The following is a 140,245-nucleotide window of genomic DNA, read 5'->3' on the forward strand; positions in this document are numbered from 1 at the left end:
TTGGATCCTTTCACTCAGACAGACCGTTTCAATTGGATACAGATACTGTATATGGACTCTGTTAACATGGAGCCTTTCTGGCATCACTAACCAGAAGTCATTTACATAGATTGTTACTCATAACCACTAAGTTACTGGACCACTAAGTTACTGGACCACTAAGTTACTGCACCACTAAGTTACTGGACCACTAAGTATTGGACCACTTAGTTACTGGACCACTAAGTTACTGGACCACTAAGTACTGGACCACTTAGTTACTGGACCACTTAGTTACTGGACCACTGCGTTCCTGGACCACTAAGTTACTGGACCACTAAGTTACTGGACCACTAAGTTACTGGACCACTTAGTTACTGGACCACTTAGTTACTGGACCACTGCGTTCCTGGACCATTGAGTTACTGGACCACTCAATCACTGTAGTGCTGAGCTACTAGACCAGTGAGTCAATGGACCACTGGGTCAATGAACCATTCAGTTATTGGACCACTGAGTTGCTGGATCACTGAGTTGCTGGATCACTGAGTTGCTGAGTTAGACAATCTAACCTGAGGAGCCTGTTCACTTCACTGCAAAGTTTTGAAAATCACAATAATTTCATTTAACAAAGAGTTTGACATCATTTCTAAATGATATCATCAGCTCGACCGGTAACAGCTGTCTTGAGTTCATAAGTGGAGAATTATGCGCAAACAAGCGAGCACTGAATGGGGCAAAGGAAACAATTCAAAACTCAATTCGAACCATCGGCTCGCTATCCATCTCTTTGTTCAGTTGTTGAAACATGAGGCTAACTGTTTTTTCTAAGTTTTTTTTTCAATACGATTTCAAAATCTTTGACTGCAAGGACATAGCAGTAGACTGCGGAATATTAAAATGTTTCTTCCGGTCATGAAAAGGATGAATTGACCAATAAAGCATCCAGACCAACATCATGGCAAGAAAGTCGCAAGCAGCCTCTAGATAGCCTTGTACTATTTTGATTTATCAATAAGAAATTTAACTTTTGTTTTAAAAAAACAAATCGAGATAGGCTAATGCTTAGAGAGAGAGAAAAAACTTATTTTGTTGGTTGCGAGACAATAGTAAGGTACTATACACAATTACACAATACAAATAAAAAAGCACCCTAATAGCAATCTAGATACCACAACAGCCAATAACAGTTATTACAACGTGAGTAGAGAGGTTACTTTTTAACCCATAAACAGGCATAACTCAGCAAAAACACTAATTTTATAAAAACAAAAAACAATAAGCTAACGTTTTCGGCTAGTCATATAGCCCTTTTCAAGCCTAACTTATAAGAGAAATATTTTTTACAAGAAATAGTAAAGAGTCATACAGTATCACAGCAAAAATATGGTTAAATCTAAACATTTAAGAAACTTCTTCTTGCTCACACAAAAGGTTTACGGTTTATCAAAGTTATTTGACGCAACTTTTACAATTTTAGGATAAAAATGGAAACTTTAAGTTTCTAATCAGAACTCTCACGCCTCATTGGTTCTAAGAGTTTGGCAATATGGCGAAATTGTTTTCTATTAGTAGTCGGTTATCCTACCCCTATCTTAAAAGACACATCTATTAAAATTTAAGAATAAACTATCTGCTTGCAACAACTTTTTGCAAAAGCTCGGAAACTCAAACTGGGAAGCAGATGAGCACACGCTCAAACAGACAGCACTGGCTCTCTAATATTCAACTGCAGAGTAGCCTACTGCGCTCCAATAAGGTCCAGATCAAGCCATACCAAAGTGATTGACTCTGAACTAAACGAAGCATGTAGAATCAAAACTGGCACTCTCCGTTCCACATCAACTACTGACCTCTATAGACCAGCAGCCACCATAGCTTCACCTTATATATGAAGAGCAGTCGCTACGAAAAAGAAAGAATAAAGCAGATATCCGACTACAACGCCATCCTTTGTATGAACACAAACCTACTAAGACTAGGCTCAAGTCATGTAAGAGCTTTGTTAAAGTTAGCCCATTGGAACACACAAGCGCGGCAACTGCACGATTGGAACAATGGTCATCCGAGTGTGATGGCACACAACATCCTGTTATCCCAAGTTCTTTCGAAAGTCTCCTCCAAGCTCTCACCCTTGGAAGAAGAGAATGGTGTAGCTTGAATAGAGCCCGCTGCGGAGTCGGGAGAAATAAAACCAATCTTTTCCGATGGAAGATGACTCCTGACCCAACGTGTGATTGCGGCTTAGACAATCAGACGACGAAGCACATCCTTACCAACTGCCCTGTTAGCTCTTCCTGTGACGACAATAATGTAAAAAACATCACAAACAATGCTCTTATCTGGCTTCGACAGCGGCGTGACAAGCTATGAATGAATTTAAGACAGTCGTTCCATTGACAATGCTGCATCAGCCAGCAATACTTTCAAAGCAATAAGTGAAAAGACGAAAGTTTTGGTGATACAGATTAGATAAAGATTTTTTGCCATGAAAAGTTACAAACCGTAAAAGAGCACAACCAAACTTGGTCCTCATTAGCTGACTCTCTTTCTTCTACCATCGCCTACTTGATGGTCTCACAGTCAACCCGACACTTGATTTTTGCATACCTAACACATATATTGCATGCATTGTTTTGGTTTCCAAAACCTTTCGCATACTTCCCTGCCGAACATTCCTATAGAAAGCATGTAGTGACCACCCAACATATCTTCGCATTATAACATCACAATCACAGATGTAACTAAGCGGTTGTTGACGTTTGTATATGACGTAGCCCACTGATACAACTGCGCAGGGCGTTAAATGTTTATATTTTTTGTATTCTAGTTGAGTGTTGCAAGATGAGCAGTGGAAGTGATTGACTGGAATGGAAAGGTGCAGTGATGGCAGTTTTGGCCAAGTGATCGACCGCAGTTCCACAAACGACGAGCGTTTGTGTTGATTTGCAGGTGGCATTAGAATTATTTCACCTTTGTTCAAAACGATGCTGGTAATCGCATTGTTTTGTTACAAAGAAATTCTTCACATAAAATTAAACATCAATACTGTGACGTAACAGGCACGGAAACGAGCTCGGCTATCTTTCGAGGATGCCACTGCAACAATCGTTTGCAAACCATCACCATCAAGCCTACTGATCAAGCTATTATCGATAAAAAAATTATTTATTGAAAAAAAGTTATATTGTCTAAGTCTGGCACGACTATGGCCATTCCAGGTGTAAGCTAAACAAAGCGTAGGTAAGATAGACACGATTGTTATATCAGAATCGAACTCACAACCTGAACTTTTGACGAGTCAGCACTAAACATGTTTCATCTGACGAAGATGATGATCAAAGTTGGCATGACAACATTTCACAGTCAATTCATGTCTGAAAATTTGGATGAACAAGAAAATTTTATCTGCTATACTGTAAGTAACGAGAGGATCTTTCACTCATTTTCACACATAAACTTTGATAATCGAATTAGTCTACCAAGTGCCACGTGGCAACAGCGACAATCAACATCAAATCAGTATTAATGCTTCGTCGTGAAAATGAAATTCACGCAACAATAGAAAAATATTGTGCAAAAAATTTTTTTGAAAAGTTAAAAAGAAAACATTCTCGGGTTTAAAATATGCAAATAAATGAAAAACAATCAGCAGCCTAAATATTTGAGTCGCCATAAAACGAAGCGGCGCCTTGCTCTTATTCTTTTTTGTTTTGAAATATTATTTTGTGCTTCTTAAACAAGCTTCGATTTCTCAAGCCACCGGACTGACTATTATTCTTTATGAATTTATTGTAGGCCTTCGCCCGAAATATCGCTTCCTGCAATAAAACATCGATAACTGCCACAAAGCAACCTAAGAGAGATGTCGTACCTTTGTGCAAACTTTTTACAATGACTCTGGACTATGTCATTAGATTGCACAAAATGTTGAGTCGAAAATCGGAAAACCATCGTTCGTTTGTTTGAGCTTCTCGATTTCAACGACGATTAGCTGCAGCGCCTTCAGCTTATCGCGTGTGTAATGACCAAACAATCAACCAGGACTAAAACGCGAAAAAAACTTGACGAGAAGAATGTGCATTGTGCAGGCGAGAGGCGACTACTATTGTTCCCTCACAAGTCGTTTACTTGATGTAATAATTGCAGATGCAAAGCTCTCAAAGCGCGCGTGACGACAAGCTTCAATTCAACTGTTGAATTGTCAATTGAGAGTGGACCTTAGAAGAATAGACGAAAATATGCCTTCTTTCATCTTCATGCGAATTCAATCAGATGTTGACGAGAAAAAGCGACAAATTTTTATGCATTCAATCTTTTCTTTGTGTTGAGCTCAGCAAATATTGTTCATCCGTTGAAGATTGTACAAAAAGCAAACAAACATAGACCACGCGTGTAACCTGGCCTACAACTGTCGGCTGACATTTCAAATTTGGTTGTCAGCAGTTTCAGGCTTTTATCTATCACTTCCACAAACAATTCCTTAATCATTGCCAACGGAATTTTTATCTTCATAGCCTGCTTTGCCTATTTCACTCTTGATAATTACAAACCAAATAAAAAGCTACGAAAATTTTCTTCCATTGACTTTTCATGTATAAAGATGCCACCCATGTAGCTTCCCTGATTTTGTTCATGGTTTAGGAATTATTTTTATCAATTAATGCGCCTTACAAAACTTAAAATTATTTTAACTTGAAAATAAAAGTCACACTAAAGCAATTTTATATTTTTAATATTTCCCAAGTCCATAACAGCCACAAAAAAACAAGAAGTGCAAACATTAAAATCTTGATGAACATTCCAGAACATCTATTCTAGGTTTGTGATAATCAATGTATTGCTGTTTTTGATTCTTCTTTTGTGGTATTCTCGAGACCTCGACACAAAAATCGTTGGTTACCAGGATTGAAAACGTAAAATTTTTTCAACATTTTTTAAAAATGTTGTTTTCTGTGAATTATTCCTTACACAAAGTGCCGCTGAATAGAAAGCAATTCTTAAATGTTTTGGCAAAACAAACAATTCAATGACTGCAGTATTTGTTGTAGCCTAATATTAAATTTACGTTGGATTCATTCAAAATAATTCGAAGCTGTCGATCATAATTTGAAACTAAAATTTACGAGGCATTTCAAAAAAAAGAAGCACAGCCCTGAGCTCAACAAGCAATTATTCGCTGGAGACAGTGGCGTAGCCAATGGGGGGAGGGGGGCTGGGGGTTACAACCCCCCCCCCCTTTGACACGCGTGTTACGTCACGATATTGAGAATGATGCTTTCAGTCTCTTTATGTCTCTAAAACAAAGTTTGCCTAATTTTAAACGAAACTGCATTACAAGAGCGAGTTTTGCCAATACCAAACATTCAAATATCTCACAGGAATTAGCAAAAAGAAAACATAGAGACTTTGCTCTGTTACCAAAACATGCTCAAGAAAACATGATCTTATCCTTTTGCTATGCCACCGGACAACACCATTTTACAGGAATATTTATACTAGGGGATTTATACCCACATTTTTGTTGAAAATGCTCTCAGAATGCACCAAATTCAAAGTAATTTTTCAAAATTTTGGCTTCACCCGCCGGTCATCAAAACCCCCCTTTCAAATTTCCTGGCTACGCTACTGGCTGGAGGCGAGGGGCATCTTTCTTGTTAAATTTATACTAAATTACGTTTGTTTTATGTTGTTTAGTGGTTTTCCTTCATTTTCTTAATGTTGTTACCGTTCGCTATCATGTCTTGTGATCACACTCCCACATAGTCTGACTTATAACAGAATGTTAGCCTAAAACACATATTTTGCGTTTGTTCTTCAGTTGTGTTTGTACGTAGCTCAGTGCTGATTGAAATTAATTTCAGTCATTTAGGCTTAGCATTGACATTTCACGAATATCTGTTGTTTTGTTTCGATGAATTAAGTTATTTTCCTGACGAGGGCAGAACGTTTTGCCGAAAACGTTCGAATTTATGTAGTTATCTTTTATTTTTATGTAGGTGTTCCAGACGGTTGTTCGCCTGGTCAAACGTCATATAAAAACCGTTCAAGTCTACTGAATATTACGTCATGGAAATTCCTAAAACATGAGCCAAAATTGCGCCATCGTTCGTAAGACCTGTGTCAAACCTGTTTAAACCTGTTTCAGTTGAAACCTGTTTAAACATGAAATGTTGCGTCGCGCTAACTGCTCACGTGCCTTTGAGTTATCACAAATTTTTCTGATTCATTCTCGAAGTTGTTTGTTGGAAGTCGGTCGCACATTTAACTGGTTTATTTGGTGCTTGCTAGCTGGACAAATTCTCCGTCTTTTATCCAAGTAATCTGTATCGTAGTGACAGTTTTTAGAGGTGTAAGGCGTTGCATCTCGATTTCGATAGCCGCGGGCTAATTTTACAGGAATACACTTTAAGAATAGACGTTTCGAGGAGTGTTTCTTTTTCGGTCACTACATGCAGACAAACGGATCCGGGAACTTTATGTTACAATTTTCCCACGAAGAGATTATGGTTTACCGCTGTGACCATAAAAAGTAAAAGACGAGTTCTTGTTAGCTGGTAGGCCAAGAAGCACTAGAAGCAAAAATAAAAAATAAAAGACGAGTTCTTGTCAGTTGGTAGGTCAAGAAGAAATTAAAGCAAGAAAAATAAAAGACGAATTTGTTAGCTGGTAGGCCAAGAAGCACTTGAAGGCATAAAAATAAACGACGTGTTTGTTGTCAGCTAGTGCAGAAGAACTACTTAGAAGTACAAGAAATAATAAAAGAAGATTTGTTGGTTGGTAGTCTACACTCTTACAGAAGCAAAGAAAAGTAAAGACATTTCTTCTCAGTTTGGTACAGAAGAAAAATAACTTTGACATTCATTGGCAAGATGAAGATTAAAAGACAATCCATCTGTGCTTGTAGATTCAAGTGGAAGAACCCAAGCAAGTTTTGTGGACTTTAGGACTTCATACCCGTACAGCTACGGTATCGTGCATTTAAATTCTTTTTTGTATTTTTACGGTCTTTGCAGTTAAGTTTTTTATAACTACTGTAGCCTAATAATTTTGTGTGTTTGTGTAACTTAATTTTTTTAATTGTTAATTTAGCCCCAACATTTAATATGTCTACACTCGGTGGCGACAAGGACTCGACCGCCGTAGACTCGACTGAGTTTAAGCCTGATGATGTTCTTTGCGGTCGGGCAGGCCATTCTGGGGAGGGACCCAGTAACGATGAGGCTAAGTCAGTTCGAGAGGCCCGGCATCTTAGACGGGATATTTTGACTCAAATTGGGAAACTTTCTGTAGCCCTAGGTTCTTGAGTGATAAGCAGGAACTGTTAATTTTTCGATCTAACTGATTTACTTTAGAAGAGGAATTACGGCATTTCCATGCTCTTTTGACTAAAATTTTTAACTCTGCAATCTTGGCAGAACTTCGTGATAGGGTAGATCCCGAATTTAACCCTTTGAGGACCGCTGGGACATATGTGTCCCATGCACTTAAACAATCATCCTGCAGTTAACTTTAAAAGAATTGCCACTGCTGATACCCTAACATAGTATTAGATGTTTATCCTTCAAAATAAATATAAAAATTGGAAACTCTGAATCATTTTTCTTGGTGTTATTTTAGTTTGAAAACAGTGAAAAGTTGAGGTTACAAGTGCATTTTTTTAGTGACGTAATTGAGAAATTTTCATGTCATTTAAAAAAAAATTTTTGGTTGCAATGTGGTCTGTAAGACCTCTTTGTTGTTGTATGCCAGTTAGAATTAGGATAAGAGCGAATATTATGGCATGAAAGGAGATTTTGTTTGCATGGGACACATGTGTCCCATCGGTCCTCAAGGGTAATTTTTTTGTTTCTTTAGAGACTGTGTATTCGCTATATTCCAAGATAGAAACACAATTGTTAGGCTAACTGAAAGTTCTGCAGACCGTTGAAGATGATAATTTTTTGATTAAAAAACATTAACAGCTAAATTAGGCCTATTCACTATTTTAAGCTGCTAAACTGCAAATAACTAGCAAGCATTATCAATGCAAAAAAATATCTCTTACATCCACAAGTTCAATTCTCTGCACACCTTTAATCAGTGCATTTGCCCAAATAGCCCACTAAAGTTTGTACAGTTACATGCTAAAAGTTCTGCCCTTGCACACACTATGTTTTGTCAAAAATAGGCTATCTGTATATTCCAGGGTAGTCTGTTATTATGCAGTTTACAAAGCTGTTCTTATGCTGTTGGCCAATAATGTGCTTACCTTTCAGATGATTTAGCCTATTTCAAGTATATCTCAGCTTCATTCAGTACCGTATCTATATTTTGCGATTTATTTCAGAAATTTATTACATGTAATTGCATACACAACAGCTAACTGCTAAAATGCTATCTATTGCTCGTACAAAAATGTTTCATTTGGATGAAGAATCGATTAGTCAATTTCAGTATTGCGATGATAGCGATGATGAAGATGTTTTGGTGCTTGATGAAGAAGATATTGCCTTCTTGGAAGATGATTTTAAAAATGTTGTCAACAATGGTGGTGATTGTCCAATTGAGGTTGTTATTGAACCTCTAGAACAAGTTCAGCTGGTCACACATCTCAAGCTGAACCTCATGTGGTAGACCATTCTTCAATGATGTCAATGAAAGCCAGTCACTGACAAGAAAATGTTCAAGATCCCACTTTGTTGACATGGAAGAAGTCTAGACCTACTGGTACACTTGTAGGCCTAGACTGTCAATTGTCTAGTCTAGGCCTACAGTGCAACTCAACTAATAAGTTGGAAAACAGGACAAACAATAAATGTGAAGAGTGCAATATTTTCCTTTGCTATGTGAATGGCAGGGACTGTTCAGAATGTACCATCAAGTATAAGTGCATGTTACAATAGCTTTCAATGATACACTGTTAGACCCTAAATGTTCTTCATTGTGTATTACAATGTTCTGTTTTGTTGTTTTGTGAAATTACAAAAATTTGCATACATAGTAGTACGGAACGCATCCTAAAAGTTACTTCTTCTGCATTAAATGCTGTAGGTGGTAGGCTACTTCAGGTTGGTAGTGGTAGACATCCACTGCAATACCGTATAATACAAAGCCTGCATATGAAACAGAAGAATTTGTTTTGTAAAACTTCTGTCTATTGTGTTTTTAGCCATGTTTTTTAGTCACTGTGAGAGCAAAAATTAAAAAACCAATGTTTAAGTATTGCGGATAAAAAATTACCGTTGAGGACCGATGGGACATATATGTCCCATGCGATATCTCCGGCATATGAAATATTTTTTTAATTTTTTTTTTGATAGATGTTTTTATATGACATATGAAGTGTAAACAAACAAATTCTACCTAAAAAATTTGTCTGGAAAATTAATGGTCCTCAAAGGGTTAACTCGTTAAAAAATAACTTTGAACAATAAGAAAGTGAGTTCTCAGATATGTTGGATGCTGATATACATCCTGAGGATAGCGCCTCAAATGTAAGCACTAGGATGTCTAGGACTTCGTCTCGGATAGTGGCACAAATTAACCTGCAGCTAAGACGAGAGGAGCTCCAGATACAAGCTGAGGCCGAAGCGAGAGCTGCTGAGGCTGCCGCGAGAGCTGAGGCCATACGAACTGAGGCTGCCGCGAGAGCTGAGGCCGAAGCGAGAGCTGCTGAGGCAGCCGCGAGAGCTGCTGAGTTCGCACTCAAAGACGCTCAGTTGAGGGCTGAACAACGTAAAGAGGTAGTTTTAGCTGAATATCGATCAGAGGTGGGCTCTCGGCGTAGCTCTAAGAAGGGCTCTTCTAGGCATTCCAGAAATGAACATCAATCGCAGTTTAATTTACATAACCTTTTCCAAACGCCCGTTCAACCTGTGAGTGGACCAGGGCAATCCACACGTTTTCCATCTGTTTCAGGAGGTCTCGGGGCCGCGGCTAAGGGTCTTCCGAATGCTGTAGAGCCAAGGTCTGCGAATTACAACCGAACTCCTCCCCCAGAGCGTACAGGTCACGGGGCCGCCATTAGTAGTAATGCTTTGCCCCCTTCACAGTTTTCTGCGCCGCTAGGTTTTGATCGCCCAGCTACACGTAATTTGGGTGGTTGTGAGAGGCGTATCGCGTTTCCTGCGTGTGTGAGGATCGTGATCGGGCTGTGCACGTGACTGAGCCCACTCAGCCCCTTAAGGGATATAGCTTGTCTTCTCCCGCTAAATCGAGTTCTCAACAGCAGGATTGCTTTTTTGAATACCAAAATAGTAGGACGTTTTTCGATAAGGCGGCCTTGATTGGTTACGATGGTAATAATATGCCATTTATCTTCTTTAAAAATCGTGTTACGGCCTTAATGGCAGCTTCGCCCTTTAAGGGGACTTGTTTGACTTTGTTACAAGCAGCTTGTGTTAGAACAGCTGCGCAAACGATTGCTAATTTGGTTTCTGACACCCCTGGCTTGTCAGAGGAAGACAGGATAGAAATGTCGTTAGCTCGCTTGTCCCAGCGTTTTGGGGTTCGTGGAGGTCTTTTTGCAGAACCGGAAATTAGAAAGTATCGCTATGGTAGCAAATTGACTTCGACCTCTTCCAGTGATCTGAAAGAGTTTAAAGATGAATTATCGCAGTGTTTGCTTCACGCGCAAGCTTATGGTCAGCGTGACAAATTGGAAGGACGTTTTGTTTTGGATTTGGCTAAGCGACTCCCGTTTGACGCTAAGCAGCCTTATCTTGACTTTTTAAGTGATCAGTATGGTGGCACTGATGAGCCTACTTTTCAGAGTTTGTTTGAATTTGTAGTAGGCTACGGGAGGAAACGCGTAAGTCGACTGATTTTAGCATTATGCTAATGGTCGATTCTGGTGAGTCGCAGCAATTTAAAAAGTTTGGCAAAGGAAAATTGCCTTCATGTCCGGTTAGGCAGACGTCCGTAAAACCCCATGATGATGTGATGTCAGGGAGTTCGCAGTACTCGACTGTTGTTGGCGCACCGCGCGGTGGTGAAGCCAGACGTAAAAACCTACCGGCATGCATTTGTTGTTCGTCACGTGGTCAAGTTGAATATCATTTTTTGTCTAATTGTAAAGAATTTTTGCGCTTGACACCTAAAGATCGGAGAGATGTCATTGTGAAAGCTGGCAAATGCTTAAATTGTTTGCGCAAGCATATGGTTAGGGATTGCCTTCATGCAAATAACTGTCGTAAGTGTGGGCCTAACAACGATAGGAAACACTATTTTCTTCTGCATGATTTTTATGTGACGTCACGTGATTCTCTGGATTCTGTTGGGAAAGATGATGCTCGTGCCAGAGTTCCTGTGCGTAATGTTAAGATTGGAAATGTTAAAGCAGCTTTTAACCGCGTTACTGCTGCTCGTGTTTTGAATCCAATGACTGGCAAATCGAAGTTGGTGTATTGTCAGCATGATCCTGGTTCGCAGTTGACGTTTGTTTCGAGTGATTTGGTGTGTGAACTTGATCTTAAACCATACGATAAAGCGTCGTTTAAAATGGATACCCTGGCTGGTCAGAAAGCTACTTGTGCTGACCTTGTCAAACTCAACATCCAGTCGTTAGAGACAGATGAACTGTTTTGTGATATAACTTCGGTGGTTAACCCAGCTTGGGCTGACGATGTTAAAACTTTACCGCATAAACAAGATTTAAATGGTTTCCGTCATTTTCATGACGTGAATATGTTTCATTTGAATGATTGTAGTACTGTAGATGTACTGATTGGCAACGACAACGCTTACTTGATGTGTGCAAAAAAAGAGCGTGTTGGTGAAAATCGTAGTGAACCGCATGCTTTACTCACCCCTCTCGGCTGGTTGGCTTGTGGTGGTAAGTCACCCTTAGATGAAAGCGTTGCTAACGTGTGCAGAGTGCAGACGTCTTCAGAGTCGGATGTCATCTCTGGCTTTCAGCGTAAAATTGAGTCTCGTGATATGGAAATAGCAGACCTGAATAAAGTCATTCAGGATTTGACGTTGCAAAATGAAACCTGTGAATTGTCTCGCAATGATAAGTTGGCTAGAGAACTTGTTGAACCGAATATTGAGTTGAAAGATGGTCGATTTGAGATACCTGTTCCGTTGAAGGAAGATATTGATCTACCTAACAATTTTGTGTTGGCGTCAGATAGAGTTGCTGCTTTAAGGAAGAAAGCTTTAAAACAACCTGAACTTCGTGATTTCCTTACTGACACCATGAAAGATCTTAAATCAAATGGCTATATTGAGCGTACTGGTGAAGCAGGAAATGTCAAGGGATTTGAATGGTATTTACCATACTTTGTTACGTCACAATTAAAAAAGCGCATTGTTTACGGTGGCAAGTCTGAATTTCGAGGAACTTGTGTTAATGATGTAATGTTTTCGGGTCCTGACTTGTTAAACCCTCTGGTTTAACTTAGTCAGGACCCGATGTCTTGGCTAGATTTCGGCTTGGTAGATTTGGTCTCATGGCTGATGTGACTAAATGCTTCTTTCAAATAAAGTTACCTGAGTCGTAAAGGGATTTGTTTCGTGTATTGTAGTTTGAAGATGATGACCTTGAAAATGGTAGGATGGTACCATTTCGTTTTTGTGTACACCCTTGGGGAATAAAGAGTAGCCCGTATATCGCTTGCTTGGCTATAAAGAAAATGATCGAGCAGAATCCCAGCAGTGCTGGTGAATTGACTCTCTGCAATATTGCAAATAAAATGTACATGGATGATTTTATATTTTCGGCTGATAGCTTAAAGGAAGCTCAGCAAATCACTCATGAATCAATTGCTTTGTTTGATAGCCGTGGGTTTAAACTTGGTAAGTGGAGTGCTAACAAGGAGGTTATGATTGTCTTGTCAAATTTGGATAATGAGATGCTTTCACCTTTGATTCGTGACATTGACTTTCAGACTGAAAATATGACTTTGCCATCAGCGAAGACATTGGGTTGTGTGTGGCAAACCGAGTCTGACGAGATGCGTATCGCATGTTCCTTAAAGCCCTTAGCTAAACACACGCGCCGAAGTATGCTCAGTCAGCTTGGACAAAATTTTGATCCGCTAGGCTTTGGAGCGCCATTTTTTCTAAAAGCACGCCTTATACTTCAGCAATTGGCGATAGACAAGTTTGATTGGGACACCGAGGTCCCTGATAGCTTTGTTAAAGAGTGGGAGTCGTGGCTTCGCTCTTTGGACCTGCTTAAGGATTTTTCGTTACCGAGATGGTATTTTGCAAACTCTGGTGTGTGCAGTCCGGATGATATTGTTTCATATCAATTGCATGGGTTTAGTGATGCTTCGAATCAAGCTTTCTCTTCTGTTGTTTACTTACGTAGACTGGTTAACGGAGTTCCGAGTGTGTCTTTCGTTTTGGGTAAATCTACCATTGTTGTAAAAAATCAGTTTTCTTGGCCGATAGCTAGGAAAGAGCTTGTTGCCGCTTTGAATACAGCAAGACTCGTGAAGCAGGCCTACGAGGCATTGAAGATGCTCGACTGCCTTAAGTATTTTTGGTGTGATTCTCGTACTGTGTTGCAGTGGGTTAAAAACCCTGATTTACGTTTGAATAAGTTTATTACGCGTCGAGTTGAGCATATTTTATTGTTGTCTGGAGCCCAGGATTGGCGTTTTTGCCCTACCGATATGAACCCAGCTGATGTTGGCACAAGGCCAAATCTTATTACAAAGAAAGAATTTCGCGAGTTGTGGTTAAATGGTTCTAGTCTTCTCTACCAGTGTGAGGAAATTCCATCTGTAGAAAATGCCACTCCAGTACCTGTCCATAGCCTATATCTTCGTGACGAAGAGGAGTCGCTTGACGTTGGACAGGGTGGTCTTCACAGATTGATCGAGGCCGCACCTTCTTTGTATGTTATGAAAAAGAGAATCGCTTATTTGGTTGCTTTTGTTGAATTTTTGTGCTGTAAAACGAGAAAGCGTAGCTTTGTGAAGCCAAAACTGGATGCATCTTATCAACAATGCTTCAGAGTTGGCTGTGAAGTTTGTTCAGAAGAGCGTGTATGGCGATGTGGTACATTTAATGACCAAACAATCGCCGGATGCCCTTGAGGAAGTGATAAAGCGAGGTAGTGTTGGCGCTTCGCAACGTGAGAAGGAACGCTTGAAAGAATTACGTTCACTTAAAAAGTACAGACCTTGTGTAGATGACGCTGGTGTAATCCGCATTGAAGGGCGCTTAAGTAATTCTCCCGAGATCTCTCTTGAAGCAAAGCATCCGATTGTTTTGCCTTCGAAGCACCCCTTCACTAGGCTTGTTGTACTGTTGCATCATAATGGAAATGCGCACTGTGGAGTACAGCACACTTTGTTGTCTACGCGACAGAAGTTTTGGATCGCTAATGGTAATGCCTTCGTGAAGAGGTATCTTAATGACTGTGGTGTATGCGCGATTGAGAAAGCTCGACCTATAAGGCAGCTCATGTCTGATTTACCTTTGTCTCGCACAACTGCACATAGGAAAGCCTTTTTTGATTGCGGCTTAGACTATCTTGGACCTTTAACTTTTGTTGAAGGTAGAAGTCACAAAAAAGCTTGGGGACTCTTGTTCACATGTATGGCATCTCGCGCTATTCATGTTGAGCTGGTTACGTCATTGTCGCTGAGTGATTTTTTACTTGCCTTTACAAGGTTTACAGATTTACGTGGGCAGGTTAATGCTATCTATTCCGACAATGGAAGTACCTTTCAGGCAGCATCTAAGAAGCTACCCGAGTTGATAGAATCAGCTGAATTTCACAACGCCCTAAGACAGAGAGAGATAAACTGGGAATTTATACCTCCGTATGCTCCGGCGCAAGGTGGCGCCTGGGAGGCAATGGTTAAACAATTTAAAATCGCATTTTTTCACATTTTGGACTCTTCAATTCGTAAGCCCAATTTTATTGAACTGCTTACGTACACAGGTAGTGCCGTTCGGATCGTGAACGAACGCCCTTTGGTACCTTTGAGTGACGACCCTAGGGATTTTACTGTCATCACCCCTGCCTCACTTTTGACCCCATACTTAGACCCATACTGTGCTGTTGGGCAACCACATGATCGTGACCAACTAAGAAGGGATTATCGGTTCAATTTGTCACTTTCTCATCAGTTTTGGAGTAAATGGATCGATTTTTACTTGCCAGGTCTTCAGGGCCGGAAAAAATGGCTAAAAATGGCAGAGAATTTGGAGCCTGGTCAACTTGTAGTGGTAGGTTCTCTCCAGGACATTGGTAAACGTGGGAAGTATCAACTTGGGAGGGTGCATGAGGTAGTTCCACAAATTAGGAAAGGGAAGCCTGTGGTTCGTAGAGCTAAAGTTGCCGTCTGCAACTATGATGAGAGTACGGGGAAAGTGAAAGTAGACTATGTGTTGAGGGATATTTCGTGCCTCGCCCCCGTAAAGAACACCTAAGTGTTAGGGTTTGAGCCTGGTTTTGTCTGCGGTGGCCGACACTTGTCTGAGCCCAGAACAGTCGGTTATTATCGCAACCATTGTATATAGCGTCATTTTTTGCTTGTACCTACTACCTATGGTACCAATTTCATGTATCGTCGTGTTTATTCTTATTGCTGTTCATTCTTTGCATGCCCTTTGTATTTGCGTATTAACTTAAACGTGAGTGATTCAAACAATTTGTGTATCATGTGTTTTTATTCATTGGCTCACAATTGTCGTCAATTCTTTTTTAGTTATGCCATGTCAGACTGTCATAACTAGGGGCCGCTATGTTCCAGACGGTTGTTCGCCTGGTCAAACGTCATATAAAAACCGTTCAAGTCTACTGAATATTGCGTCATGGAAATTCCTAAAACATGAGCCAAAATTGCGCCATTGTTTGTAAGACCTGTGTCAAACCTGTTTAAACCTGTTTCAGTTGAAACCTGTTTAAACATGAAATGTTGCGTCGCGCTAACTGCTCACGTGCCTTTGAGTTATCACAAATTTTTCTGATTCATTCTCGAAGTTGTTTGTTGGAAGTCGGTCGCACATTTAACTGGTTTATTTGGTGCTTGCTAGCTGGACAAATTCTCCGTCTTTTATCCAAGTAATCTGTATCGTAGTGACAGTTTTTAGAGGTGTAAGGCGTTGCATCCCGATTTCGATAGCCGCGGGCTAATTTTACAGGAATACACTTTAAGAATAGACGTTTCGAGGAGTGTTTCTTTTTCAGTCACTATATGCAGACAAACGGATCCGGGAAGTTTATGTTACAATTTTCCCACGAAGAGATTATGGTTTACCGCTGTGACCAGTAGGCTATTGTTTTTGAATCATGCAATTCAATCCTATCAAGTTTATCTGTTTATAATATTCAAGAATTATCTCTCTACCAAAGCTATACTGATAAACTGATGTGTGTAGCTTGCACTGACACTTTTTGCAAAGGAATAGGCTATTCCCAATTCCCTAACATTTTATTCGACTACTATCAATTGTCGCATGGGCTTGGTGCAGCGTCTGCTCTAAAAAATGTTTATTCATTCAATTAAATATGCAATGCATGTTATGATTAAATACTAGTAACCTTAAATACTTACATAAAAGAGGAGAGATGTCACTTGCAGTCTACCACTTTTACTGCAGTAAAATGATGTGATTGAAATATTTTCTTTAATTTTACTTGGATCAGAAAAATATTTTAAAAAATATTAGAACATCTTAAAGTCGTATCTTGAAAGAGAACTCAATGTATGGCCGCATTAAGTCTGATTTCCTAAAATAATTGCGGTGTCCCTGAAGGATCCATTCTTTCACCCTTATTTTTTTTAAGTTTATGTTAATTATCTACCTAACGCTGCATTGTTTAAATCAACAATTCTTGCAGATGATAGGCTTACAAGTCTAATAATTTCTCACAAAAATTTAAAAACTCTTCAACTGATCACTAACAATGAACTAAAAATTTGACACTTGGTTGAAACGCAACAAACTTACGTTAAACTATAACAAGACAAACTTTATGATCATGAGGAAAAATCCGAACAACGATCATAAATTTAATCTAGGCTATGCATAAATGGAATCAACATTTAAGAAACTGAAAGTATCAAATATCTAGGAGTCTACTTTGACAACGTGAGACGTGCATTTTTTAATTTGAAGATTATCTTGTCCATGAACAAAAACGGTTATTCGGTTAGACGAAAAATAGTTATTCGGAAGACGGTTAGACGCCAAAATATGGCACGGTCGCAACACCTCAAAACCTCTTGTTATATGTAACTTTGTTGGCTTGTTTGTTTACTTTATTTTCTTATTGTTATTGCCTCTTCCTTTCTTTAGAATATAAATCTACTTTATTTTCTACGACAAAGCTGTTTAAATAGCGGACCTCGATCCAAATCCGGACCTTCTGAGTGCCAAGGCTAATCTGCGTGTTGTAGCCTACGCTGAGAGACAAGTTCTTATGATAAGAAGAAACCAGTTGCAGATGTTTTGACGCAATAACCACTTCACGCATTCTTGGTAGTCAGTCTCGCAAATGGGAGATAAAATTTTCAGCCCAGTTTTTCTTGCATGAGAGAAACATACATGCACTTCCTTTTTTCATTCCTTCAAACATTCCATGCACTTCTCGTGTATGAGATCGGATGCAGTTTTTTCTTGGTTCAAAAATGAGCAGGCTTGTTCTACATATTCACATAACTTGTGCGAACACGTGGAACAAGACTGCTCAATTTACACAACCAATAAAAATTAAGTTGAATACAGCAGAAATAAATTGAAATAGAATTTACCACAAAAACTTTCCGTAATTAGTTTTTCCCAAGCTAGACGGATTTCTGAGTCAGCAAATAATTTTCCGCAGTCAGTTGAATCCCATCTCAATAAATTTCAACAAGGCTGAAGCTGAAGAAGGCTGGGAAGTGCGGTGGGCTGAAAACCACTTCTTTTGAATTTCAAAAAAAGGGTTTCAAAAAGCTGGCAAATGGACATGGACTCTATCCAAGGGAGGGTGATCACCCCCCCCCCCACTCATTGGAGTCAAGTTGAAATGACTATGACGATTTTAGCCTACTGTCCAAAAATCACCACCCCCCCCCCCCCCGAATTCTAAAAGTGGATAGAGCCCCTGCAAATGGACCAAAAATTAATTTTCGAAAATTTTGGGGAGTGGCCTTCTCTAACCTAAGCCATTTCTTTGCACAATTTTAAAGGTAATATCAGCAATTTTATTTGTTAGGTAATTTGGAGCTGGTAAACAAGTCCCCCCCCCCCCCCCCCTTGGTAACTCATGACAAAGACAGTCTGACCTAATTTTGTTCAGATGAACTTCAGCTCGATCGCGTCTCTTCTTTTGTGAGGTCTGTTTTGAATATCATTGTAATAAGACTATATTTGGAGCTGGTATACAAGTCCCCCCCCCCCCCCTGGTAACTCATGACAAAGAGGAATTGACCAAAACATGTGGATTGAAGTGTGTAAACAGTAAAGCAAAGGTAAAGTAGTTTCACCCTGTATGTTTGGTCGAGTTCTGTCTTTGTCATGAGTTACCAAGTGGGGGAGATTTGTATACCAGCTCCCTATAATTAGTGCTAGTCGTTGTGAGGACGGTTTGGTAAGGCCTTTCGAAATCAAGATAAATGATTCTTTTTCTTTCAGCAACAGTTGAATACTGTAGTTTCTGAACACAGCATAGTCATGGTCATCATAATACTATAATTAACAAATATCTTTTTTAGGGGTTAGGGTCTTATTTCAACGTTTAGCGATGTTAAAACGATGTAAAAGCGGCAATGATAATTAGGCTACGGTACCCAATAATTTTTAAAAAAATTCAAAAAATCGCCGAATAGGGAACTCGTCGAAAAGGGCTCTCGCCGAATAGGGCACTTGCCGAATCGGACTAGCCGAATTGGACTCGCCGAATAGTAGCAGACCCTAATTTGATATACACTCTTGTAAGGTACATATGATAACGTGTAACAATATCTTGTATCTCTATTGAAAGTGGTGTTGCTTTGCTTTATGCAATATACCGGTAGGCCTATATACTTTAGGTAGTACCTAATGACTCTATTTTCTTAGTGTTCCCTTGTTTATGGTTACCTTTGTTACTATTCTATTTTGTCTTTTTCACTGTGTTTGTAATGTTATGTACTATGACAGATTGACAGATGAAAAAGCACTGCTGTTTTTACAACACCATTATTATTGTTGCTACCCAGATAGAAAAATCCGTCATTTTTACATTGATTCAACGTCTGCAGACGTTGAATCAATGTAAAAATGACAGATTTTGCTGTCAGGGTAGCTCCTGAAGGGGTCTGCTACTATTCGGTGAGTCCGATTCGGTGAGTCTGATTCGGTGAGTTCCTAACTTCTAACCCCTAACCTTAACTCCTAACCCTTAACCCTAAAACGGCAATGATAATTAGGCTACGGTACCCGATAATTTAAAAAAAAAATTGAAAAAATCCCCCGTTAAGGGATCGGACTCACCGAATCGGACTAACCGAATCGGACTCACCGAATCGGACTCACCGAAACGGGCCATTCCGCTCCTGAAGAGAGTCAGACAAAAACCTGCAGTTTCGAGCTATGTACAGTTTTCTACTTGCAATCTTCAAGTTTTGTACGACCAATCAACTTTTCAAGCATCAAATATAGTACAAAATTTGTGCACAAATTATCAAATCTTTGTAGGCACTCTACAATCTTAGAAGTCTTTTAGACCTTGATAAACTTAAGAACGTTTACTACAGCCTTGTGTAACCTCATCATCAATACTGTAAATTGCAAGTTGGTGTGGTGTGTTGTTGTTGGTGTGTTGCTTCAATGCAAGGTTAAATCAACTCCTTAAATTTCATCAGAAGATAATCAGAACTATGACATTAATTGTGATAGGGTGCAACCTAGTTCGTACCTTGAACCATTTGTACAGTCAGTTCGTATCCTGAAAAGATTGAGAGAAAAAATTAAAAAAAAGCCGAAGCCGCTGATCGCAGTTTAATAGCACAAAGCCGAAGTCGCTGATCGGAGTTTCCCCAAACAATTTGAAACAAACTCGAGGGTTAGCGGAAACTGCGGTTAGCGGAAACTGCGGAAAAATGTTTGCGGAAACTGCAAGGGTTAGGGTTAGAGCATAGATTACTCTATGGTTAGAGTTAGGGTAAGCGGAAACTGCTGTTAGTGGAAACTGCGAAAAAATGTTTGCGTAAACTGCAATCAGCGAGGGTTAGAGCATAGATTACTCTATGGTTAGGGTAAAGGTTAGCGGAAACTGCGGAAAAATGTTTGCGGAAACTGCAATCAGCGAGGGTTAGGGTTAGAGCATAGATTGCTCTATGGTTAGAATTAGGGTAAGTGTTAACGGAAACTGCAAAATAAATTTTGCGGAAACTGCGATCAGCGAGGGTTAGAACATAGATTACTCTATGGTTAGAGTTAGGGTTAGCGGAAACTGCGGAAAAATGTTTGCGGAAACTGCGATCAGCGGACTTCAGTTTTGAGCTATTTTTTCTCTCGATCTTTTTAAGGGGAAAATTTTAAAATGATTGCGGAACTGCGATCAGCGACTTTGGCATTTTTTAATTTTTTCTCTCGATATTTTCAAGGTACGAACTGACGGTTTGAACTGTTCATGACCGAGTACGAACTAGGTTGCATCCATTGTGATACACATCAACACTATACCACTTTCAATATGTTGGAAATTTTAAATATAGATGAAATTTATAAGTTAAAAGTAGCAATTAGTTACTACATGGAATTCATATAAATTTATTATCACAGATAGAATACCTAAAACTTGAAAATATAAACACTTCATGGTCACTGTACCTGTTTTTCTGCCAGAGTAATTTTATAATACAAAGAATATCTACTATTTCATGAAATAGCAAAATTAGTTTATTGGAGAGGTATTGGAACATGTTCGTATAGCATGATGATATTGATCACAGCTGATTTGTTACTTAACTGTACCAACCAAGAATTATGACATTTTGTTTGGACTCGTCAATTGACAGTGTAAAGATTTTACTTTTGATCTAACGATTTTTGTAATTAATCAACTGTGTGTAGTGTACTTTCAGACTCGATTTACCTTTAGATTTTTTTATTTAAATTTAACAATGGAAGAACTTGGAATCATAAGCAAACCGGTAACTGCTTAAAATGTTGCATGAATTAACTGCTTTTCATTGATTAAAATTTTAATGGTGATTAACTTACTACTGAAGTAATTTTTCTGTACTATGCAGTCATAAACAGATATATATAATAAATTCAATATACTTTTCTTTGAATTATTCAAACATTGGCAAAAGCAACCACAGAACAAATTTGAAATTTTCTGCAGAAAATTCTGCTATCAGCAGGTGAAATATTTAGGGTGGTATTGATTATCAAATCAATTGATATTATATATGTTATATGTAATTAGTTTTGCGGACATAGGTTAATCACCAAAAACATTTGATTTTGTTTAATAGCTGATCTTTTGAATAATGATAATTAATCAAACCAATTGTGTTTTTGTTTGTGGAACAGCAAACATTTAAATCTTACCAAAATGCCAACATTTAAACAAATTCTTGTAGCAAACCGTAGGAACACCAGATGCATCTCGTCCAGGGACAGTTCAGTCCATGCTCAGTACAACAGAGATCGATAAGATTGAAGATTTTTATACAAAATATATGAAACTTCAAAAGCAGTTGGAATTTCTTGGTGTTCAGGAGGAGTATATCAAAGGTGGGTGCATCCTTACTGGTCTAGATGGATGTACAGTTCCATACCTGTGAGAAGATTCAAATTTAGAGGAAAGTACATCATGAGTTTCCATCAAAGTTATTGGGATTTGCAGCTCAAGCTGTAATTCAAAGAGGACATAGCAATTTTTCATTGATTTGTGACATTAGTGTGTTAGCCAAGTATTCCTTTGTAGAATGTTTTGATCCCAATATGTCAAGCACTCATTGTATCCGGCATCGAGTAGTCCTAGTTGGGTTTATTGCACCTTTCAATGAATAACAACAAACATTTTACATGAAGATGAAATGAAAAATCTACGAAAAGAATATTTGCATGCTCAAGAAGAAGTGAAGCGCATTCAAAGTATACCTCTTGTGATTGGTCAGTTTTTGGAAGCAGTAGACCAGAACAACGCCATTGTTGGTTCAACAACTGGTTCAAACTACTACGTCCGCATCTTGAGCACAATCGACAGGTAGCAACATTCTTTATTCTTTAGAGTAGCAAACTCCTTTGTATTTATGCAGTTTTACATTGAATTTTTACATAAAACATGTAAAAAGCTTTATTCCATGTTTAGTCTTAACTATATGCTAAAACAGTAGTGCACAGAATATGTTTTGCATCGATCGATGGCAGTCGTGCGGACACTCCTGCTCCAGACTAGCGCTGGTGGACCACACTGTTTTCATTATGTCGTGTTTGTGGCTCAGTTCATCAACATCTTTGTTGCATCACAGGGAACTCCTGAAGCCCAATTCATCAGTCGCTCTCCACAAACACAGCAATGCTTTAGTCGATGTCCTCCCTCCTGAAGCTGACAGCAGCATCACCATGCTCTCAGCAGGTATCTCTTGATGTGTACAACTCATCTTCTTCTTCTCCAAATACTGAATTTGATTGCTTGAAAAGCAGTTTCAATTTTTGTAACAACTTTTTCAGTTGAAGTATGTTTATAACATTGTTTTTAAAGGCCTAATGCTCATGTTGTCGTGATGTTGGTACCTGCATCCAGAACAAAAAAAGGGAGCAAGTCTTTTAGGCGCTGACAGTTAGGCGCTGGTCTAATCGGCGCGCACACTGTGGCGTCTGGATATTTAGGTGCGGAGCACTGTGGCGCCCGGTCATTTAGGTGCTATTTCTAGTAAAGTCTGTAGATTGTATCAGCTTGGCAGCTTGCCAGAAAATTATATCATGGCTTCCGTGAGTGAAGCTGCTTAAACCGGCAATACTTTTCACACAAAATGTTATATTGAACAGAACAATATATTGTTGTTTTTTGGTGCAAATGAAGTGCTCAGATCCAACATCGGCTTATATGCAGGGCAATTAGAGCAGTAGACCACCTGATCTCCACAGGACACGTACTTCTGGAGTAGAAGTTGCCGGTTTAAAGGCGCAGCTTTGTGCAGTCTGTTACCTTTAATAATTACTTCTACTTGAGACGGATAGATCGTGTGGAGATGAGGTGCGGGAAAACGCTCTACTACTCTTGATATTAGCACATCTCTACAGGACATTTGCAATGCATCCTGAACACAAGTTGCAGCCAGATGGAACTTTACTTCTGTTATCTTTCACAATTACTTCTGTTTGGGATAGATTGGCCATGAGACGAGAACGCGTAAGACGCTCTACTACTGTTCACATGAATACATATCTACAGGGCATATAGGCTACACCCTGTCGGCACTCGGCAGCCGTGGCCGAGTGGTTAGCGCGTTGGGCTCGCAGTCGAGAGCCTGCATGTTCGACTCCAGCCACCGGCACTTGCTGTTGTTTCTCTGGGCAAGAAACTTTACGATAATTGCCTCTACCTAGTGATCGATTTCGAGTAATGGGTAGTACCAAATTTAAGTCATAAGTAGAGTAGACAACCGGAAACAGACATTGCCGTCGGCTGCAGCGTGGGTCAGGTGTACGTCGGAAGGCGTACACCGATGCATAGCGCTCAAGTCCGCTTTCCCGCAATGCAGGATAAAGATAAACAAACAAACAAAAAACAAACAAACCCTGGCTACAAGTTGCAAGCATACTTCGCGCGTTTATTAAACCTAGTCGGGATTTGACGGAAAACTAAGTTACTTTTCACTCAAGCCTACCCTCGCTTGAATACAGGCTACGGTACACTTTTTACTGATGTTTACTGTAGATATTATTTGACCTAACTAAAAGTGAACTCATATGTTCGGAAACTTGAATAATTTATTGATAAAGCTTTCGCCGACGCAAACCTGGACTAACAACAAATAAATGCTGAACAAGCGCATTAAAAAAACAACATATTTTTCTGTTCAATATAACATTTTATGTGAAAATCATTGCCGGTTTAATCAACTTCACTCACTGAAGCCATGACCAACAACGCACATGCATTAACAAAACAATATATTTTCCTGTTCAATATAATATTTTGTGTGAAAAGCCCCTACCTGCCAAGCTGATACAATCTACAGACTTTACTAGTAATAGCACCTAAATGACCGGGCGCCACAGTGCTCCGCACCTAAATATCCAGACGCCACAGTGTGCGCGCCTATTAGACCTGCGCCTAACTGTCAGCGCCTAAAAGACGTGGACCCCAAAAAAATGTTTCAATTATTTAAATAGCTCTGACGCAAGGCAATACAAAGTGAGTTCCCACACTGAGTTCTTGGCAACAAGATCACGTAACATTTGAAAAGCTTGCCTGCTGTTAATGTTCGATTCAAAAATTGCATGATGACGTAACTAGTGGTGACGTCACGCAGACGAGAAGCCGGATGTGATGTATTCCGACATCGGCGGAATGGACATTCAGAAGCAGGAGGTGAAGGAAGCTGTGGAACTCCCTCTAACCCATTTCGAACTTTATAAACAGGTCGGTAGGTTTGCAGGATGTAAAACCACGACCCAGTTACAACAAGTGATTGGAATATTTTTCTTGACTACTGCATTGCTTTTAAAAATAATTTTTGGAGTTTTATGAAAGTTATCAATAAACATCCGTCATCACTAGGGCCCGCAAAAGTCAATAAAGTCAAAAATTTTTAAGGACCTCGTTGTTCCAGACGGTTGTTCGCCTGGTCAAACGTCATGTAGAAATCGTTCGGGTCTACTGAATATTACGTCATGGAAATTCCTAAAACATGAGCCAAAATTGCACCATCGTCCGTAAGACTCGTGTCAGACCGGTTTAAACCTGTTTCAGTTTGAGACCTGTTTGGACATGAAATATTGCGTCACGAACTGCTCTCGTGCCTTTGAGTTATCACAAATTTTTCTGATTCATTCTCGAAGTTGTTTGTTGGAAGTCGGTCGCACATTTAACTGGTTTATTTGGTGCTTGCTAGCTGGACAAATTCTCCGTCTTTTATCCAAGTAATCTGTATCGTAGTGACAGTTTTTAGAGGTGCAAGGCGTTGCATTTCGATTTCGATAGCCGCGGGCTAATTTTACAGGAATACACTTTTGAAAAGACGTTTCGAAAGAGTGTTTATTTTTCGGTCACCTACATGCAGACGAACGGATTCGGGAATCTTATGTTACAATTTTCCCACGAAGAGATTATGGTTTACCGCTGTGACCATAAAAAATAAAAGACGATTCTCTGTCTAGTGTTTGGCACAGAAGCACTTAGAAGCATAAAAAATAAAAGACGAGTTCTTGTCAGTTGGTAGGTCAAGAAGAAATTAAAGCAAGAAAAATAAAAAAACGATTTTGTTAGCTGGTAGGCCAAGAAGCACTTGAAGGCATAAAAATAAACGACGTGTTTGTTGTCAGCTATTGCAGAAGAACTACTTAGAAGTACAAGAAATAATAAAAGAAGATTTGTTGGTTGGTAGTCTACACTCTTACAGAAGCAAAGAAAAGTAAAGACAATTCTTCTCAGTTTGGTACAGAAGAAAAATAACTTTGACATTCATTGGCAAGAAAGAAGATTAAAAGACAATCCATCTGTGCTTGTAGATTCAAGTGGAAGAATCCAAGCAAGTTTTGTGGACTTTAGGACTTCATACCCGTACAGCTACGGTATCGTGCATTTAAATTCTTTTTTGTATTTTTACGGTCTTTGCAGTTAAGTTTTTTATAACTACTGTAGCCTAATAATTTTGTGTGTTTGTGTAACTTAATTTTTTTAATTGTTAAATTTAGCCCCAACATTTAATATGTCTACACTCGGTGGCGACAAGGACTCGACCGCCGTAGACTCGACTGAGATTAAGCCTGATGATGTTCTTTGCGGTCGGGCAGGCCATTCTGGGGAGGGACCCATTAACGATGAGGCTAAGTCAGTTCGAGAGGCCCGGCATCTTAGACGGGATATTTTGACTCAAATTGGGAAACTTTCTGTAGCCCTAGGTTCTTTGAGTGATAAGCAGGAACTGTTAATTTTTAGATCTAAGTTATCTACTTTAGAAGAGGAATTACGGCATTTCCATGCTCTTTTGACTAAAATCTTTAACTCTGCAATCTTGGCAGAACTTCGTGATAGGGTAGATCCCGAATTTAACTCATTAAAAAATAACTTTGAACAAAAAGAAAGTGAGTACTCCGAAATGTTGGATGCTGACATACATCCTGAGGATAGCGCCTCAAATGTAAGCACTAGGATGTCTAAGAGTTCGTCTCGGATAGTTGCACAAATTAACCTACAGCTAAGACGAGAGGAGCTCCAGATCCAAGCTGAGGCCGAAGCAAGAGCTGCTGAAGCCGCCGCGAAAGCCGAAGCGAGAGCTGCTGAGTTCGCACTCAAAGACGCTCAGTTGAGGGCTGAACAACGTAAAGAGGTAGTTTTAGCTGAATATCGATCAGAGGCGGGCTCCCGGCGTAGCTCTAAGAAGAGCTCTTCTAGGCATTCCAGAAATGAACATCAATCGCAGTTTAATTTACATAACCTTTTCCAAACGCCCGTTCAACCTGTGAGTGGACCAGGGCAATCCACACGTTTTCCAGCTGTTTCAGGAGGTCTCGGGGCCGCGGCTAAGGGTCTTCCGAATGCTGTAGAGCCAAGGTCTGCGAATTACAACCAAACTCCTCCCCCAGAGCGTACAGGTCACGGGGCCGCCATTAGTAGTAATGCTTTGCCCCCTTCACAGTTTTCTGCGCCGCTAGGTTTTGATCGCCCAGCTACACGTAATTTGGGTGGTTGTGAGAGGCGTATCGCGTCACCTGATTTTAACGTGTGTGAGGATCGTGATCGGGCTGTGCATGTGACTGAGCCCACTCAGCCCCTTAAGGGATATAGCTTGTCTTCTCCCGCTAAATCGAGTTCTCAACAGCAGGATTGCTTTTTTGAATACCAAAATAGTAGGACGTTTTTCGATAAGGTGGCCTTGATTGGTTACGATGGTAATAATATGCCATTTATCTTCTTTAAAAATCGTGTTACAGCCTTAATGGCAGCTTCGCCCTTTAAGGGGACTCGTTTGACTTTGTTACAAGCAGCTTGTGTTAGGACAGCTGCGCAAACGATTGCTAATTTGGTTTCTGACACCCCTGGCTTGTCAGAGGAAGACAGGATAGAAATGTCGTTAGCTCGCTTGTCCCAGCGTTTTGGGGTTCGTGGAGGTCTTTTTGCAGAACCAGAAATTAGAAAGTATCGCTATGGTAGCAAATTGACTTCGACCTCTTCCAGTGATCTGAAAGAGTTTAAAGATGAATTGTCGCAGTGTTTGCTTTACGCGCAAGCTTATGGTCAGCGTGATAAATTAGAAGGACGTTTTGTTTTGGATTTGGCTAAGCGACTCCCGTTTGACGCTAAGCAGCCTTATCTTGACTTTTTAGGTGATCAGTATGGTGGCACTGATGAGCCTACCTTTCAGAGTTTGTTTGAATTTGTAGTACGGGAGGAAACGCGTAAGTCGACTGATTTTAGCATTATGCTAATGGTCGATTCTGGTGAGTCGCAGCAATTTAAAAAGTTTGGCAAAGGAAATTTGCCTTCATGTCCGGTTAGGCAGACGTCCGTAAAACCCCATGATGATGTGATGTCAGGGAGTTCGCAGTACTCGACTGTTGTTGGCGCACCGCGCGGTGGTGAAGCCAGACGTAAAAACCTGCCGGCATGTATTTGTTGTTCGTCACGTGGTCAAGTTGAATATCATTTTTTGTCTAATTGTAAAGAATTTTTGCGCTTGACACCTAAAGATCGGAGAGATGTCATTGTGAAAGCTGGCAAATGCTTGAATTGTTTGCGCCAGCATATGGTTAGGGATTGCGTTCATGCAAATAACTGTCGTAAGTGTGGGCCTAACAACGATAGGAAACACTATTTTCTTCTGCATGATTTTTATGTGACGTCACGTGATTCTCTGGATTCGGTTGGGAAAGATGATGCTCGTGCCAGAGTTCCTGTGCGTAATGTTATGATTGGAAATGTTAAAGCAGCCTTTAACCGCGTTACTGCTGCTCGTGTTTTGAATCCAATGACTGGCAAATCGAAGTTGGTGTATTGTCAGCATGATCCTGGTTCGCAGTTGACGTTTGTTTCGAGTGATTTGATGTGTGAACTTGATCTTAAACCGTACGATAAAGCGTCGTTTAAAATGGATACCCTGGCTGGTCAGAAAGCTACTTGTGCTGACCTTGTCAAACTCAACATCCAGTCGTTAGAGACAGATGAACTGTTTTGTGATATAACTTCGGTGGTTAACCCAGCTTGGGCTGACGATGTTAAAACTTTACCGCATAAACAAGATTTAAATGGTTTCCGTCATTTTCATGACGTGAATATGTTTCATTTGAATGATTGTAGTACTGTAGATGTACTGATTGGCAACGACAACGCTTATTTGATGTGTGCAAAAAAAGAGCGTGTTGGTGAAAATCGTAGTGAACCACATGCTTTGCTCACTCCTCTCGGTTGGTTGGCTTGTGGTGGTAAGTCACCCTTAGATGAAAGCGTTGCTAAAGTGTGCAGAGTGCAGACGTCTTCAGAGTCGGATGTCATCTCTGGCTTTCAGCGTAAAATTGAGTCTCGTGATATGGAAATAGCAGACCTGAATAAAGTCATTCAGGATTTGACGTTGCAAAATGAAACCTGTGAATTGTCTCGCAATGATAAGTTGGCTAGAGAACTTGTTGAACCGAATATTGAGTTGAAAGATGGTCGATTTGAGATACCTGTTCCGTTGAAGGAAGATATTGATCTACCTAACAAATTTGTGTTGGCGTCAGATAGAGCTGCTGCTTTAAGAAAGAAAGCTTTAAAACAACCTGAACTTCGTGATTTCCTTACTGACACCATGAAAGATCTTAAATCAAATGGCTATATTGAGCGTACTGGTGAAGCAGGAAATGTCAAGGGATTTGAATGGTATTTACCATACTTTGTTACGTTACAATTAAAAAAGCGCATTGTTTACGATGGCAAGTCTGAATTTCGAGGAACTTGTGTTAATGATGTAATGTTTTCGGGTCCTGACTTGTTAAACCCTCTGGTTTAACTTAGTCAGGACCCGATGTCTTGGCTAGATTTCGGCTTGGTAGATTTGGTCTCATGGCTGATGTGACTAAATGCTTCTTTCAAATAAAGTTACCTGAGTCGCAAAGGGATTTGTTTCGTATATTGTGGTTTGAAGATGATGACCTTGAAAATGGTAGGATGGTACCATTTCGTTTTTGTGTACACCCTTGGGGAATAAAGAGTAGCCCATATATCGCTTGCTTGGCTATAAAGAAAATGATCGAGCAGAATCCCAGCAGTGCTGGTGAATTGACTCTCTGCAATATTGCAAATAATATGTACATGGATGATTTTATATTTTCGGCTGATAGCTTAGAGGAAGCTCAGCAAATCACTCATGAATCAATTGCTTTGTTTGATAGCCGTGGGTTTAAACTTGGTAAGTGGAGTGCTAACAAGGAGGCTATGATTGTCTTGTCAAATTTGGATAATGAGATGCTTTCACCTTTGATTCGTGACATTGACTTTCAGACTGAAAATATGACTTTGCCATCAGCGAAGACATTGGGTTGTGTGTGGCAAACCGAGTCTGACGAGATGCGTATCGCATGTTCCTTAAAGCCCTTAGCTAAACACACGCGCCGAAGTATGCTCAGTCAGCTTGGACAAAATTTTGATCCGCTAGGCTTTGGAGCGCCATTTTTTCTAAAAGCACGCCTTATACTTCAGCAATTGGCGATAGACAAGTTTGATTGGGACACCGAGGTCCCTGATAGCTTTGTTAAAGAGTGGGAGTCGTGGCTTCGCTCTTTGGACCTGCTTAAGGATTTTTCGTTACCGAGATGGTATTTTGCAAACTCTGGTGTGTGCAGTCCGGATGATATTGTTTCATATCAATTGCATGGGTTTAGTGATGCTTCGAATCAAGCTTTCTCTTCTGTTGTTTACTTACGTAGACTGGTTAACGGAGTTCCGAGTGTGTCTTTCGTTCTGGGTAAATCTACCATTGTTGTAAAAAATCAGTTTTCTTGGCCGATAGCTAGGAAAGAGCTTGTTGCCGCTTTGAATACAGCCAGACTCGTGAAGCAGGCCTACGAGGCATTGAAGATGCCAGACTGCCTTAAGTATTTTTGGTGTGATTCTCGTACTGTGTTGCAGTGGGTTAAAAACCCTGATTTACGTTTGAATAAGTTTATTACGCGTCGAGTTGAGCATATTTTATTGTTGTCTGGAGCCCAGGATTGGCGTTTTTGCCCTACCGATATGAACCCAGCTGATGTTGGCACAAGGCCAAATCTTATTACAAAGAAAGAATTTCGAGAGTTGTGGTTAAATGGTTCTAGTCTTCTCTACCAGTGTGAGGAAATTCCATCTGTAGAAAATGCCACTCCAGTACCTGTCCATAGCCTATATCTTCGTGACGAAGAGGAGTCGCTTGACGTTGGACAGGGTGGTCTTCACAGATTGATCGAGGCCGCACCTTCTTTGTATGTTATGAAAAAGAGAATCGCTTATTTGGTTGCTTTTGTTGAATTTTTGTGCTGTAAAACGAGAAAGCGTAGCTTTGTGAAGCCAAAACTGGATGCATCTTATCTTAACAGTGCTTCAGAGTTGGCTGTGAAGTTTGTTCAGAAGAGCGTGTATGGCGATGTGGTACATTTAATGACCAAACGATCGCCGGATGCCCTTGAGGAAGTGATAAAGCGAGGTAGTGTTGGCGCTTCGCAACGTGAGAAGGAACGGTTGAAAGAATTACGTTCACTTAAAAAGTACAGACCTTGTGTAGATGACGCTGGTGTAATCCGCATTGAAGGGCGCTTAAGTAATTCTCCCGAGATCTCTCTTGAAGCAAAGCATCCGATTGTTTTGCCTTCGAAGCACCCCTTCACTAGGCTTGTTGTAGTGTTGCATCATAATGGAAATGCGCACTGTGGAGTACAGCACACTTTGTTGTCTACGCGACAGAAGTTTTGGATCGCTAATGGTAATGCCTCCGTGAAGAGGTATCTTAATGACTGTGGTGTATGCGCGATTGAGAAAGCTCGACCTATAAGGCAGCTCATGTCTGATTTACCTTTGTCTCGCACAACTGCGCATAGGAAAGCCTTTTTTGATTGCGGCTTAGACTATCTTGGACCTTTAACTTTTGTTGAAGGTAGAAGTCACAAAAAAGCTTGGGGACTCTTGTTCACATGTATGGCATCTCGCGCTATTCATGTTGAGCTGGTTACGTCATTGTCGCTGAGTGATTTTTTACTTGCCTTTACAAGGTTTACAGATTTACGTGGGCAGGTTAATGCTATCTATTCCGACAATGGAAGTACCTTTCAGGCAGCATCTAAGAAGTTACCCGAGTTGATAGGATCAGCTGAATTTCACAACGCCCTGAGACAGAGAGAGATAAACTGGGAATTTATACCTCCGTATGCTCCGGCGCAAGGTGGCGCCTGGGAGGCAATGGTTAAACAATTTAAAATTGCATTTTTTCACATTTTGGACTCTTCAATTCGTAAGCCCAAATTCATTGAACTGCTTACGTACACAGGCAGTGCCGTTCGGATCGTGAACGAACGCCCTTTGGTACCTTTGAGTGACGACCCTAGGGATTTTACTGTCATCACCCCTGCCTCACTTTTGACCCCATACTTAGACCCATACTGTGCTGTTGGGCAACCACATGATCGTGACCAACTAAGAAGGGATTATCGGTTCAATTTGTCACTTTCTCATCAGTTTTGGAGTAAATGGATCGATTTTTACTTGCCAGGTCTTCAGGGCCGGAAAAAATGGCTAAAAATGGCAGAGAATTTGGAGCCTGGTCAACTTGTAGTGGTAGGTTCTCTCCAGGACATTGGTAAACGTGGGAAGTATCAACTTGGGAGGGTGCATGAGGTAGTTCCACAAATTAGGAAAGGGTAGCCTGTGGTTCGTAGAGCTAAAGTTGCCGTCTGCAACTATGATGAGAGTACGGGGAAAGTGAAAGTAGACTATGTGTTGAGGGATATTTCGTGCCTCGCCCCCGTAAAGAACACCTAAGTGTTAGGGTTTGAGCCTGGTTTTGTCTGCGGTGGCCGACACTTGTCTGAGCCCAGAACAGTCGGTTATTATCGCAACCATGGTATATAGCGTCATTTTTTGCGTGTACCTACTACCTATGGTACCAATTTCATGTATCGTCGTGTTTATTCTTATTGCTGTTCATTCTTTGCATGCCCTTTGTATTTGCGTATTAACTTAAACGTGAGTGATTCAAACAATTTGTGTATCATGTGTTTTTATTCATTGGCTCACAATTGTCGTCAATTCTTTTTTAGTTATGCCATGTCAGACTGTCATAACTAGGGGCCGCTATGTTCCAGACGGTTGTTCGCCTGGTCAAACGTCATGTAGAAACCGTTCGGGTCTACTGAATATTACGTCATGGAAATTCCTAAAACATGAGCCAAAATTGCACCATCGTCCGTAAGACTCGTGTCAGACCGGTTTAAACCTGTTTCAGTTTGAGACCTGTTTGGACATGAAATATTGCGTCACGAACTGCTCTCGTGCCTTTGAGTTATCACAAATTTTTCTGATTCATTCTCGAAGTTGTTTGTTGGAAGTCGGTCGCACATTTAACTGGTTTATTTGTTGCTTGCTAGCTGGACAAATTCTCCGTCTTTTATCCAAGTAATCTGTATCGTAGTGACAGTTTTTAGAGGTGCAAGGCGTTGCATTTCGATTTCGATAGCCGCGGGCTAATTTTACAGGAATACACTTTTGAAAAGACGTTTCGAAAGAGTGTTTATTTTTCGGTCACCTACATGCAGACGAACGGATTCGGGAATCTTATGTTACAATTTTCCCACGAAGAGATTATGGTTTACCGCTGTGACCACTCGTCTATCCACGAATCAAAGAATAAAGTTGTTTTCAACACCTAGGGGACTGTTTTTAAGAAGTTTATAGGTCAAAATAAAGTCAAAATTTGTCAAAATTCTCGACAGATTGGGGGTGCGATTGCACCCCCGGCTCGTACACCTATGAGTTGAGTAACCCTGCTGTAGGCTATATTTTTCTTTTTCGGTTGAGAATTAAACAGCAAACATGATCACGTAGGGCCCGTAAAAGTCAATAAAGTCAACAAATTTGAAGGACCTCGTCTATCCACGAATCAAAGAATAACGTTGTTTTCAGCACCTAGGGGACTGTTTCTAAGAAGTTTATAGGTCAAAATAAAGTCAAAATTGACAATAAAGTCAAAATTTGTCAATATATCGACGGTCTGAAACAAAAAAGTCGTAAGTGCAGTTTTACACTTTGGAGTAAAAGGCAAAAAACCAAAAAAAAAATCTTTTTTTAAATTTTGTTATTTTGAGCATTAATATCTGTAACTATTAAATGAAGCACGTTTCTATACTTTACTGATTGCCACATTTCTTTTTGGATGAAATTTTCAAATAAAAGGCATTAAGAGCAATTTAATCACTTGTGTTACGTTATGTTAATGTGTGACATACGTCTTTTTTGTTTTCAAATTTTTTATGAATGGCTTGGAATATCTTGTTATACAAGCACGATAGAAACAAGCTGAAAATAGCAGTAGATAGCCCTAAATGCATAGGTTTTGAAAACGCAAAAAAGCGAATTTCTCAAAAATGTCACTTACGACTTTTTTGTTTTCGACCGTCGATATGGCTTTTGACAAACTTTTTGTGTTTCTTGAGAGTAATTTCTGTCAAAATCTTCGTGGAAGCATTGTAAATCAGGAACTGCGACACAATTAAACCATATTAACCCATAACAGCAGGAAATATGTCACAATGCAGGCCTCGAAATTCACGGCGGACATGTCCACCGTCACAGCATGTGATGTCCGCGGGAAGTACCATCTAGATCGGTCATATTTGTCCGCCGAGAAATAACACAGGAACTAGCGATACAAATCGTCATTGCATAGCACGAACAACTGTTGCAATAATATATTTTCCAGCGCATCTAGAAAATGTGAATACTGTATCTCTTAGCTTCCATTCCAGCAGGAAAAGTTTCGATTTTTACGTTGCTTCAACGATTGGTGACATTGTATCAGCATAACAAAGGTGAATTCTTCGCTAAGAATCGTTGGGAGTACCGGTACTTCTACACTAATCACGCGCAACTTAATTCAAGTCTTACGTCACAATGTCTGGCTTTGATCTCCGAGTAATATTGATAAGGCAAGGTTGGTTACAAAGTTAGATTATACGAGTAGGCTATTACAGCAAGATGAAGCAAAACTTGTTAAGTTTTGGTATTACAGTAAGAAAGAAAAGGCGCCGGGAAAATTTACTTTCGCTCACATGACACGCTAAAATAAACCTAAAAAAAGCCTAGTGAAACTTTGCACAGTTTTCCGACTCCTGCCCAGAGCATTGTGACGCAATAAGCCACACGACCTTGTTCGGTGGAAGCTAATCAGTTATGCGGCGTATTAAGCAGCTACACGGCGCTTTCACTCTTCAGGCGTACGTCGTTGGTGTGGTGAAAGACTTTCAGAGTGACTTCGCTGAAATTTTAAAAAGTCTTTTAAACCGTAGCCTGGTTCTCAAATGGCGAAAAATTATCAAGCTAAAGTGATTAAGCATGACGATCGACGCTAAAACTGGTGTGTCCGCCGAGATAGCTGCTCAGACCAGACACGTTTGTCCGCCGTCAACAAAAACCAATTTCTAGGCCTGCAATGCCCACTTGGATCAGCAGTAACTTTTATCGCAAATTGTCCATTGTTTATTCATTGTTATGTTAGGTATTTAAATAATTCTTATAAAACACTTTCTCTTCACAAACGTGGTCTTTTCTAAGATCAGCAGTTGGGATTTTAAGAATAGCCTATTAGTATCGACATTCTGTAATACAAAAATGCCTATGCAAGCTAAATCGTCTTCTGCAAAAGTTAAACAGATTTGTCGAGATTTTCCTGGTGAATTTAATGCAACTCCCGGGGGTGATTTAAGGTGCAATTTTTGCGAGTTTATAGTGAAGTGCGATAAAAAGTATTTTGTTGAAAGCCACAGGAAAAGTAAACGCCATCAAGCTGGATTGGAGCGACAACTAGCATCGCAATCAAGGCAAACTTTTATTGAACAAGTCCCTTTTATTGAACACGTTTGGGTCTGAAATCGATAAAATATTATGTTTGGGTAACTGGAATCAATTCAAGGAAGAACTGTGGCCTTCGTTCGTTAGGTCAAAACAAAGTCAAATTTGATAAAAATAAAGTCAAAAAAAAATTTTTTTTAGGTCAAAATGAAAATGGCCCTAGTCATTACTCATCACCAAACAATTGGCTGGTTGGAAAGTTTCCTTCTGATTTCAATTGTTTAACTAACTGTACTTTGCAGATCGGTATCGACCCCCCTCGGGGAGTGTTGATGTTTGGCCCCCCCGGATGCGGGAAGACCATGCTTGCCAAAGCTGTGGCCCACCACACAACCGCGTCCTTCATCAGGGTCGTAGGGTCAGAGTTTGTGCAGAAATACCTCGGAGAAGGGCCAAGGATGGTCCGGGATGTGTTCAGGTAAATCCAGGAGTTTTCGTCAGATAATTTCCTCTGCCAACTGCACACCCGAGTGGGAAGAACTGCTCGACGTTTGAAACCACACTCGAAAGGGCGCTGGTTCGACACCATTCCAGAGCACACAGAGTTGTGTTTTGGCAAGACACTCAAAGACTTGTTTCAATGTGGACATGAAGATTATTTACTAATCCACCGACATTAGCCTGGGGACAGCAGTCTCCATCTGCAAGCATGAATTCAACCATCCACGTCATAAGTAAGATCAGTGCATTGGCGGCTGCGTTACAGCGACGCAATCATACTCGTGGCCACCGCATGCGTCACGTAGCTTTGTTGTTTATTGTCTTGCTTGGTTCGTGCCAGATGGACTCACCTGGTCTAATATTTAAGTTTTCGCATCAGTGTTTTTGTATGCTTTCAATTTGCGCTCCATCACCCCCATTTTATCCTCAGATTGGCAAAGGAGAACTCCCCCGCGATTATATTCATAGACGAGATCGATGCGATCGCGACGAAACGCTTTGACGCACAAACAGGAGGTGAGTTCTTTCCTGAAGAATTTTTTAAAGATTTTATCTCATTGTGTCCCTCTCATCACCAGCCGTGATTCTCCTCTTCACTTGCAGCTGATCGAGAGGTCCAACGCATCCTCCTGGAACTTCTCAACCAGATGGACGGATTCGATCAGACCGTCAACGTCAAAGTGAGTCAGATAGTTGCCACCACTATGGTTGGGTGACATGTACGTGCTTGATCGAAACGAGGCGTTTTATAATAATTTTGAACAGCTCCAGTCACAGACTCACAGTTATCACTTTTGTGCCACGGCATCCTTCCGTGTGGTGTGATGCGGCCAGCCATAATTTAAATGGTGAATTTATTTCGTCAAGTGTCCACAAATGATGAGCTTTTCATTATGGTTCCTTGAATCTTATAACGAGTTTACTTCACAATGCATGAGAATCGAAGGATTTTTGGTTCGTTGTTAGATTGATGATAATTTCCGGTGCCCTTCATTGAGTTGTTTCCTTACTCTACCTATACCCTGGCCACATGATGGCGCTGCATACAAGTCGAAGATTGGTGTTGGGCGTAAGGACACGATTTCAACATGAACAGGAGTTTTGCGTAATAAAGATGCAGTTTTACTAAAGAGCTTTTGGCAGACAGTTTGTATCAGTGAGATTCTACTCTTCCGGTAAAACATAAGGAGGCTGTATGGAGGATCATTGGTGCGGAGTGTTATGTGATGATTGTTGATTGACAGGTGATCATGGCTACCAACCGTGCAGACACACTGGATCCTGCGCTCCTCCGTCCTGGAAGATTGGACAGAAAGATCGAGTTCCCGCTCCCGGATCGGCGCCAGAAGAGACTCATTTTTTCAACCATCACCGGGAAGATGAACCTCAGTGATGAAGTGGATCTCGAAGATTGTATCCTTTGCCTTGTATTGTCATACAACCTTTTTATTGTTTCATAATGCTTTTGTTACAACTGGAAATATTTTATGTATTTCTACCTCAGCACAGCAACTTCTGCTTTGCGTCCGTTGTAACAACATGCTGCAGTGTAAGTACAGATGCAGTACAACGGACAAGTGGAAGAGCCAGAAACTCACAATTATCTATGTTTCCATTCCGATACGATATCATCGAGTGTCTTTCCGAGACACCGCCAGGTGCTTTAGGTAGGATCTGAACCGGCGTCCTTCCGCTCCTCTCAGTTTCTCACATCAGAAAGGCAACTTCTACTGACAAACGAGATGAGCGGACGGGATGTTGTCATCTAGCGGCCATATTTTTGCTTATTTTCACGTTCGCTCGGTCCTCCACAACTTATTTCCTTAACTTCCTCCTTCCAGTCGTGGCACGGCCTGACAAGATATCAGGAGCCGACATCAACGCGATCTGCCAAGAGGCCGGGATGCTGGCGGTAAGGGAGAACAGGTATATCGTACTCGCCAAGGACTTTGAGAAAGCCTACAAGACCCAGATGAAGAAAGACGAACAGGAGATGGAATTTTACAAATAAATTTCCACGTCTGTCTCGGGGGGGGGGGGCGTAATCAGTTTACTGGGGGGTGTCTTTGTTGGACTACTTGCAGAAATGTTTTTCGTTTAAAGTCAGTAACATCTTTAATCTCATTGCTGCTAGTTGACCTCGTCATGGGTCAGTGAGTTCATGCTCAATGAGGACTAGTGATTGGTTCGCGCTCTCTAGTTTATTTTACTGGGGCGATGTTGAATAAACGTTTCATTGCGATTAAATTGCAACCGTTGTGTCTTTTGGTTCAGTGACGTCAGTCCGGTTAGATCAGGATTCATATTTCACAAAATGTTTACAGTAGAACTTGGATAACTCGTCACTCTAGGGGGAACAGAAAAAGTGACCAATGCAAACAGCCAAATTTTGCCATTTTTTCATGTCGCATTAATTTCATGGTGCTCCGCGACCTAATTAAATGCGATAGTGGTATTCTCCTTTTTGAGGTGCTATTCTTACCAGATTCATAATCGGCAATAATTTTTTCTGAATTTTTTAGGAGGGTGTTCAACGTCGTCCTTGGTAGGTCATGTTCTTCAGAAAATTTAGTCTTGTTCCTAATTTCGCCTTCTTTGAATTTCGTTACAATTTCATAATAGCTTGTAAGTTTAAGCACTTTACCTTTCTCTTCGTCATCCTGCGTTCCTGCAACTTTTGTTTGTCATGAAACAGTATTGTCGCAAATGAACCATGCACATGCTGAACAGCGCTTCTCTTATCGGCAACAGAGCACGTGCGCGGTGCTCGCACACCCGCAATCGACCAGACCTACGTACTCCACGCATGTGCGTCTGGCCCGATAGAGTGTGTGCGTGCACACGTCTTAGCGCAGTAATTTCTTCTCGAAAGAGTCTGTAAATGCCACGCCAGCATTTGGGTGGATGACAACTTAGACGAATTTTACGTCCCAGGGGAAGAAAAACAGTGACGAATTGACGAATTATGCGATGACCACTTAACCGAACTTGATTGTGTACAAAAGATAGGCTTTCTGCCGGGACCTGGCAATCATTGACGACTTGGGCAAACTGACGAGTTTTCCGAAGACGAGTTATCCAAGTTCTACTGTACAATCAAATTACAAAATTTGGTTGTCATCAAATGGTTAATTTCAACGCTTGCGTGTAGGGGCGTAGTCAGGGGGGCAATTAATTGCCCCCCAAAAATATTTTTATATATGCACCTACTAAAAGAGTTTTAAGCCGGATCTGCAATGATGCAAATAAATGGAACATAGAGGTGACGTGGAACAGCATCAAGGAATCTTTCTCACTAAGCTACGTGATACATCACCAACCGCGACCGGATAATTTTCCAGGCAATCAATTTGATCACTGACTGCCCATAGCTGCTGGTTAATGGAGCTATAGCTCACGTTAAACAAGGATGTGCGCTTTATCTCAGAGATATGTTGCTCTTCCGTCGAATATTTAAATCTGCCCAGAATCTACTGAGCTTGCGCAGACAGTCTGGAGTTGACAAACCCGGCACTGCAGCCAGAATTCTGATCAGCCTCATTCTTACACAGCTTGTACTTCACTTGTTCACTTTCAGCTTTTATTCAATTAGTAAATTTACAATTGATTAACAAGACAATCACATAATCGCGATGACACAAAATCACAGGATTTTTAATTCAAATTCGCGGCCGGCGAGCTCATTCTTGATTCAACAATTCATTCGATATTTGAAAAAATGAAACTTTGCAGAAAACGATACAAAATAAAAACTTTCATATAAACTCGGCAATAGGTCAACATTTATTTATTGAACGCTTATTTCACCAATTTCTTTTAATAAATAAATTGCTTTAATCTTGATTTTTCATTTCACCAAAATTTTGTTAAATTAACATTTTGTGACGTCACAATAGCGGCAACGAAGCCGACGGCGCCTTATTGGCTAAAATAAAGAAATCTTTGTGACGTCAAAAAGTATAAAAACACTGAAGGCATTTTAAAAGAACAAACGTAAAATCTAAAAGGCTGAAGGTGACATTCTGTCATATATTTAAATGACGTCATATTTATGTCGCTGTGACGTCATAGCGACAAACACGGGAACTGACAATGACACAGTAACTGATTGGACGGTAGCAATATGTACAGTGAGGCTGAAGAATTGAGCATTGTGACGTTAAGCTTTTTCTAGTCACACATCGACGCATCTACAAGCACAACAACTACTTACAAGCTACAAATCACCTGATTACACAATCACATCATATTTACAATGATTCCACGTCAATCGCCATAATCTGCTGCCAAACAAAGTGGTGAAGCATCTCAGTAATGCGCGTACGCCTCACTGGCTGATGGGTAGCTAACTGCCCCAAACACTGGGTATCCATTCAAGTACCCACTATCGGGGTTGTATACAGGGGTTTGGTAGCCGTTCACTTCAGCCCCGCCCATTGATATGGCGGCCACGCCCCTCGTGATGTCATCAGCAACGTACACGGAATTGTCGGCGTTGAGCACTCCGAGTACGTGGGAGGCCGCCACTTCTTTGGCCGACTCAAGGGAGGTACACAATTTGGTAGGGGTGTACTGGCTGGGGCTGGGCGATTTGTGCGGACTGCACTCCCCCGGGGATTTGCTGCTGTCCGATGATTGAAGTTCCACCTGAGCGCAACAATGAATGGTCGTCAGCTCGTAAGTATTACAATGGTCGCTCCAGTTACTGACCAGTATTACTGTTGGTGTGACAACTACATCCTCTGTTGACCAACATGGTGAACAGCTGCGTCGCTGACAGGCTAGACGCCCTTAGTGATAAATTAAATGTAAAAGTGGTCCCTAAAGTAGCTAAACGATGTTTTGTGTCAACAGCATAAAAAATTAATTTTTATCTGCGATCCTAGTGCAACCATTTGAGTCTACTAAAGATGAAGATGCCAATAGTTAGTAAACATTGACTCCGACCTGCCGGTTAGCCTATAAACTTACTCGGTATAAGTACAGTTGGCGGCCATTCAGGCCAACGGCCGAGTGGGGCTTGTAATCCGGCATCCCCAGCCCCTCCTTCATGCAATATTCCTCCAACAGCTGCAAGCAAGACAAGAAATGACGTTTATATCTTTGATATCTTTCCATTTCATCAAGCAAGTTTATTAATTTTATCCAAGTCGCCGACCGCGGCAAAGTGACGACCCAGTTCGATAGACGCGTAATCCTCATCTAGCTGTGATTGTTATAGCTATATCTTGTTTAAATTTACATAACTTTTTGGTAACTAAATCTTCTTCTAGACTTTTGTCTTCTACAAAGGAAGTGTCGTCAGTGCCTGTCTATTGTGTCGTCACAAACCTGTATTGATGACTTCTGTGGGTTGCTGTGCTTGAGCGACAGTGGGTTGATAGGGGTGAGCTCCATACCGGGCTGTAAGTCGTATTTCTCTCCCTGCCCCTGCCGTTGGGCCGACACCCCCTGAAATGCACAAGTAAATTTATTCCACACTTGTTGCTTGATACAATGCGGCACAAAAATAAACAGATTGAAATTGCAATTCGATCACCCATAAATTTTAGGCTTCTTTGAATCATATTTGAAAATCTTAATATTTTTTTGGTTTATATCAGGTCTTCAGTGGATTGAAATCCAAAAAAATATCTTCTCTAAATTCAAGTTTTGCAAATATTTTAGTTAGACGCTTTTTGAGACCAACGTCAATAATTTATGGTAGCCACTTTAACAAGGAAAAATTCTGCCACTGCAATTGATTAGAATGCACCGCCAACCAGTCATAAGCTACGTTTTCTATGACGTGAAAAAGAGCGAAAAGAAGATGATACAAAGCAAATCAAGTGATGGATTTGCTGTCAGCTGGTTGGCTTAGGGGTTAAGGTTAGGGCTTGAAAGTAGTCATTTCGTTGACACGGGTTCGATTCCCATCACTGCTATTGCCCTTTTTTCTTCTGTAATTACCAAATAAAGTTCAAAACAAGCATTAACTCTCTGGCTGAGTGCTAGAAAGGTCACAATTGGACGGTAGCCTCCTATAACATGTTCTGATTGGTTGGCGGTTGCATGGTAGTCATTCGCAGTGGCAGAATTTCTACTTGTTAAAGTGGCTACCATAATTTATGGCAAACGTCATCAAATTATGACGCAGCAGGTCCTACCTGATACTGTTGTGGCCACTGGGGGCGCCTGTAGTGATTGTAGTAAGTCGTCTGGAACCTGAGAAAAAGATTAATTGTTAACTCACAATCTGATTGGTTCAATTGTTTAACAACAATGAAGAGACGTAAAGACCCGCAGAGCAAATTAAGACATTTCACTTCAAATTAAAGCACAATTAAATAAATTTAAATTAGGAGACAACCATAAAAATTAAAACGACCTCAAATCATCACTACAACTAACACAGCGTCTTGTTATTTGTGGAATTAATGGACGAAGGTTAGAACCTACAACAATGCTACTACCGATTCGTCACAAAACCCAATTGTTTTGTCTTCAATGAAGTCATGACATCACTGCATGGCCACATGGTGGCAGACAAGCGTCTATTTTGAATAGATTGTTACGTCATACAAGTACAGAAAGTGCGTTTCATCAATTAGCGATTTGCTTCTACTGAATTGTTTACATTTCAATTGTAAATTATACAACTAGGTCTTCTGTCGTTGGAGACAATTAATTGGAATTAACCACTGACTATAGGCTCGTGCGCTCAATCGCAGTTTGTCAATCTTGTTTCTTACTTTGTGACATCATAATCTGAAGCTTTATATGCGCCTATCAAGACCCAAACCACTGAAAAGAACTTGATGAAATATTTTTGTTTTTTGTTTTCGTAAACATTGTTTCAATTCTACTCGAAAATGTTGTGAAAGAAAAATTTTGTTACATCATTAAAATCTCGCTGTAGGTTTGTCAACTTCAGCAAACGTTCAAAACAAAAAAGGAAGCCTCTGAATTGTGCTTAGTTGTGATTAAATTATGAGGTAATCAAATCCAATTGATACCGAACAATGTATTGATTGTTGATTGCACACCTGCGGATCACCACTAAGCATGGGGATCTCTGTGCCATACCCTCCGCGCCCGAGATTAAGAAGATTCCTTGCTCCCACGCCACGTGCGATGCCGCGATTCCGACCTCGCAGCGATATTCCACGTCCTTGGGTCCCTGTTCCCCCAGTTGTTGCTCCAGGAATTCCCAAAGGTACCCCAGCGGCTCCAATTTGAGGAATGCCGATCGTCTGGAGCGTGGATGGAACGGAATATCGGGGGTTCTGGGGGATTGTGGGAATGGTTGTTGCAGCATAGGGGACTCCTCCGTAATATATTGGAGCTCCTGAAGAAACAGATGGGCAACTTAATTGTGGAGAAAAATTGAAAGCTATTCATCAAACATTTAATTCCATTTCTCGGAATGAATGCGAATTATATATCAACTGAATATCAACATGATCTTGTGATAGTTTAGCTTAGTTAACACCAGAAGAGTAGATCATATTGAATCAAGGCTAGAAGTTGGCTCTCGTTGGCTGCTTCTTGTCAAGGCACCCATCAGCAATCTCGCCACTTCATTGATCTTTCAGTTACTTGGTGGATGGAGCGTTCCTATCTGGGTTGGAAAGTTGAAAGTTCGATACCTGCCTTGGGGTCGGACCAAGAACTCCAGACACACACCAAAATGCTCTCGGTAAGGCACCCTTGGTTTGATAATAGGCTAATTATTCTTCATGCTTCCGTTCAAAACAATGAACTTATTACAATAAGTGGCTTTGTTTATCAACCAACCTGGAAAAGTGTAAGCAGTAGCTGCAGCGGTGGCGGGGTCCAGTCTGGGGTCGTACGTGGTAGCAATGAATCCGGGATATGCAGCGGCAAAGGTTTCTGGGGTTTCGCTGGGTACCCTGTTAGCCGCTCTCGTGTATCTGGATGCAAAACATGGACGTCTTGAATTGTGGTGAAATATGAGCTAACACTTTGCCATATGAATTTGTTAAAAATATTCAAATCATTTTTGTTTTTTTCTCTTCCCAGCTAATTTCTAGAGCTAAGCTTTCTTGTCATTGCTTTTTCACCTGACGTAAGTTTCACGGTCCACTGGTTTCGCCAGAGTGACTTCCATCGGAGCTCCATCAAGCAGCTTTCCATTGAGCGCGTGCATACACTTCAAGGCGTTCTCCCTCTTGTTGAAGTGAACGAACCCGTAGTCCCGAATCTTTTTCACTCTCTCTATCGCCCCCGGTGGTACCAATGCAGTGAATTCCTTTGGAAATATATTATTACCAAACAAAGTAAGCTGGAGGATACGTTATCTTGTACACATGGTCTAAGTTAGCCGGCAAACTTGCAAAACACAAACCACCTACAATGTATCAGCCTTTACGATCAACAAAACCTCTCTAGACTGTTGTGCAAACACTCTACAATCCCAGCTAGGAAAATTTGCCTTTGTTTACATAACTTCAACATCATCATCATCATCATCATCCGTTCAGTCGTTTACGACTCTCGGTCACTCTATACGTCATCTTTCTCCACATCTCTCGATCCCACGCAGCCTCCTTCAATTCATGCACTCCCATGCCACTGTCATTTACAATCGTGTCAAGCCATCTTGTTTTCGGGCGCCCCCTTCCTCTTCCTCCGCTCACCAAACCAAGCATGATGTCTTTTTCCATTGATTTGCTTCTCATTATGTGGCCAAAATATGAAAGCTTCTGCCTGACGATTCTAGCTTCTAGGGATATGTCCGGTTTAATTTGTTCAAGAATTTTCTCGTTTGTTATTTTGGCTGTCCAAGGAACACGCAGTAACCTTCTCCAACACCACAATTCAAATGCGTCAATACTTCAACATCACTACAAGTTAAAACTATGAACAACTGGCAACCCTTGCTTGCTGGAAGATTGCCCTTCCCACTCTCACCTTCTCTAGTTGTTCCTCTGTCGTGTTCAGCATCAGATTTCTGACGTAGAGGATCTTTACCGTCGCCATGACGTCATCGTCGACCTCAACTTCAGGTTCGGCCCAATCGACCGCGATAGGATGGCCCCACACTTGAGGGCGAGTGTGCATCAACTTTCTACAAAAAAATTGCGCATCTTTACAACAATGAGTAAAGACTTGGTTAAAATTTGACTTTTCCCATCTTTTCTATGTCTAGTCTAATTCAAATTTGTAAAGCAATTATAGTTCATTTACTGTAGGAGCACGTACACATATTCATATCAAGCGATGCTGGTTCGGCTCTCGGGGTGTGCGCTTGAGCAACACATTCTAAGAACTGCTTTCTATTCAGCGGCATCTAATGGATGGAATAACTCCCCGGCAACAATATTTCAATAGTCGGAAACTTTAATCTGTCAATCTTGGTGACCGAGCCTGAGTCAGTGGCTCAAAGCTTCTACAAGTATGCAAAACTGCTAGGGTTAAGCTCTCAAAGAAGCTTTCCAGTCCGAAGATAAGGGTTCAATCAATCACTAAAACTGTATTCACTACTGAACACGAAGAGCATGAAAAATCTTCCTCGTGTCACTTTCATCATGATGCCTACCTCCTCGCCATGGCCGCTGTGTGATGGTCTTGGTATTCTACGAACGCGAAGCCTCTGTTTTTGTTCTTATCTGCAGCGGAGGGATATACGATTGCATCCACCACCCCTTCCGTAATCTTCTGCATCTCCGTCAGTATCTCTTCTTTCGTCTTTGTCTTTGGGATTCCTCCAACAAACAACCTATTCAACGTCACATAGAAGAGGTTAAGAATGATTTTTAAGTCATAAAAATTGAATTAAAACATCATAAAGGAAGTTTGTGACCCATCAACCACGTCACAAAGCACCCACCTACAATTGTCCACGCTCTTGCAGACTCCCAGCAGCCGGCCCTTCCGTATCTCGTAATTGTTCAGCTCTTTCAAAGCTCTTCTTGCGTCGTTCTGCGCGCAATATTTCACGAAAGCGAACCCACGGTTGTTGCCGTTGAAATCCATCATCAGTCGCAGCTCGAAGATTCTGTGACGTAATAATCGTAGAATAATGTTGCTGGAATCGATAATTTGATCAAAATGAAACTTTTTCCAAGAAAAATAATTCAAAACAAAATGAAGACATGGAGGTTTGTGTACAAACAAAATATTTCTAATTTTGACAACAAGCCTCATGCAAACAAACAAGATTTGACCTAAGCGTCGTTTTATCAAATTGAGAAATTTCGCTTTAAAGTTATATCAATTGTATGTTATAAAACGAAGTTGTGATCTTGTCAAAGGTTTGTATTCAAACCGCAACTGTGCGGGCTACAAGCTCAAGACGTGGCACACAAGAAGCGAGGTTCGATGAAGCGCGATCTTGATCGTTATTCGATCGTTCGAGTTCGATCACAGTTCAGTTTCACTTTTGTTTTGTTTTGGTCACAATAATTGCAATAAACAAGCACACAACAAAAGGTAGAAAAAAGGTAGCAGCGACAAAACGCGAACACTATGAAGTATTTTAGAATGACGTCAAATAACAAGCAAGAAAATGCATAATGCAGCCAGGTTGAGTTGGTAGGCGCGGATCAACTTTAGACAGGTCAGGTGACTATTGTCCTGTATGAGATGATGACCAGTGGCGCCGCCAGACCTTCAACAATGGGGGGGCAAAATATTGACAGTGCAAGACAGTAGCGTAGTCAAAAAATTTGAAAGGGGGGGTGTTGACAACCGGCGGGCGCAGCCCGATGGCGTGTTTGCCGAAGGCGACACTTAGCGGCGGGGGGTCTGGGGGGCCTCCCCCAGAAAATTTTGAAAAATTACTTTCAGTTTGGTGCATTCTGAGAGCATTTTCAACAAAATTGTGGGTATGAATATTTCTGTAAAATGGTGCTGTCCGGTGGCATAGCAAAAGAATAAGATCATGTTTTCTTCGGCATTTTTCGGAAATAAAGCTAAGTCTCTGTGTTTTCTTGTTGCTAATTCCAGACTGAGATATTTGAATGTTTGGTATTGGCAAAACTCGCTCTTTTAATGCAGTTTCGTTTAAAATTAGGCAAACTTTGTTTTAGAGACATAGGTTGATTGCTTTTTTTGCGAGATTATTACAGTTTTATTATTTATCAATTTTCTCCTTGGTTGATTCAAAAAGCGATCTTATTCCGGTAAGTCACTAACTTTTATGCTCTGAAGTCAACCCAAAGTTTAGAAAATGTAACGTCATAGAGGTCATACATCTTGATGAGTGTCAAACAAAAAGCTTTGAGACAATGAAGTTACTTTAGGCTATTTCTGATATATTCAAGTTTTGTATAACGAATAGCTGTTTAGATGTTAATCTAGATCGAACATGCGATCTCAGCAGTTTCAGATGGCTTGCATCCTTGCACAGTTTGACGAGAAATTACATCATAGGCTAAAGCTTTTCTTGTAAACAATGTATTAACATCCGTAAATTCAATTTAAAAGGTTGAAACCCCCGAACCCCCCTCCCTTGGCTACGCCACTGGTGCAAGACAGTTAGACAGTGGTATATTATTTAATTTCTCTTGTTTTCTACCACGGCTGGAAAAAATGTTTAGCTTCCCGGGAATATGTTTTTTAGAGAAAAAAGTTTCCGCGGCTTACAATCACGATAATGAGAACCTTATATTTTACTGATCTCGGGGGCTGACGTAAACCTTAAAAGTCATGTCGACATATTCTTGATGCCCCCCCTTATCGAAAATTGTTCTTTGTAATACCGCTTTGAAGGAGGATTACGAGTTACGACTATGAACAAAAGAATAAATTTAAAACTTCATTTTGAATTAAAAAGACATGACGTAATGTCTTCCAACCTTAGTTATATATTTTTTCATTACGTAACGTCTTGTAGGAATAAATTGAAAATCAGTATGATCACTCAAAATGAAAGCAATGGGACTACGAATCCTCACTAAACCAATCAATCAATGGTCTTGTTGCACCGAAGATGACAACCTTACATTTTACTGATCTCCGGAGCTGACGTAAACCTTAAGGCATAGATCTGTTGACTCAATGCAAACCCTTTGAAGGTTGGGGGGTTGTCAATTCAACTTTTTTGTATCAACAGTTGTATCTCTAAAACCACTGAGGCTGCGACTACGAGATTTCTTGATTTTTCCTAACTTTTATTCACCTCTATTGAGCTGAAATTTTGAGCGAATAAAGGTTATATATTGAAAGATATAAGGTATTTCTCAGCACATCCTCTGAAATATTTCATATTCTAATTGTGAAACATTTTCCCATCAGCTGGATGAAAGTAATTAATTTGGCCCATGTCTCGTTAATCCTAACTGTTTCACAGCGTGAAGGGCATTGGCTGTATGTAAAATAATGTAAAAAAAAATTAATCACAACATTACAATGCACGTTCTTCATTACTCTACCAAAAAATAATGTGTAAACTCAGGCTACAAATTACACTCATAAGTGACCTCAACATTACAACGTATATGAGCAGTGCTAAAATTCATATAGTTTTAATTTTCGGATATGCTCAGAGTGAATAATTTTACAAAGTGAATCCCAAATTTTGAAACCGTGCCAAAATAACAGAGATATCACTCCTAAAGCATAAGAAGAATCGACAGCCCCCCCCAAACTGAGCAAGACTCCAGGAGCCCAACCTTCTAAGGGTTAAAAGTCATGTCGACTTATTCTTGATGCCCCCCTTATCGAAAATTGTTCTTTGTAATACCGCTTTGAAGGTGGATTACGAGTTACGACTATGAACAAAAGAATAAATTTTAAACTTCAATTTGTATTGAAAATACATGACGTAATGTCTTCCAACCTTATCACATTTTTTTCATTACGTAATATTTACCACCACCAAACCACTTTTGACGACCGAATTTGTTAATTTATTATTCGGTAAAATGTTTAGATGATGTCACGTCATTACGCTGATTTGAGATATAATTGCATTCATGACGTCGTATGGATGAAAAACTTTTACAAGTTTTATACTCTGCTGAGATTAAAGAAGAAACATAAATGATAAATATTGGAGAAATTGAGTCTTCTTTACAACTTAAGAATTGAACAACTCAAAACTGCTGAAACAAAACGTTTTGTTTAAGTGAAATAATCACTGCAAGCAACCAATGCCAAAATGCGGGCGGAAGAAGTCATGGGAGTGTGAGGTATCAAAAATTTAACAGGTTGTTATTTTTCTACATCAATGTGACGTTAGTTAAAACTTTAAAAAGTCTATATATCTTTGCTTCTGTAGAAAATCTTTTTATCTACTGTACAATTTAGTCATCAAGGTTTTCCATACTTTTTTTAAAGAAAGAGCTTTTACCCCCCCCCCCCCTCCCCCCTTTGCAACTTGAGTTGACTTACTTGAGGTTGGGATCCAAATATTAAAAAAATAATATTAATAAGTATTAATAAAAAAAAAAAATTAAAAAGATGATGCCCAAAACATTGGGGGGGCAGCTGCCCCGCCTGCCCCTCCCCTGCCGGCGCCACTGATGATGACCGGTGCCTTGTTTAAAGAGATTCGAGCATTACACCAAAATGCGCTAATTTACTGCACATGAGAACTAATCCCTTTGTGCTTCTTCAAAAAACCTGGTTTGATAAAAATGGGGATGACTTTGCATTTTTATTTTTCGCGATAACCTTGTGCTGTTACTGCTGTTGGTAGATGTAACAGAAGGCAAAGTGTGTTTGATTAGAATGCTTCTGTTCTTTTACAGTTTTGAACAAAGTTATTTCATTTAATTGTAAATGAGTTTGATTTGCGCATACAAAAGCGAGGAAGGAAAAACTTTGCATTTGCAAAGAATTTTGAGGTCAAGCAATTTGTGGTGAATCACGCAGGCAATTCCATTGTGTGCGCATAATGCTTTATGGCGATCTCAATGACTTGCATTATTCAGTTAATGTTTGATATGTTTCGGTCGCTGCCGCGGGAACAGTCAACAATAGGGCCACTCTGTTTGCTTTGTTAATATTGGAGCACATATTTCTGGAAACCAGCGCTAAAGAAATGAAAGCGCGCACGGACGCTTTATGGTCCATTCAACGGGGCAAGTCTAATTTTGCTGATGCTCAGTTCGTTTTCAATTTACAACCAACTGCCCGCCACTGGAGGTCAGTAACACAAAATAGACGTAAAGATCGCGCGACTTGTCGCTTCACCAGTTCATCCTACAGGGTCAGGATCCGATTGTTTGCATTAGCTAATTTACGAGATATGAGCTTTCAGCAAAAGCAGTCCGCAGACGTTGGAACCATAATGTTGGAAAATGCTTTCCTTGTCCTTGAGTGCGAATAGCTAACAACACCATTGTTAAATGATATGAGATGTTCTACTGGTGCAAATTAAGCTAAACTATCACAAGATGTATACAGTGACAATCTGCTTTTATTCCGACGTTTCGTCAATCAGACACGACTGACTTCTTCAGGGGGCTAGACCAGGTAGTGACTACCTGTCTAGCATGGCAAAACACAGGACATATTGCTGAAAACAACTAAACATGCAAAATGAAAATTCAACTTCTGGACAAAAACTTATCGCGCGCAAAGTTTGAAATAAGTTAGAAAAAAGGGGGACTTAATTGCGATCAACAAGAAACTTAAATAACAACAAGATAGGAGAGTGAACGGCATGAGTCATGAATCGAGTTTTGTACGCACTACTGCACAGTTTTACAATCAGCATGAAACCAATTTAAAAAAACGTCAAATCAGCACTTACAATAGTTTTTTGTAGATAGCGGGAAAAGAGATGCCATCATTGCGATTCATTACATGAGGCTTTTGATTGATGAACCAACTTTCAGAAAACATTCGCTTTTTATAATCACTTTCAACTTTTAGAATTTTAGAATTGCTCCAAGTTATTTTATGATCTGAAGTTATGGCATGCATGCAAGGAGCGGAATGTTCAGGGCGTTGATATTTGAAAGCTCTTTTGTGTTCATTAATGCGAGATTTGAGATCTCGTTTTGTTTGGCCAACATAAATTAAATTGCAATCATCACAAGAAACTTGGTACACTAAACCTGAGATTTCGCTTTGATTCAAGGGGTCTTTTAAAGATGGCAAAAATTTACTTATTGTCAAGAAAGGTTTCAAAGCGACTTTTACACCAATTTCATTTAAGATACGCCGAATTTTTTCAGAAACTCCCTTAACATAAGGTAAAGAAACAAAAGACTTATACTGGGTAGATGGGGGTACTAAACTTTTAGGTTGTCGTTGGCAAGCATGCTTTCTTGGAAATCCATTGAGGCGCAAAGTATTGTGTAATGCTTTGTTCTGTCGTGAACGTTCATGCGGATCTGCGACATGTGTGTCAATGCGGTCATACAAAGTTTTAGCTACAGTAAGTTTTTGATGTTTGGGATGGTGTGAATTAAAATTTAAATATCTGTCAGTGTGTGTGGGTTTTTTGAAAATTGTAGTGGTCAACGTGTTTGTGGCATTGTGACGAATAACTGAGACGTCTAAAAATGATATGGAGTTGTTTTTTTCATGTTCTGTTGTGAATTGAATTGAAGAAGATATGCTATTCAAATGTTGATGAAATTGGTTGACCGCAGACTTTTTTATAATGCAAAAAGTGTCATCTACATATCTCACCCAAAGTTGCGGTGGTGTATGGAATGAAGTGATGGCAGTGCGCTCAATGTATTCCATGAAAATGTTAGCCACGACCGGGGAAATGCAAGAACCCATCGGCGTACCATAAATTTGACGATAAAGAACGTTATTATAACAAAATACAGTAGACTCAAAACACAATTTCAAAGCTTCTGTGACGTCATTGATAGAAAGTTTAGTGCGTTCGTGTAAAGACTTATCTTGCGAAAGTAGTAGAGAGATAATCTGCAAACATTCTTTGAGAGGAACGGAAGTAAATAAGCTCACAACATCAAAAGAAACAAAGCAATTATTGCAATCAACAGAGGTGTTTTTGATTAATTGTACAAACTCAGATGAATTTTTTACAGTGTATTCTTGGTTCAACAATGGCGATAAAATATCAATTAAAAATTTCGATAAATTATAAGTAGGCGAACCGATAAAGGAAACGATAGGTCGAAGAGGGGTGTGGTTTTTATGAATTTTGGGCAATCCATAGATTTTCGGAGTTACACTCTTATTACACTTAAGACGATGATAAACTGGCATGGTGATTTTTCGTTGAGTTGCAAATCGCCAAACTAGTTTGTTTACAGATTTTTCAATAGATGCAATAGGATTAGGTCTACGTCTTAAAATTTTATATGTAGTATTGTCATTTAAAAGTTCAGAGAGTTTGTTATGATACTCAGAACTGTCCATAATTACCGTTGCGTTCCCTTTATCGGCTTTCATTATTTTGATGGAGCTGTCAGATTTCAGTTCTTTTAAAGCTGTCATTTCTTCTGGAAGAAGGTTAGGTGGTGGGGGTCTTGCCGTATTCAGAATTTGAGTAATCTTTGATCTGGCCATTGCAACACCAGCTGCGTCATTTACTCCTCTGTATCCTTTTTCTGTTGCCGCTACAATATCTAATTTAGGAATTGACTTGGGCGAAATGGCAAAATTGAGACCTTTTTTCAACACTTTGATTTGAGGTTTAGTGAGTTCTTTCTGGCTTAGATTTTTCACCCATCGGTTTGTCAACGATGATGTATCATTTCTTTCTGAGAGCTGTGTTTGTCGTAAAGCAGCTAACTTTTTTTCATGAATTTTCTTTGTTTTATTGTTTGAAGAATGTTGCGTTTTAGTAGAGTAATGCAGTAAATCTTGGACATGGCCTGACTTTAGCTTGCTCTTCAAAAAGTCATAAAGTTGATTATAAAATGATTTTTTCTTCTTAATTTGAAAGTGACATTCCGTTATGCGCAATTTTAAAAATTCAAAACCGTGTTTAGACGCTAATCGAAAACCACGAGATGTGCGAATAGGGGGAGAAAACTGTAGACTTTTAGGAAGAATTCTTTCTCTCAAACAGCAATGATTAAACTTGAGATGCTGATATAATTTGCTAATCTTCAAATTTTCATTCACAAGTTTCCTCGCTTTTCTTAACACGTCCTTGCCATATTCTTTTCTGATAATGCTGAAAATTGAATGAGGCTGTTCACCAGGCATTAAATTAAATGATATGAGATGTTCTACTGGTGCAAATTAAGCTAAACTATCACAAGATGTATACAGTGACAATCTGCTTTTATTCCGACGTTTCGTCAATCAGACACGACTGACTTCTTCAGGGGGCTAGACCAGGTAGTGACTACCTGTCTAGCATGGCAAAACACAGGACATATTGCTGAAAACAACTAAACATGCAAAATGAAAATTCAACTTCTGGACAAAAACTTATCGCGCGCAAAGTTTGAAATAAGTTAGAAAAAAGGGGGACTTAATTGCGATCAACAAGAAACTTAAATAACAACAAGATAGGAGAGTGAACGGCATGAGTCATGAATCGAGTTTTGTACGCACTACTGCACAGTTTTACAATCAGCATGAAACCAATTTAAAAAAACGTCAAATCAGCACTTACAATAGTTTTTTGTAGATAGCGGGAAAAGAGATGCCATCATTGCGATTCATTACATGAGGCTTTTGATTGATGAACCAACTTTCAGAAAACATTCGCTTTTTATAATCACTTTCAACTTTTAGAATTTTAGAATTGCTCCAAGTTATTTTATGATCTGAAGTTATGGCATGCATGCAAGGAGCGGAATGTTCAGGGCGTTGATATTTGAAAGCTCTTTTGTGTTCATTAATGCGAGATTTGAGATCTCGTTTTGTTTGGCCAACATAAATTAAATTGCAATCATCACAAGAAACTTGGTACACTAAACCTGAGATTTCGCTTTGATTCAAGGGGTCTTTTAAAGATGGCAAAAATTTACTTATTGTCAAGAAAGGTTTCAAAGCGACTTTTACACCAATTTCATTTAAGATACGCCGAATTTTTTCAGAAACTCCCTTAACATAAGGTAAAGAAACAAAAGACTTATACTGGGTAGATGGGGGTACTAAACTTTTAGGTTGTCGTTGGCAAGCATGCTTTCTTGGAAATCCATTGAGGCGCAAAGTATTGTGTGATAGTTTAGCTTAATTTGCACCAGTAGAACATCTCATATCATTTAATTTAATGCCTGGTGAACAGCCTCATTCAATTTTCAACACCATTGTTGTTAGCTATTCGCAAATTACAGCGAATCGCTGTACTAGTGAGTACTGAGTAGCCTACTCTCGTGCTGATAGTCCATAAGAACGCTCCTTCTTCACAAAATATTGAGAAGATTGAAAGAAACGCGAGAACCAACTGATGACATCACGATTCACATTTCCCTTATGACCTTCCCAAATAAACTTTTGTTCCATTTTTGTTTCAACATAGATTCAAGTTCTAGCGCGGTTGGTATCTGGTCATCTTGGTGGACTTGTTGTAAGTTTAAACAAGTAAATGTTAGGGCAATAAAAAGCTTTGAAGCTTGTTTGTTATATCACAAATGTTTTGTTATTGTTAAAATTGAGCTTGTAAGAAAGGAATTTTCATCATTTCCACGATTCTTCACCGACCACTGTATGCCAGGACTCAATTAGTAACTGTTGAAACTGCTGAGGAAATATTTTAATGGAGCTGCACGAAGCGCTTTTCATGCCAACCAAAGTATGGAGTGTTGTAACTAGAACTCCAAATCGCAAGTAACTTGCTTTATAACCGAATAAAGCCCCAAACAGCCAATTGATCTGGCCCAGTACACATCTGAGCAGATTGTTGCCAGATCTGGACTAGATAAAGTGGTTGTCTGGGACATGAAGACACCAAAATTAAACTTCTGAAGAAACGTCCTCAGTTCTAGGATGAAACTTTCCAACACGAGCAAGCTGATGCAAAGAAAGCATTTGAAATGATGATGATGATGATGATGATGATGATGATGATGATGATGATGATGATTGAGTTTAGTCATGTATAGTCAAGTGAATGTTTTCAGCTCTTAAATTCTTTGTTGGTGGTAGAACAGATGATATTGGCAACTTAAAGTTGGGTTAGGTGAACAAATATTTGCTTTTCAACTTCGAATTGGTCTTCACTATTTCAGGGTTGCCATTACTCTGAACTCAATAATAAAGATATCAGCCAACAAAATACAAGTATATAAAAAAGAAATTTTTGAATGGCTGAAACTAACTTTTCTGTCACTAAAAATGAAATTACGAGTGCAAAGCAAAACAACAGCTGTTTTGTCAAAAATATTAAACATCAAAATTTCACGCTAAATTTTTATATAGAGATAAATTGTCCAATAACAGTGATCTGGCAACCCTGATCTTAACCGAAAGGTTGTTTGCTTTTAAAATATTTTGTGTAAACCTTTCAGAAAGTAATCAGTTAATTGTGATTGTATGGAATATTTTTGCGCCTGGTGTTGAACAAATATAAATTGTAATAATTCAAACACATCAAGGACTTTCCGCAATCAGAACTGATTTTTCGCTTTTTATGTTGCAACATATTTTTAAGAAAATCCAATTTCAGAGTACCATGTCTGCAAGCACAGAAATAGTCTTCTTTAAATTTAGTTTTGTTAAGTTTTCTACTGACTATCGGAAAGAATGTTTATAACTTATCTTAGTCTGCCCCGATAACTCAGTGGTTACGCCCCTGGCTCAACATCACGCGGAGCTGGTTCGGCTCTCGGGGTGTGCGCTTAAGCAACGCAGGACTGCTCTCCATTCAGCGGCACCTAGTGAATTGAATATTTTCCCAGCAACAACACTTCAACAATCAGTAAACTTCACTCTGCCAATCTCGGTCTGTGTCAAGAGACTCTACAATTTTGCGAAACTACCAGGAATAACCAATCAAGGCTTTGTCAGTCCGAGGATAAAGATTCAAAACCAACCAAACCACAATAGGACTCATTTTATAAAACTCGCAGATGTTCATATACAGTAGACCAGTTTGCTTTTGCCAAATTGGTTCTATCCTACCATTTAACTTTTAGATTCATGTGACCTTCACATAGCATTTTTGCTCAGACGTTTGTTTTGTTGGTTTGGTTCGAGATTATAGGACTTGCTAACAATTGTGGACCTTCCTCTCCTACTCCTCCCACCTTAAACTCGGGTACTCGATTTACCTTCCGCACTTTTCAAGGACCGGAACAAGTTCATCTTCGTACAAATCTCGTGGAAGCTTTCCTACAAAGATCTCGCATCCTTTTCCTGGAATCGCGTCTGTCCAGTTTGGAGGGGGTCCGCCGTACTTTCGCTGGCCGTTCTCCTGGCATTGTGATCACACAAGGTTAGTTTGTTTATTCATTATATTGCATTGTGATCACACATGGAGTTGTTTACTGGAGGAAACTTTGTTTAAACAATGTGATTTTTACAGGTAGACGCAACCGCTACGATTTCGGGATAGTCTGCTGAGCTAGTTGGATGGAAAATTATTAAAAATCTCTTGATGACATCTCAATCTCTTGAAATGTTTCTGGCAACAAAAGAGTTTGGTTGATTGTCTAAATAAGAACGCTAAGGCTACATTTGTTAGTGGGGCATCAGATCTTTTTAAAGGGCAACAACACTTCACTACTGTACCGACAAGAGGTTACCAATGTGAACGCGCAAAACGCAAGGTAGCCGTGAACAAGGCTGGCTTTAACCACACTCCTCTCACCTGCTTCAAAGCATATCCAGTAGTTTTGCATAAAGCCTGAAGGGCTGCCTCTTTTGCGGGGTTATTGCACAAAGGCTCGTGATTGGTCGAATCTGTTGATTGTTGATTGACAGTAATCATTTTCGTAGGCACTGCGAGGTCACTGTTGACACTATGACGTATTTGATTCGAAGCTCCGGCCGGAATTAAAAAGTAATCTAGAAAAGAGTAAAAAGTAACATAAAAGCAGTGAAAACAGGGAAATAGAAATAATCTATTGAAGTATGACTATAAGCAAAATATCACGAAAGTCAACACAAACATTCGTCACATCCAAACAATAAACTCACCGGCAGTTCCAATTGCCGTCATTGAAATATTTGTTGAATTACACTTTAATTACCGTTAATTACGTTAAATTGATGACTTAATTACGTTAAACAACTATTTTATTATTACGTGTTGTAAACCCTGCAGTAGCAAAGGAATTGACTGAACCACAACACGTCAGTCAAGGGTGCACACTACAGAGCATTGTGGTAAAGTTGAAAATTCAAAATGTTCTGAAAATTCGTCTTTTTTACATTGATTCAACGTCTGTAGATGTTAGAGGTTTTGTCGTCTGGGAAAATCGAAGTTGCTTATAATTACAAAGTTAATTATTCGACTGGCAATCCCGAATCGGCCTACACCAGCAACAACGTTCAAGGTTTGAAGTAAAAGTCAAAGGGAGAGTTTCTCATCTTAGCTCTTCCACTCCACACGAGACTTTTCATATTTGATAGTTGCAGGCTCTTTTATTCTGTTGCTTAATTTACGAGATAGCCTACTTCTGCACAGATGACAAAATAACTATGTTCCTGTAACTAATTGCACACCCCAGCACTGCGGATCTGTGGTCAGTCTGTATGAGGACTGGTTTTCTTGGCTCGTCATCCCAGGATGACATATGGCCCGGTCGCATAACGCATTCAATGAGGTGTCTCTGCTCTTCAGGAAACTATAAAAACCTATTCTACTGTGGAAACACTGGAGCGCACCAGAGCTCAAAGCTACACTTCTAAAACTCGTCCTCATCTTATTACAATTGACGTCATAAAGGACTCGATTACATTTTTTTCTTGATTTTTTTACAAAAGTTTTTTAATTTTGGCTGAACATTTTTCAATTTACTTCAGTGATTTATCTAATTATCATCGTACTTCTAAACGCCACTAACTAAGATTGTGAAAACCAAATCCAATCCTGTCAAGCAATCACGAGTGGGTTTTGAGGAAGGAAACTTTATTAAACCCAAAAAGGGGTTAGCCTAAATATTCATTGCTATTTTCACAATTTACAATTCTCCTTTTGAGTTTGTTTCAAAGAAAAGAAACAAAAAACCTCATCAGTGATGTTTCAAAAAGCTGAAAAATACAAGACATCTACCAACCCAGTTCGTTCTCGTATTGATGCTAATATATTATAGACAACTCACACACAGCGTTGTACAGGTAGGGAAGGTTATAGATGCCTATGTAAACATCACGTGGTTAGGCAAACATGGTCGTTGCCAAGCTAGGAACCCCAAAAGTTGGTTATTTACTCTCTATTGTTTTATGTGTTTGCCATCGCATCACGGCGTCTAACTCATGCAGCTGGTTTGTATTCAAGATAGACGATTCATCAAAACACATTAAATATAATTCCTGTTACATGGTTGGGTGAATAGAACAGGTACAAACATAAACTCGAACAGTTTTGGAGTCACCAGCTTTTTTAAACATTCATCAAGAATTGCGAATAACTTTCTTGCTCTTTGATTGCTGAATAATTTAGTAAACAATCCTCATAGTGACGTAACAACTTCTCACACAACAACAATCGCCACATTTCCGCATGTTTTGTTCTGCTGGAGCCAAAGCATTGTGAGTCAGATTTTTGGGAATGAGAGATAGATATGTAGATCATACATCTTTATAATAGATTTGGAAAACTTAATTGTAACCCCTTGAAGTTATTGCGTATAGAATCGAATTCGGCAAAACGTATCCTTGGTGTGACATAGCACCAGATGATCTGCTGTATGTATTCTATGTATGACTGCTACCACTAGACGCGAGAAACAGCGGTCGACGTTTCATGGCGACAAATAGTTTTAGTTTGACCTATCTAATCTTCTTGAATTCTTAATAATTCTTCCTAAAGCATTTTCAGGTTATTTGAACTCTTCTTGCAAAAATATCCTCCCATCTAAACTTAAACTATCGCTACATTCTCGTTATGAAAGGAATAGTTGGTAGTTTATGTTGGCTTCTTCATACAATCCACGCAGCAGAATTCTACATGGAAGAATGAAATATGCAATTTCCATATTGTTCATTCAAACAGTATATGGAAAACCACACCCTTCAACTCAGGAAATACGGTTATAAACAAAATAAACAGCAGCAGCACAACATTCTATTTGAATAAGCGCACCATTAATGATCGATATAAACTTCAAACAAAATAAATTCTCAAACTTTTTCGTACCTTCAAATTTCTTGCCGGAATCACAAAATTAAACTTTCAATTCGTGTCGATGTCACTTCTAGATTGGGTGCAGGGCAATGGAGACGTGTTTGGATAAGATATTGGCTCTGTGCAATGTTTGCGGTAGATAACTAACTCTATGTGTCCGGTACCACCACGATCACTAATACGTTACTTATTGAGCCATCACTAGTGGAAGGTATTTTAACATCGAATCGCTCGAACTGTAGTATTGTGTGAGATGAAGAGCACATGGATGCGTGTGAATGTTGGCAAGATTATTCAAACACGAGCTGGGTATAACGAACACGTCTCCAACATTTTTTACGAGACCCTATTTCTCCAAACTATTCATATGACAAGATTCTGTGTGTTTGCTTGCCATAAAACAACGTTGTGTTATGATCACCACAGACATTTATTAGTAGCCAGTGGCTTAGATTTAAACACAAACTATACTTCTAGCTGGAGTTTAGAATCAACTATTTCTTGACCCTTGTTCTTACTGGCCTTACCAGTGCCGGATCCAAGAGGGGAGAGGGGATCGCCCCCTTAGAACACCAAAAAGTATTTTTATTCGAGGTGTATTTGCAAGGTCGGATTCATATAGGCTTTACACATCGTTGTGTTTATTCAATGCCTCCCCACCTAAGAATACTTGCTGGATCTACTCGTGATCTTACTGGTTGTTATTGTACAACTGCAGCTCAGTAGCATATCTAGACTTTCCAGGAGTGAAATCTTACTTTTATCCCCTCTCTGTTGAGAAGTGTAGGTCATAAAGCTTTAATTGAAATTTTGAATTTTTCAACAAACAATTTGACACGATCCTGATATTTCCCCCCATAACAGACGCCCTCAAGCTCCCTTTAACACCAAGTTTTGTTTATTTTAATGTTGGCGTTTACTCTAGTGTTATGTGACACCTTCAGATGTCCAGTTATAGTACCACCCACTTTCGCCTTTGACACCCCCATCCCCTTAGCATCCCAACCCTCTTACACCACTAACCCCCTTATACCCTCAACCGCATAAATTATTTGAAAAAAAGCAACAAGACCAAGACTGGAACTTGTTTTAAGTTTTGAGCAAGCGAGAAATTTTTACAAAGTGCTTCCAATTTTTCAAAGTTTTAAAAGTTGAGATCTTTTTTAGTTAATAGGAAATTTTTAGATTTACAAAACCAACATTCCATGCATCAAGCGTTGGGTTTTAGATGTTTGCCAATCCCGGAAATCGATCCCTGGGGTTCGTCAATGATGTGCTGCCATCTTGTGAGAAATTGATAAAGCGGCACTACGAAGATAAGCATGGCCGCATGAGGGCATTTGAGGCATTTCTGTTCTGAGTAGAATCAGGACGTTTATGCTCTAAAGCGACGTCTAGCGGGTTGCAATAATTTGTTGTTTGTTGTTGTTGCAGTAATTTGTTCAAATTTGTGAGAAAAGGTGGGAGCATCAAGAGACGCTTGTTCAACTCTCGGCACATGACGAGCAAGTTTAGGTCCATCTCTTCCCTAAAGGAAATCTTCCACAGAAAATGTTTTTCTGTTGACGCGGAGAACACCGGGAAGCTATTGTAAGATACTAGTCTTGGAATATCTGCCAAGTATCTCTATCATGTTGCAGTTGTAAAAAAATCCTATTTGCTGTTTCATTGCTAAATCACTTTCTATTTATTTGCACTGCGATGTCACGAGAATCCCTGCAGTTCACATTTCACATTTCGATGGAGAATGGGTCCGGATCGTGTACAAAACCTGAGAAAAAATTTAGGTAAAACATAATTCTTCTGCAAAAACGAAAAACGTACCAAAGTGGAACCAAAATAATGAGATTTTGCATTGAATCAAATACTTTGCTTGTTGTTTAACATTCTTTGCAAACAAACAATTTTTTTGACTTTATTTCGTACTATCGATTTATTTTTTCTTAAATCACAATATCAGACCAACACTTCCCTGACGTCATAGTCATGTTAGCGTTTGTGATAAGAATCACTGACAATTGAACTATAGTGAGTAACTTAGCAAGTTAGCGTCATTTTTAGATAAACCGAGGTTTTAAATTAAAATCTTCAATATCCACACACACTTGCCAAACCTTTATTGTTTATCTTATCGCGGCAACAATGGGATAGCGACATGGCGTACTTAACAGAGGCCAAACCAACGTGCGTGCTGGAGTCTAAACTGGAGGCGAACATTTTCATTGCCATATTGCATTGCAAACACAGTATATTTAAACCTAAAACGATTATAATGAAAATTTTGCTTTCAAATTTCAAAATGTAAAATACATTTTCATCCATGGCATTTCATATGCTTGACATAGTCTATTCCAATGAATAGTTGTTCCCGTGTGTGTTACAATAATAAAAACAATTACAATAGATGTGTAAGGTTTTAACTTTGAAGTTATTATTTTGTATAGAGCTGATTCACAAAAATACAATGTACCTACATGGTCAAAACTACTACATGAAAGGACTGTGGCCAGTAGCGCAACCAGAATTCTAGTAAAGTGGGGGGGGGCTACACCAAGCCCCCCTGGTTGCGCAACTAATGTGGTGCTACTTTAGCTCAGATAATGAACGAAAAAATTATCTGTTACGACAACTTTAAATAATATCAGTGCAAGGACTTCTCAGGAATGAAAATGGACATTTAAAGAAGTTCTATAACAGTCCTTACAGAAGTCTCAACAACAAAGAAAAACAAACAAAAACAAGTTTTTAATGCATAAGTTTTAAAATCTTTTGTTTTACTTCCTTTTCTGATACAGGTGAAAATAGACAACAATAATTTTTAAACATAATATTGGCCAATGTAGCTGCATACTTTTTGTTCACAGATAACTGGTATTGATCTGATATAAAGTGAAAAACACGACATAACGAGGTTCTGCAACAGTGGTTAACAACTTCATGAAACATGATATAACCATAAAGTACCCATTGGCAAACTGTGTCACCTGGTATATGCATATATATGGTATATTTCTCTTCAGGATTTCGAGGTAAACGAAAAGTTGTTTCTTTGTTTGCCTCATCATAATTTCCATGGCAATTAGTCACACATATATATGGTATATTTCTCTTCAGGATTTCGAGGTAAACGAAAAGTTGTTTCTTTGTTTGCCTCATCATAATTTCCATGGCAATTAGTCACACAACATTTTCTACCCATCTTAATTAAATATCAAATAACCTCTTAACATACTGTGAAATATACATGAAGATGTAATGAAAACTATGCCTGCACTAACTATCGGAATGGCCCGTTTCAGTGAGTCCGATTCGGTGAGTCCGATTCGGTTAGTCCGATTCGGTGAGTCCGATCCCTTAACGGGGGATTTTTTCAATTTTTTTTTTAAATTATCGGGTACCGTAGCCTAATTATCATTGCCGTTTTAGGGTTAGGGTTTAGGGCTTAAGGTTAGGGGTTAGAAGTTAGGAACTCACCGAATCAGACTAACCGAATCGGACTCACCGAATCAGACTCACCGAATAGTAGCAGACCCCTAACTATAGGCTACACTTTGCAATGGCACAAGTTTGACAAAATTAAGGTCACAAATGATGCTTTGAGACCGCATGAACTGACCAAATTCAACTTATCAAACTTTAAGCAGCACAATTTAAATGCATAGTTTTTATAAGAACAATCTAAACATGGTAACGTTTTGCTTTTTTTTAAAAAACTTTGCTGGTCTCAAAATTGGAGACTAAATTTTTATTAATGCACACAAACTTAAAAGCGTTTGTTAGACTATTCCTTCTTATACCACATTAGACCATTCCTATTTATACTACATGCACAGTATAGAACAATCGGGTATTTTAGACGGCAACAAAATTTTAAAACCAGGTTCGAAAATAAGAGTGTCTCTTAATTCCTGGGTGCCTTCATGCCACATTTTTGCTGTACTGTTCTACAGTGTAGCAAAGTATTAGCCTGCACAAGTCTAGCCAGACTAAGCAATTATTTTTTTAAAGTAGAATTTCAAAATGCTGCATAGGATTTCTAGATTTGTCTGAGCCATGGCGACCTTGAAATACTGACCATGCAAGCAATTTTAGGCTCAAGAGCTGAAGGCTGACCCTGCAATCATGCGTTTAATATACACCTCTACTAAAAATAAAAACAGCTACACCAATTTGGAAAAAAAAAACAAAGCTAGCCTCAACAATTCCCATCATTCTCAAAGGTACCGTACAGTAAGTTACTTTTCACACAATTTCATAACACTTCTGGGTGTGCCCTCAAGTAGCCTAACATTATTTTACCAAAACCGACGCGGCTACCGGCATTCGCTAGCTAGCCTTCAGCCTCGGTACTCAATATTTGTTTGCATGGCCAGTATTTCAATAAATCAACATTTCATTTATCCAAATATCCTACCCTAAATAACATTTCAACAGCAAGCACCTTAAAAACCACCGCAAAACCTAATTCAATCATTGAACACAATATCAGTGTTGCCAGAAGTTTAAAACAATTAACTTTTTAAAGGAAATGCCATGAAAAGGAGTGCAATTTTCAAAACAAAGCTGAGTAAAATTAAAAAAATTGTTCAATATATAAATTATAAAAACCGCAGATAAAGCTGCTAAATGAAACGTTTAGTAAAGTTTCATCACATAGGAATTACATTAAAATTGAAAGAAAAAAAAAGTATTTTAAAAACTAAGACTTTTCTGCGCTTTTGAAAAGTAAAGATAGTTCTTGTAGATTTTTCCTGTTCAAAGAAGGGTATGTTAAAACAATTCTGCAAATTCAATAACAGAACAACGGGACAGTACCGATTAAAGCACACAGATATCTGTTGGGGTTTTCACACCTGGCAACTCTGCATCGTTTTAGTATGCTTGCGCAAATGGCGAATGAATATACAATTAAAAATTGATTTTCTAGCAAACTTTTTCATATAAGACAAATATTTAAGGTGAAAAACGTTCACTTCAACTTTTTATACATATCTTTTCAATATGGTATGTCAAAGTCATGAAAGCATGTTCGCCTCCAGTTTAGACTCCAGCACGCACGATGACATGGCCTCTGTTGAGTACGTCATGGATAGCGACCATTCAGTGCCAGTCGCGCAGTGGAGAAGCTTACAAACGAATTCAATTCTTGCTCCTCGTGCTTCCAGGTCCGTAGGAAATAGTTGACGCCCTTGCTGTTATAAACAAGATTCTTCTTGTGGTTTGAATGTGCGTCGCACATAAGACAAGCATTATTCGCCAAGCAATGTAATTGGCACTCACTATGACTTCATAATTATGAAGGCGAAAACACGACACATGGAAAGCCACAGGTAGTGCTAGCCTACCGGTACCGGTAGTTGGTTTGTGGTTAGTTCTTACTCCTGGCAAGTCTGGTGATAGTGAAAGAAAAAAGGCGAGATTCGGTATAAGAAGACAGCCACTCTGTGCTGTGAGTTCATCGGAGTGTATACGGTAAGTTAGACCATAGCTTTCAGCCAGCATTCTTTCTGTATTGTTTTTGTTTGTGATGTCATAATTTCTATGTATGTTTTCAATTGTTTCAACTCGTATGTAGTTTATTAATTAAATGACAGCTCCGTTAAACAACAGTAAGATGCAGATTTACAAAAAGAATAAGTAAATTACAGATTATGAAGGAAAAGATGTGAAATGTGTCCTTGACCGACCGTACAAAATCCTGAAAGCACAAAACGTTAATTAGCATTTGTGTTTCCAATCACGTGACGTGGTAAATGCAATAAGTTGTTTCGGATGAATGCATTTCATGAATTGTACGAAATCAAACATAACATGCCCAGTCTGTTGTTGTTTTTACATTAATCTCATTCCCCCAATTTTTTTTTCAACAGACTTCCCTTCAGCATCATGATGGACTGGCGACTGGGCCTCTACTTTATGACTCATCTTCTTATGGCATCAGGGGTAAGTGGGTTTCTTATTGTAGTTTAATGCTGCGTAGGGTGATGGTGTTATTCTCTTGGGAACTCGTGGTTTGAAAGTGAAGCATCGATGTATCTTATCCACAATGTATCTTATCCACAATGTATGTTTGTCACTGTAACCTCATCAGAAAAATAAACAACCAATTGTCGACAAACAATGAATTAAGGATTAATGTTTGTTACGTCACTAAAGCAGATCATAAAGAGACGTTTACGTCATATACGCCGCACGTCTTCCCTTTGCAAACAAAACCCTTCGATTCCTTGTTTTGCTTCGTTGACCACATCGTAGGTTCGTTGTGTAAGATCTCATGTTGGTTTCACAAAAGTGAGGACAGATATTGCTCTACCTCTTGCGATCGCTTTGGTTAATTGTCTCGACGCAAACGAACGTCACTTTTGCGGTAAAGCATCAAGTATTAGTGAAAGCGTTTCATTGTTTCGTCATTGTTGATGACATTTTATGCAAATCAAAGCATACAAATTTCATTCCGTGACGTCATGTGCAATGTACGTCATGGTTCTTCGATGCGTTGACATCGTTGGTTTGCGCAAAATGTATCTGTGCATTCCGCACTGCTGTGGAAAGGTTAGTTTCAATACGCATCACTTTGCTTGATTAGGACTTTGTTGTTTTGGTGGTAGATTATTTGGCTTTGATGTTGAAATTCCACGAAATAAGTAATCTCATTCAACTCGGCTGAACATGATGGTCTGGAGCTAATCCTCTTTTAAGCTAGAAGCTTTTGACGAATTTTTATGTCAAGCTTCAAACAGATGCAAGTTGCATTGGAACAGCCAATAGCAAGAACGCATCGACAGCAATGGGGCTGCTACGAGATGTTTGCAAACCAAACGCTTGACGTAGAAGATATTTGAACCCAGACCTGGGTGTTTCGTGCTTGTTGCTTTAATCATTTAAGTCGCAGTCGTTTCTTTGCTTGACAAACTTTCATTTGCAAACTATTTGCGTATTTTTCGTTCAAATCACCCATCCAGCAATAAGAAGGCCGATTGTAACAAAAAATTTTATATCTGTAATTTTTAATTAACAATCTGTAAGTTGGTAGGATTAAGTTCACATAAATTTTAATTCTTCAATAATTACTGCGATGACTTTGACCTTGATGCTTGATTAGTCATATCAATGGAGGTATAAAACGAAAGAACAACTCAAAGTCTCATCGTGACATCAAATGAACCATTGTTATCCACGGGCGACCTCGCGATGAAATATTTGAAAATTATTATAATCACGATGAAATTTAAAATTTGAGCTACGGATCACCTTCGGTTGCTATGCCAACAGCTGCAATTACAGAACCAAGTCGCTGTAAATATATGATGACTTCATAAGTCAGCATCCAGTTCCGCCCATAAAGCGCTACGACTGCCGTTGCGTTGAAACTAGAAATTGAACCCATGACCTGCGTATCCATAGCGACGATTGTTATGACGTTTTAGCATACAATTGAGCATGAACATTGAACAACCCATATTTGAGTGATGCATTTATACTTTGACCTTTTACCCATGCATCAGCTTGATAGCCCAAAGGGGTTAACAGAAGAAGCCTCGACATCTTCAATGGACTTTTAGGTAAATGAGCCCCAAGTGATTCAAGCAGATAGAATCTTATGGATTTATTTTTCTGGTTGCTGCCAAATCTTGATGGTTCTGTTTGTCAACCAAACAATTGCCAAAAAAACTGTTGCATAGTTTGTACGTTGATTCAGCGCCATTTTATCCATTTCCGTGTTACCTTAGACACCGGCCTGACTATTCCTGCTCTCAGCCGCAGGGCAAGGTGGGGAAGGGACTTTCCAGGATTTCAATTCACTCGATAACTATCTCAAGTTATGGTAGCACCTTATCTCGCTATCATCTCGCAGCCGACCTTTGTTGCGTCATAATAAGTGGCGACTGCGGTTACCGCGGTTGAGAAGCGGCATTGGATTATTGCTGGCCACCGACCTGGTCGAGCTTCTCTGCCCGCTCTGTTTGTGAGCGCAACAGCAAACACTCATTGTTACGTTATTCGTTGATAGTTGCAAGTACTTGCCAATACAACAGTTTCAACACTTAATGATGAAGCAGGTGCTGTTCACTCATGTTCATAAATCGCGACCACAAAGAATGTAAAACATTACATATGTATAATTTGAATGTGTAATTCTGATTTGAGTACAAAAAAATTGAAACTAATGTAGATGCTTTTTTATGTTGAATTGCTACCATTTTTTCGCTTTCTTGTTTTCGTTGAGTAAAGTTACTTTTTGATTACTTTTTCACAAAATTAAAGTCATTTTTTTGAGTTTTTTTAGGTTACAAAATATCGCCCTAGTCATGACTGATTCGTGATCACGTAGCAATCAGGGATAGGCAGCAATAGTCACAAACCATAAGATGACATTATGACGACGATATCCACGTCACTTTGTGATAAGGGATCTTCATCAAGTAACAAAATATATCTCAATGTTTTGTCAGAAACTTCAACAAACAGGTTTTGGTTATGAAGACTAACATTGAGATATTGTTTATAATTAAACTAAATTATTCATACACAGCTCCAACAGACAAGTCAGGCCACATCCCAGAACTTGGTGACTCACAACAGCTTGTACTTCCCTGATGCTAATCCATGTTTGCAGAAGCTGTCGAAGTTTCTTTAGATATTTCGTTCCAATATACTTGTCAGCTATAGCTTTCTGTGACGCGATAAAGACCCATCTCCACATGGCACCATTGCCTCTGGCATCGGATTGGTTAATACTCGGCTATCAAATTGTCTAATACAGAAAAGTTGTTTGTTTATAATACCAAATATCCAGACAACAAAATTCACCGTCATACAACAAAAATTCAATGCAAAAAAATTGGTGTTAAGCTTTTCCGGCAATCTTTAATTAATTTCAATTTGCAACCCAAGCAATGCCGCCAACAGTTTGATGCGGTCTGTGAGGACTTACCCAGCTGCAGGCAACGTAACTGCTCTTTGTATTTATTAAACGTCTGCAGACGTTCAATCAGTGCAACAGACAGACTGAGCTGGTTGATAGAGGAAAGTGCTGTCGCTTGGTAAATGTAAACATCGGTGTCTTCTTTGATAATTATGCACGAATCAAGTGAGACAGTAGGCCCACGTAGCTGAACTTGCCTCCACAGCATAAACGCGTATCTCAGGGCCAATTGCGTTCCATTGATCCAGTCTTACATGTGCCCTGATCAAAGTATCTGCAGAAACAATAATTTTTTGAACAAATGTTATTTGTAACTACTCAGCATGGGACATGCAAATGTGGCGCATCATAAACTTTGTGAAGTAAAAAGTTGGCGCCGGTCTTTCCAGTTTTAAAAATTGTCCTTGACATTATTACAGATATATTAAATTGGGTGTTAATGTTATGATTAATAGAATAATGATAATGAATAAAATGAATAGAATTGAATGAATTGAATGATAGAATAAGTTAATGATAATGAATAAAATGAATAGAATTGAATGAATAGAATGATGATCTTGTAAACAAGTGTCCACGCTGGAGTGGCTTAAAAACTGAATTTCAACTTCTCTGCTCAGGTTACAAAGCTTTCAACATAATGAAAAACGTATGAAAACTGAAACTTGTTTCAAAAGTTCAAAACAATCCTGTTTGTCTTGTTCAAACTTTCAAGCTTACCATGACAAGAAAATGATTCTAATCTACTGAGCAACGCACTCGATTCTGTCTAATCGAGGCACTGAAGGCACACATTTTCAATCGAGGCACTTGAAGGGACACCTATTCATAAACAAATAATTGACTGGTTGACATAAGTTGTTTTTGTAAAGTTGCTTCACTTTTGTGATTCAATAAAATTTTACAATTCCAGATGTCCATGGAAAAGCTTCTACTTGTTTCCAATGTCACAATGACGTACAGCGACCGATATCTTCCCGACAGCGAATATATTCCCGCGGATGAAGCCACAATCGACATCCAGCTCGCAAACACAGTGAGAACAATATTATATGATTATTTGTGCTGAAGATTAATTAAGTTCTGTTGCTTTCCTGTTTCTTATCGGGCTGTCAACATAGCAAAGAACCATATATGGGCAGGCTACAACTTCTGCTGCATCTGTTCATCTTTATTCCACAGAAAGGGGGAATTACCGAGGCTGGGGGTTGTTTTACTTTGAGGTTGATAGCCGCTCATCTCTCCTTTTTATCCTTCTTTCAATGGCATATTGTACAGCCTCATCATAAGTGGGATAACAATTCTTTTGCAATTTATTGAAATCCAAAATAACATGTCAGCCAAAATTGAAATAAATCCTTGCCCTGAATAGTTCAACTTTTATGCTTTAAGTTTATAGTTTTTCTTCAAATGTTTAAATGCCATTTGGACACAACAAAATACACGAAGATGCAATTGCACCGTGGTGAAGTCATTGTTGGACAAAGATTAATCATTTCTTCTTGACACAAAACTTTTTTGAAAATGAAAAGATTGCTTAATAAATCAATATTTTTTTTTACAACATTTTTCAACAAATTTTATTATTTACGAAGTTCAAGATTTCCAACGACCGGAAGACGTTTTCATTGCCTTTTAGCGCCATGTGGCGGATATTAGAAAGTGATCGTTCGGCTACTAACCGTAGAAGGAAGCGGCAAACCAGCAACCGTTCACAAGGCAGCTGTTGCAGGTTCGTGACGTAATAGATTCGACCGACTGAAACGTCGGCCGAGTAGTCGGGAGTTCGATTCCCGGTCTCTCCAAATTAAAAAAAATATGTAAAAAGATCGTATTTTAATGTTTGTTGGCTTCTAGCGGTCATCCTCAGTGACGTCATGGCAAATCTTGACAAAATCAGTGAACTGCTGAATAATGACGTCACAATGGTTTTCTGAAGATAGTTTGAAAATTGAGGGTAACCAAACCAAATCAAACAGTTTCGTTAGAATTGCTTAAATAAGCACATTACATCTTTTAAAGTTTGAACTACGTTTCCCGATTGTAAAAATGTTGCGGATTGTACTTCTAGTTTATGATTCCGTGCTTTGGCTTATTCTTCAAAGTATAAAGTAGTAATGAAATCTTAAAGGGGACCTGAAATGAAAAATTAAAATTTTTTTGGTGCTTCTTTAGTGTTTAAGTATTATATTTTTCGAAAAAAATTTTTGATATGCCTTTTTGTTTGGGAGATATAACCAAATGAAAATCGGCCACCTGATGGCGCTATGTGTCTTGTGACGTCATCGGCTGGCAACCAAGTAAACAGCTTCATGCATTTGCCTTAGAAACGTCGCATAGGTCATTGTGTATTGAGCATAAACAAGATGTCTGAAACAAGACAAGGATTTCTCTTTGAACCAAAAAGACGGCGACTTGACAGCGAAGAACATCATTCTGATTCGTGCTCTGACAACACCAGTTCAGACAGCAGTCGGATGGAAAATTTGCATTGAAAAAATTGCAGGAAAATAATTTGCTTGAACCAAGTGGTTTATATCAACTAAAAGTAGCCTATGTATTCAGAGTTGACTAATATGCCTTTGCCTACCCTGCCAATGTTTTACTGTCTTACTGACCTGTTTCAAAGTCTTGTTGTTTTCTCGCTTTGCTATTCGATCCAAACGCCCGATCGTACTCACAGACCTGTGCCTAGGTCGATCGAGTTTTGTGGGTAGGCTACTGTTTTGACAGTGGCTTTCACATATCTTGAAAAATCAAAGACAGAAGAAACAGCTTCAGGGATGAGCAGGTGTTTGGACTTGGTGCCTTGTAGCTCTGCCTGTAGATCGCGTTAATAATCGCTGGCCAGAAAATGATTGCTGCACACACGGCAGTGCTTGTTTACAGGTGGGTTTTTGAGTTTCATTGCTGAGATCCATTTCTTCAGCTTGTCGTCATTATTCAGAGGTAAACGATGAAAGATTTGACGATTTCCCGGTTAGTACAACCGGGAGCCATACAAGTAGCCACCATTTTAAGGGTGTAAAAACTCCCTTAGCACAAAATTGTTCGCTGTTTCGGTAGCCTACGCGAGTTGTTCCTTGTGTTTGTACGCAAAACAATAGACCTTGGATGCCGCTTTGCCAGCCAATGACGTCATCAAAATTTTTGACCAATCAGAATCATTCAATTCAAAAACGGTTTTTTTAGGTTTTTTAATTAATGGTAACACAAAAAATAAAAAAATTGTTGAAAAACGTTTTATTTCAGGAAGATCTACAAATACAAAAGCTATGTATTTTCGTTGCAGTGCACCTTTAACACTGCAAGCAGAAGTAAACTGTTTTTTAAGTCTATTTTAACTTTCAGTTAACTTCATTCTTTGGGCAACATTTTTGACATCCCCAAAAAAAACTACTTCTTCTGAAATAGCTAGCCCGGTCTGCGATCCCATGTCACTGTTAGGTCATTACTTGTCATTGTTGTGATTTGTGATGTCACTGTTGCGTTTCAGAGAAAGCACCGGAACCCAGGCGCGCGTCATCCTCCTTGGCAGCACTGTGAGGTTTCAGACGAGAAGATGCAGCAGTAACTATTGCACCAGGGGTGGATGTAGGGATCGGTTGAGCGAGTGCAGCATCCTCAAGAGGAGATTTGATGCATGTCAGGAGGAGTCACGTTACTACCGGTAGGCTACACTAGGATGAAAGTTTTAAATATTTTCCTTGATGAAATGTTTCATTTCTAACGTGAAGAATTGTTGGTTGGACAAAGTTGTTTGTATCGTATCAGTTTCTTTGAAGAGATTTCATCTGCAGCGTGACCAACTGGTCGAGAGTTGTATTTTGTGGAGGCACTTACTGCAAAGACATACTTGAAGGTGGTCAACAACATTTGGTTTCCCACCTTCCAGTTCCTTTCATCAATATCTTCATCAGCTTGGATAAGATAAATAGCTTCTTTCAAAATTGATGAAACTTAAAAGTTTAATTATAAAAGCTTAAAACCAACGAGGTAGCCTCAGAACCTGAATGGAGTTGAAATGCTGTCTTTCTTTTGCTTCCAAAAAGTTGATTTTATTGATCTATTTTTTGTAAAGGAAAACAGTCACGTTTTTCACTTTTTGTATATAAATTCCTCTCTACAGAATCAAAGATATTTATTTTTCTTTTGCAGGCTTATGTCATCACTATGTCCACAGTCATGCGGAAGTTGCACCTCTGGCATCACTAGGCCAAACCCAGGAAACACAGGATATCCCAACCCAGAATACCCCAACCCTGGATACCCTTACCCAGGAAATCCTAATCCTGGATATCCGAACCCAGGGAATCCTGGATACCCTAATCCTGGATATCCAAACCCAGGGAATCCTGGATACCCCAATCCTGGATATCCTTACCCAGGAAATCCTAATCCAGGATATCCTTACCCAGGAAATCCAAATCCAGGATATCCTTACCCAGGAAATCCTAATCCAGGATATCCTTACCCAGGAAATCCAAATCCAGGATATCCCTACCCTGGGTATCCAAGACCACCACAACCGCGACCCCCATCCACTAGTGCTCCAACCGACCCTCCAGCACCACCGCCCCCACCGTTTCCAACTGATCCACCAGCACCACCGCCCCCACCTTTTCCAACTGACCCCCCAGCGCCACCGCCCCCACCTCCACAAACATCAGCCCCAGGTAAGCTTCCAATTAGTTTAGTGACGTAACAATTGTGTTTTGCTGCAGGAAACAAATGCAAAACGTGGATGCAATTATGACTCACGGGAAGATCTGAGGCTAAAATAAGTTAAAGGCTCCATAAAACTTGTCAGCATTTAAAGTTCTGATATCAGATCTCATCTAGTATCTTTGCCAATGCAACAGGTGGCTGGGATTCCTGTAAGTTGGTTGGCATTGGTTCGACATCGTATCAGATCATACCAAAAACTTTTAAAAAGTCATGCTGAATCTTATTCCTTATTTCTGCAGTCAGCAAAGGAATGGATTGAGGGTAATAATGTGCTCGGTTGCGCCTCTATGGCTACACTGACACTGTCTGCTTTGCAAAGTGCTGAGAGTAACACATATCTGCGATGGATGCAGCGCAATATAGAAACATACATTATTTTCAAATATAGTTATTACTATCTGAAGCCTTTACAAATTGTTTCACCTAACGGATCATCAGAAGGTCTTATTCAAATAGAATCTATTCAAATAGAATCTAAATAGAATCTATTCAAATAGAATCTATTCAAATAGAAATATTCAAATAGATTCTATTTGAATAAGACCTTCTGATGATCCGTTAGGTGAAACAATTTGTAAAGGCTTCAGATAGTAATAACTATATTTGATTTAATTCGCTCTGCTTTGCCTTTTTACTTGGCATTGAGCACTTTTTGTAGTAGGCTATTAATAGTTTTCATTGTTTTACATTATTTTCATTAATGTAAAGGAATCATCACTAACATACACAACCATCGTTTGTGGGAGCAGCTAGAGTCTTAAGTTACCACCCTCGTTTGTGGGAGCAGCTAGAGTCTTAAGTTACCACCTTCGTTTGTGGGAGCAGCAGCTAGAGTCTTAATTCATGAGTTTACTTTCTAGTTTTCTGAATTTAATAAATCAAATCATTTGCGAGCATTAACGTTTCCAATTTCTTTGAAGGTTTAGCCGCGATACAAAAAGTAACCGTGTATTTCTCCACCTTCGCCTCTCACAGCTCAAAGTATCTGTTTTCCATCGGTGGAAGAACCCCAAACAGAAATCGGTGGAGATCCATTGGGCGTTCCGCATCGCAAGGAGAGGTCTCTTCATTTTATTTATCAAGCAGGTTGTCAAAGAATTTTATCGAGTTTTACAATTTTAGAACTATTTTAGAGGTCTCCATCCAATTTGTTTAACAACAACATCGTAAGCTATCTTAACCATAAATCCAGTGATGAAATAATAAATTTGTCATAAAGTAAAAAAGTATTAAAATATAGTCAGCTTCATCTGCCTACCAAGCATGACTGTAAGCAACCTTCCGATGACCAAGTTAGACAAGTTGCAATATCCCGGTAGTAAAACATTCCATTGCAATGATGAGTGACTTTAAACTTTGTCAACTGTAGCTGTTGGTTGAGTGTACAAATACCTCAATTGTTAGGGTTGCAATCATTTTATAGGCTACGACGCTGTTTATAAATGCGATGGAACGCACGGTGTATACTTGGCAGTAATACCGGTGCTTAAAATCAACTCGCTGAATAATTTAAAGCTCAATTTAAAAGATAACTTTTTGGTTTTTAGACGGACATCTGAGTACAACATAGCCATGTATTTCTGTAAAAGAGGAGTGAATTTCCATGAAGTGTGGAGGATTGAACAGAGTGTATGCAACCGGGGTACGTAGCCTTCACAAAGGTTTTCTTTAATTCGCATGGAAGTAAATAGATCCAAAATAAGTAATGCACATAAATACAAACAACACCCTGCTATGTTGGCTACTATGTAGCCTAAACATAACAAAGCAAACCTTTTATTCGATATTTAACCTCAGACTGTTTTCATTGCTTTACATTTTGGAATTCAAGATAATTTTGTTTCGCTTTTATATTTTGTCAAGTTTCATTTGGCAACATTAGACACTGAACGGAAATGACGCATTCTTCCATTTGTCTGACGCAGGTTGGGATTTGGAGTTCATGCTTTATACGTCATCAGCCCCAACGTATGGAGCTGAAATAATGTTCATTTCTTACGGGGATTTCCCAGAAGCGGGATCACGGGTTCACGCAGAAGCGCCGTGTTGTGGGTACACCACAGACACCTGGTTCTTCTATGGGTCAAGTAAGTTAGCGATCAATAAATCAAGTTTCTTGATGTTGAACTTTGGTCAGTTCGTATAAAAGTTTATTGCATTCTTTCACGACTTGCGTTCGTAGGACTTGAGGATAAGTTTTACAATTGTTTTTCATCAGTTTTGATGTCATTGTTTTTTATACTATTTTATAACATAATAATAACAAGCCTTTTTTACCAGGTGAACCAAATATTCCACCTACGATCCCTACAAACCCTCCAGATCCTCCGCCTTATCCGACAGATCCCCCAAATCCTCCACCTCCACCTTATCCGACAGATCCCCCAAATCCTCCACCTCCACCTTATCCGACAGATCCTCCAAGTCCACCCCTTCCACCTTATGCAACAAACCCCCCAAATCCACCTCCACCTTATCCCACATATCCACCTTATCCAACAAATCCTCCAAATCCACCTCCACCTTATCCCACATATCCACCTTATCCAACAAATCCCCCAAATCCACCCCCTCCTCCCCCAAATCCAACTACTTACCCCGGACCTCCACCAGTTCCAGGACAGCAGCCATCCAGCCCCTTTTCAAGAGATTGTCTCCGAATCCATAACTTTTTGAGGTAGCCTACTAATATTTTCTGACTATTGCTCACCGCCCAACCTGAAATAGATTACAATTTTTACCGCTTGCAGACTTTGCTTCTATAAAACTGCGGTTGTTCTGTCACTCAGTGCATGGGTTGTTTCATGGCTATTCTTTGACAAATAAAAGAAATAAAAATTCTTGTCGTATCCAGGCTTAGACCGGATAATTAAAAAGTTAGATTAAGTTGACAGGATGGCAAGGAAGCCAATCTTTGTGTCCACCTTCAGGTATTGTCATTAAGTTTTATGCTAAGACACAGCCACATGCCTCTGAGAGGCGTCGAACCAGCGACTCACCACTCGGCTATGCAGCTGACAGAATAAATTATTTTAAAGAAATGAAAACTTCAGACGAAGGTTTTCAACGTTTTTTTATTATGCATTTTAAACTTTACTTTTTCTTGATGAACCGAGTTGGGGATGAATGAACCGAGTGGGGATGAATGAACCGAGTTGGGGATGAATGAACCGAGTGGGCATGAATGAACCGAGTTGGGGATGAATGAACCGAGTGGGGATGAATGAACCGAGTGGGGGATGAATGAACCGGTTGAGGGATGAATCAACCGAGTGGGGGATGAATGAACTGAGTGGGAGATGAATGAACCGAGTGGGAGATGAATGAACCGGTTGGGGGATGAATGAATCCAGTAGGGATGAATGAACCGAGTGGGGAATGAATGAACCGAGTTGGAGATGAATGAACCGAGTTGGGGATGAGTGAACCGAGTGGGGGATGAATGAACCTAGTTGGGGATGAATGAACCGAGTGGGAGATGAATGAGCCGAGTAGGGGATGAATGAACCTAGTTGGGGATGAATGAACCGAGTGGGAGATGAATGAACCAAGTGCGGGATGAATGAACCGAGTTGGGGATGAATGAACCGAGTTGGGGATGAATGAACCAAGTGGGGGATGAATGAACCGATTGGGCGATGAATGAACCGAGTGGGGGATGAATGAACCTAGTTGGGGATGAATGAACCTAGTTGGGGATGAATGAACCGAGTGGGGGATGAATGAACCTAGTTGGGGATGAATGAACCTAGTTGGGGATGAATGAACCGAGTGGGGGATGAATGAACCGAGTGGGGGATGAATGAACCTAGTTGGGGATGAATGAACCTAGTTGGGGATGAATGAACCGAGTGGGGGATGAATGAACCGAGTGGGGGATGAATGAACCGGTTGAGGGATGAATCAACCAAGTGGGGGATGAATGAACTGAGTGGGGGATGAATGAACCGAGTGGGGGATGAATGAACCGAGTGGGAGATGAATGAACCGAGTGGGAGATGAATGAACCGGTTGGGGGATGAATGAATCCAGTAGGGATGAATGAACCGAGTGGGGGATGAATGAACCAAGTGGGGGATGAATGAACCGAGTTGGAGATGAATGAACCGAGTTGGGGATGAGTGAACCGAGTGGGGGATGAATGAACCTAGTTGGGGATGAATGAACCGAGTGGGAGATGAATGAGCCGAGTAGGGGATGAATGAACCTAGTTGGGGATGAATGAACCGAGTGGGAGATGAATGAACCAAGTGGGGGATGAATGAACCGATTGGGCGATGAATGAACCGAGTGGGGGATGAATGAACCTAGTTGGGGATGAATGAACCTAGTTGGGGATGAATGAACCGAGTGGGGGATGAATGAACCGAGTGGGGATGCATAAACCGAGTAGGGGATGAATGAACCGAGTGGGGGATGAATGAACCTATGTGAAGAGGATTGTTCCTTTTTCACTTTAAACTTTAACTTGGATTTGTTATAATTTTTAGGTCAGTTCACAACGTTCCCCTTCTCCAGTGGGACCCAACCTTGGCGTCGACTGCTGAGCAGTGGGCAAACACACTAGTCAGGTGCGCACCAAACAGCCCCAACGATATTAATCCTGGCTGCGCCCCAACGCGGAATTGGCCCCATTCCAACGTGAGTGACCACTCTTCATAGCTATACGATATAAAGTTAAAAGCAGTTACATGTTGTTTTATACAATCAATACTTGTTATTAGGAAACATTTCAAGGGTTACTAAACGAGGACATGTCGACTCACTTACCGTCAACACTTGAAGTCATTACGCAAAAAGGACTCAACATGCACAGCTTTGCTAAGGCGACTGATCAAACACATAGGCTACAGTTAACAAATTATTTTTTTCACGAGAAAATGCTTCTACCATGCATACTTAGGTTTTAAATTTTTTATCAAACTTGTTTCGTGTGTTCAGGGCAATGGCGACGGACGCCCGAGAAATACCGGAGAGAACATTGCTTGGGATCTGTCTTCTGATGGAAGTCCGGGAGAGGAGGCGGTCTTGAGATGGTACACCGAAATCTTCGACTATGACAGAAACCGACCAACGGAAAGCCCTAACGGAAAGCCAATTGGTTAGTGATGATTATTGAAATGAAGTCAAATGTCAAGATTTCACAAACGTCTATTTATTGTAACGGTTTCAATTACTTGAAGAAGTAAGCTGCGTAAGCCTACTCCTCAGCAGGTGTTTTGTATTGCGCCTCTCGAAAGTTTGGAAATTATCCCTTGTTGCTTTAGTGTAAACTTTGTCTGCCTCTGGTATGGCTAATATAATATTATTATAATGCATACAGGGCATCTAATTTAAGATAATCAATAGGCTACTACATTGGAATCTATTTACGTTGGTCACCACATTCCCCAGGTCATCTGACTCAACTGCTTTGGAAGGACACAAAGAGGCTCGGGTGCGCCACCGCGGTAACCGACGTCAATCGTGGCTACTTCACCTTGAAATCGTCTTGGTCGGTGGCCCACTACGGCCCGGCCGGTAACATACGATATCCCAGTCTTCGAGAGAATCTACGAATTTACAACGAACAAGTGCCTGATATTCGACCAGGTGAGGTCACACGAGAGCACATTAGGTGGTTTCCAAGCCAAATGATTCTTCGCTTTGTACAAAGTCCATCTACTTGTTGGTAGATGGTGTACACTTGCACTCTGCTCCAGTCTCTCCACGATCAATATTATTCCACAAAGCATAGTCACTTTTGTAGACCAGACTACTGCAAACTACCCTTCTGAGTCACTCATGTAGGCTTCACTTAGTTATAGTTGTGGTTGAGTATATACGTTATAAGCCTACGTTGTGGTTTTGGACAGGTAGGACGCTACAGGTTCACTGTTTTACGTCTCAACTATTAGTTGAGTGGCGCAAGCATAAATGGTTTCTTTGAAATTATTTTTATTGCATTAAAAGCAAATTTTGTTTCGATGTTTTATTTTTCAAACCACTAGAACGCGAAACCTACAATAGAACAAAAACGTCGCAAGATTTGCAGAAATCATTAATTGCAACTTCAGGATGAATCCATAATAATCACCATGACTTTATATTCATCACGACATAATAATCACCATGACTTTATATTCATCATGATATAATAATCACCATGATTTTATATTCATCATGACATAATAATTACCATGATTTTATATTCATCATGACATAATAATTACCATGATTTTATATTCATCATGACATAATAATTACCATGATTTTATATTCATCATGACATAATAATCACCATGACTTTATCTTTCAAAGCTATAGTCCACCACAACTGTGATATTTATGGAGAAACGTTTAAATTGTTACATCAATTATTGCAGCAGTTGCACTGAAAAATCATCTACATAGATATCCCACAGCTAATCACTTGATTCCTTGTCCTAGGTTCGTGTAGAAGCAACTGCGGTGGAAGAGATATGCACTGCATTGGATACGTGTCCGGATCCTGTTCTTGCCAGGGGTGAGAATTTATTAACACAGACGGCAATTTAACTAACAATCTTCCACTAGTCAGGTTGGACCTATCGCATCAGCGTGTGAAGCTGGAAATTTTATTTAAGTTGTTGTTTCTGGGTTTTATTAGGATTAGAATTTTAAGTTTTTTTACAGGAAGTTTTCAAAATTAAGGTTTTTAGTTTTAATAACAATTTATTTTACAGGAACTCTCCCACATGCCGGGGACAGGGGTGCATCGCAAGTTGTGGAAGAGGCAATAGCGGTTCATCAAATTATCGATGGGTGGGGGAGTGCAAGGGCGATAGATCTTGCCAATGCACTACGACCCCAATCAATGGTGCTATCGGGGCAGTTTGCTCGTAAAAATAAATCTTTGAACTCTAAGCATTTGATTTACATGACGATGATGATCTACATGATCATGATGATGATGATGACGTTGATGATGATGACGACGATGATGATGTTGATGATGACGATACACTTCCTTTGTGGGCACAGTCAACAATTGCAAGAAAGAAAACTCCCTTCATTCAGCTAACCATTCAATTGGTTCTTTTTAGCTTATGCTTAGTGTCGCGAATACTTTATTCACACCACAGTGTAGGCCTATCCTTTGTTGTAGAAAAACTTTCCTTATGATGGTCAAAAATAAAAACAAATTAAACTTTATCTTTCGTCATCCGTCTTTGCTTTCTTCATCATTAGACTTTGTCTATGGTTAAAAAAAATCCCCTCTCTACCAAAATTGTTTTCTTTATCGCTGGTGAACATTACGCGAATCCATGGGAACGTTAGGGGGCATAAGCCGATAGCCTACTGTTGACTACAATTTGTCGGATAGTCGGAGAAGAGCAATAACTTACAAAACACTACAAAAACATCAGAAAAGATGCCCTAGATTGAAGTTTCAATGAAGCAGGTCGATTGCTATGCTATGTTCATAATTACTGTAATATTTGTACGATAGATTATTGTGACGTGATAATGCGCTGTGGACTTTTTTAAGCCATTCTTGATTGTCTTTTGAATCTCGTTTATTGTTGTTATCGATTCTTATTGTTTTTTGTATATAAAAAAAATTAACTCTGTACATGTTTTGCTAAATCGCGTGATCTGAGATTCGAACTCCAGTCGCATGTTTTCGAAATCTTCTCAGTTCAGGAACGGCAACCTCAGTAAGGTCGCTTGCTTTTCCATTTTAGTCTCAATGTTTTAATCTTGTTATCTTTTTTGTCTCAGTCTGATTCTTGCTGCCTTCTTGTGTTCACTGCATTCTCGGGATAACTGAAACACTTGCAACACACTAAATTACAGCTTTGACTTGTATAATATAGTTTGTAATCAGATTGTTGTTGATATCAATCAGGGATAGGCTATCTAAGAAGGGGATACGAAGACTTATATTAAGTTTGACAATAGAAGGGCTTCTGTTTATATCGTAGGGGGGAAGAGCGGGACCTGTGAACAGGGGTGACTTACGAACCACCCCCCGTAATTTTTTTTATACAACTCTTTACTGCCAAATGTGGATATTGTTGGCTTTAACACGCTTCGCTAGGTTTTTCTAGGAAGTAACGTCATTTTTAAGCTGATTTGTGGACAGGAGACCTCATTGCTGATTTTGACACAATTTTGTAAATTTTTGAAGTTGAGTGATATCTTGGCTTTCAGTGACAAGTGATTAATGTGCGATAAATTAGTATTGTTTTTAGCTATGTTGAGTGAGACTAAAAGTTCAGGTTTTAGGCTGGGAGCAAAAAAATTACCAGTCATGTGGTGCGTGACCTGTGAACCTCCCTATTGGATCGACCTGCGAAATATTTTGCTTTGGGTCAACAACACAATCCAAAGAAATTAATTGATACCTGTTGACTTCTCTGTGTACAATTTTGAATAAACAAGTTTGTAGTGATGAAGTACAGTCATGTTTGTCCAATTTGGTGATTGCGTATTAAACTTGGTGCACGGACTATTTTGTGCTGATAGCAAAATCATCTGTGTTCTTAACAGAGAGACTTTGCGATGAGCGCATACATTTAGTGTTTTCCATTTGACATTTCTTGTAGTAGCATGACAACAGCACAACATAAAACTGTTGAATAAATGGAAAATCGAAAATACTGCATGTTTTTTTCAAGCGGCTTAGAGGACCCTCCACATATGGTCGTAGGACCCTCGCTTGCGGGTCGTATGAACCACTTTGGAGGACTCTACATTTTTCGCTCTAGGGACTTCCGCTTCCACCGGAACATGCTTAAAATCCATGAAAGTATGGAGACTATAGATAGGAAGATATACGTAAACTTTGAGACGAATCTTAGACACTAAACAAAAAATATATGAAATTTTGTAAAAATCGGCTCGTAGGTCCGGCCCTTCTGTTTATCGCAAAATGACAATTGACACCGATAGTACGGTAACTTAATAAACATTGGTATGATAACCTGAATTGCGCTATTAACATCAGGCCTGGATATTCACTGAGTGCTCATAATTACTTGGTAATTCAACTACCCGTAGGCTATACTTGCTTTAAATCTACCCTATTGCAAAGATTTTGTAAAGACAAACAGCTTAATGGTAACTTTTCAACTACGTTTCTAAGCAAGTACCGGTAGCCTATTCTTTAAATATGCTCCACTAACGTTTGCTAAATGTCTTCACTAGCTCACTGAACTAGCTGCACTACAAAAATGTCTGCAATTTTAAAAAGAACCACATGTTTACCATAGTAGGCTTACCAACTACCGCTCTTTTAGTGTCGTGAGAATCAGCAATCGCTGTGAGCCTTCGTTTCCCTTTTTTAGATATCCTTGGTAGCCTATATATAAGCCTCAGTAATTTTTTTATTTTAGAATTTGGCTGCAGAACGTGCAGTTTCTTGATTGCAAATAATTCCATGTCAAATATTTTCTTCAACAAATTCTTCTTCGTCGTATGAGCTGTTCTTCTGGACTATATGTTTGGGCATGATGTCATCAGCCACTCGACAGTCTCGTCATCCAGGGCCTTCAGTCCAAGCGCTCCATGTGGTGGTTGATGGATTGGGCAGTCATGGACGACATGATCTACTGTCTGGTCTGTGGCGCCACACTCGCATCCCGGTGAGGGAGCCAGGCCCCATTTGCACATGTCTGAACGAAAGCGACCGACGCCGGTTCGTAGGCGGTTAAGCCGGACCCATGCAAGTCTTGCGAGGGACATTCCCGGAGGGTGGGGATCGACGTCGGGTAGGAAATCACGGAGTCGGGAGGTGTTGTTTTGCCACTCCATGTTCCATGTGTAGTTCGTCCAGTGTGCCGCACTTATTCCAAGATCTTCAACGTTGTTCAGAAGCTGTCGTGCGGCGGGCACAAACGGGCGTCTTGATTTCAGTCGCTGCTGTCCTTCAGGTAGGCGCTGGAATGTACTGTGGAGGAGGTGGTCGGGGTCCAGTGCGCGACGAGCAAGGGAAATCATGGCTCCTTTACGGCGAAGCTCAGCAGGTTGGATGCCTGCAAGGATGGGAAGTCCTCCGTTGGAGTGGGACGCAGGCATCCAGTCACAGTGCGTAGTGCGTCATTGATGGCGGTGTCAATGTGGCGGGTGTGAGAGCTGCGGCACCACACTGGTGCGCAGTACTCAGCGGTAGAATGGACGAGGGCCAAGGTAGCTGTGCGAAAGGTTTTCGCATCAGCTGCCCAGCCGGAACCCGCCAGCCGCCTCAAAAGTGCAACGCGCGCAGATAGTTTTTTGCGCAGTGACTCCAGGTGTCGTCGGTACGTGAGTGACCTGTCCAGGGTTACGCCGAGGTAGGTGGGTTCGGCGCAGTAGGGGAGGTGTTCGTCATCGGTGGTAATGTTGATCTCATGTTTTGCTTCCTTGTTGTTTAGGTGGAAGGCCGCCGACACTGTCTTTGCCTTGCTGAGCTGTAGCTTCCATTTCTGGAGATATGTTGATATAGTTGACATGTCCTGGCTTAGGTTCCTCTCCATTGACTGCCAATCTCCGGCTGGATGCAGGAGAGCCAGATCGTCTGCGTAAGCATACTTCCTGGAGATGGTGTCAGGCAGGTCATAGATGTAAGTGTTAAAGAGGAGGGGAACCAGGACAAATTGATCATGTCTGATCAGCTGTGACCCTCCTTATGGCCTAAACTCATTTTGGTTCGTCTTTGTTTAATTGCTAATTTCAGCATGCTTTCCATTCCTGTAATTTGTTTGATGTCTTAGTTAGTGATTAAAAAAATAAGTAAAGCGACAAAATAATCACTTGCAATAAAAACTATAGCCCAGTCTATAAATCAGTGCTTCTCAATCTGTGGTAGCCTACGTGAGGGACTTTCACATGGTACGCGAGTATCATGTTGTGTCACAAAAGCTTTGGCCCATGATCAGCTCTAGGTATGAGTTATGATCATTGTAAATTTTATCAACCGATTAGTTGAAATCGGTTGGTGCTCCTGGTCTTTTAAGCTTTTATGTGACAATTTTAACTTCAATCACACAATACGTTCGTTCTGTCTGTACAACTAAGCTTAGGATCGTTTTTGAATGAAAGATGAGTTTCTTGAATTGTAACTTAGAGAGAAAAAGTAGTCTACAATTCTTCAAATCATCGGACGGGAAAGGTTTTGTTGACAGATTGGCTTTTTGTATCCCCAAATACTCAATCGTTTCAAGGACAACACTGAAGTCTGTTATATCAGAGTTTGAATCTGTGAATGTGTCTTTGGATGCGGAACCGCTGTTTAAAAACTGTGAAGAGTTATCGATGCGGAAGTTGAAACTCTTGACAATCCTTGAGAACATAATGACTCATTTTTCCAAAAAGTAATCCATCCTGCCTGTTGCATGATCCTCTACAATCAATTCCCTGGCAGACAAAGAACCCGATGCTTGTGATCATGATGAATGTCGCCAAACACACCACCATCCAAACGAAGATATAGCCTACAACAGATTGAGTTTTGCTTTTACCAGCATGATCAATCATTGCTTGGTTTACAATGTAGATATTAACGACCTGATTTAGCCTGATGCTGCGAGTTCTTTAGTTCGCTGTGGTAATAGCGAATTGCACTAGCTTTCGGAACACAGTTCCCTATTAGTCATGTGTGTTATGACGAATGGTGTTGAGATCAGTGTCGTTGTTTTATGTGGCACCTAGTCCCAGCACCTAGTCTATTAATTAATCAACTAATTCAACAAAACTTCATAGCAATAACGCCTAACAACACAGAAACTCAACAGACAGTGTTCAAGACAGCAGCCTCAAGCCAAACAAAAGAACCGCATAAAACAACAACCCACTGATTTCAACACAATTTGCCATAGCATATTTCAGGAAATAGTCTTTCGGAAAAATTCATTTAATTATATTTTCACTGTGGTTTTTGAACATGAATTCTCGCTAGCTTGCGATAGTTTTTTCAAAAAAGTTTTATGTTTTCCTAGAAGGGTGATGCATTGACTGATCTTCCGTAGCAACTCACCCACCCTTCTCCCGGAACAATCAATTTGTTCACTAGAAAATTCGTTAATTTTTGATTGATAAATTTGGTCTTTATTCTGGGACTGGAAAAGTTTTTTTTTGAGAGCTTGATCCTGACAGTTTCGCACACTTGTAGAGGCTTTGAACCACAGACGCAGGCCCGGTAACCGAGATTGGCAGAATGAAGTTTCCGCGTGTTGTTCATCAATCAATCAATGTTTTATTTGTCAGTAACAGGAACATAGGTACATGTTTGAAATATGCAATATACACAATACAAAAGTTACACAAGTTCCCATACCGACAGGGAGACAACGAGACGACCATACGGTCTACTATAGTCAATTGCCACCCTACGGAAATGACGATTTTTCCATTTAAAATAAGCTTACAAGAGAAAAAATAAAACGTTGAAACGGTCCCGCGCTTCAACAACAACATACGCGGAAAAAAAAACATATTGATGATAATGTAGGCCTCAACACAAAATTCCATGAAGCAAGCAGAGAATAATCAAGTTTCCGAAGAAACTGACAAGTTGGTTTCCATAACATATCACTTACGATGCACTGTAGCTTTGTAAAATTAACGTTTTGATCTCTTTTTTGAAACAATGAAAAGATAAGTTTTTTAGCCTACTTGGAACCTCTGACCAGAGCATTGGTCCCAATACCTGCATGGACTTTTTGCCATATCTTGTGTTAGATCTATTTATAAAATAGTTGTTGCTTGTTTGATATCTTGTGTTATGCTGATGAATAGATGAAGCATTTGTAAATAAATCACAATACGTAGACGGATACTGATTCATATGAACTTTGTACATATGTTTTTTTATTTCAATGTTATGTATGTCTTTTAGTTTCAAGATGTTCATTTTGAAAAATAAAAAATTAGTGTGAGCATAGTAATTTTGTTTCGGAATTATTCTTATAGCCTTTTTTTGTAATTTTATTAATGGATCCAGTGCACTGTCACAGGCCTTTCCCCAACTTGAAATACAATATTGCAAATGACAGTAAATCAAAGCGTGATACACATCTTTTAAAGTATTTGTGTTGACATAATTTCTGAGTTTAAGCAACGCCCATGAACCTTTTGCTACTTTTCTACAAATTTTATCTATGTGATATTTCCATGTTAATTTGTTATCTATGTAAACGCCAAGGTATTTTATTTGGTCTTTTTGTTGAATGCTTGTGTTACCAATGTTAATGTTAAAAAATTTTATGTGTTTTTTATTTGTTATTAGCATGTATTCAGTTTTTGAGAAATTTAACGATAATCTATTAAGCTTCAACCAGTTGTAAACTTTTTGGATTTCGGCATTCGCATTGTTCTGCAAATTTATTTCACATTTGTCGCTCATGGTAAGATTGGTGTCGTCAGCAAATAGTTTAACATTCATGTTTGTTGAATTTGGTAAGTCATTTATATAAAGTAAGAAAAGAAGGGGTCCCAATGTCGATCCTTGGGGCACACCGCAGGTAACCTGTCTTGAGTTTGAAGAGATTCCATTGACGACCGTGTGCTGTAGACGATTGCTGATATAGCTTTTTAACAATTGTAATGGAAGGCCCCGAAAACCGTATGTTTGCAGTTTCTGTATGAGAATAGTGTGATCAACTGTGTCGAAGGCTTTAGCTAAATCAAGAAACACAGAGCAAGTTGTATTTTTATTATCTAAGTTAGTTAAGATGTTATCACAAACGTTTGACACAGCTAACGAAGTGGAATATTGTGGTCTAAATCCATATTGATGTGGTGTGATCAGGTCTTTTTTTGTTAGATAATTGTACATTTGTTCATACAGGCATTTTTCGAATATTTTGGTGAAAGGGGACAATAGTGATATGGGCCTGTAGTTGGAACAATTTTTCCTGGAACCACTTTTGAAGATTGGGGTAACTTGAGCTACCTTTAGTACATCAGGATATACACCTTTATCGATAGCCTACACTCATTGAATAAGTTGGTGAGGAAAGGGGCGATTATTGGTGAGGATAGTTTGACAAATTTTATAGGTATTCCATCGTGTCCTGTACTTTTAGAGACAGAAAGATTATTAAGATGTTTTAATACTTCTTCTTGAGTGACAGGTTTTAGGAAAAAGGAGAATGGAACACTTTACAATTTCAGTAATGAGCCAGGAGACGGCAGAGGGATTTTAGATGCGATGGAAGGACCAATGTCTGTGAAATAATCATTAAAACAGTTACTTATTTGTGCAGGGTCAGATATTTTTTCATTGTCAGTGCTATTTCTTCTGGTATGTGAGCTGTGTGCTTATGTTTGTACCTGATGATGTCATTTATGGTTTTCTATATTTTTCCAGTGTTGTGCTTGCTTTGCGTAATAAGAAAACTGTAATGCATTTTTTTGCTTGCTCTTTGGTATGAGTAAGTACATTTCTGTACTTTTTGTATGTTGCTTGTGCAGAAGTGTTTGTTGGGTCTTTTATTTTTAAGTGATATAGTCTGTTTTTAGTTTTGATGGAGTTCAAAATTCCTTTTGTTAGCCATGGTTTGGTCTTGAGTTTTCTTTCTCTTCGAGACAACAATCGTAAAGGTGCATGCTTGTTTAAAGTTTCATTAAAAGTGTCGATGAAATGATTGAATTTGTTATGAACTGAATCATTCCTTTCTGTGTATTGGTTGGTCAAGCTATTTTCCAGGTCACAAACGAATTCATCAGCAACAAAGTTTTTCATATTCCTTATTTTTTGTGTGTACTTTTCTTGTTTTGGTTTTATAGAGTTTATCACAACTACAATCGGAAAGTGATCAGAAACATCATGTATAAGAACATGGCATTGAATTTTATTAGTTTGGTCATTGCTGTATACATGATCGATTAAAGTTGAACTTGTGGAAGTTACACGGGTTGGGGATTGTACTAATTGATTGCAGCCTAAAGAGAGAAATGCATCACAGTAATTTTTTACAGCAGAATTTTTTGTCTTGGCTAGAATATCAATATTGAAATCACCACATATGTAATATTCCTTTTTGAAATTGTTTAACGAATCAATGCACTCACAGAATTTGTTTTGAAACTCAATTAGCTTATTTTGGGGATGCCTGTATACTACACCAACTGTGCATTGTCTACTGTTTGATAAAGTAATATCCACCCAGAGATCTTCACATTCCTGTAAGTTTAATCTTAAATTATTAATTTGATTATACTTTATTGAACTGTTTACGTATAGCCCGACACCGCCTGCTTGTATTTTAGCATCAGTTCGTTTGTTATTAAAGTGGACAAAATTATAGCCTTGCAAACTAACAAATTGCAATCGATTTTCATTCAGCCAGGTTTCTGACACAGCAATAAGGTCCGGTGCTTCTTGCATTTCGACAAGTAGTGATCCTAATTTTTCAAAGTTGCCAACTAGGCTTCTCATGTTTACATGTAAAATCGATAGCTGGTTCCTATTAATGTTGTTAGTTAAAGAGAAGGAGTTTTTTTAATAGCCTACAAATTTTTACAATCCGCAAACATTGCCACAAACAAAGTATGACCAACAGATGAATACACAACCAATAACGCAGGACAAGAAAGGTTACAAAACGACTTCGCAACAAAACAGATAAAAAGAAAAATCACCAACACCTGCATTTATAACTTGTAGTCAGGATAATCAAAGAATCCACTTTTGTGTAACGAAATAGGACGGCGACCAATAAGCGTCGAAAAAGAACAAAAAACAGGTCTGGTTTAAGTGGTGTGAGCATGCGAGAAATAGGCTACTTTGGAAAATAAACAAAACACTATTATTGAGTTATGAAATATTTAATTTAGCAAGGATTTTGGAGATTGACTATAGGCACTGCAAGTAATAATTTAAATTTGAAACTAGGAACTAAATTAAATTACGATACTTATTTTAGTTGATGAAAGGTAACTCAGGGCAAAATTACGTCAAGCAGTGATATAAAATCGAATGAATTGAGTTAAAATGATACCTGATTAAAAATATGCAGCTCAAAAAGAGAATTAAGCCTGGCGAGGATTACGTAGACGTAGCCTAATTTAGTCGGTTTATGATATCGATCAATGTTGGAATAGGTAAAGATTTCAAAAATATTATTATTACGTCACAAAGTATGAAATTTAGAAAAAAAAATATTCGGCAGTCTTGACCTAGCTGGTTACTTCAAAATTGTGCAGAACTACAAATTAATAGAATAACAAACTAAAATTAAACAAAAAATGGAGTGGTAACGTACAATAATTAACTGTCCAGACTTGATATTTTTTCTTTTCTTCTGAAATTTGATTAATAAATGAACCTCTTTGGTGTTGATGGTTGAGCTTGTGCTGAAATTGGTCTTGGTTGGGTTGAAGGTTAGGCCTACTTACGGTTGGGTGAAAAATAATGGCTCGATTGAGAAAATGTAAAGAATGTCAAACTGAGTCCTTTTAACTTACTTAACTAGGCTTTTGCCGGAGAATTCGGCTTATTTCATCCAATTGGTGCCGCTGAGTGGAGAGCAGTCCTGAAATGCGTTGCTTAAGTGCACACCCCGAGATTCGAACCAGCACCGCTTGATTTAGAGTTGGGCGCGTAACCACTGAGCTAACAGAGCTTACAACAGTAAAATAAGCATAGCCTAGTTAGCTTACTGTAATGAAAACACAATCCTTGACTACTTAACCGCATGGGTTTTTTTCGTGCCTCTGTGAGGTACTGTATTTCCATATCAACAAAAGCAATATGGTATATTATCTGCTATTATACTTTGAAATGATTGTAAGTTATATCAAAAATACACTTGATTGATTTTCAAAAAAGTTTTAATCCACACCAATAATGATGAAAATAATCTGTGGGACTTTCCCCAATTGTAGCTTCATCCACTTTCATTCATTGTGATTGAGTTATTCAGGTTCAGTTCAGTTGTTTTTTATTTCTGACCATCGTATCAAAAACAATACACGTCATTGACGTCAACATAGCAAAAGTCGAGAAAAAGGTAGAAGCGACAAAGCGCGAACGTCAAAACGTGCTTGTGACCGAAGTAAGTTATTGAGTTGAGAAGTTTTTGAGTAAAATTAGAGACAGTCTAGACCAGACTCTAGAATCTCGATTTTCATCGAATATAAAGTCTCTGAATACAGCATCTAGAATAGTTTTAACATAGAAACACAAAAAATGGAAAATCTTGAAGAAAGAAAGCCAGAAATAAACCATGACACCCCAACAAAGAAAAGAAAGATTTTTTCAGAAAATTGTAAAATCAACAGCGATTCCACTTCATCTACATCTTGTAAGTATTAGTAATTACTGGTCTAATGTAGTAGCCTAGTAGCAAAGAGTTTAAAGTTAAAGAAAAGTTTTTATCAAGCTGTATGAAAAACAACCCAAGGTTGCGAAAGTGACATGGGCTATGGTTATAGTGGAACCTCATAGCTCAGTTCTGGATATACGTGCCATGTGCATATTTGTGTCCACTTCAAAAATTTGTAAATATTTTGCCATTAAAAATAATTTGACAGAAAAAAAAACAATAATGTTATCAGTTATCACACCTTGTATGCATAAGTTTTATCTTTTTATACTAACTACGGTATGTAAATTTTTTGGTTTTCAAATTACGTTTTTAGAAAAACTGCGCTTTTAATATAAAAAAATATATATATATATCATCCTGACTTTCAAAAGCGGCATAAAAATAAATATGTCAACAAGAAATGATTTTATCTGGTCCGCGTGCTGCATTATTTACCATGCATTTTTATGGATTGTTTTATTAGGCAAATCGCGCAGAATTATTCCGCCAGAATAACTGTGGTATTTGGACGCATTTTAGAATTAAAAGAGCAATCATAATTTAATGTGTTATTGTTATTTTAATACACACAACAATAACACCAAATTTTTACACTCTTAAGAGTACAAAAATACTTTTTTTAATAAAAAAAATGAGTAACGTAACTGTTTAAGTTGACAAGTATGATTTTCAGAGATCCTTGAAACAAATGATCGCGAATACTCGCATGGACTTAAAGTAAAATCTTGCAAAAAAACGTGCAACTCAATCTCACTTTGTTGATTCTTGGAACTTTTAAACACAAGTAAATCAATGAATTTTACAGGAGATCTCAAAAAATTTGATGCAGACCAGCACAATCATGTTCATTCATTCAACTCACTTGTCAACTGTAGCCTAACCAAAAGCAATAAATTCAATTCAGTCATCTCTAAAACATACTCTACATATCTTCCTCACTATTATCCCAGTATGTGATTGTATGTGCTTTTTGAAAGACTTCTTATATCATCAGCTAAGTTTATTTTTTGTGATTACCGCGTTCTGTACGAAAAAGATACCACTAACTACAATGGTCGATATATGCCTACCAGCGTGTTAAAGAATAAGAAAAGGTGGCAAAACTTTAAGGTTGAATGTCAAAAAGTATGAACTCCCATAGTTGTAAAACCTGTTTTGATCTGTAGGTTGTAGATTAATTTGCCACAGTTTGAGGCTTTTGATTCATTCATACTAACAGGGTGACGAGTTATCCAACTTCAATAGAACTTGGATAACTCGTCACCCTACAGGGGGAACAGAAAAAGTGACGACTTACGCGAACTGACAACCAATGCAAACAGCTAAATTTTGCCATTGTTTCACGTTGCATTAATTTCATGGTGCTCCGCGACCTAATTAAATGTGATAGTGGTAAAGTGAGACGAAGAGGAAAGCGAGAAAGAAATTTAATTACGGTACACAATAAAGTGCAGTGCAGTAATAACGCACTTAACAGCTTAACTGAAGAACACGGATATTTTTGACTGCGTTTTGCTTGCAAGTGTCTCGTCAACCAAGTAGTCATACATTTTTGATAGTGAGCTTGCGAATTCACCACTGTCTTCTTGGCATAACATATAGTGTTGCAGCTTTCCAACCATCCTGCGTTCCTGCAACTTTTGTTTGTCATGAAACAGTATTGTCGCAAATGAACCATGCACATGCTGAACAGCGCTTCTCTTATCGACAACAGAGCATGTGTGCGCACACCCGCAATCGACCAGACCAACATACTCCACACATGTGCGTCTGTCCCGATAGAGTGTGTTCGTGCACACGTCTTAGCGCAGTAATTTCTTCTCGAAAGAGTCTGTAAATGTTGCGTCAGCATTTGGGTGGATGACAACTTAGACGAATTTTATGTCCCTGGGGAAGAAAAACAATGACGACATAATCGAGTTGACGAATTATGTGATGACCACTTAACTGAACTTGATTGTGTACAAAAGATAGGCTTTCTGTCGGGACCTGGCAATCATTGACAACTTGGGCAAACTGACCAGTTTTTCCGAAGACTAGTTATCCAAGTTCTACTGTATTTGCCATAAGAGATTTGTATCTAAATTTATTTTCTATGCCTATTCTCTGGATAAGATTTTTGCTTAGATTCGGTTTCAACCTAGGATTATTCATGTGGTTATCATGTGGTATTATAAGTATATAATTAAGATAATTTTTTATATAAGTGGACTTGAATTTTGGAATAACAAATTTATAGACCAAGATTGGTTGCATCCTACAAAATGTAGTAAAACCATAACAAAGTATCATTAACAACATAATCAAAACAACAAATTAAGATTAGTAAGGCACATATTATTCAAAGTGTGCTAAGACTTTCTCAATCTCTCCACTTGTGAAATGTCATTGTAACTATGTGACAGTTTGTTCTGCATTGTGAAGTGATTTCTGGGAAGATGCTCATGGCAATCCACTGTGTGTGTGTATAGATTGCTAAGCAACTCATGTTTCTACTTTGTTGTTTGATGATATTAAGTACGATAGGCTAATAAAGAGGTTTATAAAGCAATGTATCCAACACAGTTATGTGTCACTTTCAGCACTTTACAAAGTAGACATTTTCAGTGCAGCCATATAGCGGCGCAGCTGAGTACATTATTACTTTGAATCTATTCCTTTGCTGAGTGCCAAGCAAGAGTAAGATTCAGAACCACGTTTAAAACGTCTTTGACTTGACAGGGTATCCAACTCATGTTTCCAGATTAAGAGATGGAAATTCTAACCCCTAAGCTATCGAGCTGGTTGATAATAATTGCAATCTAATTTACAACAACACATGTTTCCTTAATTTATCCATGTGTTCAATAGCCTAGTGAACAGTGTTCACGTTCTAAATGAGAAAGTAGAACTTATTTTCTTTACTTAAATGTATGGCATTTATTTCATTAAAAAGCATCACTTTTTGAATAACATTAACCAATTAGGTTTCCTACTACCCAACCACATTGGTAGTTTTAGTTATCTAACAATTATTATGGAATAGTATAACTTTGGTAAAGAGATAATTCTTGAATATCATAGACGGATAATTGATAGCGACTTGATAGGATTAAATTATAGTTATCTTTTTATTTTATGTATTGTTTTTAAATTAAGCCATTCGATCCGTCAAGTTGACTACCAATTATCTGTCTATGGCAGTGGTTCTTAACCTTTTTTCTATCAAGCCCCCCTTCAATAATGGTCATGTGCCTCGCGCCCCCCTAGATTTTAAATAAATATCATACCAAAAAAATTGTATTTTTGTCTGTTTATTGTACATATCAGTGAGATACTTGACACTGCTTCTTAGCGACTAGATTTTTAATGCGAGGTTTAACTCCAGAGAGTGAACAACGTAAGTCTCCTTCAACCAGTAAATGAAACTGTAAAAAAGCAATTTGAACAAAAAAGTAAAAATGAAGCAGTGTCGAGAAAATTTGATAAATGTGATTAGAAGGAGTTCAGCGCAAAATAGTTTTGTAAAGTTCTGGTCTAACTAATAAAACAAGAATTACTGAATACAATATAAAATAAGATAAAATACAAAATATGACGAACAGCATAGGTCCTAGGACATTACAGTAATTTAAAAAAAATTGAAATTGTTGTAGAGCTCGTGCCCCCCCTGAGGGATGCTTCACGCCCCCCTAGGGGGGCGCGCCTCCCCGGTTAAGAACCACTGGTCTATGGGATTATGGAATGTGCTTCATATGGAGTGCCAGATATTTCCCCTCACTAAACTTTTAGATATTTGACCAATGATGATTGCACTTTTTTCATTTTTTTATTGTGTGGATTAATGTACAAAAAGTGCTGGTTTGTCACTAAAATTGATAACTAAGATGTTTGGCAACCCTGGCAGCTCCTGAACTTTGTGTTAGTTATGTACTTGTACATACGTGTTTGCCTATGCAATATGCATTATAGTAGTTCACAAAGTACTCTAACTCAATAACTCAGACATGCATAAACATATTTTGTTAATTTTAAGGAGCAAGATGATACAGTGGTTGACAACATATCAACAAGCTTACTTTAAAGACATCACTTGAAAGTTGCTTGTTTTACTTGCAGCAGCTTTGGTTGACAACGAGCAACGCAGTGCTGCCAATGTGGAGGAATTAGAAACATCTCGTGTTGTCAGGCATGTTTGTGTATTTTTTTAACTTATTGTATATATAATAATATATTGATTTGTTTCTACAACAAAAACAATAAAATGCAAATTACTGCAAAAAGCAAACACTGTACATAGTTTCAACATTGAAGTATCTGCACAGCATAAACGAATATTGGATCAACACTTTAGAGTTGTACGTTTTTTTAATTGGAACTCTGAGCGAAAGACACTTCGATTTTTAATTGAACTTCTACTCTGATATTGTAATTAGATGTCACTTGCATATGATTTGCAAAGGAAAGTTTCTATACTGGTATCATACAGTAGTTTTGTGTAAGTATCGACAAAGTCACAGGTTGTGTGGCAATAACTCTGAAAGTTGGATGGTTGCATTGCATGATACTATGCCGTAATGAAGAATAGGTACAAGGCACAGTCCTTCTTAATTGAACTCAGCTTCATGTGAACGACGACATTATCATCATCAACCAATTTTGACAAGCCATGACTTAATCCTCATGTTGAGGGTGTGGCCTGTCTGTCTGTTGATGACAAAGTCTTTTCACATCTCGTGTTGGGTTGGCAGAGTCCATGTTTGCTCTTCACATATATCTCTCTAACCCCCACATGCTTATTGCTGTAAATTTCTTGTTGAAAGTGATGTCTGTGAGAGGAGTTGTAAATAATTAACACATCAATTTGCATCAATCCATTGAGAAACTTCCACTTCCTCCCTGCGTAGATTCGAGGAAAACAATAACTCAAGTCCGCCACCTAACGAATTTGGATCTGGTCTTCCTAAAATGATTGGAGGAGCCGAAAGTCCCAGTTCCTCCGAAGCTAGCGAGAGTGACTGGCAACCCCCGACCCATGGTGAGTGATTATCATAGATTATTTTGTTTATGTATAGCAAGCACACGTCGAACTTGACAGAAAATTGGCAAAACGAATTTATTTTAATTGCTTTTCTTACGTCATCGTATTTTAACTTTTTGTCTTCTACCAATCGTTTTTCAGTAAGATATAACATTTTTATCTTTTACACTCGATGATACGTATTATATATGTTTGTATCAATACTGCAGCAATGCTTGATTGATGATACTGCCTGTTCTTTTCTGCCCAACTCACCGTTCTCGCAATAAGTTCCCTCACCCATCGTTAACAATGATCTTCTTTCACTAGGATCCATCGATTGGATCCAGTCGCAGATGCTGAACGGTCGTGACCCTCGCGACATCATCTACAAACTGGTACCTGGGTTGAGCAACATCCCAGAACACATCAACAACTGGGACGTCTGGAGGCTGGTGAGATTCCTTTTTAAATTCACGGTGGATGTGAGATGACGTCACGATTGTATATTGCTTGATTGCCCCAGATACAGCGTAAGGCATTGGATTGATACAGCACTACATACAGCCATACAGATACAGCACTCCATACAGCGTAAGGCATGGATTGATACAACTATGTCCGCTCGTTCGCGTGCAGCTTCGATCAGTATCGAACCCGGAACCACAGTAGATTTCTACCTGGCTCGTCACTTGATCTTGTCACAAACTCATCCAGTTTGTTGTGAAAGTTGTTTTGTTGGTTTAGAATTTATGTCAGTCCTTGTGACAAGGTGTGATGCCTTCTTTTGGCCCTCAAGCCCTCATGGAGTTTCATGGAATACTTTGAAACGGTGACATTCGCGAAATGGTTTGAAATGATTCCAACTAGGTCGTGTTGCTACCGGAGAAACCCTGTCTGTTGCATCTTTGCTGTGTTTGTGTGTCACAAACTTACTTGTTCTTTGTGAAGCTGGTGCGACTTCTGAGCGAGCCGCCGCGACGAACGAAGCTTCCAGACGTGAACACGTTTGAAGACGCGATTCGCCTCATCAGATCGCGGCGGAAGATAATGATCCTGACCGGTGCAGGGGTAAGTTGACACATCTTTGTGCGTCGATGGTAGTCAGTTGCACAACTCTGTGACGATGCAGAATGATCTGAGGATGTCTTTTCTGCACTAACGTTTTGTGTACCTTGCCACTACGCATCCTCGGACTAATATGTTGCTACATAGTTTTTAAGAAATTGTTTTTATTAAATTTTTATCCTCGGACTGACAAAACCTTTCATAGGCTTTTTATGACAGTTTCGCATACTTGGGGAGGTTTTAAATAACTAACGCGGCCCGGTAACCGACATTGACAGAGCGGAGTTTTCGCGTGTTGTTGAAGTGTTGTATTTGGCGTTCACAAATAAAGAAGTAACGTTTCCTAAACGCATTTACAAAATTTCATTCCCCCCAGGTCTCCGTATCCTGCGGTATTCCCGACTTCCGGTCCAGGGACGGCGTCTACGCCAGACTGGCCGTTGATTTCCCGGACCTTCCCAATCCAGAGGTTCGTCATTCCACAGGATCTTGTTGCAAACATTTCATCGCGGTCCTCTTTTTTTCACATTTCTTCAATTAACTTTTCCTTTCCAGGCCATGTTTGATATCACCTACTTCAAGCACGATCCAAGACCCTTCTTCAAGTTTGCCAAAGAAATATATCCAGGTCAATACAAACCCAGTCTCATCCACAGGTGACCCAACCATATAGGATTACGTCATCATTTCTACTTTTCAAAGATACCAGCGTCTTGAAGAACTTCCTTCATTCCTCTTGCATCGTTTCCTTGTCTCCGTCGTATCTAACTCCACTTTTGATGTCAATAATGTGTGAAGTTTGCTGCACCACCTCACCCGTCCCCATTGCCCATCCAGGTTCATCAGCATGCTGGAAAAGGATGACAAGTTGTTGAGGAACTACACCCAGAACATCGACACCCTGGAGCAAGTGGCAGGGATCAGCAGAGTCATTCAGTGCCATGGTAGGTAGCAAAGAGTGGTTGTGACCTCATAGATGACGTCTCTGTAACGACCCGCAGATGCACGTCATCGATTGAAGGCCGTGGGCGCGTCATGTGCGCGGCGTTACTGAGACAATGATAATAATTTCACCTCTTGCTGAGTTTCTGTTTTACTCAGGCTCTTTCGCTACAGCGAGTTGCCAGTTGTGCAAGTATCAAGTTGATTGTGACGCAATCCGAGAAGACATCTTCAACCAGGTGAGTTGCATCAACGTTAGTGGTCGTTATTCTAACGTGTTCACTGAAGTTCCTCATCCGTTGCCACGTTGAAACTTTGGAGTGATCGCCGCACCTTTGTAACTTCCAACTATTCATTGACTGAGAAAGAAGTGTCGAGTTTGCAGGAATGTAGAACCTGGTGTTAGTCTCTTTCTGATTCTGTAGTTGAAGTGTCAATTGTTGTTTGTGTTTCCATCTGGTGGGACTATTTATCTTCGCACTGTGGCCCTCATATCTTCTATCAGCATTGAAGCTCACTCGTCGTCTCATATCGGGATCAATATAGGTTTGTGCAAGCGCTGTGGTGTGAAACGTGATCATCACAAAGATGCTTTGGTTAAGTTTGTCTCCTGGTGGAAGTCATAACGACATTGTTACTCCGCCAGGTGGTGCCATACTGCCCACGCTGCCCTGGATCCGAACCCGGGATCTTGAAGCCTGACATTGTGTTCTTCGGGGAGAATCTCCCTGATCACTTTCACAGACAGATGAGCGCGGACAAGGATGAGACAGACCTCCTTGTCGTCATCGGGTCGGCTCTCAAAGTGAGGCCGGTGGCCCTTATCCCAAGTAAGTGACCACTCAAATGTCTATTCCAGTCTTTGCCTCTCAATTTGTTTTCGTTCATCATGCCGGTTGATGATGTTCAGTAATTGGACGGGAAGGCAAGGAAGCCAATCTTCGAGTCGGCCTTTCGTCATATTATAAAGTTCCTGCGTCCGCTCCGGAGCGGTGTCGAACCGGCGTTCTCCTCTTTCAGTGATTGGCATTGATCGGATGAACCTTAGTTAAGCGCCGTTCAATTCTCTAAACTGTTGCTCTCCACCTCCAACGTTGCTTCTTCATGCAGACTCCCTCCCGGAAGAAATCCCGCAGATCCTCATCAACAGAGAACCACTTCCTCATATGTCCTTCGACGTGGAACTCTTAGGAGACGGTGACGTGATCATGGGAGAGATCTGTCGGAGGCTGGGTGGACAATACGATGGTATTCATGACAACCAGGACGGGTATGCATCAGTAGAGATAAACGTGTCCAATTGGTTAGCCAACTGCAAAGCATCCAAGTCGCGATTAATTTGCGATAACGACCTGTAAACGGTACATTTTGACACTGCGCACCCGAGGAAGGGAATCCCCCCACACCAATACATCGTCACGACCTGTACCAGGAGGAATTCTGAAAGTTTCTTGCCAATGCATGAAAGGTTCATTGTTACTGGTAATATAGGACTTGATTGTGATGTCAATACCACCTGAAACCAGCTCCTTGCATCCAATAGCTTCAGTTGCCAACAAAAATTTAACTTATAATTGAGTTTTAAACGTTGTTAAACTATTGTAAATAATTATTAAACTTGAGTTCGCCAATTCAGTTTGGTACTCTCTACTTTTATAAACATTTAGCTGTTGCAACTTCCACTGTCCATAATAATTGTAGCATGCCATCAATAGGGGTCATACAGTGCAAATTACGTTGTGGCTATTGTGTGTTTCTGGCAGATTATCCGAGATCATCACACTGCCTCATGACGACACCTCGACGTCACTTTCGTCTGACGTATCTGATGACATAAAAGAAAGCATGGCTTCAAATAAAAATGGGACTGATTCATGGAGCAGCGATTCTGAAAAGACCACGAATCGTTTAAGACATGCCTGTCTCTCGGACCCAGTCGAACCAAACAACGAAACCTCAGTTATTTCGGACGTCGGCGAATCAAACAACAAAACCTCAGTTATTTCGGACGTCGACGAATCAAACAACGAAACCTCAGTTATTTCGGACGTCGGCGAATCGAGCAACAAAACCTCAGTTATTTCGGACGTCGGCGAATCAAACAACGAAACCTCAGTTATTTCGGACGTCGGCGAATCGAGCAACAAAACCTCAGTTATTTCGGACGTCGGCGAATCGAACAACGAACCCTCGGGCATTTCGGACGTCGTCGAATCCAAATCCAAAGTCTCAGTTATTCCTGACATCGTCGAATCAATTAACAAACCCTCAGAAGTATTGGACGTCGGCGAATCGAACAAAACCTCAGCTATTTCAGGCGTCGGCGAATCAAATAACTGCACAAATGAAATTTCGGATCCAGGCGAATCGAAAGATGGAACGAGCGACAATATGTCCGTGGAAGAAAGTGATGGTGGAAAGGATGCGGATGCAAGTTCATTGTGGGAAAGCCGTTGGAAGAGATCCGTCAGCAAAAGACTTCCAGGTACGGCTCTAGTTGTGTCCATGAGGACTCCTGTGGTGTTGTGTGAGGTTATCGATCAATTTAACGACTTGCACGTTGCGTTTCAATGGCGCGACCTTTGTAAGCTGGAGAAAATCTCGCAGCAAAGCAAGATGGTCCCGGGTTCGAATCTTGGTCTGATATTTCACGCGGTATCGATGACGTCATTTATTTTACAATATCGTATCCTTTCAATGCCTCCCACCAACATCATCTGCTTGTGCACTTTCAATGCGATGAAACAGTTTGTATCGCCTCAGTTCGCGATTGTATCAGGATGTTCTGTAATTTTTTTGCAGCGGGAACTTATTATTACGACGGCGGCCACCGCTACATTTTCCCTGGTGCTGAAGTTGCTCCGGAAGAGGAGAGTGATTGCTCCTCCAGTGAGAGTTCATCTGACAGCTCTGATGATGACGATTCCATGGGTGAGTTCTTCCATGAACAAATATTACTTATAAGTTTGATTTTGTTACAACTTCTTCATTCAAATAAACTTCATTCCATGAAGTTTGCTCTCTGCTGATTTCCAAATGTTTTGTAGTTTCAAGTGGGATTTCCCCCATGCAACGTCATTACATTCCACGACGATCTACTTCACTCCAACCCAGCGCCGGGACGTCATCGAACGATGACGTCAGTACGACGTCACTTCAATCTTGCAAGTACAGAAACGAGGATAACAAAATGGGAGAATTGTCGACGGGAATGGAAAGCGACGCGGGCTGGAAACTTTTACCTCGAACCTTCGGTGCGACCGAACAGTCACCTCATTGTTACGTGGAATCAACGTCGATTGTGACCAAAGAAGACGCTTCGTCATCGTTGAAGAGTTTCGAGAAAGTTAACAAATAGTTTACTGGTTCGAAGCAACCCTCCTGAACAGGGGGCAACCGGAGGGGAGTCCAGCACCAGGAAACATCGCTTGGTGGTTGAGAGTGGCCTGCTCTTATTCAAATAGAATTATTTAAGTTTTCTTTAAAACGTTGACAGTGTTATCTCAACTTGCACTGCTGCTTTACGTCACTGCCAACACGTCATAGTGACGTCAGGTAAATTACTTCTGACAAAATGGATGCATCGATGCTGAAGTCATCGTCGAATTCTAGAGCAATGTCATTTATTCATAACGATCGTAAGAATCACGAATTATGCTCGTGATTGCGTCACGACATCATGATGAAGTCTCATTCCATCATTGCCTCAACAACAATTTCACATGTAACAGAATTATGTCTTTACACAAACCATCCAGCGCGGTGGGAAGGCGCTTGCTGTCCAATCATGCATTCCTGGTTCGACTCCCGGCTTCAGCTAGTTGTTGAAAACACCGCTCACCTCTACCCAGGGTGTAATAAATTGGGTGGGCGTAGTTGCTGAAGGAAAGGCGGCCGAGAGAAAGGAACTGGTCACCCTACTCTTGTAAGTGCTGAAGGGTTAGTACAATGAGAACCTTATCTTATCCCCCGATGCTTGGATCAAGTATTCATCTTTTCACAAACCAGCCAGCTAGCTTCCTCAGCGCTACAACATGCTCTGCTTGCTGGCTTGTTCGCTCCTTGTGACGTATGCTATAAGCCGCTCTACACCTATTATGACGTCGTCGAAACGATTAGCTGCATATTTTATTTCACGTTCATTTGCTTTTTCATGTTTTTGCATTGTACTAGGGCATCCTGTTGACCTAACATCCGGGCCTAGCTTATGTACAAGCATGGCCTGAGTGCCATCGCATTGCTACCTCGATATGAAGCATGCTTCGTCCGTTTGATATATTTTGCCCGCTGTTGACCCCACTCTTTGACTGATGTTTTCATGAATAACATTTATTCTTTTATTTCTGCCCCAAGTGACTTTAGCTGATGACGTCACCAGGCAGAGAAGGACTAGAAATGTTATTTTTGAAAACTTTCGCTTGGACTTAGCTACAAAGTTGACTAATCAGTAGTAGACCTGGTCCATTCTACTACCGCAGGTCGGTTTCAGATATAAAGGTGTTTCTGACACGCAACTTGGGGAATTGTGGAAGCTTTGAACGATAATTAGCTAAAGCGTTTATTTGTTAGTATCTCACACAATTGTTCACATCACAATGGAAAGCACGAGTTTGAATCCCATTGTCAGTAAACGTGCAAGGATTGTTATGTTTTGAAAAGATTAGTTCGAAGACCCCGCCGTGTGGGACCTTTGCAATTGCCACTTTGCTGCATTCGAATTTCTAATAAATAAAAAAACTAAAAATATTTATGTGCAATTAGCCTACATTGCAAACAACATGTCAAAAGAAATCGCTTATTGCTTATCTACAAACTGGTAGCCTACAGTAGAAGAATGATTCGTCGGGAAATCTTTGTTGCAATGGACTCTTAGAGAGAGAGAAAACTTTATTTCGTTTGTTGCGAGAATAGTAGCCTACGTCACAGTTATAAACAATAACTTACGAATAAAATATCACCACAACAAAGTAGATTCTAATAGTAACCAGCAAAATCAAACTGCAATAAATTGATAAAAAAAAATAGCGATAAGTGGATATAGTTTGGCTGATGAGGGTACAGTAGAATTGCAACGCAGCGCTGCATCTTTCCAAGCAGTGTCATTCTCTTTTTGGCAAGTAGGCTAGAACTGTTTTTTACACAGATTACGTAAAATAAACTTCGTCGTAGATGTCGCCATCAAGTTGGCTGATGATTTAAGCGATGAAAGTTTTTGCACTTTGCTGCAATTTATATTTTATGTTCACAGGACGTGTAGTAGGCCCTACACGTATTTGTTTGTACTTTGATGACGACAAAAGTGCCTGTTGCAAGAGTAGGCTTACAACAGGCAGCTCCTGTTTAATTATCTCAATTTTCAGACTCCACTTGTGCAAATTCAGAATCGTAAATAAATTCAGCAAACCGTTTCTGTTTACTTCAACTGTCTCAGATTTTCCTCTTTAATCGCATTGAAGTTTGTAACAATTTTTTGGCATTTGAAGCATAGTTAGATTATTCAGCGGAACCCAGTAAATGGAATAATTCCAAGACTACATTTCGCTCTGTCGTTGACTGGGTCTACGTCGATTGCTCAAAGCCTTTGCACTTTACAAGTACGGTATGCGAAACTGTCAGGCTTAACCTCTCAAAGAAGCTTTCTCAGACCGAGGATAAAGAATCCACAATCAGTCAAAGACAACAATTAGGCTGGTAAAAAGATCGATTCTCGACCCCAGAGGCGCACACGACAAATAACGTCTAATTTCCAGTCTACCGCAAACATATTGTTTTCCAACAATCCATAAGGTTTCCGAGCCAGCTTCCAATCCACACACCAAGAAAATCTATAATGCTAAAAGCAGCCTACTCTTGGAAACATTATCATTTCTGACAGTTTGCGTTTATTGTATTAACACACTATTTATTTATAATATAATGACTTTCAAAGTAGGCTACTGCAGGCTAATAAAAATCCGAATAAAAATGTAGCGCAAATCTACTGTGTTACTGCTTCTTGTGGCCTATTTTTTTGTAGAAATCTCTTCATTCCGACTAATTGTCGCAATACGCTAGTAGGCTAGCCTATGTCACTTCACCTACCCCACCAACCACTGCTTTCATTCGCGGGATAACGGATAGGCTAATCATGTCATTGTTTAGTTAACATGTATTACTTGCCTAGCGTACGTGATAGGCTACCTGACTAATAATTCTTTATGGATTGAACTTTAATGTAACCGAAATAACATTTAATAGTAGGGCCCATTATAAAAAAACACTGAGCAGTAAAGAGTTAATGTTCACGTTTTTGTCGCTTCTACCTTCTTTTCGACCTTTGACCTATTTTCGATCTCAACATAGCAAATTTTCTATTTTATAATTTGTTTTTATTTTATTTTTTACTCATATAAAGGTAGAAAAATTCAATAATATTGCTTTTTTCCTTTAGATTTTTAAAATTCTACTAAAGTGTTGCAACCGTGCCATATTTAAGATTGATTATACTGTTTTGGTATCAAGAACGCTGTAACTTCCGCGTATTGTCGTTTTACTTTTTTCTAGACCTTTGCCATGTTTGGAATGTATTTTTTTTTTTTGTGATGGTCAGAAATAAAACCATACTGAACTGAAACAAATTTCCCTTTCAAAAAAACAATAAAATATTTTGCGTATCCATAACAACGCAATCCTGGATAATTTCGTGCGAAAATCAGACATTTGTTGAAGCAATTGAGCCTGGCAGGACACTGAGAGCACTTTCCCATCAACTACTGCTGGATTAAATTAGATAAACCATGGATTATCTAGTTATTCCAGACTATGTAGAAAGGAAGGGGTCTCTATATCTACGATCCGATCACATGAACTATTGCCGATCAACATTGAATTCAAATTGGTAAGTGGAAGGCCATAATAGGTTGCTTCGGAGTTGAACATCTGCTTTGTTTCTACTTTTTATGTTTGCTTGTAATATGGACCATCTTGAGTCTGATGCAAATAAATAAAATAATTTATGATTCCAAAATGATAATTCCTATGAACTCAACCTCATGTTTTCAAACACGTTGTTAGTACAATCATAGGCTACCGTATGTTTTTTAAGTTTATACTATTTCCTTAGGTCAAGCCAATTGGTTTTATAGTTACCCATGTCTAGGTTTTGCCACCTTCTCACATTCATTGAAGTGCTGGTTCAATGAAGTTTTGCCTATATCGACTATTGTAGTAAATAGTATCTTTTTCGTCTCGGTCGTGTTAATGACCAAAAATAAAATGATATGATCACCTTTAGGCAGTCATGAGTAAACATTTTCAAATAGGTGATAATTTAATAAGTGTTTAAGCACTGTTCTAGCCCCATGTGCTTGCTTGTTGCCTAGTCTAGACACGATTACGTTGCTGCCAATCATACTAATCTGGTTAGACTCCGACAAGCTGGTTGCTGATAAATTAGGTGGGCGCAGTTGCTGTAAGAAAGGTGGCTGAGAAAAGGAAACTGGCTAGCCTACTTTCACTCATGGCGAGAATTATAGGTTAGCCAGGTAGGCTACATAAAGGTGGTCCCATACTTAAATACGAAATGAGAAGCTATAAGGTTCTTATTGTACAATAGTCCTCGCTTGTTAAATCCACGCTTAATAGATCCACCCATTTATTAAGCCCAATTTGGTCTGGTCTGAAATTACTCCTATTCGTTTGCTAAACAAAATGCTAAACAAGCTTAATTTTTTATTACATTTGCTTGAAATTGCGTAAGAAAGTGTGACAATTTAGTATTTTTTGTCTTACTTTTAACAATTTCATGCTTTATTATGCTGCTAACTCAGTTTTTTTATATTCTGTAATCGTTGGGTTGTACAAAACACGACTCACTGCTGACACTTGCCAAAAATGCAAGATTTGGTACTGCACCTAGGCAGTCCAAAATCCTCCGGTTTCAAGGTGGGTTTATAATAATGAGCAGGGACTAGTATTAATCCTTTGACACAAGACATGAGAGTAAGATGGCCAGTTCTTTTCTCTCGGCTGCCTTTTCTTCGGCAACTATGCCCACTAGACCTCCCCAATCCCCGGACTTTTTTTTGTTTTCATCTATATTGTGACTTTTCTGCATGGGTTTTCAATGCTGATTTCAAAAATATGCATAAATTTTTTTTCGATCAACGTCTGGGAAGTTATTTGCTGTTGCTTAGCAACAACTTTTCATAAAAATTACAAAAATCTCCTTTAAAACCCCTTTACTTTTAACCTAGTATCCTGATATCTAGATTATCTGAAAGCATTTCTTCTGCTGAAGAATTTAAAAAAAAAATTATTAAAATTGGACAATCGGTACCAGAGTTATGACCGTTTAAGTACCCAGATTATGCAGTCACGCATGACTGATTTTTGTTAATTTATTGCCAAATGATACTAGAAAAATAACGGATAAATGCAGATTCTCAGCCATCTACCTCAAGACTTAATTTCCTCTCCTCGTCATTTTCCCAATAAATTAAGTCGAATCTGCACTGAGAATCTGCATTTATCTGTAAAAAATGTCTTGTTTATGCATCCGTATCAAAAATTAATAGATATGTTACTTTAAAAATCATTAGGCTGTTAAGCATACTGGGAATAAACATACATCATACTTTAGTACCTTTATTCGATTCTTCAATGCATAATTCTTGAAGCGTTTCAACCTCTTTCTATCAAGGGGTCCAAGAGATGCTGGTTGGTTTGTTTCAAGTAATTTAAGAAACTGTATACCTTCTGCCTTATCTTCTGGTAGCAATGTTTTGTTTTTGTTAATAAGATTTTCGGCATTCTTAGCAGATATCCTAAATCGTGTTGTCAGTGTTTCTCGAAATTTAATTAAGGCAGCAGATCCCTTTTTGTCATGTTTGTATTTCTTGTATTCATCAACCAAACGAATAATTTTGTTTTGGATATTTTGTTTTGTCATCAGTGAAATGCAAGCAGGCTGCCATACTTTTGCTGGACATACTGCTGGATCTCAAGCTGCGAGCTTCCCACTCTGGTGGTTACAAGGATTTAATTGAAGATGATATATGTATTTCTGAAGAACATCTCCAGTAGGAGGTCTAAATTGTCCTTCCTTAAAATGTTTTAAAGGCTGCAAATTACCAAGCAAACCACCATTGTTTATTTTACTCTTCCTCAGCTCCATGATGGATACATGAATACACACGGAATATTAGACAGTAGAAGTGTATACAATACGCTATATTAATCATACAAGATACAAGTAGAAAATGCTAACTGATCAATAGTGAAACCTGAAATGCATTACAGAAGGTTATCGTTAAGTTCAGCTGACTTAATCCATTTTTTGCCACATGATTTAGATACATAGACTACATTATGCTGGGTGAGAGATGCTATTGAAACTGTGGCGGACTGTGACCATCTTGCACTTGATCAGAGCTCTTTCCGAGCAATGAAGCGTGTATTCTAACATCAAGTGCAATGGGTACCCAGATATTAGCTACATTGAGATGATCGGTTCCACGTTATACTGTATATGACTCCAGGCATTTAACGTTTGTGGTGCCTAAGGAATACATCTCATTGTAGGAATGAAGCGACTGCGACAAAATCATTCATGCATGACTGTTCGTATCAATTTTTTTAATAACTTTTTTTCTGTTGCTCTGAGACACTTTTTAATATATTTTTTGAACTCCTTACCCCCAAAAACCCCTTGACAGCAACTTTCACCATTTTTCTAGTATCATTTGGCAATAAATTAACAAAAATCAGTCATGCGTGACTGCATAATCTGGGTACTTAAACGGTCATAACTCTGGTACCGATTGTCCAATTTTAATATTTTTTTTTTAACTTCTTCAGCAGAAGAAATGCTTTCAGATAATCTAGATATCAGGATACTAGGTTAAAAGTAAAGGGGTTTTAAAGGAGATTTTTGTAATTTTTATGAAAAGTTGTTGCTAAGCAACAGCAAATAACTTCCCAGACGTTGATCGAAAAAAAAATTTATGCATATTTTTGAAATCAGCATTGAAAACCCATGCAGAAAAGTCACAATATAGATGAAAACAAAAAAAAGTCCGGGGATTGGGGAGGTCTAATGCCCACCCAATCTGTTACACCCTGGATAGAGGTGGGCGATGTTTTTTTGACAACCAGCTTATAAGTGAAGTTTTGTATTGCAGCTATTCATCAACTTTTTTTATGCATTTCTTATGATTTCTGGGCCTATAAGCTTATGTATATGGTTTTAAAAGCTGACAACTATATATATGATATTGGAATGAATCTCAATTTTGCAAATTTTTGGTTAGAATGTTTTGTTTTAGTCATGAGGCTTGTTCTTGTAAAGCATAGATAAAAACAACAAGTTATACAAGCTTTGTACAGTAGGTTTTTACAGATTTTATAAATACAAGTCTATCGTTCCATATCATTTTATGCCTTGTTTTCCACATTATTCATCAAAGTCACTTTAACAATAACTGCATGTCACAAACTAAACATGAGCCTTGTTGGATTTGAGTTTATTTGAATATTTGAAATATTTTTGTCTTTACTTGAAACTGCTTCATATTCAGAGCCATATTTAAACTGAATGTCATTTTGGTATCAAGCACAATATAACGTTCAGGTTTTGTCACTTCTACCTTGCTCTAATCCTCTGCTATGTTTGACATGTATTGTTTTTCGAAAACAAACTGAACTAAACAGTGAATTGCCTACGTGAGCCTTATTAACACAGCCCCAAAATGAAGAGAAGGAGCCAATTGGGCCAAAGTGTATCTGTGAACCTACAATTATAAAATATTCAATTGTGCAAAAGAAAAATAACTTTATTTGCCAATCAGATTCCATGAGGGCACCAATAATAAGCTTACAATCCACAAACATGGAGAAACGCTTCAGAATGCTTGATGTTGAACAATTCAATCTGATTAGCCAGGAGCAGCAAAAGACTATTTCGCCATCCAGTCAGCTGCTACTGTAAAAGACGGCGTCTGTTTTGAATTGCTGGTAGACCCGAACAAAATGTTCATGAAGTGATTATGCACAAACTTGAAATAATGTTTTCATAATATTAAACTTGTGCTGCCAGGCACCAAGCCCGAGAAGCTGAACCAAAGAATTATGACGTCAATGATTATACCACGCTTCCCGGAAGAAACCTGCACACGGCAACTTACAAGAGGATTGGTCATCTTGTCAACGAGGTACCACATCACATTTTATACTAACCGCCTACATTCATGCAAAGTAAAATTGCATAGTATGCTCTTGGGAAGGGTATTAAATTATTAGCTCACAGGTACATAGCTCATTGTAGTTTATTTGTAATTGAATGCAGCCTTCTTGTAACCGAGTCGTTCATATCAAGCATTGTTGTGAGTTTGACACTTGTCAGAAGATATTTCATTTTCTTGACAGCCTTTTTGTATTAAGTTGTATTAATAAGTATTGTCGTGATTATATTGCCTACCACATGCTGGGATTGGTAACCTGGCGATTTAATGTGAATTGCTGATTATTTCACTAGTGGGCCATGGAAAGATTTTGAGGTGGGCCACAGACCTATTTACAAATTTGCCAGAGTTAGTGAAAAATTTAGTTTCATTTGTGTTCTATAGTTAATTTTACTCTTGTGTGATTTGTTTAATTGTTTTGAATGTAGCAACAATGCATGGTGCTGCTGTAATTTGCTGCAGAATGGTAATTTCCATTCTAATTATTGAAATAATAATTTTGGTGGCATGATGTAATCAATGCCGTCTGTTGCATTATATACAAACGTTGATTTTAAGCAACTACAACAGTGTGATTCTTATAGTAAGTTACTTTTAAGTTACATGTTATTGTAAATACAAAATACTAACTGTGCAATCCATGACAACATTGTCAGGTTCACCGTTGTGAACCTGTAGTTATTACACAGTAGTGCTTTGTAATTACATGCAACTTATTCGTGGTTTTATTGCTATATAATCAGCAATCAGTCACTGCAAAATATAATTTTGATAATGACCAATTGATATTATTGACAAAAAATTATAACTTAGCCTACTATTATTGATAAACAGCTAGAAACTGCTACAGATACTACACAACACATAAGTTACAATAGGGTGCATTGCATCGTCTCCCGCTTTTTTTTTTAACTGGTTTCGTAACATTGACAAGTGTGTTCCACTTCAGGAAGAACTCAGCCAAAAATTTTTTCTTTTGTTCAGGGACTCCCCCCCTTGCGCCTGGTCCCCCCCCCCCAAATTGCGGACAGAAAAATCGCCATAACTCGAAAACTAAAATACTTAGACATAAAGTGTTTGGTATTAAATTCATAGTAACTATATGATTTGATCCAAGTTTGGCGAATAAAACAGGTGAAAAACTCAAGTCGCCCGCGCAATCATTTGTCAACCGCATGTGGCCCTTTGGCCAAAAAGGTTGGACACCCCCTGCGTTAAATCTTATAATTGATGATTGAACTTACAGTGATCGTCAGTTCGTCGTTAACCCAAGACATGATGAGGTCACAGAGAGCACACAATTTTGTGGTTTTCGCTTGTGACCTCATCATGACACCGCTCGATGTTGCAGCCATTCCCGAAGACGACCACCCAGTCGCAGTTGGAACAAATCGAGTTGTTGGACGATTTCACCGAGCGCGACACGAGGCTCGGTATGATTGACATTGGTTCGGTCGCCCACGCCGATATATCCAGGTGGGTGAAGGCTGGGGTCATTATCGGGAGGTTCGAATGCAGCACAAATGTTCAATTGTGGTTAAATTCAAGCTTTAATGACAAAAATAATAGCAGTCTTCCACATAACTGATTGGTGAGAACCTTGGTGCGAAAGGGCGCCAGTTCGACACCGCTCTAGAGCATGCGGCTGTGTCTGTGGCAGGACACTTAAAAGCATGCCTGAAGGTGGACACGAAGATTGGCTTCCTTGCCTTCCCGTCCACTTAATCTAAATCTTCAACTAGCAGGCTACAGGGCGTAAGCCTGGATACGACAGAACGAGGAATCTGAATAGCAAACAACGTGCAGAAACCAGACTCCAGTTGACCCTGGATGGAATTTATTTATTTAATTTATTTAGAATTTGGTTTTCAAGACATTGCGAACTAGCAAAAAAGGTTCTCCGGCCACCTAGCGGTAAATTAATGAAATACTCGGTCACATAGAAGTGTCTTCGCTGTGCGGGACATAATTGTCATGAATGCTTTATCTTGGAATTGGTTATGAAGTTAAGATGCCCATCAGTATCGTGACATCATAGTTTGATCGTTTCAGGGACATCGCATCAGTGCCACGAAGTGGATTTGGAGCTGTCTTGCCACGTCATCACCCAGACCACGACAAGATGTGAGTTGTCAGTTTGTGATTGGTTGCAGGTGTCTGGTTCGATTGGTTGGTTTTAAATCTGTATCCTCGGACTGACAAAGCTTTGATAGGTTATTCCTGGTAGCTTCGCATACTTGTAGAGGCTCTTGAAGCAGGGCCGGTTACCGAGATTGGCAGAGTGAAGTTTCCGATTGTTGAAATGTTGTTGCCGGGAAATTATTCCATCCACTAATTGCCACTGGATGGAGAGCAGTCCTGAAATGCGTTGCTCAAGCGCACACCCCGAGAGCCAAACCAGCGCCGCCTGATCTTGAGTCGGGCGCGTAACCACTGAGCTGCCAGGGCGTGTCTACGTACCCCAAGGCTATTCTAATACCATTGTGTCATAATCTAAACAGGCTAATCAGGGCTTCCCAACCTGTGGTACGCGAAGGTTTTTCAGGTGGTACGCGGGGAGCTTCCGTTTTTTTTTCACAAAAGCCTGGATTCACAACTTTACAGTACCGTATATTTTGTTTATGTGGTTTTGTTTACAAAAATAATTTCCCGAAGCCTATTCTTATTGTTACGTCACTATTCTTGTTGTTTCGTATCATTACGATCTTCAAAATACAGGTCATGTCAATTGTCAACAAGGAGCACAGTTGCTTTGAACAGCCGTACAACGCTGTGGGACAGTGGGCGTTAATTATGCCAAATGATTGCTCTTGATTGATATCATCTACTGTTTTATAACAAGCTACAAATAGCGTTGAATAATGCTAGTTGCAAGCTCAAAATAGATTGGAATAAAATGTTCAATAACAGTTACAAGGAATGTTAACTCATATATTTCTGGCTCAGTATGGACTCTTCATATTCAATGCTAGCTTCCCATGTTGTTCCACAGCTACTCATTTTCCCTTCCACGTGGGAATGCGAGCAGGGATATTCAGTCATGATGAACATCAAGTCAAAAAATCGAAGCCGACTAGATGCGCTCGGAAATGACTTTCGTTGCGCTGTTAGCAAATTTACACCGCGCATCGACCAATTGGTGGACAGTAAACAAAAAAACAAAAATCTCATTAAATTTAATTGTGGTGCTTTAGCGTTATTTTAGTACGCCAATATCATTCTGTATTATTCGATCAAATTAGTGGTACGCTTGGCAGTACAGAGCGTCCAAGTGGTACGAGATCGTAAAAGGTTGAGAACCCCTGGGCTAAGTGATTCGAATAGTCCACAGTCATAGGCGTAGCCAGGGGGGGGGCGAAAGGGGCCATGCCCCCCCCCCCAAATTTTCAAATTTTGGATTCCGAAGTTGAACCCTTTGTTGAAAATATAATATAATTTGTATAAATTTATATTGTTTTTCAAGACATCTGGCTATTAACACCCTCCAGGACTTGTTTTGGACACACAGAAAGACACCAATGAGTTTTGCAAATCGTAAATCGCGCAAAATTTACGCGATTTACACTTCTTTTAACTAATCTGTGGAAGCAACTTCAGGATCGCTTACTCTGTTGTTTTTTTTTGTAGTTTTTGTGTAGCTAAGTTTTTTTGTGTTCTCTAATTTTAGCCGCAATTTTTGCCCGTTTGTGTGTAACAGCTAGGTACCTTTAACAAGTTAATAGCTGTTTATCTGTCTATAAATTTCATACAAATATTCCCTGAAAGTGTTTCCAGAAAGCGCTATAATCCATTATTTGAGTGTAATTTTGCAAAAATTTTCCCGGGGAGCATGCCCCCGGACCCCCCTAGTATACGCGTGCCTTCGGCACGTTCTAACCCCCCATCAGCTTTATTGCTTCTCTTTCTTAACCCACCAGGAAACGCCACTGCAGATGTCTTCAATTAAACACTTTGTCGTTCTCTTCAATTCATCAAATATTTGGCCCCCCCCCCCCCCCAATTTTTTTTCTGGCTACGCCACTGTCCACAGTGCCTATAGAGCTGACGATGTTGGTATTTTTTTATAATCACTGGCAAGGTCGTCGTTACAACATCCTCGGGCACTTGGTCGGATCGGACCCGCAAACCTGGATACCTCAGCACTCCACCTACTTTTCAACTTCAGTATTTTTGTTTCCAGGCATCTGCAGACGACGTTCATGGCGGACTTCCCTCCCCCATACCCCTACACTCCAGCTCCGGTGAGTCATTGGAAGATCTGAGCATTATCACTTTTGATAACAGCAATCTCGTAACCATGGTAACGGGGATTCATTTGGTTGGGTTTGCTGGGATTCGAGCCAATGACCAACGTTATAATACCTCTTCGTTGCAGCCTCCACCTCCAGACGTAGATCACTCTGCCGCCTACCGGAGATGCATCTCTCAGTTCACCGACCCGAGTGACTACCGACGAGAGGGGAAGAACACCTGGCAGGATGAGTCAGGACTCTACTCCAACAGGGAAGAGAAGAGGAAAGTCTTCCCTAAAAGAAATCCCATTCCGGAACGCCTCGTTTAACCTGCACAGACTTGGTTCCGCAGCCTTTTGTTTATTATTATTTGCATAGCAGTAAAATCACGAACCCATGTCGTCATCATGTTCGCGCGGCGCCGCGTGTTGAAGTTGTCTTGGGCTGTGATGACCACACTGATCATTGTTATTACATTATCTAACGTTGTACCAATTCAAACAAATGAACTTGAAACCAGCATTATGGGTAAGCACAAGTGGCACCAGAACTAAGCGGTGTGTGATCATTCGATGGGAACAACTTAAGGGTTGCCAGTTGCAGGCCCGTTAGAACACAACAAACTACTCTGATGTATGATCCTTGTCAATAACACAATTAAATAGCCACGATTACGTCAATGAGTTGGGAGCGTCACTGGCGCCATGTTGGGGGTGGGAGGATCGCGATAATCGACGTCACAATGGATAGGGTGCCGGCATGTCGCGGTCGTCCAAGGCACTGACCAGATTGTCAGCGGCCAGCTCGGCCATGGCGGTCCTTGTCCGCTCAGTGGCGCTACCGATGTGTGGCGTCACAACTGAAACATGGCAAGGCGCAAGGGTTAGTCACGTGATTGACTGGACATCTATTTCAACCGCGTACACGAGTTACATCACTGCATGCGCGCTCAGCACCATCGGGTAGACCGTTGCATTGTGGTTGCCGATGATGCAATTGTTGAGGAATATTAAGTTGATGAGTTTAGGGATGACGTCATCGACCCCACACACAACCCATGTGCTCACTGGACTGTGCCTGGCGTGATGTGAGGTGAATGGAGAGCAGCCTGCTTACCAACCACACAATGTCAAGGTAGCCTACGTCACAAACGAGGTTGCTATGGCGGCCACTCACCGCAGTTGTCGAGTTGAAACAATGGATGGTGCGTTGGGAGGGGCTCCGGTGTTGTTACGTCAAGTCCTGCAGCCCTGATCACGTGGTGACGTAATGCGTCCGTGAGGTCATCTTGTTGCACCACACCCCCCCTAGTGGAAAAGTAGACAAAACTATCACAGCTTGTCTATTTTGAGACAGGATTAAAATCACCCCACCAACGTATCATAACTATCAGTAATAGTTATGTCAGTCATCTGTAATGTAGGCTACGTTCTTGCAGTGAAGCACGACACAACATCATCCAAAAACGAGGTAGCCTTGGTGAAACGAGTAAGCTTCCATGGCATAGATACCTGGCTATGTTGATAAACACAGCGGTGCTCTTCATCTTCTTAAACGCCTCGGAGTTGAAGACCCCCTGGGTTTGGGGGGTCAACGCACAGCATGACAACAGAAAGTCGCTACAGCGAAGAAGCTCGTCGAATTCAACTGAAAACAATGAGGTTCAAGATGAGATCTAGGGAATTAAAGTTATAACTTGGAGACCTATAGCTTGTTGGTGTCGCAATACCTTGATTATAATTTGATGACGTTTTCGCACGAATAGCACACTTACCCCATCTAGCGGCGACTTCCTCTTGAAACGCCCCAGTCTTTCTGGTGCTGGTGTTGAAGAAGAATTTCTCAACCCCAAATGGCCGCAACCTGTCAATCACGGCCCGGCCTATCCGCCCCAGGCCGAATAATCCCACAGTACTGCCCTCTAGTGTTGGCCCGCACATCCACATTGGCTTCCAAGTTCCCCATAAACCACTGCGGACACATTGTGAGTCATAATTGAGCAAAGACGACTTCTTGTGTTTCAAAGATTGTTGTTGCAAAGGACGAACGAACAATGGACGCATCGTCACGAAACAAACGGCGATCGAACCACTTACTTCTTCGCTGCGGCAGTTGCCTCCATCAAACGACGCGTCGTTGCCAGTAGCAATCCCACTGTCAGTTCCGCCTGCAACACGTTGCCATAGTTTAATTGGGAGCTTCGTTCAGCATCAAGATGAGTCAAGATCACGTGGTGCGGATCAGAATGGCGAAGTCACTTCGACAACTACAGGTCTTCTCGTTAGAAGAGATACCTCGCTCGCGGGGCAACAAAGGCGGCGTTGAAACTCATAAATGAAACCTTCTGAGCTTCCGCTGTTTCAAGAGGCCCCAGAAGTGGCCACTGGCTTCGTAGGCTACTGACACCGCCAATAGGGCCACGGCAGCATAATCACGTGAGGCGCTATTCAGAGTACCCACCGTTGCAGAGGTCAGGATGTCAGGGGTGTATCCCAGTTTGATCCCCCGTTTCTTACACTCCTCCAGCGAGATGTGGTCGACCCCAACAGACATAGTGCTTATCGCCTTCAAGTGGTTACCTATGTAAAGGGGCAAAGTTACTTGAGAAAGCAAATTGATTTTTGTAGCCTAAGCGGAGCAGTGGAACCATGGATGTCACTACGATACCTCCACTGTGGGCCTACTTCAAATCAGGGGTGTGCAAATGAATATAGTCTGAAGGCGGTTTCACACTGGCAAACGACAAGGGAAATCCCCGAGTGTTTCCTGATTTTGAAAAGACGTCCGACACGATAATGATGCGCGCGTTCACACTGAAACGACATCGTTGATATGTGCAAATAGCTGCAAATCAGGATAAGATGTCTGATATGAAAGGAAGATTTTATAAAGCTGCATGTTGCATAGTTGCTATATTTTGTTTTCATAACATTTCAAGTCGTCCATCATCATCATGCTTTTATTTCCGACCATCAAACCAAAAACATATATCAAACTTATAAGCAGTGGCGGCTGGTGCTGTTTGTGAGCAGTGGGGCTGCAATGAATAGTCCGGGGGCGAAGACCGTCGCCGAGTTTGCCGGAGGCGAACGACTTTGCAGGGAGTCTGGGGGGTTCCCCCCAAAAAAATCACATTAAATTTGATGCGTTCTGAGCACGTTTTTACCCCAAATATTGAAAAAATGCATTCAAACTTTGTTGAAAAGTTGATGTATTCCTAAGCTGTAATTAAAAAAAACTAACAGTATTGCTTTGGAGACAAACTTTACTAGTATTGAGCGTAGTCTTGACTAGCCTAGCCGTTGCATACAATGTTCAAGGGTTTTGAGATGCCCTATCAATCAATCAATCGTTTATTTATCAAAAAAACAAAAGTGACATAAAACAATAATACATACAATGTTTAGGTTTTGTTATTGATAGGGAGACAACGAAACGACCATACGGTCAACTAGTCAGTTGCCACCCTGGAAAAAATAATTTGAGTTATGAAACTAATCAACAATTTAACCAAATTAGTTACAATCAAAAAAGAAAACACAAACAAGACTAATACTTCGACTAGTAGCTTAATTACAATTAATTGTCAGCTTTATAAAATTGTATGCGAGATTTTCCAACAAATAGTAATCATGAAAATCAGTGGACACTGGACACCATGACAATAGACATTGTTGAATGTAAGAGCTTAGGCCAAATGAAGACCCACTTATCAAGTATCATAACTTTGCAAAGCTGATGCTTTGCTATGTCTTTTGAAATCATAAAAAGATAACTTTTTGAGATTGCTTGGAACCTCTGACCACACCACTGGTCCAAATACTTGTATGGATTTTTTGCCAAATTCTGTATTAGTGCGATTAACAAAATAATTATTGTTTGCTTGATATCTAGTGTTATGGATGTGGATGAGTGAAGAACTTGTGAACAATGCACAGTAGGCAGAAGGGTACAAGTTCATGCAGACTCTGAACATGTGTTTTTTTACTTCCAGTGTACATATGTCTTCCAGTTTTAAGATATTCATTTTAAAAAATAATGGACTGGTATGGGCTCTATAATCGCTTTTTGTGATTATTCTTATTCTTTTTTGCATTTTCCTGAGAGGGTCTAGAACTTTGTTGCAAGCTTTACCCCAGCTAGTAATGCAATATTGAAGGTGGGAGTAAATTAAAGTATAATAAACGGTTGTCAATGTGTCTGAATTCACATAATCTCTCAGTTTTAATAGTGCCCAAGAACCCTTTGCAACTTTCCCACAGACTTGTTCTATGTGCTGTTTCCACGTTAACTTATTATCAATATAGACACCAAGGTACTTGATTTGATCTTTTTGCTGAATTGGTTTACTCCCAATCTTAATGTTAACATTTCTTATTTGTTTTTTGTTTGTAATAAGCATGTATTCTGTTTTTGTAAAATTTATTGATAACCTGTTAAGTTTCATCCAAGTGAGAACCTTTTCGAGTTCTGTGTTCACATTTTGTTGTAAGTCATTCTCACATTTGTCTGCCATCATTAGATTTGTGTCGTCAGCAAATAATTTAACAGTCATTTTTGTTGAGTTTGGCAGATCATTTACATACAACAAAAAGAGGAGAGGTCCTCATGTTGAACCCTGGGGAACTCCACAGGTAACTTTTCTAGAAGTGGACGGAACACCATTTACAACTGTGTATTGTTGACGGTTGCTGATGTAACTTTTTAACAACTGTTGGGAATGGCCTCGAAATCCATATTTTTCTAATGAGAATAGTGTGGTCGACTGTATCAAAAGCCTTAGCAAGATCAAGAAATACCGAACAGGTGGTTTTTTTGTTATCAAGATTTGCTAAAATGTCATCACAAATGTTTGAAACAGCAAGTGAAGGCGGGACTACAACTTCCTACAACCTGTTGAATACCCTAGCTCTACAGCTAACACTTCTACATTTATGGATCATGGCTATTCTGCAAAATAAAAACTAACTTTAAAAAGTCTGTAAAGTTATTCGGTTAGGTGGGGCTGTTTTCCATGCAGCCCCAGCAGATATAAAAATTGCTGTAAAATACCAAAAGAGGTGGAGCTTCAAAGATAAATTTTAGCCAATCAAAGCGCTTGAAATCCAAAATCTCGGGCTGCAGACAAGTTTGCCCAAAGTCGGTGTTGCCAAATGAAACTTTTAATATTTTATTTTTCGATCCGCAATTCTTAAGCGAAAAAAGTGACCGGATTGGACAAACACAGAGGAAAACATATTTTCCCTCTTCTCTTTCTTTCAGGTGGGGCTGCAGCCCCATGGCACGAGCCGCCACTGCTTATAAGCATAGTGGAGATTGCTTACGACGATATGACGACGCCGGTGTGAATCCGCCTTAGTGTGCCTCAAGGTACTGCAAGCTGGAAGTTTGGTTTTAGATCTTTATCCTCGGACTGACAAAGCCTTGATAGGTCCTGGTAGTTTCGCTTTCTTGCAGAATGTAGAGGCTCTTGATGCAGAGCCGGTTACCGAGATTGGCAGAGTGAAGTTTTACGATTATTAAAGTGTTGTTGCCGGGGAATTATTCCATCCATTAGGTGCCGCTGAATGCGAGCAGTCCTGAAAGTGCGTTGCTCAAGTGCACACCCCGAGAGTCGAACCAGCGCCCGTTGGTCTTGAGCCGAGCTAACGTGGCGGAAGTGTCAATTGTAAAGCGAGTGATGTTGATTCAAGCAGCGAGTCCGACACTCATGTTGTCGAATAACTATGCAGCGAGTCCGACACTCATGTTGTCGAATAACTATGCAATTGAACCGACACTAAATGGAGACTGCATGCAGTGACGTAAGATGACTCCAATACGAGGGAGGGAAGACAATCAACGAGAAGCGCGTCACCTGAGATGTCCAGTATCTCTTGGTCAATCTTGTCGGTCAGCAAGCAATAGATGGCGTGCTTATCACGGACACGCTTCACCAACTCCTCACGAGGCATCACGTCATCGCTGTCCCACAGGTCGACCTTGCATCTGTGACGACACTACCATCAGTGCAACATAAGAGTCGTCACTCGTTGACACGGCAACTCTCAATAAGTGGGTCCTTGGGCAACTTGTATTATCTGGAAACTGTTTGCTTATTGTGACGCAACAGTCTTCAGTTAATGACATCACAAGCAAAAAGTTCATAGCATATGACGTCATTGTTGACGTTACCTTTGACTCAATATCTTGAGAGCCGATGCTGGAATTCTTCTGGTCACTACCACGTCATATTTGCAAGCCATTACGAAATCAAACTAACCAACATTAAGTCATCTGCAACATAAGAATCAGTTTATTGCCAACAGAATATAAATATCATTTGTAAACAATCTGAAGCATCTACAGGGCGCCACACACAACGAGAACTACTTTGTAACGTTACGTAATGTTGTTATGACGTCGAACCAAATGATGGTTCGAATCTCACAGAAGCAGGTAATGTTTGCACGGATGCTGAGTTGTCTCAAATCCTTCGCGTCATCGTCGTGACGTCATGAACTACAATTGATTGAGTTTCGCTTTTAGCAGCATGATCGTTGCTTTCGGAACACAGTTCCCTAGTCTTGTGCTATGACGAATGGTGTTGAAGTCAGTGGGTCGTTGTTCAATGTGGTTCTTTTGTTTGGCTTGAGGCTGCTGAATTTCTGCGTTGTTAGGCGTTATTGCTGTGAAATTTTGTTGGGAGGAGGTGTCCCTTGACTATCGTGGTCAACTGGTCATGTAATGTGACTGGTCCCTTGGTAGTCTCCGGCTTACTGTCATGTAAGCCGAAGACTACCAAGGGACCAGTCATATAACATGATTTGCTGCTTTGGATTATTTGTTCCGCGTGGTCGGATTCCTTGTCCTTGATTGCGTCGTTGAGTGTGCACTGTGTATAGCTCTTTTACTTGGTTGGCTGATATCCGGTATAGGTGAGGGATCATTTTGGAGATAAGGTATTTTATTTGCCGCCTTGCTGATTCCACCTTTGCCTTGATTCAACAAAATTTCACAGCAATAACGCTAAACAACACAGAAACTCGGCAGCCTCAAGCCAAACAAAAGAACCACATTAAACAACGACCCACTGACTTCAACACCATTCGTCATAGCACAAGACTAGGGAACTGTGTTCCGAAAGCTAGTGCAAACCGCTATTACCACAGCGAACTCATAGCATCAGGCTAATACAAGTCGTTAAAATCTACATTGTGAAGTCATGAATGACGTCATACAGCCAGCAAAAAGCGATAATTAACTACGGTTCTACGCAACCACAAAATAAATAATGAAATTGCAACCAGCAAGCATTTGCAAAGTAATAAACACATCACAAGGGACCGCGCCATCTATGATGATTTTTATATAACGATCGATACTCTGTTACAGCTTCAAGAGCGGAAGAATATTCACGGTGTACAGAAACATAACATTGAACAAAGTGATCACAAACCCCCATAGCCGGGTGCCATAAACACATCCGCGCAAGGTTTGACTTGAAAGGGAATAACCCGGAGGTGGGGCCATATTGGGTCGTGGTACTGTAGAGGAACGTGGCCCACCCACCCAGAGTCAAGGAGAGTTGCATAGGTAAGTGGATCCGCAAACCGCTTCCAGGCGATCGGTCTTATGACGTCACATAGGAAGTTGGTTGATACTTCTGTGATATCACAACAAAGTTTCAAATGAAATGTGTGTGACCTCATACACAACATGCCATTCTAGTGAAAGGAAATTGACTGACAAGATCGCTCAAAACATCAACAAGTGTAATTCTATAAAAACAACGTAAGCTAAGCACAAGATTCAATACGTCCCGACTCATCGTTGAAGAAAAGGTTTGTCCGTATATGAATTAGAGGTTGCGAGACACAAAGCGGTCGAAGTGGACCATAAGGATGGGAGGGACTCATCAAAGAGAAGGGTGAAGCAAAACATTTGAAACTTTCTGAGTTGATTCAATTAAAAGTCGGATCTTGTTTCTTTGCTTGATAACGTCAGCAAATTATTACGCAACATAATTATAAGAAACACAATACAGTGGCATTCTCGCACACGGGGAATCCCTGCCACAGCCTTTGATCAAATGTGCCGTTCGTCTATTCCACTAGATGGCACCATTGGGATTACGTCCTGTCCAGTTGGTCGATGTCGGGGCAAGCTGCAGGAGAATCGAACTTGGCAGCATACACACAGGTCTCCTTCTCCGACACGTACTTAACTTTATCCACCGGAGCGCATTGGAACTTGATCTGTGGATGAATGAAGAGCAATGGATTAGTTGAGAACTTATTGAATGATGGAAAAGTTGGTTCAGAGATGTCGTAGTGGTTCCGCATCATTAGAGCGCTACGCGAGACTGACAATGGATGCAAACCACATCATGATCAACTTCATATTATAACAAGGCTCTGCCATTATGGCGCAACAACTCACCACTGTCTTCCTGCTCCTCCCGTTAGGACAATGATCTCCCTTCCCGTCATCCATGATGAGAGTGAATCCTGCATTCACATCTCCTTCCAGCACTCCTCCTGCTCCAATCAGCCACACGTCCTTTCCACTCTGCATGGAAAGATCGTCAAGAGGAGGAGGAGCTACATAATCCTCTTCATGGACACAAATGACGTCAAGTTGCTTAATTGAAGAGTTCAAGGGACGTTGGTTTAACCCTCGATGAATGCGACTTAAGCGGCAATGTCTTTCAGTCCACTAACCCGGAAGAACTTCTGCATTGCAACATCTTCCCAGCGTAACACCACACCCTGGCGGTTGCATAGGATTGACTTATACCTAGTATATAATTTCTGAGTGGATTTTCACAATCGGACAGTTGATGTTTAGTTAGTACTGCTAGGTATGGCATGCACTGTAAGCAGGTATAGGTACTACAAGCATCTTTTTGTGTTGCCATGGTGTTGTTTCATATGAAGCTATTTCATTACAAGTCCAAGAAGTTTTCATGTAGCCAATCTATAAGGACGATGTTGCATTGGTGGCTTGTGAGGAATCCCCCTTGAAGCTGGGCTTGAGGGGTTGGACCCATGCACTGCAGACGTCCTGACTACTGGGCCACATAGTCGACTGGCCATCCTTGAGACCGTTGTGTTTGGAACATTGATAAATCATTTTTAGACAACCATGCTTGAGTATAGAAACGACTGGCAACCTTGCCTTCCTGTGTACTTAATCTTAAACCACCTGGAGTAAACATAATAACCAGGGAATAACAGCACAAAGACTCTCTCACCTGAGTGGCATTGTGGTAGGGGCATATCTCGTAGACGTATCCCGGCGATTGGAAGATGAAACAGTCCTGGCTCAGTTTGTAGAACTCGCCATGTTGGCCATACTCCTAAAAGTGACAAGTAATAAATTCGTAATGGACTGGGTATGCGGATGGGCTGCCAGATCACCGCAATTGTGCTCAGTGACGTTGCAGATCGTCGTCGTCGTGTGAGCGTCTGGGGCCGAGGGTCTATTCTTTTACCACCCGAGATTCACGATGTTCCCGGACTACACTGGAAGGCTGCTAGAGAGCAGCCAGTCTTTGGTTTCATCATTAATAACACGCAGACCTTCCACTCCGTTAGGTGGCTTGAAGACGGTACAGTCATTGATGATGTGGTCTGCGGTCTGTTTCTCGGCACATTCACAGGAGGAGGAAGAGGCCATTCCCCATTGGTGCATGGTTGAGCGGAAAAGCCCGACGCCCGTACGGAGACGGTTAAGGCGCACCCATGCCTGTCTTGGTAGTGCCAGGCCGATGGGGCGTGTGTCGGCGTCGGGGATGAACGAATAGAGTCTGGTGGCGGTTGACTTCCATTCAGAACTCCATTTATGGTCCGACCAAGTAGCCGCAGAGATGTCTTGTACATCAGCTTCGTTGATAAGAAGTTGGGCGGCTGGCACGAATGGGTGTCTTGATTTCAGTCGACGGGGGTGCTCGTTTGGGAGAGCAGAGATGAACGTTGCAGATGAAAGTAACGAAATAACCACAAAGAATAAATCCATTCACTCACCCCATTTCCGATGTGGCTCGCTCCCTCCAGGACATAAGCGGTCTTAGCTGCGGCCCCCTCCTTCACAATGTTGTACTCCCTTACTTTGCTGTGCTCATAGTCCATGCACACATCTTGACAGGGGGCTCTCCTTACCTCATCCGAGTCTGAATAGAGGTGTGTAGAGGTTAAATCTCAAACGGGGTTAGAACGCACATAAGTATGAAACTGAAGTGGTCTGTGGCATAATAATAACATCATCATCGGTACTTGATCAAAGCCATAGTCAATTGATCATATTTGAAATACTGAAGTTCAGTTCGTTTTTGCTTTGCAATGTGCATAAAGGGGAAGAATGTATTTGATTCAACAATAAGTAGCAGAAAGCTTCAACCAACTGTCAACACAGCTTGCGTGAGTCAGTTCAGTAGCAAACCAAACTCTTAAAAAAAGAATCGAGTCTTTATTACGAAACAACCATCGGATTGTGTATCGGGCATCAAATGCAACACGCAATATTTCAGCATCAAAAAGAATGAGGAATTTGTCCATGATCCCACCTGGGAGGTGGAGGTCTGGAGCAATAGTGATGCCCTTCCATTCATCGCTGCCATCACAACAATCACATATCCCATCATTGACACGAGAGGATGGGAGGTACTGGTGCTCCGGTTCACAGTAGAATCTGATAGATTAGGAGGAAATCGTAAATTTAATAAATACATTTCAACAGGAACAGTCTGTGAGATGAACAAACTTCCTTGGTAGCAACGCGGCTGACCCGTTGACGTTTAATTCAGTGGTTTTTGAAATCGAGGATTGAGGCATTTCATATCAAATCGTGGCATGACTTGTATTAAAAATTTATAAAATAGTAAAAAAATCATGCAGGGGAACCACCGGTTGAATGTACGTCATCGTTTTGTTTAAACCTCATTTGAAAGGAACTTACTTCCCGTTCTTGCAAGCGGAAGTCCCAGGTTCATCACTGCCATCCATGCAGTCGCAGTAGTCGTTGTTGACTCCAGTCCACGGGATGGTCTGATTGCCATCCAAGCATGTGAACAAGCCGCTCTTCGATGGAATGTAATATTTCCTTGAAGTTAAAAGAAACAAAGTTGTAACAATTGAACTGTTCCAATTCTTTTGGGTCTATAAACTGATTACAGTTCGAAAAACTAATTTTACAAAATCATCAACAAAACTAAAGACTGTGAACTACGGAACAACGACATGGGTACCACCATGGCCACCTAAAGATACGGCCTGATTTGTCACATTTTGCAGAATTTTCCAGGTTTTTCTAACTTTGGGCAAACGTTTAAATATATTTTTCTAAAAACTAGATTTTTAAGCTTTCTCTATTCTTTTCCCCAGATGACACAATAGGTTTTAACATCCTCAGATGTTGAAAAACAAAGAAAATTTAATTTTGTAAATTTTAGTCAGACTGTTAATTTTCAACAACAGTCTGATTTTGCGTTTTTCAACTTACTTTTTCTCATTTGCTACTGCTTCCCCAAGGCAACAAAAAAGTTTTTTGTCATTAGGAAACCGCAAAAAGTAGGAACATCTCAAAAAATGTCAGTCAAGCACTAGCAGAAGCTGTAATCAAAATCTGCAAAATGTGACAAATCAAGCCGCATCTCCAGGTGGCCATGGTACCACTAAGTATTGTGTTTACAAGATCGTATGCAAGAAATGTAGGAAACGCGACATAGGCAGCACGATTCGCCCACTCCACTCCCGCCAGAAAGAACACCTTAGCTCAGATAAAAGTTCAGTCTTTGATCATCAACAACAGTGCCTCGCCGACTTTGAATTTACAATCATTGCCATAGAGAACGACGCTGTACAATTGCACTTCAAAGAGACCACTTCTATAAGTAGACAGAATCCAAACTACGTCACCTAATCTATTAATCAACTGATTCAACAAAATTTTACAGCAAAAACGCCTAACACTGAAACTCAACAGACAGCAGCCTCAAGCCAAACAAAAGATCTGCATTAAAAAACGACTCACTGACTTCAACACCATTTGTCATAGCACATGACTAGGGAACTGTGTTCCGAAAGCTAGTGCAATTTGATTTTACCACAGCAAACTTGCAGCATCAGGCTAAAACAGGCCGTTAGCATCTACATTTTGAAGGAAGCAACGATCATGCTGCTAACAGCAAAACTCAATCTATTGCAAAACTAAAGTTAGTACTGAAGGAATCGATAAGTTATACAAATCAGCTCTGTACTTACATGTGAAAGAAAGTTAATGGGCATAAAACTGCTATTCTTGCAGAGACCAATTGAAATAAACAACACAAGCTTTGATAAACACATGGAGTGGCGGCAAACCTGTTGGACTTCATGACTCCTCTCAAAATGGTTCCGTTTACCTTGATCCCAATCTCCTTCATGACTCTCTGCGCAAACTTAGGATTGATCTCCCTCATGATCTGTGGACCAGCCTAGAAAGCAAATGTGCTCATTGACATCTAATCTCAAGAACCTTGGATGATACACCAAGACATTGGCGTCATTAAAGTAAGCTAATTCCAAGGGGGAGAGGATTTCCAACTAATTCCGAAAGCAATTTCTTAAAGTTGCCCATTTTCAGCCAAATTGACTTTTGTTTCACGACTTTAGTTTCACGTTGTCAACTTTGGTATGGAATTGGCTCAGCTTCAATTACACGGCAAACCAAGTTGCAGAGCACAGTAGCTTACTTACCACGGCAATTGCATCGATTCTTGAATATTTTCCTTTATTATGATGCTCACTCCCGCTGTTCAACAGCATCTGCTGGGACCGCTGAAGATTCTTCAATATGCTGGCCTTAAAAATGATGAATTTAATTGCAAACCTTGTATATACACTGGCTGGCACATATTTGGGGCCAAAAACACTTCAGTAGTTTTAGGGTTGACTGAAAATTAGCAGGAACCTGCATGAGTGGTCTCATAACAGTGCCACATGGGAACCTGCATGAATGGTCTCATAACAGTGCCACATGGGAACCTGCATGAGTGGTCTCATAACAGTGCCACATGGGAACCTGCATGAGTGGTCTCATAACAGTGCCACATGGGAACCTGCATGAGTGGTCTCATAACAGTGCCACATGGGAACCTGCATGAGTGGCCTCATAACAGTGCCACATGTAAGTAAAGTTCATAAACAAACAATGACTGACTGACAGCAAACTAATTATAAAGACTTTATATTTACGCAGTGGAAATTTCAGAAACAACATTTGCCAGTAAAAACATCATAAATAGTCTATGGTTGGTCTTTTGTGTGTAGGGTGGTGAGGAAATCTGCACGGTGGTCGGTAGTAGTAACTAATCAACTGATTAACAGCTTTTTATATCAATTACAGGTATATACTGTATATACTTGGGTTACAGTCATACGCGCCGACTTCCGGGGGGGGGGGGGGGGCGAGGGGCGGCGCCCCCAGTAAATTTATGGTCGAGGGGCAACAAAAATGTCTATTACAAGTGGAATTTCAAAGATAAAATACTTCGCGAAAGAGATTTAGATCATTGAATATGGACTTAAAGAATGCCGAAAGCAAAAAAAGCCTACGTTGCTCTTGCCCGCAAAACAGCAGCTGATCGCATGACTTTCTCTGGAACGTGAATTACTGCTGAGATACGCATGGCAAGCGCGCTCACAGTCACACACTGCTTAATGTTATCTTCCATCGGGTGAGGACTGAGGAGTAACTTCAAAGTCAAAACGCGTGGTAGCGAAAAAGCGAATGCGAGGTTGAATCTTTATTCTCAATTCACTAGTTATCCAAACATCCGTTAGATTTTTTATGACTTCAAACATGACATCGAAATCGATTTAAACTTTATCGAGTTGAAACTACGCCACAACAAACAATTACGTGAATATAGCTTAAAGAAAAAATGCATTTTTCAAAACTGTCATCCGTGTTTTACTTCAATAAGCACTGTATTGATGTATATCTCATACACTCATCAATATACACTCCTGCACTACCGTATATACTCAAGTATAGGCGATCTCGTGTATAAGTCGAACCCCTACTTTCGAGCTGAAAATCGGTGATATTTCCTTCTGCCGTGCATAAGTCGAATAGCTTATTTCCGACACTACCATTAGTTGGTACATCTAAGTATTGCCATTGACATACGGTATGGAAATTTTAAAGTAGATCGTACAGTAACTTAATCACGCTGCTGGAATAGTCACGTTTTTACAACTATTCACTGCAATATTAAGTAAACCAGCTAAATTAGACGCGCTATTTTGAACGAGGTCTTCCCGCTGTGAGATCAATTATGATTCAACAGAACGCATTGTTTTTTTCACGATGTGTGAGAATTAAATCGAAAACCGATATAAGGCGTCTAATGGTCTTGGTCGCAGATATTGCCTGCATAAACGACGTCTCTTACCACTATTTTCACCTAGCCAACCTGACATCATTGTTTTATGCGGCCGCTAAGGTTTGACATCGACTGCAACGATCATGAAATGTTACGTAACAAGAACGATTATATCCTACACGCAAAAATAAAAACATTGCTCTTAATTTGTTACTTTTTCTTTTGTTGAGGGTGGCTGCTCGACTAGAAGACCTTCCAGGTCACTTCGCAGCCACCCGTTGCAGTATCCACACATAATACATTTTACGTTATCGTTTGTTTTATCCGATTTTGTTGAATATGTGTGTTTATACTCGCAACAAATAAAATGTCAATCAATCAATCAATCAATCAATCTTAAAACAGTTCTTTCTGCTGCTTTATCTCGTGAGCTTTGCATATTGCTCAACAAGTGCATAAAGTTTAGAATTGGCAAGAAATTGTTAAATTTGAAAATTAAGTTTGAATCACTGCAAATAAACGTATTCAAACGTTTATTTCGGACGACACCATTTCGTACTACGTAATCTAGCAATATAATGGCGTAATCGGCAATGAATTTGCCCCAGCAAAAATGCATTCATTTTGAAAACTGCCGAGCTGGAGACAACAGCTTATCCCATGTGTATATAAGTTGAACCTGTCTTCTTTTTGAGGTGAAAATCACTTGCGAACATCTCGACCTATACTCGAATATATGGGGTATTTGATATAAGACTATAAAGACTTTTGATAAAAAACGGAAGAGAAAACACTTCTTCGTTGTTAACGCTTTGAAGGTAAGTAATTAGCAAAACGAGGTGAATAAAACTGATAGCGGATTTCCACTCTGCTTGAGATCATGATTTTTTTGCGTTTTATTTCGATAACTTCATTATTCACTCATACGAAAAGGAATTGAATCGGCTTGTTTTCCAACTGTTCCAATTATGAGCTAACAATATCAATATCAACATTTTTACGACTAGGCGTACTGCATGCGTACTGTAAAACTAATCGTTTCAAGCAGCGGTTCTAATAAATTCGGTTTGCAACCTAGGTGTCAATATAAACAAGAGTCAAGACAGTAAGCTTAATCAAATACTATTTTAATTGAGTAAAATAGCGATATGGTTATGACGTCATCACCTGTCTTGCCCCTCAAGGTTTTTTGAAAAGGGGGCGCCTATGGGTACAGTACCATACTCTTATAGTTTCAAACTATTAAACTAGACAACTAATAAGTTTGCAATTATTAACATTTTAAAACTGTTTTGTTGTCACTTTACATTATAATAATAATAATAACAAATATTTGATGTTGTAAGCACCGAGGTGCTTTTTCATCATTCTGATATACATAACGCATTTGCTGTTAATTAGGTTAACAGCTAGTTTCATAACTAATAACTCTCTAACCATCAATAACATCTGATAACATATATAAACTATTAGAAGACATATTAGTGGGAGCAGAAAATGAAAAAAAATACGATCGTATGTACATGAAAAATACCTACACAATAGTACTGTCACTTAATACATAACATCATAAGATGATTTCAAGGTAAATTTCAATGGATCACTGCTCCAGTGCTTGTCAAGCCTTACCTTGAATGCATTCAAGATAAGTGCATTTATGACTGTTGGTGGTAAATTATTCCAGGCATTTACTACACGTACTGTGAAAAAGTTGCTTCTCAGCCTTGACATAGTTTGTGGATTATACAATTTTAAGTTATGGCCTCTTGTATCATAGGTATTTGGATTCATTTGAAACAATATATACAGTATAACTTACATCATAAAAGCCATTTAAATATTTATACACTTGAATAATATCATGGCGAAGAAGTCGGAATGCTAGAGTAGGCAAGTTTAATTTGTCTAATCTTTCAGAATATGACAAATGCCTTAATTCAGGAACCAATTTGGTTGCACGCCTTTGAACATTTTCTACTATGGTTGCAGAGTACTTATATGAACTGGGAACCAGATTAAATTATTGAATATTGTATTCCAAAATTGGAAGAATTAATGCATTAAAAAGAGTGAATTATACAGCAAATACGGTAGCCAACCTGAAACATCATGAAGAAGAGTGCAGTGATGAACAGAGCAATGAGAGTTTGAAATGGATTGCTCCTCCCACCCATTAGCCGAAGCTGTCGTTGTGATGGAGGGTCCATTCTTAGTTTATATGTAAACAATAACTATGCTAAGTGAAACTAAAATAAAAATTTTACCTGCAAGTTAGCATTTTTTAAATTAATAAATCTCTGACTATTGCACCATGCAGGCAAATCATCATCTTTCAATGCAAAATGACTCACAAGAATCTATGACAACTGCAAACACAGTTTGGGCTACACCCAGAGATGGGCGTGATCTTGATCTTCAAGATCACTTTTTTTTGGTGATCTTGATCTTGATCTAAGATCACTTTTTTTTGAGTGATCTTGATCTTGAAGAACAATAAGATCAAGATCACTTTGAAATTGAAGTTTACTTACTAGACAGAGTCATTTTTTAGAACTCGTACTGTACAAAGTAGTTAGTGGCAACTACTAACATTAAGTCACTGTTAATATGATATGTGTCCAACAAAAGACGATTTAAAGTCTCCATCTAATCTGGTCAGTGTTGCCATTTCAAAATTGAAAAAGTTTTCTGTGTTGGTCAAAATAAAGAAGTCAACTTCCGTGTACTTTATGTTGACGTATAATAAAAAATGATTTAACTTTGTTCACAATTTCCATTTGTGAATTTTAAAGAAATGTTTTCTTTCTTTGACCCAATTTTAGATATTTCAAAAGTCTAGAATGGTGGTGTTAAAAAATCTGGACTCTAGCCGACTTTGGTCATGTAAAGTGGTTTATTGCAGCAAATCAACCAGACCAAGACTTGTTCTGAGTATGGAGCGGTTGAGTACGGTCTGAGTATGGAGCGGTTTGTCTGACCGCAAACCTCTGAACTTTTTTGATAGCAGACAACAGTATCAAGGTTGCCAGATGGGTAAATGGTGCAATAAACATTGACATAATACACTCAGTGAAAGTTAAAACTACTTAGTAACACGAATAAAAACTCCCACATGAACCAAACTAAAATTTGGTAAAAAATGATGCAGTTCAAAGTTTATTTTTATTTATTTATTATAAATAAAAAGTATAAAACTAATTGCAAATTTTGCGACTTTTTCAGAACTACTATAATTAACCTCGGCCTTGGGTGTGACGTTGCGATTCTAGGCAAACTACGTCAACAATTGATAGGTCTAATAGCAACAGTCACTAAATTATTACAATTCTTAGGCCAGCGATCGAGTAGTTAAAAGTAAAAGTTAGCAATACCAACTATATACCTTTACCCAGGTTGCTTATAGTAATTATTTTTTGCAACATCATTGATCAAAAACTTCATTATTCTTCAAGTACACAAAAAGTGATCTTGAAAGTGATCTTGATCTTCAAGATCACGATCTTGATCTTCAAGATCACATAGTTTGGTGATCTTGATCTTCAAGATCACCTATTCTTGGTGATCTTGATCTTCAAAATCACCAATACTGGTGATCTTGCCCATCTCTGGCTACACCTACATTATATGCTCTTTAAAAACTTGAAGTAAAGCAAAAACATTACAAAGTAACCTAAGCCAGGTGTAGCAAATATTATATGATACGCCTTTCAAATGGTCATCAGACCACTGAGCAATGTGAGCATGCAACAGCTCAGCAAGTGCTTCAACTCAGCCATTATATTTCAACTACTGTCCAAGTCAACAAATGAGATTTTCACCTAGCATCGGGCTTACTTGGACATTGCTTGATTGAATCTTCATCCTCAGACTGGGAAACGTTGAGAGCTTAATCCTGACGGTTTTGAATACTTGTAGACTGTAGAGGCTTCTTGTTGCCAGGGAATTATTCCATCCATTAGGTGTCGCTGAGTGGAGAGCAATTCTTAACATGTGTTGCTCAAGCGCACACCCGAGAGTTGAACCAGCACCAATTCATCTTTAAGGCTCTTTTTTGTTCACAAAGTTACGTGCTAATCAACTGAGCTATCAGGGTGGACTGAATTTGCTGACAAGACATTCCTAGTTTTGTCTTGCTTAGAGATGTACCGATATATCGATATCAGCGATATCGGCCATTTTTTTAGTATCGGTATCGGCAAAATTTGGCCGATACTAAACATGTAAAAAAAGAAGTTTTCTGCGGATTTTCTTCAGAAGCAAAGATATAGATTTTTTAAAGTAGTAACTAACGTCACTGTCGTCACATTGAAGTAGAAAAATAACAACCTGTTCAAATTTTTGATACCTCACACTTCCATGACTTCCTTGGCGCACCTTTTGGCATTGTTTGCTTACAGTGATTCTTTCACTCAAACAAAACGTTTTGTTTCAGCAGTTTTGCGTTGTTCGATTCTTAAGTTGTGAAGGAGACTCAATTTCTCCAATATTTATCATTTGTGTTTCTTTTTTACTCTCAGCAGAGGATAAAACCAGGCCAAGACTACCCAGGTAGCGGGAATGTGTAGTTTTGCATCGTTTTTGCGTTGCTGGACGTTTGAGGGACCCATGTGGCTTGGTTATTTTTGGTGGGCTGGTTCTGTCAGTTTGTGATTTGGTTTCCGCCTTTCGTTGTGGTGGACTCACCAGGCTTGAACAATGTCGTGGCGGAGTGGGTGGGCTCGGGGTGGGGGCGGTGGGGCTACAAATTCTCACTGAACTAATCAATAAGTGGTCTTGTTGCGCCTGAGTTGGCGGCCTCATTGTGGGGGGAAGTGTCCTTCCCTGCTATCGGCACGGGGCTGGGCGCTTACTGGTGCGGCGGGCTGTTGCGATTCACTGGCCATAACGGTGTAGCTTCCACGCGGGTGCAACCTAGTTCGTACCCTCAGTTCGTACCCTGAAAAGATCGAGAGAAAAAATTAAAAAAAGCCGAAGTCGCTGATCGCAGTGTCATAGCACAAAGCCGAACTCGCTGATCGGAGCTTCCGCAAACAAACTCGAGGGTTAGGGTTAGCGGAAACTGCGGAAAAATGAAACAGCGGAATAATATTTGCGGAAACTGCAATCAGCGAGGGTTAGAGCATAGATTACTCTATGGTTAGGGTAAAGGTTATCGGGAACTGCAGTTAACGGAAACTGCAAAACTACGAAAAAATGTTTGCGGAAACTGCGATCAGTGAGGGTTAGAGCATAGATTACTCTATGGTTAAGGTTAGCGGAAACTGCAGTTAGCGGAAATTGCGAAACAATGTTTGCGGAAACTGCGATCAGCGAGGATTAGGGTTAGAGTTCAGTTCAGTTCAGTTCAGTTGTTTTTATTTCTGACCATCATATCAAAACAATACACGTCAGCATAGCAAAGGTCGAGAAAAAGGTAGAAGCGACAAAACGCGAACGTTAAAACGTGCTTGAGACCGAAGTAAGTTATTGAGTTGAAAGAAATTTGGCACGGTCGCAACACCTTCAGAAAAATTTAAGATATAAAGGGAAAATAAAAAAAGAAAATGTTACGAAAACAACATATATTTAAGCTATAGCTTTATTAGCCCACATAGCTTTAGCTGATATATTTAAGATTTGTATGGACAGTTGCTATGAAGATCGGCCATGGTGCGTTATCAAGAGTGCTGATGGTCATAAGGGGAACATGGTTAGAGACTTAAAGTTAGGGTAAGGGTTAGCGGAAATTAAGAAAAAATGTTTGCGGAAACTGCGATCAGCTTGCATAAAACACGCTAGCAATAGCATGGCAATATTTGTTCTTTTTAAATTGACACAACTTGGCGTGACCTGTTCTTGTCTCGGCTATCTGATGACATCGACTTGTACGCTGGGTAATCAATAAAGAAACCCTTTTGAGAAGCAACAGTAGTGCTTTGTCTATGTATACAGAATGTTAGCTTAGCCACATCTGCTTTCATCCAGGCCTCGAAATTCGTTTTTGTTGACGGCGGACAAACGACCACCGTCATTCTGGCAGAATATTTTTTCCGCTTTCCGCCTAAAAAAGTCATCCGTGAATAAGTGCGAGGTATACAATGCGAACTGAGCTACTTTAGATAAAACTCAAATAAAACTATAATCCGCAATACATGCCACTTAAATTTTACATGCATCGGATTCAGTATTGAAATACCTTTCCAGGGGTGTGCACCAATAGGTGGGCATTTGGTAGGAACTCCCAGCAGAACGGTCCAAAGATGGAAGAGATATTGACGATAATCAAGAGAATAATGCAATTTTTGTATAATTGACACCTCTCCAATAAACCTCAAATAAAACTATAATCCGCAACATATGCCACTTAAATTTTACATGCATCGGATTTAGTATTGAAATACCTTTCCAGGGGTGTGCACCAATTGGTGGGCATTTGGTAGGAACTCCCAGAAGAATGGTTCAAACATGGAGGATATATTTACGATAGACACAAAAATAATGCAATTTTTGCATAATTGACACCTCTCCAAACATCTTCAAATAAAACTATAATCCGCAACATATGCCACTTAAAATTTACATGCATCGGATTCAGTATTGAATTACCTTTCCAGGGGTGTGCACCAATAGGTGGGCATTTGGTAGGAACTCCCAGCAGAACGGTTCAAAGATGGAGGATATATTTACGATATAGACATTAAAATAATACGATTTTTGCATAATTAACACCTCTCCAATAAACCTCAAATAAAACTATAATCTGCAAATATGCCACTTAAATTTTACATGCTTCGGATTCAGTATTAAATTACCTTTCCAGGGGTGTGCACCAATAGGTGGACATTTGGTAGAAACTCCCAGCAGAACGGTCCAAAGATGGAAGAGATATTGACGATATTCAAGAGAATAATGCAATTTTGCATAATTAACACCTCTCCAATAAACCTCAAATAAAACTATAATCCGCAACATATGCCACTTAAATTTTACATGCATCGGATTCAGTATTGAATTACCTTTCTAGGGGTGTGCACCAATAGGTGGGCATTTGGTAGGAACTTTCAGCAGAATGGTTCAAACATGGAGGATCCATTTACGATAATCAAAAAAATAATGCAATTTTTGCATAATTGACACCTCTCCAATAAACCTCAAATAAAACTATAATCCGCAACATATGCCACTTAAATTTTACATGCATCGGATTTAGTATTGAATTACCTTTCCAGGGATGTGCACCAATAGGTGAGCATTTGGTAGGAACTCCCAGCAGAATTGTTCAAACATGGAGGATATATTTACGATAGACACAAAAATAATACGATTTTTGCATAATTGACACCTCTCCAAACATCTTCGAATAAAACTATAATCCTCAAATATGCCACTTAAATTTTACATGGATCGGATTCAGTATTGAATTACCTTTCCAGGGGTGTGCACCAATAGGTGGGCATTTGGTAGGAACTCCCAGCAGAACGGTCCAAAGATGGAAGAGATATTGACGATAATCAAGAGAATAATGCAATTTTGCATAATTGACACTTTTCCAATAAACCTCAAATAAAACTATAATCCGCAACATATTCCACTTAAAGTTTACATGCATCGGATTCAGTATTGAAATACCTTTCCAGGGGTGTGCACCAATAGGTGGGCATTTGGTAGGAACTCCCAGCAGAACGGTTCAAACATGGAGGATATATTTACGATAGACATTAAAATAATACGATTTTTGCATAATTAACACCTCTCCAATAAACCTCAAATAAAACTATAATCCGCAACATATGCCACTTAAATTTTACATGCATCGGATTCAGTATTGAATTACCTTTCCAGGGGTGTGCACCAATAGGTGGGAATTTGGTAGGAACTCCCAGCAGAACGGTTCAAACATGGAAAATATATTTACGATAGACACTAAAATAATACGATTATTGCATAATTGACACTTTTCCAAACATCTTCAAATAAAACTATAATCCGCAACATATGCCACTTAAATTTTACATGCATCCGATTCAGTATTGAATTACCTTTCCAGGGGTGTGCACCAATAGGTGGGCATTTGGTAGGAACTCCCAGCAGAACGGTCCAAAGATGGAAGAGATATTGACGATAATCAAGAGAATAATGCAATTTTGCATAATTGACACCTCTCCAATAAACCTCAAATAAAACTATAATCCGCAACATATGCCACTTAAATTTTACATGCATCGGATTCAGTATTGAATTACCTTTCCAGGGGTGTGCACCAATAGGTGGGCATTTGGTAGGAACTCCCAGCAGAACGGTTCAAACATGGAGGATATATTTACGATATAGACATTAAAATAATACGATTTTTGCATAATTAACACCTCTCCAATAAACCTCAAATAAAACTATAATCCGCAATATATGCCACTTAAATTTTACATGCATCGGATTTAGTATTGAATTACCTTTCCAGGGGTGTGCACCAATAGGTGGGCATTTGGTAGGAACTCCCAGCAGAACGGTTCAAACATGGAAAATATATTTACGATAGACACTAAAATAATACGATTATTGCATAATTGACACTTTTCCAAACATCTTCGAATAAAACTATAATCTGCAACATATGCCACTTAAATTTTACATGCATCGGATTCAGTATTGAATTACCTTTCCAGGGGTGTGCACCAATAGGTGGGCATTTGGTAGGAACTCCCAGCAGAACGGTCCAAAGATGGAAGAGATATTGACGATAATCAAGAGAATAATGCAATTTTGCATAATTGACACCTCTCCAATAAACCTCAAATAAAACTATAATCCGCAACATATGCCACTTAAATTTTACATGCATCGGATTTAGTATTGAATTACCTTTCCAGGGGTGTGCACCAATAGGTGGGCATTTGGTAGGAACTCCCAGCAGAATGGTTCAAACATGGAGGATATATTTACGATATAGACATTAAAATAATACGATTTTTGCATAATTAACACCTCTCCCATAAACCTCAAATAAAACTATAATCCGCAATATATGCCACTTAAATTTTACATGCATCGGATTTAGTATTGAATTACCTTTCCAGGGGTGTGCACCAATAGGTGGGCATTTGGTAGGAACTCCCAGCAGAATGGTTCAAACATGGAGGATATATTTACGATAGACACAAAATTAATACGATTTTTGCATAATTGACACCTCTCCAAACATCTTCGAATAAAACTATAATCCTCAAATATGCCACTTAAATTTTACATGCATCGGATTCAGTATTGAATTACCTTTCCAGGGGTGTGCACCAATAGGTGGGCATTTGGTAGGAACTCCCAGCAGAACGGTCCAAAGATGGAAGAGATATTGACGATAATCAAGAGAATAATGCAATTTTGCATAATTGACACTTTTCCAATAAACCTCAAATAAAACTATAATCCGCAACATATTCCACTTAAAGTTTACATGCATCGGATTCAGTATTGAAATACCTTTCCAGGGGTGTGCACCAATAGGTGGGCATTTGGTAGGAACTCCCAGCAGAACGGTTCAAACATGGAGGATATATTTACGATAGACATTAAAATAATACGATTTTTGCATAATTAACACCTCTCCAATAAACTTCAAATAAAACTATAATCCGCAACATATGCCACTTAAATTTTACATGCATCGGATTCAGTATTGAATTACCTTTCCAGGGGTGTGCACCAATAGGTGGGAATTTGGTAGGAACTCCCAGCAGAACGGTTCAAACATGGAAAATATATTTACGATAGACACTAAAATAATACGATTATTGCATAATTGACACTTTTCCAAACATCTTCGAATAAAACTATAATCCGCAACATATGCCACTTAAATTTTACATGCATCGGATTCAGTATTGAATTACCTTTCCAGGGGTGTGCACCAATAGGTGGGCATTTGGTAGGAACTCCCAGCAGAACGGTCCAAAGATGGAAGAGATATTGACGATAATCAAGAGAATAATGCAATTTTGCATAATTGACACCTCTCCAATAAACCTCAAATAAAACTATAATCCGCAACATATGCCACTTAAATTTTACATGCATCGGATTTAGTATTGAAATACCTTTCTAGGGGTGTGCACCAATAGGTGGGCATTTGGTAGGAACTCCCAGCAGAACGGTTCAAAAATGGAGGATATATTTACGATATAGACATTAAAATAATACGATTTTTGCATAATTAACACCTCTCCAATAAACCTCAAATAAAACTATAATCCGCAACATATGCCACTTAAATTTTACATGCATCGGATTTAGTATTGAATTACCTTTCCAGGGGTGTGCACCAATAGGTGGGCATTTGGTAGGAACTCCCAGCAGAACGGTTCAAACATGGAGGATATACTTACGATATAGACATTAAAATAATACGATTTTTGCATAATTAACACCTCTCCAATAAACCTCAAATAAAACTATAATCCGCAAATATGCCACTTAAATTTTACATGCTTCGGATTCAGTATTGAATTACCTTTCCAGGGGTGTGCACCAATAGGTGGGCATTTGGTAGGAACTCCCAGCAGAACGGTCCAAAGATGGAAGAGATATTGACGATATTCAAGAGAATAATGCAATTTTGCATAATTGACACCTCTCCAATAAACCTCAAATAAAACTATAATCCGCAACATATGCCACTTAAATTTTACATGCATCGGATTCAGTATTGAATTATCTTTCCAGGGGTGTGTACCAATAAATGGGCATTTGGTAGAACTCCCAGCAGAACGGTTCAAAGATGGAGGATATATTTACGATAATCAAGAAAATAATGCAATTTCTGCATAATTGACACCTCTCCAATAAACCTCAAATAAAACTATAATCCGCAACATATTCCACTTAAATTTTACATGCATCGGATTCAGTATTGAATTACCTTTCCAGGGGTGTGCACCAATAGGTGGGCATTTGGTAGGAACTCCCAGCAGAACGGTTCAAAGATGGAAAATATATTTACGATAGACATTAAAATAATACGATTTTTGCATAATTAACACCTCTCCAATAAACCTCAAATAAAACTATAATCCGCAACATATGCCACTTAAATTTTACATGCAATCGGATTCAGTATTGAATTACCTTTCCAGGGGTGTGCACCAATAGGTGGGCATTTGGTAGGAACTTTCAGCAGAACGGTTCAAACATGGAAAATATATATTTACGATAATCAATTTAAGTGGCATATGTTGCGGATTATAATTTTATTCGAGGATGTTTGGAAAAGTGTCAATTATGCAAAAATTGCATTATTTTCTTGATTATCGTAAATATATCCTCCATGGTTGAACCGTTCTACTGGGAGTTCCTACCAAATGCCCACCTATTGGTGCGCACCCCTAGAAAGGTATTTCAATACTGAATCCGATGCATGTAAATTTTAAGTGGCATATGTTGCGGATTATAGTTTTATTCGAAGATGTTTGGAGAGTTGTCAATTATGCCAAAATCGTATTATTTTTGTGTCTATCGTAAATATATCTTCCAAGTTTGAACCATTCTTCTGGGAGTTCCTACCAAATGCCCACCTATTGGTGCACACCCCTGGAAAGGTAAGTCAATACTGAATCGGATGCATGTAAAATTTAAGTGGAATATGTTGCGGATTATAGTTTTATTCGAAAATGTTTGGAGAGGTGTCAATTATGCAAAAATCGTATTATTTTGTGTCTATCGTAAATATATCCTCCATGTTTGAACCATTCTGCTGGGAGTTCCTACCAAATGCCCACCTATTGGTGCATATCCCTGGAAAGGTAATTTAATACTGAATCCGATGCATGTAAAATTTAAGTGGCATATGTTGCGGATTATAGTTTTATTTGAGGTTTATTGGAGAGGTGTCAATTATGCAAAAATTGCATTATTTTCTTGTAAATATATCCTCCATGTTTGAACCATTCTTCTGGGAGTTCCTACCAAATGCCCACCTATTGGTGCAAACCCCTGGAAAGGTATTTCAATACTGAATCCGATGCATGTAAAATTTAAGTGGCATATGTTGCGGATTATAATTTTATTCGAAGATGTTTGGAAAAGTGTCAATTATACAAAAATTGCATTATTTTCTTGATTATCGTAAATATATCCTCCATGTTTGAACCGTTCTGCTGGGAGTTCCTACCAAATGCCCACCTATTGGTGCACACCCCTAGAAAGGTAATTCAATACTGAATCGGATGCATGTAAAATTTAAGTGGCATATGTTGCGGATTATAGTTTTATTTGAGGTTTATTGGAGAGGTGTCAATTATGCAAAATTGCATTATTCTCTTGATTATCGTCAATATCTCTTTCATCTTTGGACCGTTCTGCTGGGAGTTCCTACCAAATGCCCACCTATTGGTGCACATCCCTGGAAAGGTAATTCAATACTGAATCCGATGCATGTAAAATTTAAGTGGCATGTGTTGCGGATTATAGTTTTATTTGAGTTTTGTCGAAAGTAGCTCAGGTCGCATTGTATACCTCGCACTTATTCACGGATGACTTTTTTAGGCGGAAAACGGAAAAATTATTCTGCCAGAATGACGGTGGTATTCTGGCAGAATAATTTTGCGCGATCCGCCTAAAAAAATGATCCGTCAAAAAATTGCGCGGTTAACAATGCGATGAAAGCAGCAACATTCGGAAGCTGATAAAATCACTTCTCCTTACCACATTAAAGCAAATGTTATATTTTTTCCATTGCCAAATGAACAGTGAACACAGAAATTTAAATAAAAAACTCAACTTGTCAAAAATAAAACAACTGCAATTGCAAAAAGTTAGACATAAAATCGTATCTATTAAGACTGCGATATGTGATATGGCAAGAAAAGTAAGCATCACAAAAACGACTATAAAAATATTTTCCCGAAATATTTTTCGGAATTTTATTTTTGAATCGTGTTCAGAATTAAATTTCCTTTCCAGGGGTGGCAAGCTCGTGGTGGGGCAGACTAGACGAAAGAAACGCGAGGAGAATGGTTTAAAAATGGGGTAAATGTCTTGCGTATTTAAAAATAAATAGAGATGTTAACGTTTATATACGCCTTCAATCAAACGCCTATAAAAATATTTTCCCGAAATATTTTTCGGAATTTTATTTTTGAATCGTGTTCAGAATTAAATTTCCTTTCCAGGGGTGGCAAGCTCGTGGTGGGGCAGACGAAGGAAACGCGAGGAGAATGGTTTAAAAATGGAAGAAATGTCTTACGTATTTAAAAATAAATAGAGATGTTAACGTTTATAGACGCCTTCAATTAGGTGTCTATAAAAATATTTTCCCGAAATATTTTTCGGAATTTTATTTTTGAATCGTGTTCAGAATTAAATTTCCTTTCCAGGGATGGCAAGCTCGTGGTGGGGCAGACGAAGGAAACGCGAGCAGAATGGTTTAAAAATGGGGTAAATGTCTTACAAATTTAAAAATAAATAGAGATTTTAACGTTGATAAACGCCTTCAATTAGGCGTCTATAAAAATATTTTCCCGAAATATTTTTCGGAATTTTATTTTTGAATCGTGTTCAGAATTAAATTTCCTTTCCAGGGGTGGCAAGCTCGTGGTGGGGCAGACGAAGGAAACGCGAGCAGAATAGTTTAAAAATGGAAAAAATGTCTTGCGTATTTAAAAATATATAGAGATTTTAACGTTTATAGACGCCTTCAATTGACCGTCTATAAAAATATTTTCCCGAAATATTTTTCGGAATTTTATTTTTGAATCGTGTTCAGAATTAAATTTCCTTTCCAGGGATGGCAAGCTGGTGATGGGGCAGACAAAGGAAACGCGAGCAGA

At 39.6% G+C, this 140,245-nt stretch overlaps 7 protein-coding genes across 9 annotated transcripts; 4 read left to right on the forward strand and 3 right to left on the reverse strand.

Moving 5' to 3' along the window:
• Positions 1–20,974: 20,974 nt before the first annotated feature.
• Positions 20,975–37,838, forward strand: LOC145766019 (26S proteasome regulatory subunit 6B). Its single transcript, XM_082577672.1, has 10 exons — positions 20,975–21,050; positions 21,489–21,642; positions 21,943–22,117; positions 22,383–22,489; positions 24,393–24,502; positions 35,392–35,567; positions 36,021–36,106; positions 36,194–36,270; positions 36,835–37,003; positions 37,432–37,838. Exons 1-10 carry the CDS (start codon positions 21,021–21,023, stop codon positions 37,599–37,601), a joined length of 1,254 nt encoding a protein of 417 aa, XP_082433798.1. The 5' UTR covers positions 20,975–21,020; the 3' UTR covers positions 37,602–37,838.
• Positions 37,839–39,148: 1,310 nt separating this feature from the next.
• On the reverse strand, positions 39,149–56,687 carry LOC145766205 (APOBEC1 complementation factor-like). 2 transcript variants are annotated; one of them, XM_082577868.1, is made up of 13 exons: positions 56,567–56,687; positions 56,238–56,434; positions 55,699–55,841; positions 45,423–45,590; positions 45,132–45,311; positions 44,504–44,660; positions 43,654–43,841; positions 43,367–43,503; positions 42,656–42,917; positions 41,737–41,794; positions 40,922–41,041; positions 40,562–40,660; positions 39,149–40,237 (listed from the first exon to the last, which is right to left on the reverse strand). In XM_082577868.1, exons 1-13 carry the CDS (start codon positions 56,586–56,588, stop codon positions 39,899–39,901), a joined length of 2,070 nt encoding a protein of 689 aa, XP_082433994.1. In that variant the 5' UTR covers positions 56,589–56,687; the 3' UTR covers positions 39,149–39,898. The 2 variants fall into 2 exon arrangements, with proteins under 2 accessions (XP_082433994.1, XP_082433995.1); XM_082577869.1 differs by having other exon boundaries at positions 39,986–40,237; positions 42,616–42,917.
• Positions 56,688–64,593: 7,906 nt separating this feature from the next.
• On the forward strand, positions 64,594–80,952 carry LOC145766926 (uncharacterized). 2 transcript variants are annotated; one of them, XM_082578634.1, is made up of 14 exons: positions 64,594–64,661; positions 68,558–68,680; positions 69,240–69,376; positions 71,141–71,314; positions 71,803–72,320; positions 73,293–73,458; positions 73,920–74,014; positions 74,298–74,459; positions 74,653–75,049; positions 76,863–77,013; positions 77,314–77,473; positions 77,767–77,964; positions 78,802–78,877; positions 79,077–80,952. In XM_082578634.1, exons 1-14 carry the CDS (start codon positions 64,605–64,607, stop codon positions 79,234–79,236), a joined length of 2,574 nt encoding a protein of 857 aa, XP_082434760.1. In that variant the 5' UTR covers positions 64,594–64,604; the 3' UTR covers positions 79,237–80,952. The 2 variants fall into 2 exon arrangements, with proteins under 2 accessions (XP_082434760.1, XP_082434761.1); XM_082578635.1 differs by lacking the exons at positions 64,594–64,661; positions 68,558–68,680; positions 69,240–69,376 and adding an exon at positions 70,028–70,533.
• An 8,289-nt stretch (positions 80,953–89,241) lies between these two features.
• LOC145766333 (uncharacterized) lies at positions 89,242–101,390 on the forward strand. The gene is made up of 14 exons (XM_082578023.1): positions 89,242–89,621; positions 93,744–93,813; positions 94,532–94,662; positions 94,975–95,099; positions 95,596–95,715; positions 96,089–96,181; positions 96,268–96,368; positions 96,550–96,656; positions 96,814–96,893; positions 97,301–97,484; positions 97,765–97,924; positions 98,418–99,139; positions 99,457–99,585; positions 99,702–101,390. Exons 1-14 carry the CDS (start codon positions 89,507–89,509, stop codon positions 100,010–100,012), a joined length of 2,448 nt encoding a protein of 815 aa, XP_082434149.1. The 5' UTR covers positions 89,242–89,506; the 3' UTR covers positions 100,013–101,390.
• Positions 101,391–103,365: 1,975 nt separating this feature from the next.
• On the forward strand, positions 103,366–112,515 carry LOC145766156 (cilia- and flagella-associated protein 95-like). Its single transcript, XM_082577812.1, has 6 exons — positions 103,366–103,531; positions 107,729–107,843; positions 109,225–109,349; positions 109,926–109,997; positions 112,054–112,114; positions 112,249–112,515. Exons 1-6 carry the CDS (start codon positions 103,431–103,433, stop codon positions 112,432–112,434), a joined length of 660 nt encoding a protein of 219 aa, XP_082433938.1. The 5' UTR covers positions 103,366–103,430; the 3' UTR covers positions 112,435–112,515.
• Positions 112,516–112,747: 232 nt separating this feature from the next.
• Positions 112,748–119,621, reverse strand: LOC145766155 (glyoxylate reductase/hydroxypyruvate reductase-like). Its single transcript, XM_082577811.1, has 9 exons — positions 119,544–119,621; positions 118,280–118,381; positions 117,963–118,093; positions 114,566–114,684; positions 114,202–114,272; positions 113,880–114,076; positions 113,617–113,752; positions 113,282–113,412; positions 112,748–112,964 (listed from the first exon to the last, which is right to left on the reverse strand). The coding sequence occupies exons 2-9, from the start codon at positions 118,348–118,350 to the stop codon at positions 112,843–112,845; spliced, it is 978 nt and encodes a 325-aa protein (XP_082433937.1). The 5' UTR covers positions 118,351–118,381; positions 119,544–119,621; the 3' UTR covers positions 112,748–112,842.
• On the reverse strand, positions 118,394–128,705 carry LOC145766154 (uncharacterized). The gene is made up of 9 exons (XM_082577810.1): positions 128,552–128,705; positions 124,822–124,926; positions 124,447–124,559; positions 123,044–123,187; positions 122,652–122,776; positions 122,113–122,258; positions 121,341–121,445; positions 120,527–120,655; positions 118,394–120,342 (listed from the first exon to the last, which is right to left on the reverse strand). The coding sequence occupies exons 1-9, from the start codon at positions 128,657–128,659 to the stop codon at positions 120,217–120,219; spliced, it is 1,101 nt and encodes a 366-aa protein (XP_082433936.1). The 5' UTR covers positions 128,660–128,705; the 3' UTR covers positions 118,394–120,216.
• Positions 128,706–140,245: the final 11,540 nt, after the last annotated feature.

Source organism: Aplidium turbinatum, chromosome 3 (genome assembly GCF_918807975.1).
Source record: "Aplidium turbinatum chromosome 3, kaAplTurb1.1, whole genome shotgun sequence".
Lineage (NCBI taxonomy): Eukaryota > Metazoa > Chordata > Ascidiacea > Aplousobranchia > Polyclinidae > Aplidium > Aplidium turbinatum.

Excerpts from the sequence above, each read along its gene's own strand:
- LOC145766019 (XM_082577672.1), top strand. The coding sequence starts at position 21,021 with ATGGAAGAACTTGGAATCATAAGCAAACCG. Across the intron at positions 21,643-21,942 it reads TCAGGAGGAGTATATCAAAG|ATGAAATGAAAAATCTACGA; the intron begins GTGGGTGCATCC and ends TTTTACATGAAG. Across the intron at positions 37,004-37,431 it reads TGAAGTGGATCTCGAAGATT|TCGTGGCACGGCCTGACAAG; the intron begins GTATCCTTTGCC and ends TCCTCCTTCCAG.
- LOC145766205 (XM_082577868.1), bottom strand. The coding sequence starts at position 56,588 with ATGACGGCAATTGGAACTGCCG. Across the intron at positions 44,661-45,131 it reads ACAGCGGCCATGGCGAGGAG|AAAGTTGATGCACACTCGCC; the intron begins GTAGGCATCATG and ends ATTTTTTTGTAG. Across the intron at positions 41,795-42,655 it reads CTTAATCTCGGGCGCGGAGG|GTTCCAGACGACTTACTACA; the intron begins GTATGGCACAGA and ends TCTTTTTCTCAG.
- LOC145766926 (XM_082578634.1), top strand. The coding sequence starts at position 64,605 with ATGATGGACTGGCGACTGGGCCTCTACTTTATGACTCATCTTCTTATG. Across the intron at positions 68,681-69,239 it reads ACATCCAGCTCGCAAACACA|TTCAAGATTTCCAACGACCG; the intron begins GTGAGAACAATA and ends TTATTTACGAAG. Across the intron at positions 74,460-74,652 it reads CTGGTTCTTCTATGGGTCAA|GTGAACCAAATATTCCACCT; the intron begins GTAAGTTAGCGA and ends CTTTTTTACCAG.
- LOC145766333 (XM_082578023.1), top strand. The coding sequence starts at position 89,507 with ATGGAAAATCTTGAAGAAAGAAAGCCAGAAATAAACCATGACACCCCA. Across the intron at positions 89,622-93,743 it reads TTCCACTTCATCTACATCTT|CAGCTTTGGTTGACAACGAG; the intron begins GTAAGTATTAGT and ends TTTTACTTGCAG. Across the intron at positions 97,485-97,764 it reads GCCGGTGGCCCTTATCCCAA|ACTCCCTCCCGGAAGAAATC; the intron begins GTAAGTGACCAC and ends TTCTTCATGCAG.
- LOC145766156 (XM_082577812.1), top strand. The coding sequence starts at position 103,431 with ATGGATTATCTAGTTATTCCAGACTATGTAGAAAGGAAGGGGTCTCTA. Across the intron at positions 103,532-107,728 it reads TCAACATTGAATTCAAATTG|GCACCAAGCCCGAGAAGCTG; the intron begins GTAAGTGGAAGG and ends TTGTGCTGCCAG. Across the intron at positions 109,998-112,053 it reads CACCCAGACCACGACAAGAT|GCATCTGCAGACGACGTTCA; the intron begins GTGAGTTGTCAG and ends TTTTGTTTCCAG.
- LOC145766155 (XM_082577811.1), bottom strand. The coding sequence starts at position 118,350 with ATGGCTTGCAAATATGACGTGGTAGTGACCAGAAGAATTCCAGCATCG. Across the intron at positions 114,077-114,201 it reads GCAACTGCCGCAGCGAAGAA|TGGTTTATGGGGAACTTGGA; the intron begins GTAAGTGGTTCG and ends ATGTGTCCGCAG. Across the intron at positions 113,753-113,879 it reads GGAAGTCGCCGCTAGATGGG|TTGAATTCGACGAGCTTCTT; the intron begins GTAAGTGTGCTA and ends CATTGTTTTCAG.
- LOC145766154 (XM_082577810.1), bottom strand. The coding sequence starts at position 128,659 with ATGGACCCTCCATCACAACGACAGCTTCGGCTAATGGGTGGGAGGAGC. Across the intron at positions 122,777-123,043 it reads TCCGCTTGCAAGAACGGGAA|ATTCTACTGTGAACCGGAGC; the intron begins GTAAGTTCCTTT and ends CTAATCTATCAG. Across the intron at positions 120,343-120,526 it reads GGAGGAGCAGGAAGACAGTG|ATCAAGTTCCAATGCGCTCC; the intron begins GTGAGTTGTTGC and ends ATTCATCCACAG.